The sequence below is a fragment of the Festucalex cinctus genome, chromosome 1 (assembly GCF_051991245.1).
Source record: "Festucalex cinctus isolate MCC-2025b chromosome 1, RoL_Fcin_1.0, whole genome shotgun sequence".
NCBI lineage: Eukaryota > Metazoa > Chordata > Actinopteri > Syngnathiformes > Syngnathidae > Festucalex > Festucalex cinctus.
The window spans coordinates 42,475,096-42,619,274 of NC_135411.1; the positions used below are offsets into that span (position 1 = coordinate 42,475,096).

Genomic DNA, 144,179 nt, shown 5'->3' on the forward strand with positions numbered 1-144,179 from the left:
GCTTCGAGTCTTTTTACTACCAGGCAGACAAAATTCTCTGGTCTGATGAGACAAAGATGGGCGTCACCTGAATGTCAGGTGTCATATTTGGTGGAAACCAGGCACTGCTCATCACCTGGCCAAAAACATCTTGCACAGTAAAGCACGGTGTTGGCAACATGACGTTTTTCAGTTGTAGGGACTAGTCAGAATTGAGGGGAAAATGGATACAGAGACATCCTGAATGAAATCTTGCTCCAGAGCACTCATGACCTCAGACTGGGGGGGACAGTTCATCTTTCAGGCAGTAGCTACAACAGCCAGAAACAGAACAGCCAAACTATCAAAGGAGTGGCCCAGTCAGAGCTCAGATTTGAATTCGACTGGACATCTCTGTGAGCAGATCTTGGAACAGAAAAGATAGATGTACGAGTACTGCATCTGAGATATATAAAAAAGAACTGAGGCTATCATTTGTGCTACAATGTAAAGAGCAAAGGCTGTGACTATTTACAAAGGCGCAAAACTGGGTTTTCTGATATGCAGATTTATTCATTTTGGAAGATAAAAACAGGGAAGATGCTCATATTCAGTCTGTTAGCAGGTTTTACGTTTCAGCCATTATTGTGTACCTACAGTGCCGTGCAAAGGCATTTGCCCTCTTCTCAAAGGTTTAGTACTCAAGTTTAGTAGCTAGCACAGGCGTAAAAGTGGCACGTCTTGATTTTTGAGCAAGCCTCCTTTAAGCATGTTTGGGAATTTGGCAGACAATGTTGTGTCAAGCTCATGTTCTGGTGGACCAAGGGCGTTTCATTTTTTTACATGACCCTGCCACACCTGATTATTTGGTGGAAAAAAAGTAGACTTATCTTTAGACCAGCTAAAAGCAGGTCTAAGTTGTGGCGCAGGACGGATTTGAAGTGCAGCCAGACAGATTCGTAGATGTGTGCGGTGGACGTCATCATATTTCATTCATAAATATAACAATAGCATCCACCAAACCTGAATCATTGCAGAAATCTATTCTTTTTTTTTTTTGGGTGTTGGGGGTCGGGGTGTGTTCAGGGGTTTGGGGGCCGGGGGTGGCGGGGCCTGGGTCATGGTGAGTGGCGGGTTTGAGTGGGGTGCGGGGGGTCGTGGGGGGATGGGGGCTGGGGACCGGTGGGGCGCTGTGGGGGCCCGCCGGGCCTCGATCTGCGGCCTTGGGCTCGGGGGTGTGGGCCGGGGCTGGGGCGGGGGTGTTCCGGGCGTCTGGGTCGGCTCGCCGACCGGTGTCTGCTCGGGTGGCTTGGGGGTGGCTTTGGTGCTGCCGCGGCCTGGGGATTCCGGGGGGCTCGCTTTGCTGGACCGTGGTTGGTGTCTGTGGATCTCACTTTGCTTTATCTATCCTTCCCTCCTTCCTCTCTTTAGTTTTTCCTCTGGTCTCTTGAGATCTCGCTAATTTGCTGGAATTTAGAGGCTTCCGGGGTTGGCGTAAGACTTTGATTTTGTAACCATGGGGAAGGCAGGAAGTGTTTGGTCGGTGCTGGATTTCACTTTGATTTATCTTTCTTTTGTCTTTATTTTTTCTGACCTTTTCTCTGGTCTCCTGACCATTTGAACCTCACGACTCTGGCAAGATTCTGAAGTACCTGGTTAAGGCGAAGGGTAATGGGATATTTATAAGGTTTTAGGTGAATTAATGAGAATAAATTTATACGTATTTGCACGCACACGCACGCGCACGCACGCACGCAAACGCACACACGCAAACGCACACACGCAAACGCACGCACACATACACACACAAAAAAAAAGAAAAAAAAAAGAGCAATGATGATAAGACGTTGAATCGGTAAGACTACCGAATGAACAATTCTGAGCTCTTAAAAAAAAAATATGCAGAAATCTATTCATTGAACATTAGAACATAACTTGTCCGGGTGAAGCAATGATTCAGACCAATTTATCTCTTTCTGTTGTTTAATTGTGGGGAGAGGGTGGGAGTTTATGCGTGTGGTTTCTGTAAACCAAATACTATACAATAGAAATTAAAGTAAAGCGATTGTATAGCTATAATACAATGCTACTTAGCTAAGCTGCTTAGTGATACATAAAGTCCAAAATAGTACAAGTACCATTAACCTAAATGAATATATAAAACGTAACGTAACGTTACATTGAGGCACCTACCTGCGAAAAAGCTAAGCTTGTAAATGTAGCGACCAACTTCGTATGTTGATTAGCATGGGTCTTAACAATAAACATACGTGGCCAAAACGTGCCTAACTCTAATTAAAACTGTGCAATCAATTTACCAACAGAGGGCGCTGCAACCTCACAAACAGTTCAATCTGGTCTTTTTAACAAGACAGGAGGGCCATTTATTACAAACTGATTTTTTAAAATTCTTTTAAGGTCATGCCAATCAGACTCAAGTCCAGTCTCTGACTCGGCCACTCCAAACCCTTTTTTTTTTTTTTTTTTTTTAAGACATTCCGAAATTGGAATTCTAAACTGAAGCGAGGACGAACTGCAGTTCTTCATATTTTGTCCTGGGCTTATTTGTAACCTCCAGGATGAGAAGCTACTGTGATCTTGTTGTGATTTTTGGAGGTTGGCTGTTCCATGTTTTCTAAAATTATGGATAATCTTCATGGTTCGCTGATGTCCTAAAGCTTTAGGAATGGCTTTGTATCCCTTTCCAGACTGATAGATGTCAGTTCATTTATTTGTCATCTGTTCTTGTCTTTCTTTGGCTCTTTTGGCCAACTTTATTCATACAGTATTTAAGTGATTTGCATCTGTAATAAATGTACAAAACTTGACGTAAGGTACAAATAACTTATTTCATGAAATTGTTATAGGATGTTGTGTGTAGAATTTTGAGGGGAAAATTACTTTATTCTATTTGGGAATAAGACTGTAAAAAGTAGTGGAAAGTGCTGTGAATAGTTTCCAGATGGACTGTAATGTGCCAGTCTTTAAAAAATACAGTATGTATCTATTTTAATGACAAAAGTCTTAATCAAGCGCTTGATGCACTGAATAAGAAATTTTGGGATAGGCCTATATTTGTATTAAAATTCATTCAAATAGGCATTCAAGCAGTTTAAGTCATTTTTCAGTGACTGATAAGTATTTGATGTACATAACATATTGTGAGATAATAAATCCATGGTGGGGATAAAACATGACCTTGGCCTGTGACCACCAGTACTTCCAATGTTCTCTTTCACCAGGGATCAAGCAATCATCCATGGGCAATTATTCAATTCAGGTTCAGGTTTGAAATGCCCTAATTAAAAGTGTGTTGCTTGGTCTCTTTTTAATCGGACGGTGCTGATTTAATCTTGCTGGAAGTAAGTACCACTCCCTATAACACCCAGGGGAAGTTGGCTGTCAGACAATTTGTGGCTTCCTTTGTCCTGTTTTGGCTCTTGGGGGTCACGGTCTCTTTTTAAATTAAAACACTGGGAGGAAAATGTCCCTTGATCCATGATGTTGACGATACACACTTCCTCTTTCAAAAATTATATCATGTATAATGTGCTCATTTCCATAAAGACTTGGCTCAGTTTTCTATATGCATCCCTGTTGTGAAGTTGCGCTGTCTGCTGGTCAGCTCTCTCTGTCCATTCCATTTGGATTTTCAATCCACTTCGTGTTGTATTTAAATGACATCTATTTTTTGAGGAGGGTATAGAACAAAATGTTCATGAATTAAATTCAAGTAATAGCATATTTATGATGCACATTTGTCAATATATTGGTTTCACCTAAACGTGCATTTTTTTTTTTTGCGATCAAGTAAATTTCCAGAAGCAGTTACACTTGCAATGAGCGACCGTGGAGGGGGGAAAAAAATCAAACCACATGGAAATGCTTGGAAATAGAAGAGTATAACTGTCTTTACTTAATGTAGTTTTTCCAATAAGACGTAAGTCATTCAATTATGACATGAACCTGTCAATGTACGTTGAAATTCAGTCTGAGGCAATTAAATGCACATTTTACTTCTGTGTGTAAATTGCATTGCAGTAAACAAAGGCACTGCATAACAGGGGTTATCCAACTTCCGCATTCAGCAAAACAAGGTCAAGCATATACACAGAAAATTCTATCGAGTAAATTTGCCTCTATTTAGAGTGGACCAAATAGACTCAGCTTTAGAGTAATATTTACACTTGGAAGAGAGTAAAATAAAGAATTGAAAAAAATAAAAGTCACTCAAGGGTTGAGGATCGAACTGACAACCTTCAGTTTGGGAGACAGCCAATCTACTTCCTGAAGCACGCAGCTCCTGATATGTGTTAGTATATCGCTTGTGTCAACTCGAATCTTTGTAACTCAAACAGACCCCCCAAAAATGTTTTTGGTCTTGGATATAAGCAAACAGTAGGTCAGGTACTAGTTTGGCAGTCTCCCAAACTGAAGGCCTTGAGTTCGTTCCTCACTCCTTGAGTGACTTTTATTTTTTTCTTCAATTTTTTATTTCACTCTCTTTCTATTACTCTAAAACTGACTCTATTTGTCCCCACTCTAAATAGGGTCAAATGTATTCTAAATAGAGTCAAATTTACTGTACAGAACTTACTGTGTACTACTGGTTCAGATCATTGGAACCTTACGACAGGAGTGGGGCTGTCACTAACGACTTTTTTTAAAGTCGACCTTCCCTCTCATATTTTTAACGAATAATTGACTTTTTATTATTACTGTTAATTTTTTTTTATTTTTTTTTATTTTAATTTTATTTTATTTATTTATATATTTTTTTAGTTTTGAGGCTGCAAACGTGTTGAATTGAGTGGATAATCTGGATAATAAATACCCATTGTTCCTTATAATTCCTGTACAATAATAGTCTTCTTCTTATAAACTTTATTCAAATAATAAACAGTATACAAAATATTTGACAAAATTCAATACAAACATTGTATACAATACAAGCAAATCAAACACAGAACACAACCAGGGAGAATACAAGCATATAGACGCAAAACAAAATCAAATCAACAAAAAAAAAATATGATAGTGCAACATCACATAAATAAACAAAAAAGTTTACAGCCTACAAGTAGATATTGATGAAAAATAACTTCAAGAATATTAAAAAAAGAAGAGATATACTACCATCACTTCCTTCTTTCTTTCTTTCTTTCTTTCTTTCTTTCTTTCTTTCTTTCTTTCTTTCTTTCTTTCTTTCTTTCTTTCTTTCTTTCTTTCTCTAAATTGTACAATAATACCTTTAAACGCATTACTTGAACTACTTGTACATGGTAGTCTGTATATTTATAAAAAATATTGTATGTTTAAAACTACATTTGTTTTTGTACATTAGTTTATTTTTAAGTCTATGAAAATATAATTTGATTTGCAACTATATATCTATGAAGATGGAAGCTGAATTTGCCTGGGTAACTATAATAATAATACTACAGGACAACACACCTTAATTAATATGCAGCATGTCAGATGTAAGAGGGACGTCTCTATCAATGTTCCGGCATTAGCAGTTATTTAGCATTCAGATATGTCATTCATGCACTGTGTCTGATTATGATTAGTGAGTGGAGTTGGGGAGATGACATGATGACAGATTAAACATCCTAAAGTAAGACGGTAATGATTGGTGATGTGTCTAAAGGATAATGTCTCCATTTCACACTTACAAAGTCAACAGGTGATCTATATCATTAATATGTCTGAAAGCTTATCTAATTATTGCTCTCAATTGGCTGCAGCTCACTGCCAGTCAAGGTTTTTTAGAACTGACCCTTCTTTAATTCACCGTGCACTATGTGTCTCACTCCTAAATGTGCTGTGTTGGCCAATGGCTTGAGACTAATCTATTAAGTAATTACCTAATGCATCAAATTATCAATAAAATGACAAGATTAAAAATGAACAGACATTCTTTTTTGCTGCCAAATGATACTGCTATGCAAGTGGTAATTTTAAAAGAGTACCAAACCCGAAGTTTCTTTCTTTTTTTTTTTTTTGCAAGAATACGTTGTATGTGCCAGCACCAGTCAAAACATGGTAGCATACTCTGATTAATATTGCATTTGTGGAATAAGCATTAAACAGAATAAGTCATCAATCTAAGGGGGCCACCATGTTGCCTACTGATGCAAAACGCATGTGACATCAAAATGGATTGGTCTGAACTGCAACGGTTTTATGCTGTCAGCATCAAAGTTAAGACCGGGTACACTCAGAAAGTCAATCTGGTTTTTATTTTTTATTTTATTTATTATAAATAAATAATAAAAATATATAATTAGCGCTGTCAAATGATTATTATTTTTTAAGTTAGATTAATCACATCTTAGAATTTTAATTAATCACGATTAATTGCTTAATTAAAGAGGCTTTTTATCAACATTTTTTGCCTGCCAAATTCAAAGAGCACCTGTTACGTGTTAATTCTTTTGACATTTAATGTTATGAAGGCGTCTTCAACATTTTTTGATCCACTGCACATGCTCATCCTCAACTTGCATAATTTAAAAGGGAAAAAAATGACCCTGATAGTTTGCCATGAACAAATATTCTGAATGTCATACACAAATATAATACTAATAAATAAAAAATAAAATAATAAATTAGCATTTATTAAAAAAAAAAAATATTGATTATATAGGCATTGTCACTGCTCATAATCGGGATGAAAACATGTTAATATGTTTTGCTTTTGCTAAGCATGAGCACAGAGAGAAAATGGTGAAGATTGTAAGCAGCTAGAGCAGGCGTATCCTAACTTTTTCCTCTTAGGGCTGCATTGAGAAAATTCGAAGGATGCAAGGGCCACTTTGACATTCTTTGACATGTGTGTGTGTGTGTGTGGGGGGGGGGGGTGCGCGTGTGTGTTTTGTTGCGTGTTTTACTTTCTGTTAAAAGTGATAAGGCAATTACTTTGTGATTTTTCATGATTTTGGGGTGGCTTGTGGCCCTGTATCCTACTAGAATAGAGCCACCCTTGCCCTAAGTAGACTCTCCACATTAAGAACCAAAGCAATAGCATAAGATGACAATTTTTAAAGCAGTGTTTGCATGGATCACATTTAATAATCAATGTGATATGGTCACAAATTAGTCATTGACACAGGTTGCAGAAAGTGGAGGAAAACACTGAAAAAATACTATTTTAGTTGCAAATAGTTTTCTTTGCAGAAAAAAACAAATCTATGAAGCAAATTTATGATTAATAGTAGTAGGCTAACTGATGGCAACATCCCTCCACTTTTCTAACACCCACACCCTTGCGGGCTGTGTCAAAAGGTTGTAAGTGTACTGTATTTTCTAAGGGCCACTAGAAAATGGACATCAGGTCATAGATTGCAGGACACCCCCGACCTAGAGAATATTTTCTATTTGCAATGAAATGGGCGGACCCAATTTTTCAAGCGAGATAAGAACCATTTTCAAAATGACGTTACGAGTCTGTCATGAATGTCATGAAGTGATGAATTCATGTCATCAAGTCAAATGAAGTTGTTAGTTCAGAACTAAAATTGATGGAAGGAAATTTCAAAATGAATGACAATCTCTTTCCCCGTAATACGAAAATGAATTAATGCTATTTCAATGTAGTAGTGTACACAGCAAGGAGTTAAATAACCTCACCTCGCCTCACTGGGGCGGAAAGGGTTACGACAAAATAAGACAAAACATTAGGTCGCATAGTATAGGGGTGTCGAGTTTCAATAATAATTACTCATGATCTCGAGAGCCCCTAAATGTTTATTTAATTTTTTTTTTACTGGTCAGGGTGAATAAGTATGTCGTAACGCTTTCTGGATTGAATTGATGTGCTTTTTAAATGAAACAAAAAAGGGCATTTTGACCTCAGTCATTTGTTTTAAACACCCCCTATATTTCAGAATGATGTGGTCCATGGCGCGCTCAGCGATTTGGCGCTGGAGTAGCTCGGGTCTACAGTAAGCTCTACAGCAGCCGCAGTAACGTATAGTTTGTTTTTATCCTTGTCGCTTTGGGGAGGTGTAAATGTTTTATCACGTGACCTTAATAGACAGTCATGTCTGAGGAGGAAAGTAAGGTTGTTGACGAACTTTTTAAAGATGTCAAGTTCTACGTGGTTGGGGACATTGACCCAAAGGTGAGGCTGTCTGAGGTTAGCTTCTCTTAGCTGGCCTGATAGCATGCTAACTCATAAGCACCATTGACTCTCAATGGTTTTTGTTGCACAAGCTAACTACCTGGCTAACAGGCTGTCAAGCAACGCTCGAAATTGCGCGCTTGCTCTAGCGACCATTTGATTCAATGGCGACACTGCGACTCTTTCTATCACAGCAATGACAGCATATCGGTAAAGTTATGTGCTCGCTAATATCGGATCACGTTAAGGACTTTGGAGGGTAGCAACGCTGTATTTACTCAGATCTTAAGTGTACTGACTCTTGAGTTTCCCAGTTGCACATTTGGTTAGCTACTATAGGTAATCGCGCCGTTTATAAATCTATTGTCTCGCGTTGTAACAATGTATGTATGTTAGGTTGCTTTCCTCTACATATGGGATCACTAACCGTGACTGTATTGTGTTGAGCCACGTTGAAGTACCAAGGTGAATAACTTTGACATGTTGAACAGTATTCATTTGCATCAACCTGTGACTGTCAATAGTTTACTCAATCGAGCGTTCACTGTGTTGTACTTCCTGCCAAATACCGAGCCGTTGTCTCGCTCTCTGAAATACAGTCATTGTCTTATAAATTTGAGGTCAGTTGTCAAAATGTAAATATGGACGAATTAAGTTTTGGTGGGAACTATGATGACCTAGGACGTCATGTGGGCGTGACTCAATTGTGAATGGAATAAGCGAAGGACGCATCTCGGCAGCGCGGTGCATTATGGGTAGGCCGGCTAGAGCCTGCTACCAACGTTTCATTCAAAACTATTGAGTCTAACGGGGAAGCCCTGATTTGGACCTTTTCAACCGTTGGAAAGTTCATGTTTTTTATTTAATCTATTTTAAACATACACAAAGTGTCATTACTGAATGCCCTCTGCTGGGACAGTACAGTTCAGCTTATTTAAGTGCTTAATTTTTGGCTGAATGTATGCACTTTACCGGAAGTCGGACCGAGGAGGGACACCGGGACTCGAAGGAAGAGACGGGTCGGATCATTCTTCACTGAGTGGGTCAATTGGGGATAGAAGCAGGTTCTTAAATGACCATCATTCCATTAGTTTTGTTACACATACACCCACTAGCAAGCTTCGTGATGCTTCCGTCTGTTCCATTGGTTTCAGAATATTGACAAAATAAATGTGTTAAAGAAATTTTCAATTTTAGTCCCTTTTACATTTTCTGTCTGGAAATTGGGAAGATGGAACAAAGGTTTTCAAGTGCACACTTCCGTCTTCTCGAGCTTCACAATGTTTGTTTTTTGTTTTTTTGCCTATAAACTTCATTTGGACAATTAAAAATGACACCAAGTGCACCTGTGGTTTTATCACTTAAAGTAGCACTAAGGAACTTTTCAACCTTAAAATATTTTCATAACTTAGGATGAAACATAACCTTAAAACTAGTTGAATTGGCCTGAGGGGGTCTGTATCATTTTTATTGGCACTAAGCAACTTTGAGGAGGATGGTAGGAACACTGCCCCACAAAAAATACAAATGCGCTCCTTCATGGCATACGTTACTTCCCCCTTTCCCCATTCGTTACAACGGAAGTAAATTTGAATCTCGACGCACGATTACTGCTTTCCTGGCAGAAGCTGCAAAACAAGTTAAAAGTTAAAAGAAAAATGGAAGCTACCCGGATAAAAAAACAGTTAAGAATCAACATTTAATTTGCTGGCATGAGCTCAAAAACGATGCAATGCGCTTGTCCTCATGAGAAATGTGGTCTTCCTTCAGGCATAACATCACCGCTTTTGTTCATATGGCGCTGCCATAATTAACGTAAACTGAAAGTTCCTTCGTCTCGCTTTAAGGCTGAAAGACGTTTAAACAATGCTTGCAAGCTTTAAGGTGTACAGTTAGGCAAACACTTTCAGCACTTCACTCCAATCACGCCATTCAAAGGCTATTTTGGTGGCCATGTTTTTTTTTTTTTTTACTTGATTTTCACGCGTGCGCAAAAGTAATGCGCACTTCGCGTATATACGCAAATAATCATGGACTGACTGGTGCATTGTTGTTTTTGGACGTTTGCCCGCTCGTTATTTTAGGTGGTGCAGCTGTTGAAAGACGGCAAAGGCAAAGAGGTTTCCTACAATGCTCTGGCCACACACATTATCGCAGAGGACGGGGACAACCCAGAGGTGGGGGAATCTCGTGAGGTTTTTGATCTGCCTGTGGTCAAGGTAAGAACTTAGTATATCAGAGTAAGTGTTAAAAAAAAATCTTCAGCATGCTCTGCAGAGAAAGTCATGTTATAGAATGGCATGATTAAGCGTCATTCATGTTTTCCAGCCATCCTGGGTGATCCTCTCGGTTCGATGTGGAGACCTTTTACCGTATCCTTCCAAGATGTATTCATGTAGATGATTATCTAATTGTTGATGTGGTTGAAGAAAATGTTTCTAGCAATTTTATAAGACAGTTGAGTATTTTTGTTTTTCTAACCAATAACCCCACAGAGTGACAGGGTTCTCACCAGAATCAGGCCAGATATTCTTTGGAGTGACAGCCTGTCTTCCTCGTGTGAGTGAATGCGTATAATACTCATTTTTGAATAATCTCAGAATTTTGGACTAATTATAGCCAAGATTATATGATTGGTTACAATGTCATCATGTTGAACACTTTCAAAATGTTTACATTAAAAGACACAACTTGTTCCTTGTTTTGAAGTAGTCTTTATCTATTTTCTATGGCTGCTTGACAACTTGTTTTTCCACAGCTTCCAGATGACCTCAACGCATTGTGGGCATATATAACCTTTTATGGTGGGGAATGTCAGCTTAACCTTAACAAAAAAGTTACTCATTTGGTCGTGAATGAACCAAAGGGGGTAAGTGGAAGCTTTTTTGTCTGATCTACACATTCTCTGCATGTTTTTTTTTCCATTGTATCTCATTAAGGGAGTCCAGAGTATACAATAGTTGTCAATTGTTTCTGCTGCATAGATAATTTGCACCGAACAGCTTTAATCGGGAAAATGAAGATTCATGAACCACTTGTGAAATTTTTTATCCTCTAGATGGTGATCTTGGTTTAAAGATGCGTATGAATTTGGCTAAAATGTATACACCTACCTATAAAGCCATTGAGTGCAACTATGACGTTTGGTGCTTCACACAGTTCTACTTGATGTTTTATATTTTCCTTAAATTGGACGACATCCCGCCAAAGCATTTTTTGTAACTATGGAAACCATTATCTTGGGAGTATTTATGGGGTATATGCCACGGAAGAGGCGGGACTGTTTTTTGCACAACAGTTTGTTTCTGGTTCGGTTTGCGACGTGTGGGCTGCGTCAAAAATACTTGTGCTTCCGACTTTGTGCTGATAAAAAACTGATGTGCAAAATCACATCCCGCCTCCTCCGTGGCATATACCCCATAGTAAACAGTTGAAAGATATTTGCATTAATGAATAGGGGTGCTAAAAAAAAAAATCGATTCGGCGATATATCGCGATACTACATCGCGCGATTCTCGAATCGATTCAATAAAAAAAAAATCGATTTATTTTTTATTTTATTTTTTTATTTTTTTTATTTTTTTTGAGCTCAGAATTGTTCATTCGGTAGTCTTACCGATTCAACGTCTTATCATCATTGCCTTTTTTTTTTTGTGTGTGTGTGAATCGATTTTTAAACTTCCATTTTTAATGGAAAAATATTCAACAAAACGTCTAACTTCGGGTTAGGATTCACACCTTGAGCATGGAAGAATGTTATATGAACGGAACATTAAGCCTTAATATTTTATTTTAATACTGTTCAAACATGAAACAGATTACAACCTCTATAAGACTGAAATTTCAGATAAATAAATAATACATTTTCATATAAATCTTACACTCTACAAGCGTACTGATTAGTATTTTCTAAATTTGAATGAAAAAAAATCGCAACAATCGACTTATAAATTCGTATCGGGATTAATCGGTATCGAATCGAATCGTGACTTGTGAATCGTGATACGAATCGAATCGTCAGGTACTAGGCAATTCACACCCCTATTAATGAAGGTATCATGCAAAAACTGATACTGCAATATATCAATTATAACATTTTGTTGCCAACTTGCCACTGGGTTCCTGTTTTATGGATTAAGCTCGGTTCCATCGGATGTGTCCATCTCCATGCAAAATGATAACATTCTTCAAAACATTACTCAAGACATGGTGTTGTATATTTCGCTAAACGACGTAAGTAGTGAATGGTTCATGCTCGTGCAGTACTACATGATCGTTGACATTTTAACAACCACAAGTAAAGCAAACTACCATCAGCGCCATGTTTGTTTTCTTTCTTTATGGTGACTGCATTTTAGTTGCACTGGCCACTTCATTAGAGATGGCAAGCTGACGTTAGACGTGACCACGTATGTTATTAAGAGGCTTTTGTGCTTTGTTAGTGGAAGGCTGAGAGAGACAAACAAACATTACTAAGTTAGAGGAACTGAATCGATCAGTCCAATAACTGAAGGGAACCTGCATGTTTTTGTTTTTTGTTTTTTTTGTTTTTTAAACTCGTCCCATGGACATGGCGAATGAATGTAGGGATGTTCAGCAAGTCACATCTGCTTGCGAAATCCCTCTTTTATACGTTCAACAACCCCAAGTTGAAAACTCAGTGATACATGACATTTCAGATATTAACAGTTGCTATAGGTTTCAACTTTTAAGGAATATGTGAAACCTGACGACAATGTCCGTACCCACCCATAGAAGACACATTTTCCATCAACTTTGATGACATATGGCTGCCCACAGCTGCAATTGATCTTAATTTTGTCTGGTGCTCAGAGAACCCCATCTTTGATCAGCTGACAAGTTTCAGCCAAAAATAACCACAAATAAACTCAAACCCATACTTCAAATTACTGTAAACTGGACTTAAATAGCACAAATTCAACTCTATTCATGACCAGAGAAGTGTAGGCAGTAGAATACGTAATGTCCTTTAGTCAGCAATTGTTTTCTATCCAGCTCAAAAAGTGCATCACTGCTCTTTCTACTGTGACATTTCTTCTTACATGCCTGCATGTGTTTGATATTGTTCTAATTGTTGTACGCAACACAAAATATGTCTAACAGCAGAGTGTAAATTGAATTTCTCCTTGATGAGTAACAGTATTATCAGTATTTAAGGTTAAAAAAAAAAAAAAAAAAAAAAAATATATATATATATATATATATATATATATATATATATATATATATATATATATATATTTCTTTGTTTGTTTTGCTAGACTCATTTTCAGCTACTTATTATAATAAGCTACAACAGTGAACTGGTTTTATTATTGCAAATTCAGGTATATATTGCTGTACAATTCAGTTGTTTTTATTTTCACTCCAGGCCAAGTTTGAGTGTGCCCTTAAACATCCTGGTATTAAGATTATCACGCCAGACTGGATAACAGACTCCGTAAAAGGTAAAGTTCAAAATTCTATTTTTGAGGGAATGTTTCTTTTAATATTTTAATTATTGTGGAAAGCATCCCACATATGTTATTGTGATTTTTTTTATTATTATTATTTTTTATTTAATATTCTCCTCAGTTTTTTTGCCGAGAAACAACTCCCACATCATACTTCGGAAATTACACCGTTCAAATTTCAACTTGCTTATAAAATTCACGCATTCCGGGATATTTATTGTCTGATTCCACGTTACTTACAGTACTCGCACAATTTAATGTTAATGATAAATTTTTCCTCATTAATTTTTAATGGGACTGACACTGATTTTTTTTTTCTAAGTCCCACTTTCCACGCCCACTTCCATACATATAGAATGTAGAATTTTGGATGCAGCATCTTGTGTCTTGCTCGTGCATGACATTCACTGATATGTGATATGTTCACTGCATGCCCATCTAAGATATCCTATTGGCCCTTGAATGCTCTGAACCATTGGCAGGACAGCTTTTTCATGTGAAGGAAAAAAAAAACCTTAGGTATCGGTATAGTATCGGTATTGGCCGGTACTACAAAGCTGGGTATCGGAATCGGTATCGGGAGCCAAAAAAACGGTATCGGAACAACACTGATTGTAATTCACAACTTTCAAAAGAAAAACAGTCTCACTTCAAATGTTTTCCCAGTCAGGCAACGATCCAGTGTAAGATGTAACAATGAAACAATCAAAATGATATTCACTTACTTAATTATGCATTTTTTGGCTGGTTTGATTTATAATCCGGAGCGACGTATAATCTGAAAAATACGGTATATATGCATATATTATGTCATTTTTGTATAATCGTGGGTTCCCCACACGCCAGAAATAATTTTCCAATGCAATTATTTCCTTGCAGACATTAATACTTTATACTACTTCCGTCTCCTGTCCCCTTCGGCAGTCATACCTGGAAGTACCTGGTCGTCTTGGGTTTGGTGTTTGTGCAGTCACGTGTGATCATGCGAGAGCTTTCCCTCTTGTTGACCAGTGGTGGAAGATAATCTTCATGTGTGCGGGGACCTGTGATGAGATTATCTGAGCACCGCACACACAATACGACCAAAACTGTTAATGGCTAGTGGGTTTTTTTTTTCGTTTTTTTTTTTTTTTAAATGTGTGGGGTCTGACCAAGATTAAAAAAATCTTTTAAGATTTCAAAAATCCTTGTGTGTGTACCAGGCTTTAACCAGTGTTACTTCAATACTGTATAGTGTTAAAAATCTACACTTGTTAACACTGAGTAGAGTTGAAAGTACTCTACACTAGTGTCAGTGTCAACAATTAATTCTGCCGAACTTCACTTAATGCTGGTGTTTAAACACTTATGAGTGTATTGCACTCGTGTCAGTGTTGTTAAAAAATTAACTCAAACTGCACCGTCACATTGGCCTGGGATCAAAAACCCACGCTCTCTGGGTCAGGAGACAACCTCACTGCCCCACCAACAACTGGATGTATCGCTATAGAAATGTCGACAGCGCACTGGGTAATTGGACAGTTTCTCCTTCACCGGAAATGAGGGTTTAGTCAGTTTAACACCCAAGGTAGTGCTATTAATATTACATCCACCCCAACGGCCAACACTTAGGGAAATTTACTCTGACAGTGTAATTTTTTATCCTAACAGTGTTAGAAATTAAGAATAACACTGCTTACAGCATATTTGATCGAACACTGGAAATTTAACACTGACTCATTTGCTGTGTCGGCTCAGTGGGCCTCATACACTATTTTCAATAAACAACACTGGAATACATAGAAAAAGATACATTTCTGATTAATAAATCTTATTTAAATACTTGTGCAGAACGGTGCAAGGGTGTAAGTGAAAGTGAAGAAGTGTCCACCGTGGTTATTTAGGACATTGGTCAACTATAATAAATTCACAATGTCTGTTGTCATTGAAATTTGTATAATTATTGAGTTATGTGACTAGTTTCACTACGTTGTGTATCTTCGGTTAAAAATAAAAAAAAGTGTTTGATGTTTATTTGTAAGCATGAACTGAGGTGGTTCTACATTTCTTTGCAGAATGTGCCGAAATTCAAGTATTAAGACAATGCAGATTTGTATGTACACATGGTTAGTGAATGAGGCACAGTGTTACCATGCTGACTGTGATAACGTTACGTATTAGACCTACTGCAAAAAAACATTTGTACAGTATGTCTTCAGAAAGAGAAGAGATCTGCTTATGTTTCACTTAGTTTGCAAGAAGTCAATCAATGTTATCAATGCTAAAATCTCCAAAATTTCCAATACAGCTAAGAGTCGGAATGATGAAGCACTCTATCACCCTCGACTTACTTATGTGGAGCCGGAGGAAGTGGATGAGAGTGAGCCAGAGTCATATGACCAACGTTCCCATTCAGATGGAAGCTACAGCCCGAGACGCTCTCGGATGTCCAGTGGCGACTCGTCTGAAGAGTCCAGTCCCCGCAGACGACCTGGCCCCAAAAAACTGAACTCCATCTCCCCGTCGTCCCCGCGGAAAACCGAACGTCGCAGCGAGCGCATGTTTGACGACTCTGACGATGACTCGTCTACAGAGAAGGAGGGTACCAACCTCAATTGGACTCCAGCAGAAGTCGTGACCCCAACACCTTCATTTGCATCAGGCACTGCCAGGCGGCGAAGCGGGCCACCTGGTAACAAGGAGCCTGTGTCCTCAACAGGAGGTGGGCTCATCAACCTCTGTGCCACTGTTCCTCCGGTTCCTGGCACTGGACCCATCTCAGCAGAGGTCCGCGCTGCTGCTGCCATCAGTCAAAATGCACAACAAGGTCAGTTGGTACAAAGAGTCTGGTGGCATCTTTAGTATATACACACACAGTACGGTACAGAAATACAGTAAAAGCTTCTTTTGTTTTAATTAGTAAGACTGAACATGCAACATGCGATACAGTTGTTGAATAATGTGATATCGATATCATTGTGATATTTAACGTGTAGCTTAAGAAATAACATTATCTAATGAAAGAATAACATTTTTGGCAAAATAAGCAAGCTCAATGTATTCTTACAGTAGTTAATTAATTGTAATTACCCTAGATAATATTGTATTGTGATGCACATTTAAGTTTGCGTCTGACTGGTCGAATTCAGATAAAAGTATACAATTCCATATAAAACTTATTGTATGTCTTTGCGATATGCATATTGCATGCGCCAGTATCGCGATATCAATATTTTTTCGATATATTGCCCAGCCATTATTATACATTAATATTTTGGCTTATAGGTTAGAGCAGTGGTTCTCATCCACGGTCCTCGATTACCACACTCTAACCTATTTTCCATGTCTCCATCGACCAAGGATAGTTATCAGGCTTCATGCAGCGCTTGCTGATTAGCTGATGATTTGAAACACCAGTGTTGGCTGAGTGAGACATGGAAAACAGGCAGGATAAGGGTACTCGAGGACCGCGGTTGAGAACCACTAGGTTCGAGTAACACTAAAATAAATGCAAATGAAGCATCAATTAATGTGAAAGACAGTTCTCCCACTCAAAAAATGCGTCACGTAGAAGAAAATAAGCAGACGTTGCTCCAGAGTGTAAGTCGTTTTAGAGCCAATATGTATGTAATAAAATAAACACAAAGTTGCAGTTTATATACTTTTGTTTGCATTCCGTGTTATTTTGAGTAGTAGGATTACTTTAACCTGTGAATTATTTGTCCTTTTGCAGGAGGTGCATCTCTTCCAGATAGCATCCCTGGTTGGAGTCCAGCAGCTAGAACACTCCGCAACATTACCAACAATTCTGAGATGCAGCCCACCATTCAACCCACCAATGTAGCACATGTAAGACATTCTAAAAGTGGATCTTTTTTCATGTGCAGCCTTCAGTCTTTCTAATATTGTTGTTGTGGGACACATTCTATGAATTGAATATGGTTTACTTTGTTCTTTGGTCACAGATTATCCAGAATTTGACAGCCAATCAAGGAAAGCCAATAGAGCAACAAAGCAATCAGAGTCATGCTCAAACTGCAAACAGTACCAATCCCCTTCTGTACAATCAGTCCAAAATGGCTGGGCAGCAACTGACAGCCCAGCAGCAGCAGCAGTTAATGCAGCAGTCACACCAGACGGTCCAACAACAACAACACCACCAACAGTTACCACAACAAGCGCAACACCCCATGATGCAGCTCCAACAACAGCAGCAGCAGCAACATCAGATGATGCAGCTCCATCACCAACATCAACAGCAACAGTCACAACAGCAAGGCTTCCCCCAGTTGTCCCAACAGCATCAGTTCCTCCAGCAACAGCAGCAAATGCACCAACAACAGATGTTTTCACAGCAACAGCAACACACCTTCTCTCAGCAGCAGCTGCGCCCTCAGCAGCTCTTGCGTCCCGGTTTACAACAGCTGCAACAGCAGCAAGCTCTGCAACAACAGCTCCAGCAATTCCAGCAGCAGCAACGCATGCAGATATTACAACAGCAGCAACAGCAGCAGCAACAACAACAAAATCAGCAGCAATTACACCAACAGCATCTACAGCAGCAACAGCAACAACACTTCCTGCAACAGCAGCAACAAATTCAGCAGATGCAGCAGCAGCAGCTTCAGAATCATCATCATCATCAGCAGCAGGCTATACAGCATCAGAATCAACAGGCCATGCAGCAGCAGCAGCAGCAGCTTCAGCAGCAGCAACAGCAACAGACACTTCAGCCACAGCAGCCTGCTCACATCTCGCTGTTTGGACATGAGCCAGGACAAGAAAGTGAGTAGGAGTTGGGCTATTCATACATACGCTGACCTCTAACCCTCTTTAACTTGACCACCGAACCATTTATCGGAATCAAAATACATGAATCTTGCTACATTGTGTGTGTGTGTGTGTGTGTGTGTGTGTGTGGGGGGGGGGGGGGGGGGGGGGGTCATAGAAATTCACCTATTTCTACTGGGCGGCCACGCGCACACACAGTGATGGCAATTCATGTTTATTGCGATGATGTGCTTGTGAACCGTTTTTGTTTTATTTTTTCCATGTCACAGTTCCACAGGATGGCTTTTTGCTGGGATGTGTGTTTGCTGTTGCTGACTACCCAGAACAGATAGCAGACAAACAACTGCTGGCCACATGGAAACGGGTGAGATAATACGGTCACACCAAAAGAGTTGCAATATGGTTATTAAAGAAATAGGATGTGCTTCCGGAGTAATTTCTCATAATTAGTCTTTACATGTTTATGTCAACACATACCGTGTCATGTTTTGCCTGAAACAAGCTTAGCCTAATTTTTTTTTTTGTTTATTGAACACATAAACATAAACAAGTAGCTGATTTTTTTTTCTTCAGAAATTTAAAAGAAAGAAGAAACTTATACAATAATTAGTGACAGTTTACATGTTCAACGGGAGTAGAAGGAAGTTGAAAACTTATGTAGTCCTACCCCTTATTCTTTTTATCTTTTGACTTATTTCATTATTGATACAATAGGTTAATACATTTCAATATCTGATGGTAATCAGAGTACATCAGGAGCGAGTTGGGGACTTGAGTTGACCCAAGTAGCTCTTTTGATGTCGTGTGACTTGACCTGACAAACGCAAAATGAAAAGACTTGACACTACTTGGGATTGGGAGTTAAAGACTCAGGATTTGAATTGACTGAGACATGATGACTTATGACTCATATCAGATGAACAGGAAAAGTGCTTTGGTCAGTGAGTATCATACTTAGCTTGGCATGGTCCGATATTAGACTGTCTGTATGATAGCTGTGAGCAAAAACTATTGAACCATTTCTTGTATCTCTTTTATATCTATAAATCCTATTGATGGACAAGTGAAGGTTCATGAAAGTACCTGATATATATTTTTTTACTCCTCTAGATGGCACTCTTGGTTTGAAGATGCAGTGGAAATTTTATCAATTTTCATTGCACTCGGGGTTATCTTTAAACCAACAGCACTATCTAGTGGATTAAAAAAATATTACAAGTCAAGTGTTTCACGAAGTTTCATTTTCTTTATTAAAACCGTAGCATTAGACATTACACATCTTTAAAATTACCAATGTGACAATAAATAAATAAAGAAAATCCAAACCTATGTACACGGCATTGATTTTTAAAGACATTTTCAGCAGAACAATTACTGTTATATTACAGTACACACCAAGGTTTAAACTATGAGCTGTTTCTGCATTTTAGAGATGGCCTCATGCATATACATACATTCCCCTCCTCCTTTTTCACTTGCAGGTGATCCAGGCCTATGGTGGTGCTGTTGACCCCTCCCTGACCAGTCGCTGTACTCACCTGCTCTGTGAGAGTCAGGTCAGCAACATGTATGTCCAGGTAAGGATTTGTGTTTTTGTGTCCGGTTTGTGTATAGAGTAAAGCAGCATCAAATACTGCCTTTTCAACGCACCGAGTGCCTGTCAGCAAATGTTTTTTTTTTTTTTTTTTGCTAACGCATACAAACAAGATGTGATATGTTAAAGATAAAACATGCTTACTAAGCAGCATGTCAAGCTATTCTCCTTTTTTGACACCCTTGTCATTGTGTTGATTGTGACTCTTCTATCAGGCCCTCCGAGAGGGAAAACGCTGTGTGACAGCTCACTGGCTCAACACAGTGCTGAAACGGAAGAGGATGGTGCCTCCTCATCGGACACTTCATGTGCCATTTGCCTTTCCTCCTGGAGCCAAACCTTGCTCTCAACATGTATGTCCTACTCATTTTATTCTGTGGCTGTTGACATTTATCAACAATCATAATGGATGTCACTGCGCAATGAAAGTAAGACTAGTTTCGGCACGCATGCTTGGGTGTGCTTCTCTCCTCATCCGGTTCATTTGACAAATTTAAGTGCTCAAGCTCGGTGCATTTCCCTGGCCACAGCATAATTGGATGAGATGGTCTTGGGAATTGAGATTGCTAGTGCAGATTCAAATGCATGGACATCTAACGCCAGCATTGCTCTTGAAAGTTATTATTCATAACTGCCCCGAGAGCTGGGCGGTATGGAAGCAATCTTTCATCATGATACAGGCCATTTTATATCATGTTAATGATATACTACAATGAACCGGTAGATATTTTGAGTTATTCTATTAAAAAACACACACAGACTTACCCTTTCTCACTTAATTTTGAAGTATACAAATAAACAGACCTGTTTAAAATAATTGCATCCAGTAGGGCTGCTTCATCAAATAATCAGTAATAATCAGTAACCTACCTATTATTGCTCAAATGTCGGTCAATCTCAGTAAGAGGCATAAGAAATAATGTTTCAGTATTAGATTATGGGAAAAACTTAAAAATCTGTGATGCTTAATTTAGCTTTTCATTGTGTTTTGATAAGGTGTAGTTTGAAGGCATTTGGAATACCCAGCCTGCCTTGAGCTGCCCTTTTTTGTTATTAGTTAATAATTACGGTTTTGTTGTTACTTCCTTTCCAAAGACAGTAATAGTATTTCACAGGCAAGCTGAGAAAATCATCAGGAGAGAAATGTTTAGCAATGAGTGGTCCTGACTCCTTTCATCTTTGTAGGATTTTGATAGCAATTATATAAGACGTGCGTTACACATGTATCTGCGGCTGTTATTGATGTTAAATAGTACCGTAGGAATGCCCCCATTCATACACTATAGTGGGTAATAGTAATAGTCACACACATACACATTAGACAAACTACTATTCATGCTCACACCTAGAGGACATTTTGAATTTTCAGTTACCCCAAATAGCATGGTTTGGGGATTTGGGAGGAAGCTGCGGTAACTGGAGAAAATCTACGCAAGTATGGAGAGAGATGTAAGACAGATGTGCTGCCCAAATCAGTCCACATAACCATCATACTTATTAATTCATGTTGGATTGGTTGTAAATCTTTTTGGAGATGGATGGATTGCTTGTATTAGCTGTATTTCAAATGTCTTCATTATATTGCCTGCTTCTTTTTCTAATCAAATGTTTCTCCTCTTAGATTATATCTGTGACTGGCTTTGTGGACGCAGACAGAGATGACTTGAAGGTGATGGCTTACTTGGCTGGTGCCAGATACACCGGGTACCTGTGCCGGAGCAACACGGTCCTTGTCTGCAAAGAGTAAGGAGGGACACAACATGTGGTGCCCGGGAAGATAATGTAAATGTGTGTTAAATTATTGGGGTGAATTTGTCTTCATATTAAAGTAGTTATATATATTTGGGCAGTCCGTTCGCACAGTACAGCATGCGTGTTTTTTATTTATTTATTTATTTATTTATTTATTTTTTAAGTAAATTCTAGATACCTTTTAGTTTTTTTTCTGTGTGGGCTACAGTATGTTTAAAAGTAACAGTGGTCAAGAAAGCAAAATTTTATGACAAAGAATTAGGTGTGAGAACTACTGCCAGGACAATTTTCTGCAGGGATGTTCTGTACTGCCTTGGTTAAGATTTTGATGATGCAGTGCACTGATATTGTTAGATAGGATTAGTTGGGTTCAGTGTTGTCACAGATTACTTGAAAAAGTAATGTGATTACTGATTACTCCTCAAAAAAGTAATCTAGTTACTTTACTGATTACTTTATTGTCAAAGTAACTAAGTTACTCAAAAAGTCAGTTACTTTTTAGTACCAATTTCCACCCTTTGCTGCCTCAACATAAGAATGACAACCGCTTACTTAAACAATACTTATGAAAATGCATGAACTTGAAACATGAACATGTTTCTTTGTTTCTGTTTCTCTGGTTTTACAGTACATAAATTGTTGTAGTATAACACATTACACCTGCAGGCTGGTTGCAACTGTAACTATGTTTTCTGTTTTCTCAAGTACCAGAGCTGAATTACAGTCATGCCGATAGCATTATTATTATTATTATTATTATTATTATTATTATTATTATTATTATTATTATTATTGCTCTGGCAGATTCTCTCTCGAAGTATGACGAGAAAGACACCGTGGGGCAGCTCAGCATTTTTGCTAGTAGGGATTAGCGGTGGGTGATATGGCCTTAAAAGTAAGTCACGATATTTCAAAGAAATTTGCAGCGACAATATTTTTGACGATATTGGTAATAAACAATGATGAGTCCATATGGTCTGTGGAGGGTTTTTTAGGTGATCAGGTGACCACCTTTTTCTGTGATAGGTTAGCATTGCTTCAGGATCAATGACCAAGTGCATTTATGTCAAGGGGAATTATATAGAAAAATACTGAAAAACTGTCTCCGTCCTGCAAGTCCTTCAGGGTGAGGCTTAGAACTTTTTGAATGACCCTTGTAGATGGCGAGATACCGGTCACGGTAAAACTGTTTTGGGCTGAATGTAGAACTGTAGAAATATAGAACTGCTGGCTGTCTCCCTCCCTGTCACCTTTGCTTCGTCCAAGTTGTATCGTGCTGTGCTGTGATGTGTTTCCTCAAATTGGATGTGGAGTTTTTAGCCAGCGCAAAGTTTCCAACGCACTGAGAGGTTTTGTAATCTTTACTGGACAAAAATGCAACATAATGGCTGTATTTCCAATGAGCAAATGCACCTGTTTGTGGCGGTCCTCCTGCTTCTTCCATTGTTTACGTCGTGACGAGGTAGGTAGTGTCTATATTGTTTTGGCCAGACTGCTCGCGCCCGCCGCTCACACGTTGGTACACGTGACTCGGGGTTGCGTCTTCCTCTTCCGTCACATGCGATGTGACGTCACTCACAAACGCAAGAGAAACATTTTCTCCTCAAAATTATCTTCGAAATGGATGACAAAATTTTGCATTCTACATACATTACGAGGTAATAAAAATAGTAACGTACAGCCACTTAGTAAAGTAACTTTAATCAGATTACTGTACTGGTTTGGAAAAATGAACGTGTTAGATTGCTCGTTATTAAAAGAAAGTAATCAGATTACAATAACGCGTTACTTAGTAATGCGTTAGTGACAACACTGGTTGGGTTTACATGAGACGTGATCTATTCCACTGCTGAATAGGCGTGCCACCACGTTAATCAGACCAGCTGTTTTACACTGATCAATGTAAACACGATTTATCATGATGGTGTTCAGTTGTCTATTTAGTACAGTGGTTGTGATTTATTCTCACAGCGCTATTCAAGCGACAGCTTGATTTAAAAAAAAAAAAAAAAAAAAAAAAAAAAAAAAAAAAAAAAAGCAAAGTTGACACCAAATTTAAAGCAATTCAAGTCATTACTTGGTTTAAAAGACATTAGTCATAAGTGGAGTGATGATGACATATTTGTCACTGATCCTAATATGATGAAGTGTATATAGTGTATATATCTAATAAACTAGTAGCAACTTAACTATATGAAATAAATGTGTGTGTGGGGGTGTGTGTATATATAATTAGATTATTTAGATGAATGAATTCACATTTTTTTGTTTGCATATGTATTGTTTACAGCTACTGATGTGTCTACCACTGTCACTGTGATGATAAATATTGCGCTAAACTGTCACGCTAACCTTGCTCGATGGCCTTCACAGTTCTCACAGCTAACTTACAGATAATGGTAAACATTGTAGATGTTTTCTCTTACCTTCGAGTTGCAAAACATTTTGTTGTATTGTATTTAGTCCTGATTTCATCATAAAGATAATTCTTGAATCCAAATGTATTCGTCTTTGGAGCTCCTCTGTGGCTGTCATGACTCGAGTCATGCAGGAGTTATGTTTGGGTTTTGTCTCGAGTCATGCAGGAGTATTGTTTGGGTCTTGTCAGTACTGATACCGCCTGGGTTAGGTTTGAGTTCATGACCTATTTAATCTAGTTTCAACTAATTTTATGCTGTGTGATGTTATATGATGTTTGGAACGCTCTGTAAGAACTATGTTATGTCAGGAATCTTTAATCGCGTTACTTAAGTATCTCTTATGCTATATGATGTGTGTTAATGTCAGGGACTATCTGTAATTACAGGGTTAACAGCCAATCCGAGATTTCCATGCCAGTACTGGTACTCTGTTTAGTCAAGTTATGTGAATAAATAGTTAAAACCTTATTTGTGTCTGCGTTTTGGGATCCAACCCTTCAGCACACAACAGTTGACACTTGCTCAACAAGGCAGCCTCACCTTGTCTCATAGCGTAGGCTACTGGCGGCTGTAATGCGAGACCAAAAAAAATAACTTTTTAAAGACTTGAATGCCAAGTTGTCTGCAAGTCAAAATCAGCGACTCGAGTCAACTCGACCCAAGTCATTTGACTCGAATGCTCCATTTCTAGTGTCTGGCCTTTTTTTTTTTTTTTTTTTTTTTTTTTGCCTATAACACCACCAATTGTTAATTTGTCTGTGTTGTGGGTTTCTTTCTAGACCCACTGGGCTCAAGTATGAGAAGGCCAAAGAGTGGAAGATTCCATGTGTAAACGCTCAGTGGATGTGTGACATTCTTCTGGGAAACTTTGAAGCGTTAAGACAAATTCAGCACAGCAGATACTCGATTTTTACACATCCTGAGCCTCTAGTGCCAAACCTACAGCTGGTCCAGAACCTGCTTGGTATGTAGCGTTTTGAGTCATCTGTTTACTGTAATGTGCACATCATTTCAACTGTTTTGATTTCTAATTTTGTATAGCTCCTTGGAGAACACCAGTCAAAGTATCTCAAGAAGCTTTAGCGGTGAGTTTTATTGTAGCCCCTTAGTTACTGGTTTCCTACCATAAGCGGCTTAGTATATTTCTTAGAATTGTTGACATTCCAGTCAGACTAAAGACTCATGAGGTACAATTTTGCTAATTTAGCTTGATTTCCTTCTGAATGTTCTCATTTAGAACCTGCAGCTCATCCAGAAACAGAAGCTGGCTGACTCCAATAACCAGCCATCCAACAAAAAGGCCAGGTCAGTCCTGCAAACCTCACAGCAGCCTTTTCGCACTGTCCATCTGCTTTCTTTTATCCAATTATAATAATAACAATAATAATAATAATAATACAAATGTATCAGATTTATATAGCACGTTTTTGAACACTCAAAGACACTTTACAGTGGATACATTATTTGTGTGCTCACACATTCACACTCTGGTGGCAGTAAACTATTTTAGTAGTCACAGCTGCCCTGGGGTAGGCTGAGGGAAAGCGTGGCTGCCAGTGTGTGCCTACGTCCCCTCCAAACATTCGCACCTTTCAGACACCAGTGTGAGTGGCACACTGTATTGAAGAGTGTGTGAAGTGTCTTGGCCAAGGAAATGACGACACATGACTTGGGGAGAGAGCGGAGATCGAACAGCCAACCTTCTGGTTACTGGATGACCGTCTCTACACCCTGAGCCACAGCCGCCACGATAATGATCGTGTGTGTGTTGTTTACACAGACTTGAAGAGATCCAGTCCCCCAGTAAGAAGCTTCCACCGGAGTCCACTCCAAGAGTTGTTTTCACAGGGTTTGAGCCCACACAAGTTCAGCAATACACAAAGGTAAAACTTTCTATAATTATCAGTTAAAAAAAAAGAAAAAAAAGTTTAGCGTCTAACTTATGCTCTGTCGTGTAGAGACTACATGCTTTAGGTGGTGAAGTAGCGGACGGCAGTCTGAAGGTGACTCACCTGGTGGCAAGTAAAGTGAAGCGCACGGTCAAATTTCTTGCAGCAATGTCTGTGGTGAAACACATCGTCACCCCAGAGTGGCTTGAAGAGAGCTGGAGGAGCCAGAAGTTTGTGGGTACGTTTGTGTGGACACTAGCAATGTACAGTAATCTGGCTTCCAACATTTCAGACTTCCAGTTAGCTAAGAGCTAATATTAGCTTTCTGAAATTCTCTTAGCGGTGTTTTTTTTCTGTGGTTGTAGTTTAAGCTAATAGAACTGTTTGTGTGTCTCCAGATGAGCAGAGCTACATTCTGAAGGATGCCGAAGCTGAAGTCTTGTTTGGTTTCAGTCTGGAAGAGTCACTCAAGAAAGCCCACACCGCACCACTCTTTAAGGTTATTTGGACAAAAGTCTTGGCACAGTCACAATACAGTAGTGGGGTACTCAGCTTGAGAAGTTTCCAACATATGACAGTTTGAGGTTACCAATGGTTTGCACCTTACAAATATGTCATCACATGTCACAAGAAACAACACTCGGTTATTGTTGTCCATTTGTTTTGTATATGTAGCATAGAGGAGCTTTTCTTTCAACTATTTACTATACTACTGCATTCGTGTAGGTAAAAATTAGTGTTGTTCCGATACCGATACTAGTATCGGCAGAGGTGCCGATGCTGCATAAAAACAGTGGTATCGGTGACTACTCACAAGTAACATGCCGATACCATTAATTCCAACGCTAAAATAGGATTTTGGATGCAGCATCTTGTGACTTGCTCATGCACAACATTCACTGATATGTGATATGCTCACTGCATGCCGATCTAAGATATCCTATTGGCCCTTGAATGCTCTGAACCAATGGCAGGACAGCTTTTTCATGCTGAGGGGAAAAAATCTTAAGTATCGGTATCGGCCGATACTGCAACGCTGGGCATCGTATCGGTATCGGGAGCCAAAAAACGGTATCGGAACAACAGTAGTAAAAATAGACTATGGTGTGTTCCGACAAATTGTTTACTGTGTAATAATAATAATAATGATGATGATAATAATAATACATTATATTTAAAGGTGCCTTTCTTGGCTCTCAAGGACACCGTACAGTGTATTAAGAGAAGACTTAATAAAAAAAAATTTTTTTTTTAAAACTATATGTAATCGTATGGACATGAACACTGTTGTAAATCAACTGAAAACTGTGTAGACAGTTATCAGACCGGATTTTCTGTCGTCTAACCAAGGAGTTTGAATGGCTATGTTTAGACACCAACGTGCATTTGTGTTAGTTTTAATGAAAGACATATTAAGCAATATGAGAAAAATCCTATATAACCAAAACTGTAATTAACATTTTCAAAAAACAATTTAATTTGGGACAGTTTAGGGTGAAGAATATATATTTAGAACATGTATTTTTTCTTAGAAACAATGAAATAGTCACGTCAGTCGAATTAGAAAAGACTCAATTTAGCTCCCCACATCTTCTTTACTGTGTGCTTTTCTGTCTTTGTACCTCCTCTTTCTGGGATGTAGGGAAAGTATTTTTATCTAACCCCTGGAATGTGCCCCAGCCTCAGCACCATGAAGTCGATCGTGGAAAGTGCTGGAGGAAAGCTGCTGGCCAAACAGCCCTCATACAGGAAGATCATGGAACATAAACAGAACAAGGTGAATATGGCGCTTCTTTCCTCAACCTGTCATAATATTGACAAAGCGGTGAAGACACTTTGAGACTTCAACCAGAAGATACGATGAACAGAATGTATGGGTGGTGGTTGAGCTAGTGTTGCATTCACCAGACACAACATTAGGTACACCTGGGTAAGCATTAATTTGTCCATTTACAAAGGTCATTGGTGTTTTGTTTTGTTTTTCCTCTAAATGAACTTAATCATTAAACATTTTTCATTTGGGTCCATGAGGGGATACACTTTCAGGCTTTCCCCCAGCGCTTATTAGTGGCCCACCATCAGGTGCAATTAGATTGTGCAGAGCCTGTTCTGACCAGTTTATTTACATTATTGAAGGTGAATAAAGGTTAAGCTTCGGTTGAGAATTTATTTATTTATTTATTTATTTTTAACTATTTGTATGAATAATGACATACACTGTCTCGTCAGGCACTTGGTAGTTTATAGACTACTGGTAGATCGCTACTGATGTGAGAATTACCAAGAGTGATTTTTGTGTTGCTGCAGAATCTCCCAGAGATCGTCTTGATTTCCTGTGACAATGATCTACACCTTTGTCGAGAGTACTTCCTTAAAAACATTGGTAAGGTACACAAACACAGTTGTATGAGCTGTGTTGCTATGCAAAAATGTGCACGTTAAAGCACTAGCATGCAATGATCTGTAATGTGTGTGTTGATTCTGTGACGTCTCTGTTGTCCAGATGTCCACAACGCTGAGTTCATTCTCACTGGAGTTCTCACCCAGAAACTTAACTATGATTCATATCCTTTTTCATCCAACTCGCTTCTCATTCTCAAAAGAGCCTCACAAAAGAATGTGGACAATTCAAGTTTCAGTATTGGTAGTTCCGATACAAAACAAAAAAAAACAGCAGGAGCCTTAATATGCATTACTGTTATAAACCTTTATCTACTGTGCACTAAGTAGGCACAGAAATATATATTAGTAAATTATTTTAAGATTTTTAAAAAGCGTATTCATACAAAAGTTCAGCAGAGAAAAACTTTCAAGTTTTTATTTTTTATTTTTTTATTTTAATTTTTTGGAAGATTGGATAGCTAAATTAATTTTACTTTCAACAGATTACTCAATAAATTACAGTTAAAGAAATACCCTTTTACTATTCCACCAAATTTGTAAAGCTTATTTTGAAAATAAAAATATGATGTAGGTATATTAGCTGCTAATTGAAAGTACCTTAGCTATATCAGGGTCTCTAAAATGAGGTGTTACACAGCTTGCTTAGCTTCTACCAAAACAACCGACTTAAAGCATGGCAGTGCATAATCTTAAATGATTTTTATTCAGTGGTGGTTATAAAAGTAGTGAAATAACTTATACAAAAAAAATTCTGTCAAACAGGTAACTGCTCACAAATGTGAAAGAGGACAGTCACTTCTTTTAATGTTTGTTGATCAGTTTCAATTTATTCTTGAATGTCCCAACTAGATTTTCTAATTGTTTGTGTTGGCATTATAATGCCAATAGGGTCTTGCCTTCTACAATTAAATGCAAAGAATTATCTGGCATTATGATCATGCTTACGTTCAGGTGGTCCAGTATGTCTCAGGCAGAGCTCAGAAAGTAAAAATGAAAATACTTTCCCTCAACTTTTAGCTAATTAAAACTCTGTTCAGTGAATGACTGGCCTAAATTACAATGTGAATCATGAATTATTACAAAATTTGATCCTTGACATTCACACATATAAGTTCACTTGATGAAACGATGAAGATCTGAAGAAGAGGAGCAATTTGTGTCTAACCACACTGACTTTTCTAAATTTTTACTTTTGTGCATAGATATACAGTCTTTTTGTAGTTTTTATGTTTTGTAATAAATACATGGATGTTATTTTTGTCAAATTAATGTTCAAATGATGGACTATTTTAAATCTTGTTCTCACTGTTCAATGTGTACAGCCTTTATCGTAAATATGATGCTTTTTTTGGAATAAAGTTGATAATTATTTGTGAAGCTGTTTTCCTTTTCCACATGGTTTAAATTATAGTCAGGACTGCTGTCGATTTGTGAGCACAATGATCTTATCTAAGATTTGTGTGTCAAATATACTGATATATATTTCAGGACATGAAAGGCAGACTTTTCAGAACAAAAGCGTGCTCTCCTTGTTCTCATTTAAATTGGTCCTGGGAGCTTTCCTGAAGGTATCCCTTCAAGGTTTGAGACCATAATTCCTGATAGATTTGATTTAATTAACTGTTAATGATGGTCTGGGGTAGTTACTGGTGAAATTCTAATTGCAGGCTGACAGGCGGATAGCCTGAGGTCATGTGTAGGCGGGGCTGCTGGGTAAGAGCAAGGCACTTAACGTCGCTTGCGGTGCTGCCCTCAAAACTGCGGAAGACTGAATTAGACAACCTGAGCCAAGGTCATGTTCTACATATTCTATTACTTAAATTTATGCTACCAGCTCTTCCTTGTGTAGTTATACAAATCCATCCATCCCTTTTTATATGCTTTATTTTAGAGTGATATGTGAGCTGCATCTTGTCCCAGCAGACCCTGAGTGAGAGGTGGGATACAGCACGGATTGGGCAGCAACCCTTTGTAGCCCTTTGTGTATAAAACATACAACCATTCACAATATGGGCAATTTATCCTTTAGTAAACCAAATGTACATCCAAAAAATGGCAACGTAAGATGGCTGCCTACTGGCTTCAGCCAGCCAGTCATATGCAGTATAAACTTTACGTGAGGGAGACGAGACGCAACGAAAATTTTAAGCACGTGACGTGTTGCCGAATAAAAGGGGGATTTGAAAAATAAAGACTGTGCTAAAATATGTTTTCATTTTCGTTTACCAACGAGCCGTGACGAAATGCTAACGTTGTTGTATCGCGTTCATTGGTTTAGCTTACCGTGTATTTCCGTTTCCGGTCTCGTCTGGTATTCATACGGCTAGATTTTAGGTAAAGACTCGTATCGCTGTAGTGTTTGCATTCATAAAAGCGGCGGCGGCGGCGGGACTGAGAATATGGAGCCATACTGGGTTAGCACATGGTTACCAGCACAACTAAAATAAGAGTGTACGATGGCCAGCCAGTCAAGGAATCTCTTAGGGAGAAAAAGAAGAAACGATGTTTGGAAACACTTTAACTACATAGACTTGGAAAACAAAACGCATTGTGTTGTGGAAAATGATGGGGAGAAATGCGGCTACAAAATCGCCGGGAAAAACACAACCAATCTTAAGAGACATCTCAAGGTATTCCATCATGAAATTGAGGTAAGTCAAGACTCAAGACATTAATGTAACATTACTTTATATTTTAAAAAACCTATGCCAACTCATGAGGCTGATCATGGTTGCTAACTAGCTTTGTCATTCACAACATTTATTCCAAACCCATACATTGGCCTACATGTAAAAATATACTATTTTAATTAAGTAGCCTGTTAAGTTGTGGCAGCTTTGAAGTTTCTTTAGCCAAGTATGGCATATTTATTGTGGAGCACAACAAAGCTTGTCTGCACTCCTCAACCTCCAGGCTCAAAGTAAAAGGAAGATAAAAGAACAAAGTGAGTATGGAAGCCCAAAACTGTCAAAATTCAGTAAATAAAAAGGCCTTTTTGAAATAACTATCCTTTTGATAAATAACAGACAATTATGTAATATGGCCATTAAATTTAAAAATGAGGTGTTAGTATTATTATGAAAAGTGTTATGCTATTCTTTAATAGTAACAAATATTTTATTTTGATTCAATATTTCATAATTATTATTTTAACAACATCATACTTTTTAAAAATAATGACATTTTTTTATTTTCAAGGTTTTATAAGATAAGAAAACGTTGTTTTACAAAGTCAGGTTTTATTTCATAATGTCCTTTTCCACAATGGTCTTCTTTTACATAATGGCGTTTTACAGCCGAATGACTTGATCTGTCAATCAAAGTCAGTGGGTGGGACCACCTGTTTGAGCCAAGATCGCCGTGACGCCTACCCCGTAGCCTGACGCAGAAGTTTAACAAGGCCTTTACGTTATGATCCGATTCTAAACGATTTGCTACTTTTTGGAGTACTTCTGAAAGTGACTTATCTCCCGCATCCATGCTTTAGCAAGCCTGTGACCGCCGCGGCTCCTCATCAGGCGCGAAACTCTCCAGGCGTGAATCGATACTGCAAGTTTTGCTGCTCATGTCTGTATAAGGGACTCAGCCAATCACGTAACTGGCTCCGCCTCATGTCATTTGATTGACAGGCCAAATCATTCGGCTGTAAAACGCCATTATGTAAAAGAAGACCATTGTGGAAAAGGACATTATGAAATAAAAACTGAATTTGTAAAAAATAAAAATAAAAAAATAAAAAATTCTGTTCTTATAAAACCCTGAAAAAGAAATTAAATGTCGTTATTTAAAAAAAAAAAAAGTATGACGTTAAAATAATCATTATAAAATATTTAATCAAAATAAAATATTTGTTACATATTCAAGATAGTATAACACTTTTCATAGTAATACACCTCATTTTAAAATGTAATGGCCATATTACATAATTGTCTGTTATCGACAGGATAGTTATTTTAAAATGACCTTTTTATTATTTATTGAATTTTGACACTTTTTGGCTTCCATATTTGAGCGCCTCACAGTGGCACAAGCGCAACATTACACATCAACTGAATACAAAAACAATCAACTGAGGACATAATCTCTCAACATAGCCTAAACTACTTCTTTTTTTTTTTTTTTTTTTTTTTCTTTTGAAACTAACAGTCAGGTCACTCACTCAAAAATAGTTTGATTTCCTGAGGTAAAAAAAAAAAAAAAAAAACAGCTGGAAGTTATGCTTAATATTGTGACCGTAACACCAGTTAAAATTTCCAGAAGCTGCTTCTGACATTGTGTCTACTCCTGTGTTAGTTTCCAGAAAGAGCACCAGCAAAGCAAATCCTACTAAAGCAATTCCCACCCAAGCCGATGGACAAGCCAACGCTTGTGGATTTCTCTGCCTCAAAGATTTTCAACAGCTCCCCAGAGCAACGTACCAAAGAGGAGGGGATAGCGCAGTGGATAGGCCGCACAGGACTCCCAGCACAAATTGTCGAAGATGAGGAGTTCATCACCATGATGGCAAAAATGGACAAAACATTCAAAGTACCAAGAAGACGTAACATTTTAAACTTGATTGAAAACATGTACAAAGAAGAGAAAGAAAAGGTCAAACAAAACCTGGCCACGGCACACAGAATAACTTCAGGTTATTCTATTTGGACTAAAAAAGGCCTTACAACATCCTTCCTGGGAGTCAGTGCCTGTTACTTCAACCCTGAGGACAACAGGGCTGAGCACAAGCTCCTGAACCTGAAGGAGATGGCTCACCCTTACTCCGCAGGGTTGATTAGTAAACTGGTGGAAGAGTCCATGGAAGAATGGGGAATCCCCAGAGAGAAAGTCCTTACAACCATTAACAATGGTTGCAATAGAGTGGCTTTGTTCCAGAGTCACACACATGAAGAAGTTGTCTCAACGTCTGAAGAGGATTCAGAGGAGGAGCATGATGATAATCAGGAGGGGGACGATGAGGGGTCAGTATGTGCATGAAACTATGCTATAAATTCATGATACATTTATATGGAGCTGGTCATACTTTTTATACAGAAAGGTCAAGTATTTACTGTTATTTTTCATTCATTCAGCATTTATCAAAACAGTCATAATCTAATTTTAAATACATCAAAACTAAATAAGATCATAGTCTGCGATATATAAAATAAATCAATCAATCAATACATAGATAAAAAATTAATTATTAAAAAAATCAAAACAAAACAAAAGCTAATGATAAACTCACAACACTGTGCATGCTCTAGCCGCAGACTTCTGTGTTGTAGACTTCTGTTTTACTGAAACGACATAACACCGTGTGTGAGTAATGTGTACGCTCTCTTCACACAAAGATTACATAAAGTAGTGCTGGGCTATATGATGATATATATCGTGAAGACGATCAAAAGATCTTATCGTGTAATTTTCTTCTTATTGTGACTATTAGTGATGTGACGTTCACGACTTTTGAACGGACTCTTTGGTCTTTGTCGACGTTCCTACAACTAGAGATATTTTGTCTGCTAATAAAAGCTAAAATGTCTGAATATTAGTGATGTGCCTCTCGGGTCGAATCCCTGAAGCGTGTGCCGAGTAATGCAGATGAGTGGTTCATGATGACGCGTGTGTTGATGACGTACGTGGTGACGTTTGAAGCCCCACGAAGCAGGTGTACCACGTGACTGATTCAGGAAATGATTCGCTAGGTTTGAGTGTAGTTCGAAATAAAAGCGGCAAAGAAACGCTATGGATTCCCCTTCACTTTTTGTGTTTTCGGGTCCCTTATTGCGCTACTTTTTTTGCTTTTGGCATTCGATTTGACGAGCTTCTTTTTGCGATGGAACCAGCAAGAAAGAGATTTTCCCTTGTTTAGGAGCACTTTGAGCAGATCTCACCTCAGAAGGTAATGCACTGTAATTACGGTACTATTTTAACAGATTCCAATAATAAAATAAAATAAAATGTGACAACACATAAAATTCACATTTTTCTGTTCACAGTTGAAAGTCCCCTTCAGTACTGGGAATCACAGAAATATACGCGTCCAATTCTATACAAACTTGCTATCTCATATCGATGCACCCCTGCTTCATCAGTACCATGTGAAAGAGTTTTTTTCCAAAGCAGGTGAAATTCTCTGCAAAAAAAAGAAACCGCCTGAGTCCAAAAACTTCGGAAAAAAAATAGTTTTTAAATAAAAATGAATAAGCACTTTATTTACCTCCTTATTTCACATTTTCACTTGTTGCATAAGCACAAACATAGACAAAGTAACACAGAACAATTCATGTTAAAACACTCTTCAAATATATATTCTTTTGTATTTAGAGCATGATTTACACCCCACCATTTTATTGCATGCACCAAGCATGTTATACATTTTTCTGTCCACATGATGGCGTAGTCGAGGAAATGAATCATCTTGAAGCCCCTACGTGTGTGTGAAGCATTTCACTGCAGGGCTTCACTGCTTTACGGGGCTTCACTGAATATGTGTTGTTTTTTTGTTTTTTTACACCATGTATTTCCATGCAGATATCGCAACGGCACCATAGAGAGGAGTACGCCATGTGTGGTTCAGACCATACAGCTCATCGTGAATATGGTCCAAAAAGAACCTCCAATCCGAAAGCTTTTGGAGAAAGTGAGACACTTGGTGACCAAGTTGAAGAAGTTATCTGTTGCCACAGAGCGGCTGCTGCAGAAGGCAGCTCTGCTTCTGATAATGGACTGCCCCACCAGATGGTCAAGTTGCTTTGTTATGATGTCACGCTGTCTTGAAGTCAATGAGCAGATCACAGCTGTAGCGGAGTCCATGGGTTGGGACATTCTGCAGCCCAGCGAGTGGCAGAAGATCGGCATGTTGAAACACCTTCTTCTGCCATTTGCAGAGCACACCAAGTCACTTAAAAGTGACACGCAATCACTTTCCCTTGTTGTGCCTGCACTCCTGGATCTCAAAAACCACCTGTCAGAGTTCTGTCTTGCACATGGGAGAACCTACAAGGACGCGGCCATTCTGGCTCAGAAGATGCTGTCCAGCATGGATCGCCGCTTTCGGGTCTTTCTTGACATTGCGGCGGCCAACTTCTCACCACTTCCTGCCGCAGCGTGCTTTGTGGACCCTTGTGTTGCCGAAACCCTTTGGGAAAATGATGACAAGAACTTACAGAATCTGGCCAGAAAGGCAGAAGACTACATTGCTCATCTGGTGATGCAAAACGCGCATGGACTAAAAAATCCGTTGACCAGTGATGATGAGCAAGTCACAAGTGAGGGTGCAGAGGTGCCCGAGTTAATCCCCGCAAAGCGGCCCAGATTTCAGTTCTTCAGTGCCAATCATCCATCGAGGATCAAGACAGCCAAGACGGCAAACATCAGACAGGAAATTTCCAAATATAAAATGGCGCTGTCTCAGTTTACTGCAGCTGAGATTGAGGAATCCGGCATTAACTATTGGTTAACTCAGTGTGGTTCCACTGCCTTTCCCACACTGAAACCTCTGGCCTTGGACCTGCTGGCGATGTCAGCCTCTCACGCTTTTATGCAGAGGATCTTCAGTGACCTCCTTTTTGGCCACAGGGATGAGGCTAGCATCAGTATGGAAAGAAGTGCTTTCCTCAATGTCAACAAGCCTAAGTAGTGCATGCACATATTCTCCTTTTATAATTTTAAGTTAACTAGTCTTAACTAGGGATGCAATGATATCCAAACATCACGATATGAAGGGTACAATATGATAATTATCACGATGTTGTGGCGATATTTAAAAAAGATCACAATATTGTTTTAAAAAAAAAAAAAAAAAAAAAGAGCCCATACTAAAAAAAAAGCATAATACTGTGCTTTTGGTCATAACAGCAATGCATATAAACCACCTACAATCTCTAATAACAATATTGAGGCACTTACTTGTAAAAGCCACGTTGCGACCGCGCATCGACCTAAACGAATATATAAATACAAAGATGTGTATGAGGCAATTCTGTCTTACCTTGGTGTGTTGGCGATGAATCTTCGCACACTGTCGTGTCCTCGCACATCGCTTGCAGCATGGTGATTGCAGAGTCCTCCTTTGTACTACCGGTGGGACACCCCATCCGGTGGCCGAGAATGGCGTCCAGTCTTTCATACATTTATTAATTTTGCGGTCATTTCCGCTGCGGTTATTGTGGTCCTTGAGGTTTTTATAGTCCTGTTGGGGTTTCTTTAGTTTTTCCCTCACCTGCTTTTGTGTGTGTGTGAGTAATCTTAACACTGCTTCTTTCGCGGTTATCATCGTTTCTTGTTGGACTTTCGAAGTGCCGTTGGCCTCGTCCCAGTAAATGCTCAGGAGAGCCTGTACTTCCTCCACCTCTCGTTTTTTTTTTTTTTTTTTTATCTTTCCATTGCCGAAATGTTTGAACAAAAAGTCGTCATGCCCGATAGGGTATAGTAAAGAAGAAATGGCGGCTTTACCGCGGGAAAAAAAAGCACCTAGCCTGACCAACACAACACACCTCCTCGCTCAGATAACCAATCATAACACTCTAGACAACACACCCCCACCATGTGCCGTTCAGGGTACACTCAAAGACCCTCCTCAGGCTTAGGAGCTTAGGTAGTACCGTTCCGACCCCCCCAGACCCGGAACTGGTTTTGTGTGTGAAAGTAAACTTTGGACAAACTCCCCCGGAACATAGGGAAGTTCCATTATAAGTTCCTGCAGTGTGAAAGCCCCTATTGATCACTTCACAAGCAAATTAGGTTCCCCTTCATCTGACAATTAGCATAGATCTTAAACATAGAAGGCCAAAACATCCCTAATGAAAATTAAATTACACTAATAAACTAGCCACTAGAGGGTGCCAGAACCGCACAAATAGAAATCAACCTGACTTTTTTTTTTTTTTTTAACAGATGTGTTTCTTTTAAATATTGTGAACATGACGACGATGATATTGTGCCAGTATCGTCACGATATGATGATATTGCCCTTATCGTTACATCCCTAGTCTTAACAGCTCCAGGATGTAACATTTTAATGTAGTTGCTTTTGAGGCTGCTGGTTATTTGGTTCAGTCGTTGACATCATTAAGTACGGTTTCAGGTTGAAAATATCCCCTTCTGTATGGTTATCATTTTGCTGTATGCACGCACACACACACACACCCACACACAAATGTAAAATCCTAATTAATTGCAATTATAAATGCAAATGAGGAACATCTTTGATTAAGTAGTAGCCAAGTTCCTTGTTGGTTTGTAATGTCCTCTGACACAGCTCAGTTGTGAAGGAGGGAAGGCAAGGAGGAAAAAAAAAATACTAGGACACAAAAAAATGTTGTAATTAATATACAAGTGCTTCATGTGAGATATTTTTAATTACTCCCATGCCCCTCCCTCTGTTGCATCAGACACACTTTTGGCCCGCCGACTTCCTGTTCTATAGGTTGCAGTGGAATTACAGGCTAATTACACAGAGTCGGGCACTGGGATTCATCTGGCACTGCAATTTACATATCAGCTAATTACGCTGTGATGGAACTAATTATTCATAATTTGACCAATTATTGGTGCTTTCTCATTACATTATTTTTTTTTTGAAAGGGAGGTGTAATAGGAAAATGTATTGTAAGAGATTGAGAAAAAGGAAAGGAGCCAGGATTTATTTAGTGTGGACCATAACACTATTTGATGCCGGATAATCTTGCAAAGAGAGAGAGGGAAAAAATGCATCTCTAACACAGCTGTCACCTGATTCACATGATATCATTTCATCCCAGTTTTAAACTACAAATCCCGCATTGCTCCTTCACCAAGGTGTCCCCCAAGGATAATTTTATTGGGGCAATCACTTTTATCCTTTATCTGTCTACCCTTGTCCAGGTATGGTCCAAGTCTTGCTAAAACTAAATTAATCAAAGTTTAAAAAAAAAAAAAAAGTCTAAACGTACATTACATTTGAGAAAGAAAAAAAAAAAAGGTTGTGCAATGTGTTTTTATTTTACTAGAGTGACATTTACGATCTGTCTCGAGACTGGCTAATTCTGGCATATTTACAGAAATGTTTATTAATATGTTCTGATAAAAATGAATCAAATTTAAAACAAACAACTTTTATGTGCATGGAGAAGTGCCGAGTGACAAACTACAACAGACACAAAAGCAAATGAGCCAACATAGACTGATCGGAGGCAGGAACTAAATACAAACAACTAACGAGGACCATCAGGTGTGGCTGAGGGAGCTAAAAGGAAGCCACAAGTGACCGGGTAGAATAGCACAGGTGGACACAAAACCCTCACGAACATAACATGGAACAAACGTCAAGAAGACATAACATAAAACAAAACTAAAACACAAATCATGACATATAAAAAAAAAATTTTGTCATTTAATTTCTTGCTAAAAATAGTCTAAAGCGGGGGTCAACAACATGGTACACACGGGTACCAGGCAGTCCCCAATGACCAAATAAGCGGCTGGCCCACTCAACTCAACTTTATTTATATGACACTGTCACTACAAATGCAGCTGTAAAAGACGTTTACAGAGCATAGCATAAAACATTAACAACAATACAACCATAACAAACCATTGGAGCCTGTTCTAAAAATCGTTCACCAGTGATGGGACATTATTTTCTATGAATGTTGCAGAAAATGACCATAATCAGTGCCTTCACATGAATATCATTAATAATTTCAACAAATTTGCTATTTCAAAAGTGCGTATCAAATACCCTTCACATTGATGAGTCCCCAAGAAGTACTTCTGTTTGAAAAAGGGTGGTGACCCTGGTCTAAATTTTAACCTGGATTTCAGCATGGTTTTGATTGAATCTGATCATGTCAATACAGTTACAAGCCAACTAAATCCTCCGTTGCTAGATTGACTGATTTTCATTGAAATTGTGATTTTCGCTTCTCACAGTCATAAAAACATAAATGAAGAAAACTGATTAATATGCCGAACGGAAGTTTCTATGAGGTGAAAGCACCCTGTGCTACTGTACTGCTTGCATAATGCATTCATAAATGTGCCTTGGAATTGCGCTGTAGGCACCAGTTCTAATAAACAAAATAGCTTGTAACTGGTTGGGGTGCATGTGTGTCAAGATGGCGCTTATGAATCATAATAATTTATTAGGATACATACTCATTTATTAGGACGGGTGACGATCGGAAACATTTTACATGCATGCCAATCACACACACATAAATGACACACGGGCCTCTTTCAGTTCATATTACTTTATTCAGATTTAAAACAGTTGATATCTTTACAATGTACACGATTCCCTTTTAGTTCTGTGTAAGTGCAAAACAAACATTAGTTTCCTGAATCACAAGCGAATCATGAATGTGGCCGACATCCAGTCTGCTCTGCATAGATTATGGCGGTGGGTTTGGCTTTGTGTGTCTACAGCGCCCCCTCCTGAACAGCCATAGTAGAAGCAGCTAATGTTCCAATATTCTGGAAAACCTTTATTTGAATCCTTACGTTTGAAGTCTAACAATTTACTATGGCAAATGAATATTTACACTTGTTTAAGGTTGTATGTTTTAACATTTCAAAGAGAAAGTGAAATACTTAACATACATGCAGAGGTTCAGTTATTACCAACAATCCAACCGGACACCAAAATATACTGTAGGCTACTGTATATAAAAAAGTACATTTCACATTGAACACAGTAAAAGTTCCATGCAGTGTTTTACAAAGAGGTGTCAGTCCAGCTCTTCTGCCTTACATTGTATTTGACTACAAAATGTAGCTTTTATCACCAAGAAACTTTAATGACATTCCAACACTCAAACATGATTGCGGTGTCTTGTGTGTCCATTGGAAACAATTTGATACAAAACCATCTGGAAACAAGTTAGGTCTCCTTGCATAGGGCTTTTTTTTTATTTTTAATTTTTTTTTTTTTTTTTTTTTATCACAGTTGCATGTTGTCGTATATAATATACAAATGACTGAAATTTTACATTATGTAGAACTAATACAAATATCACTGTGTCCTGTAATTAAATACCAAGTTTACAATTCTAACGTTGGCAATAAACACTACCAGTACACGAAAATATTTAGCTGCAGGAGTAAAGATTTTTTTTTTTTTTTTTTTTTTTTTTTTTTTTTTTGGCTCAGCTTGAGTTCTCCAATCTACTTCCATCGCTCTACAAAATAAATGACATTGTCACACTGTCATTTAGACTCTTAAAAGAGAGAGAGACAAATAATTGCAGCATCAAAAACATTTTAAGCATCCTATGCACATTTCTATATGTCCATCATCAGTCAATATAAACTTAGTTGGGTTTCAAAATTTGGGTATTTTTACAAAGTAGGAATTAACCGAAATATGTGGGACTAAATTAGACTTAAACTGAAAATAGTTTATGTTAATGAGAAACTGTATAAGTGGTGTTGTAAATTGTTGTATTGTAGTTCACAAGCAAAAATAAACAAAATAACGCCACCCTTATTCAACGAACTGTTTGGCAGTTCATTCCGCATCAATTTCCTCCCATTTTCTTAATCAGAAAACATCTGCAGTTTTTTTTCCTCTTTAATCTTACACATGACCATAAGAAATTCAAGTTACATTAACTATACAAGCAAACAATGGAGTAAACACAATAGCTAACATTATGTACTGTATTTTATATACACGGTTACTAAAACAAAATGCATTTTACACATTTTTCAACAGGACTTTTTATGATTGTCATTGGACCTACTCTGTGCTCATCATCCCAATCAGAAGTTGTAAATTACACAATACTTTTGTAGAATACTGTATATTACAACTTGACTCACTGAATGTGTCACATGTAAAACTAGTCTGAAGAAAACACTGTGCTCACATCATACTTCACTGTAAAATCGTTTGCATCAGTGCCTGTTGTATTAGCATCATAAAACAGACAATTTCATTCCTGTTCCATTCTAAAGCTTCAACTCCACTATCAAGTAGGTGATGGATGACGGGAAGAGAATGAGACAAAAGGGCATTTGGAAAGAGGGTGGGGGGGAGCTCCTAAATGTTGTTACGGTTGCTTGTAATACTGATTGGGCCAAACTACCTGAAACAAATTCCTTGTTTTGTTGTTGTTGTTTTTTTAAACAAACTTCACCAATAAAGATGATTCTGATTCTGAATATGGGATACTAGCTACATGATACTGGCTAATAATATGTTTCCATCCTCAAAACATACTGATGAGGGGTTTCCACATGATTACCAACCAAACTGGGAAAGAGTGTTCCTCCTACATGGGAGCTAGCATTCATTTTATCCTTCATTTCAAATTGCTCAACATACAAAAAACTTGGAATTCTATATTTTATGAAGAATTGTTTATATAAACTGTATATTGCATCTATTAACTCATTCACTCCCAGCCATTTTTACTTAAGCAACCCCCTTCGCTCCCGGATGTACCAAAAGAAAGATTAGTCTCTTCTTTCATCAGGAAAAAAAAAGAAGTATATTTCTATCTGTTTATGTTTTGCAGCAATTAGCATTAGAATATAGCTAGGTTTCATCATTATTCACAAATCTGTTGAAAACAATGGGGGGAAAAGAGCTTTTTTTGCAACATGGCCCTGGTTGACTTGTGCCACCTGCTGGCCGTTTTTGAACTAAGTACCATTGCTTTAATCGTCCTGTTCAGGTCAGAGGCTGCATCAAAGCCTTCTGTATGCTCTAGCATTAAAAAAAAACAAACAAACAAAAAAAACAACAACGTATGAATACGTTTTTGGGACCATGGTAGTATTTAAAAATAGAACATTTTTATACGTTTTTGCATGGGAGCAAATGAGTTAAACGGTATTATTAAGGTGAGCTTGTAAACATAAGATAGAATAAACATATGTTACATTAACTGTCCAAGTTTGTGATTTATTGCATAGTATTAGGAGTAAAACTCTTGTTTCAAACTGCAATTGAACTGAAAATATCTACTGTATTTAAAACGTGGTTGCCACCCATCTAGAGCTTCAGTGAGAAACAGGAGAAATTTCTCAGAAATGAATACAAAAGAAATAATTTGTTTTGAACAATTATTAAAATAGTACACTGATCACAATCGATAGAAGCTTTCTGATCTAAAAACTATGCCAAATAAACCATGCAAGTGACTCCCTGTGGCGATCCCTGATGGAAGGAGCAACAAGTTATGACAACAATAACAACTGGATATAAAAGCCAGTTCTGGATCCTAAATATAAAGTCATAATATCAGTGCCGCATGGATGTTTTTGGTGCAATACTGCGTTAACATTGTGATGGTTACATTGTGTGAAACCGTCACACTGTCTCTTTTGTGGGCAGCGCTACTGTATGTTGGTTGTGGCTGCTTTGGCTTCCGCGGAATTTCTTGCCGCAATTTGGAGACGTGGTGTTGGGCACTGACGCTTGGCTGCTCCTCCCTCCGTGACTTCCAACTGGCTGGAGGAAGGAGGAAGACGGAGAGAGCGGAGAGGACGAAGAGGAGGTGGGCGAAAGAGAGGAGGAGGTGGAGGAGGACGGTGACGACGAGGAGTAAGACGACGAAGAGTAAGAGGTGAGCTGAGACATGGCGGCGGCGGCGGTGGCCAGCGTGAGGCGACGATGCTGACGTTTGCTGCTGCCGCCAGACCCTCTCTGGGCGAGGCTCGGGGTCGCCGGGTCGCCACTAGCGAGGGATGCTGACGAGACTTTGCTAGATGTGGGGAGCAGACGACTCAAATTCAGAGAAGGGATCAAAGAGTTGTGAGGAGGTGGGGAGGTGGAAGGAGGAGAGGACAGAGACAAGGAACATTGTGGGGAGCTGATTGAGTTTTTAAGCCCCGAGGAGCAGGAGGGTGGGCAGACGTGCGCCTGTTTGGAGCGTTGAGAAGGAGAAGACAAACGGGAGGCGCACGTGGAGGCTTTGGAAGGAGGAGACGAAAGCAAAAAGTGTTTCCCCAAGGAGGAAGCAGAAGAAGCTGTGGGTGATGAAGCAGAAGAGGAGGAGGAAGAGGAGAAGGTCTGGAGGCTATCGGTGGCATCTGAGCAGTGAGGAGTGGACAAAGAGGCACAAGGCGAAGGGTGTTTCCCAGAATTATGGCACAAGGCTGGGATCTTAGAGGCACGTAAAGCAACGACTGAATTGTTACTATCCCCAGCTGCTTTTGTGCCTCTGCCGTCAGCCTGCAAACAGGAATACTGCATGTCAACACCAGCCCACAAAGTCCACACGAAAGGGGAACAACATATTCTTGCTGTCTGATTAAAATCTTGTGTGTGCAAAGTCAAAGCGTTAATTCATTGATTAATCACCAAAAAATTATAGCATTAATCATGTATTAACGCAGATTAATATATATATCCATCCATTTTCCGAACCGCTTATTCCTCACAAGGGTCGCGGGGGGTGCTGGAGCCTATCTCAGCTGGCTCTGGCAGTAGGCAGGGGACACCCTGGACTGGTTGCCAGCCAATCGCAGGGCACACAGAGACGAACAACCATCCACACTTACAAGCACACAATTCAGGGACAATTCAGAGCACCCAATTAACCTGCCATGCATGTCTTTGGAATGTGGGAGGAGACCGGAGTACCCAGAGAAGACCCACGCGGGCACGGGGAGAACATGCAAACTCCACCCAGGAAGGCCGGAGCCTGGACTCGAACACGAGTCCTCAGTACTGGGAGGCGGACGTGCTAACCACTCCCTACCATGCCGCCTTATATATACACACACACACACACACGCACCCCCACACGCACGTGCATGGGGATTGCACATGCGTGGATGCTACATACACGCATTTGTGGGGATGCCGAGAAATACTTTCATGTGTGTGTATGGGAATATTAGGCCGGCTCACGCCGTTTTAGCAATAGGAACATTTGGCTGCTTGACTCTTTGGCTCCCAGCCATTTTCACAGAAACAATCCCGTTGCTCCCGGCAGTTTTACTGGATTTTGACTGATTTGCTATAAAAGCATGGAACCTATCAAAAGAAAGATTAAAGTCTCTTCTTTCATCAGGAAAAAAGTATGTTTCTAACGATTTCAATTTTACAGCAATTAACATTAAAAGAGCTAAGTTTCATCAGTTTTCACAAATCTATTTAAAATTATAAGTAATTTCGCTTTTTTTCAACATGGCTATGGTTGATCTCCTTTGCTCTGCTGCCACCTGCAACTGCTGCCACTTAAAACTATAAACAAAAACAAAAAAAACAAAACGTATTTACACGTTATTGGGAGCAAATGAGTTAACGGCTCAGTGTTAGCCAGCTTGGACTAACGCCTCGCTGTTGACGTTTCATGCTGTCCTAGCAATAAATGAAGGGGAGCTTGGAAACATGGACGCTGGCCGAACCTGAGGGACGAACTAGCTTAGCACTAGCTAGGAAGAAGCTACAGAATAGTAATATACAACAACGATTAATTTAAAATGGGACCCAAGAAAAAAATCAACATCCTATAGGTTGGTCAGGGAACCGTGCAGGATCCTGGAGGTTAAAGTACCGGTAAGTTATTTTAAACTGAAAAGGAAAACCTTTGGCTGAGTTAATACGGTGTGTCAAAGTAGGCTACACTCTGATATGTTTGAATGAGACAACTGATTGAAAAAAGTGCACTCCATTTACCATTTAATATTTTGATCAAACTGGATTTTTCATTCATTGGACTATGAAGCGTTTCTGCAGGAAAAGTACAATAAGTAACTGATTTGAGTTGATTCGGGACTCGCTTGTTAACAGAAACGGTAGGTGCCGAATGATTAAGATTAGCAATTTCAACAAATTTAATTAATTTATATTGAAATGACTTATCAGCAAGGCTACAAGCTAGCATGCATGCAGTAATGGCTGACAAACAATACTGTAAGGGCCCATATTTGTGTTGGTCAACATTTTTTGACACATCCACAACTCAATAGATGGCGCTAGAGAGAGTAATAATTGCTCTTGGCAAAGAACATGCAAGATTACAAAGATACAGTAGATACACTCAAAATCGCTGAGTGTATCTTGGGAGTGGAATGCCAGAATAAAGACTTACAGTAAATAAAGAGTGGAGAATCAAGCAACATTGAATATCATGTGAAAATGAATCTCTGCAAACAAATTTTCAGGCATGAGGCACATTCCAGCATTAATGGATTAGCATCAATTATTTATTTTTGCTTGGTGTACTGATTCATTATTAGGGATGTAACAATAACATCAATATTCCAATGTGGGGCTATTGAAACTGCCACAATATCGTCGTCATCAAATTAAAAGCAGCACATCTGTTATAAAGGCCAGGTTAATTTCCATTTGTGCAGTTCCAGCACCATCTGGTGGTTAGTTTATTAGTGCAGTTTAATTTTAATTTGGTATGTTTTGGCCATCTTCGTTTAAGACCTACGCTAATTGCCAGATGAACAGGAACATAACACGTTTGAGTTCTTTCATTGTACGTGCATTAGCAAGTATCGGTAAGTGCCCTTTTTTTTTTTTTTTTTTTTAAATAATCCCCCCCAAATATTTTACAGTTTTGTGAGCTTTTATTATATCGCCAACCTCCTCACAATATCGTGATAATTATCGTATCGTGAGATTCATATTGTGACAATATCATATCGTGACGTTTGGCTAGTGTTACATCCCCGATCATTTTACCTGATCTGATTCTTAGCAAACGTCTTAACTAATTCGCTGCCATTGACGGCAAAAGTCGTCAAATGATGCATTTTTTTTTTTGCTGGGCTGGCAGTAAATGTGTTAAATTTCTCTTCTCCCTGCGCATATTCTGAGTTAATAAGGTCTGGTGGGGTTAAATCTTTACCTGGCTGGGTTGCTTGGGGGAAGCCTGTTGCTGGACTTTGGTTGTGTTGTCAGGTGAGCCAGAAGAGGGAGAAGAGTGGTGTAATCTGGAATGCGTTCGTTGAGTACAAGAGCTGGAAGTCTGGAGAGATGATTTATAAAAGAGAAGTAGACCGTTATAGGAGGATCCAAATGCAAGAATGAAAGATGCATTGTAAATAGAAGGGAAGTAAAGACGTGTAATATGTCATGTAGTAGAGCAAAGACAAAAAAAGAATAAAAAAAAAAAAAAAGCATCCTAAAATAGAAACACATGAAAACCAAAAGGAAATATTTTGACTGGTAAAACACCAAATAGCATCACCATATTGATTGAAACTTGATTGGAACCCCATAAAGCACCTCTCACCTCATTCTTGTAACAGACAATTATAGGTAACTGAGTTTTGACTGAGAAAAAAAAAAAAAAACTAGCATGGCAGACGTATTTTCCGGTAAACAGTTTTGTAATTGCGCAACATTTTGTGTTGTGTGGGCTTGCAGGATCTGACCCGGAGCTAGCGACAGAATGTGCGGGTCTGTTCTCAAGGCACTGAAGCTTTTACTTTATGGAAGGGATCTTTTTCTATTGACTGGCCGACAACTGAAACCAACAGCCTTTCATGCAATGTAGCTCTCTGGCACCAAACTTGACCTACTTATTGATCAGATGAAGAATACTGAATGCTGTTGACAACCATTTTCTCCAATACTGATTTAAGTAATTATAGCTTGGGTTACAAAAATCAATGTGCTTGTCTAAACCCCAAACAACATGACGGAACAGAGTAAAGAGCCCATCACCACTGAAGCAAAGCAGTTATGTATGGTAGATGTCAGACCTGTTTCTTGGTGGAAGGTTTCACACAGTTTGGTGGAAGCTGTGCTTTGATTCTTTTGCTCTGGGGTGAATTTGAGTTCTTGAGGATCTGAGGGGCTGGCCTCTTTGACGGGCTTCCCTCTCTCTGTTGCTTGACCTTGTTTGGAAGATTATCTCCGTCAGTGGACTTGGGAGGAGGTGAAGGTTCAATGGAAGATGACGGAGGATGCGTTTTTAGACTGCTGACTTCCAACAGCTTGATTGACTCATCTAAACTGCCAATTGAATACTGGGCTTCTACTGGGCTGTTTGATTTGGCGTTGGATATTTGTTTCATCCCAAAGTGAGATGAGGGACATATCTCAGTGAGATTGCCTTTGTTGGCCTCACAGAGGTCTTGTTTGGTACATTGGGTCTTAAACCTGCTTGAGTCCTTATTCTGCTTTTTGGTCACTTTTACTGGGTTTTGGTCCAATGTCAACTTTTCCTGTTCTTTAAGGACTTCCACTTCAAGAGTCTTCTTCCCTGTTTTTGTCGTCCCTGATCGTATAGCTTGGCTAATTGCTGACAATTTGTTTTTGGGGAACTTGAATTTGAATTTGCGGTTAGTCTCTTCCTTTTTGATTAATTCCGGTTTAGTCCTGTCTTGGTTTTCATCAAGCGAGCCATCTGTATGAGGTAGATTATGCTGAGAATGTTGACCATTGTCTGAAATGTTGAGATCTAAGCCTTTATTTTCTTCACACATGTTTTTAAGATCGTCATCTCTTTCTTCCTGTGTTGCCTCCTCCTCTTCCTCAATACCCTCTGGAGAAACAAACCGATCAAAGTCCTCCTCAGACTCAAAGATAGTTGAGAGACGCTTAAAGTCTGACTCTAAATCCACATGCTCATTGGAGCACATTCCACATTCCCTGTCCTCAAAACCATGGTTCTCATAACCCTGACAAACTGGTTGCTCTGTTGCCTCCCCAGCTGACATTTTTATGTCAGAGCTCTTCATTTTGTCCAGATTTTTATTTTTAAACTGTGTCTTGACTCTCAGCCTTGAGATTTGCTGGGCAATTTTACCAGATGGAGGTGGTGGAGGGGGAGGTCCCCCATCATCAAAAATATCAGGGCTCAAACTACCTTCATCTTCTGGGCATTGGTCTTTGTCCCCAGATAGCTGCAACTTGACCTCTTGGTTTTCACACAAAGCTGAATGTGTTCTTGTGTCTTGACTGCTATTTAGTAATCCTTGTTTTGAATACTCTGAAAAGTTTTCTTTGTGTGATGTTTTCATAAAATTCTCAGTTTGTACCTGTTTGGCATCATTTTTGTCCATCTGACCAGGTATTGGAGTGCCATTTAATTGGACATTGTCTTGTTGCAGAGAGGTTATGATGGTTGTTAACATCTTGTTTTCTTTGGTGGTTGGTGAATATCGAAATTCCTGATTACAGCTTAGAGCAAAGCTTGAAATATTATCTTTATCTGGGCTTGTAATTTCCTCAATTTTCTCTTTCTGTAAGAGGACTCTGTCACAGGTATCAATATGTTGTGGGGCTACATTAGGAGAATTCCCTCTACTTAAGCTCGATATTGATCCTTGTTTAACCATCTTCTCGTCTTCTTTCTGATCAGGAGACACAGGACCTTGTCTAGAGTCACTGACTTCTTCTGGTCCAACAATCGTTGAAGGGTAATCAAGACAACCATTACTATGACCTAAATGAGGTGCTGACGTGGTGCTAAGTGGAAGGATGTGTTTCTGGCCAGCCACCTCAGATATTAGGGGTATCTTTTGTTGTCCTTCTAATAGACTTATTTCAACATGCAGTTTATCATTGTCCGATGTCTCTAGAGTCACCTAAAAAAGGAAATGGAGATTGAATCACTTTTTGTTTGTGTATATTCAACTCATTTTGAAAATAGCTGGGATTTTTTTCATTGCCAAGTGAATGAATAGGTGACTTATTAGGCTATGTCTACATAGAAATTAGTATTTATTATTTATTTTTAAACTTTTCTCCTTCAGGTGTAATCAATGACCTTGGTAAGGCTTTTATAAAACTGCATAAAGAAAGCAAAGTTGAGTTGACGTCATAAAACAAGCTGTGTCATTTAGTGGTCCCAACACAAACGACTACATTTTATGGCATATCCCGCAGCGGAGCCCACTTGGTGGACAAGAGAAAGTAAGATGCCTTGTGTTTTTGATATTAGCCATTAGCCGGCTAACGCAGTTATGCTCAGTGAACGTTGTTTTGTTATTAGCCATTAGCCGCGGGCTCACGGTTAGCTTTATGCTCAGTGGACAAGAGAAAGCAAGATAGATGCCTTGTGTTTTTGATATTAGCCATTAGCCGGCTAACGCAGTTATGCTCAGTGAACGTTGTTTTGTTATTAGCCATTAGCCGCGGGCTCACGGTTAGCTATATGCTCAGTGGACAAGAGAAAGCAAGATAGATGCCTTGTGTTTTTGATATTAGCCATTAGCCGGCTAACGCAGTTATGCTCAGTGAACGTTGTTTTGTTATTAGCCATTAGCCGCGGGCTCACGGTTAGCTTTATGCTCAGTGGACAAGAGAAAGCAAGATAGATGCCTTGTGTTTTTGATATTAGCCATTAGCCGGCTAACGTGGTTATGCTCAGTGAATGTTGTTTTGTTATTAGCCATTAGCCGCGGGCTCACGGTTAGCTTTATGCTCAGTGGACAAGAGAAAGCAAGATAGATGCCTTGTGTTTTTGATATTAGCCATTAGCCGGCTAACGTGGTTATGCTCAGTGAACGTTGTTTTGTTATTAACCATGAGCCGCGGGCTCATGGTTAGCTTTATGCTCAGTGGACAAGAGAAAACAAGATGCCTTGTGTTTTTGTTATTAGCCGGCTTACCGCGGTTATGCTCAGTGAACGTTGTTTTGTTATTAGCCATTAGTCACGGGCTCACGGTTAGCTTTATGCTAAGTGAATGTGTACCTGCTTCAAATAGTGCCTCAGAGCACAACAGTGCTCATTTGCAACCCAATAACGGCAAGACTCACAGAGAACTTTGGCATGATTTTCTATATTGTAAAAAAAAAAAAATCTTCCAATAGCAAAGAAAATTCAGACCAGTGATACAACAAACTTAGACAGTCATCATAGAATAAAGTGCACTTTCTACACCCTTGTATGCCTTAATAGATTCTTAATTTTCAATTTTAGCCTTTCAAAAAAGGTGTAGCTGAGTACAAATGCAGCATTTCATTTTCATTTCTACTGTTTTTTGTTGTTTTTGTTGTTTTGTATATTTACAACCTCAAAATATATTTCTGATTACTTGTATAGTTAACCACCTCATTATTTATTTATTTATTTATTTTATTGATGTTTACTCTGTGCTTTTACCACAGACAACCAAAAATGTTGTCATTTTGGCAATTTTTGTATTACATATTATTTCATTTTTGTTAATTAGAATTTATTTGCATGTGAAAAATTGATTTTATTTTATCATTTTTTGATTATTAGCAATTTATTTAATTGATTATTTGCGGTTATGTTAATAAAAATATTTTTATATGCATTTTTTAAGCATTTTCTTTGTTTTATCTACACGGTATCGAAAATGATATTAAGAATTTTCCTGGGTATCAAGATCAAGATTGAAAATTTAGTATCGTGACAACCTTAGTGGAGGCACATACAACATATTAAGTACATTTTTGGGTTGACTTCCCCTTTAAATTTTGTTATGTTTTTTTTTTTTTTTTTTTTTTTTTTTTTACATTTGTGGAATTTTTCAATTGGTTCAATAAAAGATCATAATGAGGTTTCATTTATTAAGAATATCTCTTTACACCATTAATTCTAGGAAATGAATGAGATACTTTATTGATGAATATATGTGAAACTACTACATGGGATCACAGTCTAATTCTACCCTGACGTGGGATTAATTTAATGCTATTTTTTTAGGATCACACTGATCCACATTTGGGACTGAAATTTTGATATACCAACACAGGCTCAAATCTGGATTAAAGTTAAGATTGGATTTCCAAAACTTGATTTTAATTTTAGAGATTAAATGTGATTTAAATTTGTTTTACTCAATTTTGGATCAGATCTGGGTTTAACCTGATCAATCAGGTTTAACCTTGGTGGATCATGTTTTAAATACTGCGCCCTGGTGTACAGAGTTGCTGGGTAGGCACACTAAAGCCCAATTCACACTGACTGCGGAAAGGATGTGTTGCGTTTTCCGTATGCACCACGGCCGTTCCGCAGTCAGTGTGAATTGGGTTTAAGGAAGTCGGACTCAGCTTTGCCACCTGCAAGGTGAGCCAGGCCAGAGCCCAGCCCATGAGGGATCCAGTCAAGACCCATGTCCAGGGACCCAGGACAGTTGCCAGTCCCCACCAACTGCACCAGGGCATCCACACAAGCACTCAAGAGATGGGAAAAGAGGGCCAAACCACAACACCCCCAGCTCACCCCACTAAGAGATCAAGGTGTCCCAAACGCTAACCAGGCCTAATATGTGGTCCAGCCAACACTTGCAACCACTGGCAAGCCTGTGCCTTGCGCCAGAAACAATTATTGAGGACGAGCGTGGATGCCAGGCGAGAAGACATAAAGTCGGGAACCAAAAGAAGCAAAGCCGGCCAACCAGGATGGGGATGTCAGGCCCCAGGAGTCAAGCCATGTGCAATATGAATAACACCTCACACCTGACTCATGCCAATTTTGAGAATCAAACATCCAGATCTAAGGCAAGTTGAAGCCATAGGCCTATATAACAGCCCAAAAAAGTGCCGGTTCGCCAACGTGCAAGTAGTTAACACTGGTCTGGCTGCAAAGGCCCTTAATAGCTGCTCGCATCTATTATTTTTATGAATTTATTTTTACCTTTGACTCAATCTCTTGGCTCTCATTCTTAGAAACTGAGAGTTCCTTCTTAGTGCATTTCTGAAAAACCTGTGAGAAAGGGGATGATGTTACACTGCAAGGACACACACAGTTTTGTGTAACTGTCTGCGGGCATCTTGATGTATTCACGCTTTTAAACTGCTTGTTTTAATCAATTTAACATATCAAAATGAACTTATAATGTTCAATTGACAAACTCAGTGAAAGAAACATACCTGCAGTTCTTTCAGGAATCGATTACGGTCATCTTCCTCATCATCAATGTTTTCTGGGGCAATAACTGGAGTGGTGCCGGAAGGTTTGGGTTTGGGTTTGACCTCCGGTGGTTGTCGCAGGGGTTTGGGAATAACAGATGGCTCTTTCTCACTAACACCCTTGAAAAAATTAGAGGTGAATTATTTTGTGTGAGTATTATGCTACTTGATTAACACATTACATTCACAGTGAGGTTTAAAGACCTTTAAAAGTACACAAGATGTTGGGAAAAGACTGCGTATATATGCTGTCATGTCTGCACAGTTACTTTATTGAGCGGTACAGTTTCACATCACAATCCATCATCTACATACACAACTTAATCCGTCCTTACATTTGCAACATTACCAGATGTAGTCAAATGCGCTTGTTTGAATGTTTTTATATTTCATCCAAGTGTTTAATATTTCATATTAAATCAAGTGCGCTTCTCCCTCGCAGGATGAAATGAATTAATGAGATATCTTTGAACAGGTTTCCCCTGTAACATTATGATTGCAAAGGACTATACATTTAAATTTACGCATTGACCCGAGCAGCAATGAGCGCTGTCCCACGCCGCCTTCCTCGATGGGGAGCCGCTGTGGTGTTGCACCTTTTTTTTTTTTTTTTAAATGAAGCCATGTTCAAATTCGACATACGATTGCATTAAGATTTTCGGTTGAAAGGGAGAAAAAAATAAAATAAAAGAGCAATGTGGAAGCAGAGGGCGGCGCCACGCTCGGCTTCCGCGTTGCCATGGTGACTCGACCAATCGGGACTCCATTGAGGCGGTCTTTTAAAGTCCAGGTGCGACTACTCAGCGTTGATATAACTCACTGGAATCAGCTGAAAACACAGAGTTCCGTATCGGAGGGTATGTCAACTCGTTGTTCAGGGTTAATCTCACAGTTTGTTGAACCTCCTTTGTGAAATAAACCCCTGGTGTCCATTTCACAAAGCAGGTTCATAAACTGAGACAAACCCTGAACTGTGAGTTGACCTACCCTGAGGTAAGAAACTCACTAAGAACGCGCTGTGTCCGCTAAGAGCGCTAAATATTGCTCCACAACTGCACCCACAGTCTGCTCCCTGTTAACCACCTATTCACTCGGGATATTGCTCTAATCATATACACACAAACAAAAGCAAACACAAAAACAAAAGCAAACACACTGACAAGGCGAGGTCAAGTAGGACTCAGACGCAGGCGTAAGGTAGGCCACCAAGGCAGCAGGTTTATTTCCGGCCAACAGAGGTCTCCTCTCAAACTGAGAGGAGAACAGGGAGGGGAAAAAGTGGAGAACAAAAAGCGCTCCACTAGGGAGGAAAAAACAGGCAAAAGGTACTGGGGACAACAGAAAGCGCTCCGCTAGGGAGGAAAAAGGGCACAAGGCAAAAGGGGTAACTAAAGGCGCTCCAAAAGGGAGGAAAAGGCACAAAAACAAGGCAACAACGCTAGGCAACATGAACAAGGACATAAGGACTGTGGGACGCTTCCATGCACTGACGGTGACACTTCGGCACTGAGGGGAGAATGCAGGTGGCTTTTATTGCAGTAGGTGATTGGTGGCAGGTGGTGATAATCAAGGGCGGGGACCGGTAATTATGGAGCGGCAGGAAGGGCAAGTGACCTGGGGTGAGAGGAGAGTTGGGATTTCAACGTAAAACAGGAAACAGAGACACAAAAATAAAAGCATGAGCCGCCACGCCTGGTGGCGGCGTGACAGTACCCCCCCCTCAACGGCCGGCTCTTGACGGCCCAGGAATGTCAGGGTGATCTTCATAAAATTCATCAATTAACGAGGGATCCACGATGAACCGGGAGGGGACCCATTGCCTTTCCTCCGGGCCGTATCCCTCCCAGTCCACCAGGTATTGTCTTCCGCGGCCCCGATTACGAACATCCAAAAGTTTTCTAACCTTGTAAACGGGGCCGCCTTCAATCATCTCCGGGGGGGGTGGGTCGGGTTCGGAGGGCACCAGTGTGCTTTCATGAACAGGCTTGACTTGGCTGACGTGGAATGTAGGATGAACTCTGAGGGATCGTGGCAGACGGAGTCGAACGGCGGCAGGTCCTATGGACTTGGTTACTGGAAAAGGCCCCACAAAGCGCGGGGCCAACTTTGGACATGGTACCTTGAGCCTGAGGTGTTTGGCTGATAGCCAAACTCGCTGGCCTGGGCGGTATTCTGGTGCCGGTCTCCTCTTCCGGTCGGCGGCCCTCTTCACCCGGTCTCCCTGGCGTTGAAGCGCCGTCCGGGCCGCCGACCAGACCTTGTGGCACCGACGGATCATGGCCTTGACCGAGGGGACCGTTGCCTCCTCTTCCAGTTCGGCGAAGAATGGCGGATCGTAGCCGTGGACGCATTTAAAAGGGGTGAGACCTGTGGCAGATGTGGGCAAAGAGTTGTGCGCGAGCTCGACCCATACTAGATACTTGCTCCAGGTTGTCGGGTTCTGGGAGACGAGGCATCGGAGACCGGTTTCGAGCTGCTGGTTCAGCCGTTCTGCCTGCCCATTGGCCTCAGGATGGTACCCAGAAGTCAGGTTAGCTTTGGCACCTAGGGCTTTACAAAATTGAGTCCAAAAACGGGAGACGAACTGTGGTCCACGGTCGGAAACGATGTGTAAGGGGAAACCATAAAACCTGAATATGTGGTGGATCATGATGTCGGCTGTGGTCTTGGCGGATGGGAGCTTGGTTAATGGGATGAAACGAACCATCTTAGAGAATCTGTCGACGACTGTGAGGATTGTGGTTTTACCATGGGATGGTGGTAGTCCGGTCACAAAATCCACTGAAATTTCCGCCCATGGTCTGGATGGGATTGGTAGTGGCTGGAGTAGACCCATCCGGGACTGGTTTGACGTCTTGTTGCGGGCACAGGTAGGACAGGCAGCTACGTAGTCCTTGATTGTGGTCTCCATTGCCGGCCACCAGAATCTCCGGGCGACAGCATACATGGTCCTGCGGACTCCAGGATGGCAAAATAATCGTGAAGTATGGGCCCAGTGTATTACCTGGGCCCTCAGTTCCTCAGGCACAAAGAGTCGGCGTGGTGGGCATGACGTGGGGGGAGTGACGTTCCGTAGTGCCTCTTTGACGTCGTCCTCAATTTGCCACCTCATGGCCCCGACTATGCAGTCCCGGGGCAGAATGGTCTCAGGCTCGGCTTCCAGTGGTTCGGACTCGTGAATTCTTGACAAAGCGTCAGCCTTGACGTTCTTACTGCCGGGTCTGTAGGTCAGAGAGAAAACGAAGCGGTTAAAAAACAAAGACCATCTGGCCTGTCGAGGGTTGAGTCTTTTGGCCTGGCGTAGGTATTCCAGATTTCGGTGGTCGGTCCAGATCACGAAGGGGAGTTCGGCGCCTTCCAACCAGTGTCTCCACTCTTCGAGAGCCACCTTTACAGCTAGGAGCTCCCGATCACCGACTGAGTAGTTGCGTTCTGCTTTAGATAATTTTCGTGAGAGGAAGGCGCAGGGATGTGTCTTGCCGTCCTCCTGACAACGCTGAGACAGTACTGCCCCAATTCCAATACTCGAGGCGTCCACCTCCACCACGAACTGGCGTTTGGGGTCAGGGACTCTGAGGATTGGCGCATTGGTGAAGCGAGCCTTTAAGTCCTTGAATGCTCTTTCTGCTTCCGTGTTCCACCTAAATCGAACCTGTGGGGAGGTCAAGGCGTGCAGAGGGGCGGCAATGGTGCTGAAGTTTCTGATAAATCGCCGGTAGAAGTTGGCGAATCCGAGGAATTGTTGCACCTTCTTTCGTGAGTCCGGCGTGGGCCAATCTCTCACGGCGCTGACCTTGTCCGCTTCCATCTCCACTTTTCCGGGCGACACGACGAATCCCAAGAAGGAGATGGTGTTGACGTGGAACAGGCTCTTTTCTGCTTTCACGTAAAGCCGGTGATCCAGCAGGCGTTGCAAGACTCGGTTCACGTGGTTTCGATGGTTTGCTTGGTCAGGAGAGTAGATCAGGATATCATCCAGGTAGACGTACACGAAGTGGTCGATGAAATCTTTGAGTACTTCGTTTATCATGGCCTGGAAGACGGCGGGAGCATTCGTGAGGCCAAATGGCATGACCAGGTATTCATAATGTCCCCGAGGAGTGTTGAAGCCTGTCTTGCATTCGTCTCCCTCACGGATCCGAATGAGGTGATAGGCGTTCCGCAGATCGAGCTTCGTGAAGATCTTGGCTTGTTGCAGCTGATCGAACACAGAGGACATCAAGGGCAATGGGTACCGGTTCTTGACAGTGATGTCGTTCAAAGGACTGTAATCAATGCAGGGGCGTAGGGATCCATCCTTTTTACTCACAAAGAAAAAGCCTGCTCCTGCAGGCGAGGAAGACGGTCGGATGAGGCCGGCTTTCAAGGAGTCATCAATGTAGTTGTTCATGGCCTGGCGTTCGGGTCCTGAGACTGAGTACAGTCTCCCCTTGGGAATGGTTGAACCGGGAATCAGATCGATCGGGCAGTCATATGGGCGGTGTGGAGGGAGAGTCATGGCTTTGGTCTTGCTGAAGACCTCCCGCAGATGGTGGTAGCAGGAGGGAACAGTGTGCAAGTTCGGGTACTCTTCTTGAGCCGGTGGGACGAGAGTCACCTGGTGAACCTGGGCTGTAGAGTTTCGGAGTGCGGGTTGTTCCGACCCGTGAGAGCTGCAGTCCTTTCCCCACTCCAGAACAACTCCAGTGTTCCAGTCGATTCTGGGGCTATGTATACACAGCCAAGGGTGTCCCAGCACCAAAGTGGGGGAAGCAGCGTGGACAACGTGGAAACGGAGAGTCTCGAAGTGAGGTCCGATTCGGACTTCCAGAGGTTCAGTAATATGGGTGATTTTGAAGAGCTCCTTGCCATTCAGCGCTTTAGCCAGGATGGTCGCGGAAAGGGGTTCGGTGGAGCATCGTATTTGCCTTACGAGCTCCCAGTCCATGAGACTTTCGTCGGATCCGGAGTCGATAAGGGCTGACAGAACTGTGGTGACATTGTGGTGAGTTATCTGAATTTGCGTGAGTCTGTGGTTCTTGGCTGGTCGGGGTGACGGAGAACTCACCGGAGGGTTGCCCTTCGTGGTGCAGGCTTCCACCAAGTGTCCAAGACCACCACAATAATAGCAACGGCCCTCTCGGCGTCGGCGCTGTCTCTCCTCCGGCGAAAGCCGAGCCCTTCCCAGTTGCATGGGTTCGTCGCTGGCGAGGTCCACCTCTCCTGGTTCCGGTCGGGAAGGAAAGATGGGTCGCAGCCTTCTGGCCTCCGGTGGCCGCGTCCAGGGGGTGGGTTCCTCCCTCCTTCGCGGTCCGCCGATCTTGGCCAGCTCCTGACGACGATGATCGGTCCGGATGGCGAGGGAAATCAAGGCGTCCAAGTCCGCGGGGAGATCTACGGGAACCAGAAGCTCTTGAATGACAGGTGAGAGTCCTTTCAAAAAATGGTCGTGAAGTGCGATGTCGTTCCAGCCACTGTTTGTTGCCAACGTTCGAAAGCGAACTGCATAGTCGCTGACAGATTCTTTGCCTTGCTGAAGTCGGCTCAGTGCTCATGCCTTCTCTCGGTCATTGTTTTCTGGATCAAACACTTGGCGCAAAGCGATTTGAAAGTCCTGTACGCTTTGGCAGACCGAGGAACCCCTGGCCCATTCCGCGGTTGCCCAGGTTTTGGCCCGACCCGTCAGGTGAGACACCATGAAGGCCACTCGGGATCGGGCTGTGGGAAATGCCTGTGGTAACTGTTCATAATGAATGTCGCATTCCGTGAGGAAAGTCTGACAGCGTCCGGGTTCACCGGAGTATCGTTCTGGGGAGGCCAGTCTCAATCCTACCCCGGTGAATGGCGTGGTCGATACAGAGAACTCAGGGTGAGGAATCTGTCCAGTGGGAGCTGGCGCTCGACGCCGTGAAAGGCTTACCAGCTCGTGGACCTGGCTGGTCAATTCCTCCATCCGGGACAGCATGGTCTGTTGGATCCGGTCCTGGTTGTTGAGCCGGGTCTCCTGGCTCTGCAGTGCGGCCTCGACCGTGCCTGCTGGGTCCATGCTGGCCGAAGTGTACTGACAAGGCGAGGTCAAGTAGGACTCAGACGCAGGCGTAAGGTAGGCCACCAAGGCAGCAGGTTTATTTCCGGCCAACAGAGGTCTCCTCTCAAACTGAGAGGAGAACAGGGAGGGGAAAAAGTGGAGAACAAAAAGCGCTCCACTAGGGAGGAAAAAACAGGCAAAAGGTACTGGGGACAACAGAAAGCGCTCCGCTAGGGAGGAAAAAGGGCACAAGGCAAAAGGGGTAACTAAAGGCGCTCCAAAAGGGAGGAAAAGGCACAAAAACAAGGCAACAACGCTAGGCAACATGAACAAGGACATAAGGACTGTGGGACGCTTCCATGCACTGACGGTGACACTTCGGCACTGAGGGGAGAATGCAGGTGGCTTTTATTGCAGTAGGTGATTGGTGGCAGGTGGTGATAATCAAGGGCGGGGACCGGTAATTATGGAGCGGCAGGAAGGGCAAGTGACCTGGGGTGAGAGGAGAGTTGGGATTTCAACGTAAAACAGGAAACAGAGACACAAAAATAAAAGCATGAGCCGCCACGCCTGGTGGCGGCGTGACACACACCCACAAATTCTGACAGCTGGGAGCAAATTTGTAACCTTGCTCTGAGCTCTTACAAGATGAATTCTCACATATATATTCGTGAAAAAAAGTTGACTTTTACTATGGGCCTATTGACTTTTTATTTTATTTTATTTTTTTAACTGTTTTTGACTCTTTTTTCCACATAAGAACAACATGGGAAAAAAATTGGGGTTATCTTATGTTTTTTATTTGTTATAGTGGACGCCAGGATAGTATGGCTATATAACTATATAACATTTTTAACATGAACATCATGCAAATCAACTTGCGATTATGATTGGTTAGCGATGATCCAATCATGAACCAGAAGTGTTGACATCATCCAAATTATGTGTTTTTGTTGGTTTAGACACGCAAATATGTCATGTCCACTGCAATTATTTGGATCCGAAGGGTTTAAATAACAGAGAGCAGAACTATGTTACGCCAAAACTCACCATCTGACTGAAGGAATGAGGGAATCAAATGTCGAATGTGGCTGAAAGGAGGCGTAGACAGAGAGAAACTTGAGGTTCACTGTGATAAACCTGGTACGGACCAGGTTAGGTTCATAGACTCTGTTACTACTACAGTAACTGACATTGTTGGGAATGATGTAGATTGATTTTAGCCAAATATATAATTTTAAACTGACGTGAACTTAAGTTACCTCTTTTTATGAAACAGGCGAGAGTTACCTCTTTTCTCTGGGATCAGACAGTTACCTCGCTTTCTAAATCAGAAAACGCAGAGTTTCCTGCATTTCAGGGTTAACAGACTCGGGGTTCTCAATAAACCTGCTTTGTGAAATGGACCTCTGCCCTCAGCAGGAATGGAGTAAGTTGTTTCCAAACAACCAGTATTGTTTTGGAAAATTCAATTCCATTCAAAATAAAAGTACACTCACAGTTACAACCGTTGTGCCAACACACCTGTTCTCCGTCAGATTCCTTCCTGCTAGTATAGATGACCTCTCCAGTCCCTCCTTTGGTTAGGCCGGCAGTGGCTGCATGCAACCTGAGAATATTTCCACAATTTCACAATGGCGGTGATAGTTGAGAGCTTGTAAACAGGTCATTCACAAACACCTTCTTGGGGGAGCTGAAGGAGACTGGCCACTCCTATCAGGACTCTGTTTCTTTTCCACACTGGAGCGTCTTGGTTTTTCCATCTGTGGACGTAAGCTCCGTTTGGAACCCGGAGAGGCTGATGGAGAAGCTGATGGTGGCGGTTCCACTGTTGCTAGTGAAGCTAAACTCAATCAAGAACACATTTCATGGATGAGATATTAGATACAGTATTATAATAGTGTGAGCTTTTACATTGATTTATAGGTGACATTTGTGTTTCAGAGAGCCAAGATACTGCTGATCCAAAGACAAAAAAACATATGAAAAATACTAACAGCAGATTTATTACCTGTGGGCTTCAGCTTGGAGGAATCCACTTCATCATTTTGCCGTGCTGGTTTTTGATCCTGAGTTCCAGACACTGAAGCTGCAATTAAGAAACACAAGATGTTATACTGTAGCTGCTATACAGTGTAACGTCATCTGAAATCTGCAAAAAGGCATCAACCCTTTCAAATGTTTAAGAGATTTTGTTACATGAACCAATATGTGCTTTATTCATGCACTATGTCTTTATGCACCAAGCTTTATCTTTGTATATGTGCACACTTACAATCATATACTGTAGTATATTGCACAAACAGTGGCTATAAAAAGTCTGCACACCCCAGGTTTTGTACATAGAAAATGAGAGCAAGATAAAAGTACAAAATAAGAATAAACAACTGCAATAATTTGGTACCACAAGTGTGCACACAGTATAATAACAGGATGAGGCTGTGTTCAGAATCAACACATCACATTTAAACTCATGTCAAATGGGAGTAGGCACACACTAGCTAAAGTGCTTCTGAATACATGTCATCTCAAATGAAGTTTAGTTGTTGTCGTCATCTTTCCCTGACATTTTGTTGTCACATCCTATGGCACAAGCTGTTGTCTGCTGAGAACTTCTATTAGCACGATATCATTGTTCAAATGTATCAGTCAGGAAAAGGGTACAATAGAATTAACAAGTCGCTAAAGATGCCATGGAAGATAGTGAAGAGCATCCTCATTATGTGGGGGAAATATGGCACAGCAGTGACATCGCCCAGAATAGGACTTCTCTTTAAATTTGATGTAAATCAAGATGAAAACTGATCAGGAAGTCTGCCAAGAGGCCAACAGCAGCATTTATGGAATTGAAGGAATTTCTGGCAAGTACTGGTGGTTATGATAACAATCTGCCATCAACCTCCTATCTATGGACTATTAGGTAGGCAAGATGGAAGGAAGCGTTATCTTATTTCAAACAAAAACATCCAAGCCCAGCTACATTTCCAAAAAACACATCTGAAATATCAGAAACCCGTGGCAAAATAAAGTCATGCCCCAACTTTTTAAAAAGATGTCAGGAAAAGCCTCCTAGATCATCTGAACTTAATTTGGGGTTAATCACAGGCACTTTAAATGGTTGCAGGTGTGTGCTGACTCCCATTTAACATGTTTGATTTTCGAACACAGTCAGATCTGCAGTTATAAGAGGGTGTGCAATGTGCACTTTTTAGACGCACTGTTCACATGCACATTATTAGCTGTGGGGCAGAAAAACTGTAGAAAAGTACCGTTAACCTAATTAATGACAAATTCACACATAACCTTCCGTATTAATTATTATAAGAATTTGTGCTAGATGATAGACTAGGTGATAGACTTCCACATAAAATCCAAGTCAACCTGTCAGTGTGTCCAGAGGTTTCTCCATCTCTGCCTTAGGACTGCACGGTTTTCTCTCTCCACAAGCCAATTTTGAGTGAGCCACTTTTGTATCTGACAGATCCAGATCAGGAATGGAGCTCATAAGACTGGCCTGGGCTTCCTTCAGGACCTGGTCTAAATTTTTGGTGGCATTTAAGGGCTGGTTTGTTTGATGGGTGCTTGGTTGGCTCACACGGCTCGTTTCTTGACTCGAACTTCCTTCCGGAGATTCTCGTTCAGTCTTCTGTCAAACAGTCACATTAAGTTAATAGTCGTCATTGGTTATTATTTTATAATGCAAATTATTAAGACATTATGAATAATAGCAGTTGATGAAGTGTTTTTAATGCAGAATGGACTTGGAAGAAGATTATATTTTTCCCCAAAAAATATTCTGCTTGGCCAGTATGTTGGTACATTTTATTTTGAAATCTGCAATAACACGCCGACGTAAACAACAAAATATTAGTGCTGAAATTGTGTTCAATTGCATAATGTACAACATGAAAATTACAGATTGACAACACAATACAACACCATAAACACAATTTGCCCAACATATTGCTCTTAAAAAGCTCATAAAAAATATCCAACTTTTTTTTCACACCATGATCTTCTTGAAATATAAATAAGGAGCTTTATTGCTTATGAAAAAGAAAAGAAATGTTCCCGTAATAATTATATCAATTTAAACAAACAAACAAACGAATGTAGCAAAATGTCAAACGTGTACCTGTTATCTTTTTCAGCAGGTGTAATGCTCACCTCAATCGGTTTGGTAGTGGTTTTCAAAGCGGTTTTGACTTTGTCTGTTGTGTGACTCTCCCGCGTTATTTCTGACACGCTTGATCTGTGAAGTTCATTGGACTGGAGAGGAGCGGCTCGCTTCTGCAGGGCAGGGCTGCCCTCTCTGCTACGAGGACTCACCTTCACGACACATGATGACATTTGTAAGAGTATTTTCCACCCAAATTCCTGAATACAGTCGAACCTCGGTTCACAAATGCCCCAGTTGCATGAAGTTTCATTTTCATCTTTTTTCTTTTTTTTTCTTCTTTTTTTTTTTTTTTAAATCACTCACTTACACAAGCTTACATCATGTAAGCCACACATGGTCTCCCAGGTGGAGAAGTAAACCCACGCCAACCGGCACCAAAGGCAAGTGACGGTTCCACTCCTCCACCTGGAGCGCTCATTTTCCCATCATTACCTACCAGACTTTGGCAGTAATTATGAGATGCACGTCAACTGCTCATATACAAGCAAGCAACTGTGGGTCTTTGTCTGTTAATTCAAACTGTTTTGTTGTATCTATTGTGCAATGCTACGGTCATCAATAATAACTAGCAGTGGGTTTGATCACATTGAGTCACAATGAAGTTTTGACTTATCCAGTGTTCACACCTCAAATCTGAGTTACCATATTTTCCACATTATAAGGCGCATCTTCAATAAATGACATATTTTAAAACTTTTTCCATATATAAGGCGCTACAGTAGAGGCTGGGGTTACGTTATGCATCCATTCGATGGTGCTGCGCTAAAGGGAATGTCAACAAAACAGTCAGGTCAGTTAAACTTTATTAATAGATTACAATCCAGCTTTCTGACAACTCCATTCACTCCCAAAGTGAATAAACAGCTGTTTTTTAATTTTCTCTGAGGTAAAGTATTAGTATTAGCTAGCGATCCAAGATGGCGGGATCTTCTGCGCATGCGCGTCACCGATCGTGCAGGGTCACTGATAGCGTCTTGACAGCGAGATCTGTTGCGGCTCAATATCGATCCATATATAAGGCGCACTGAATTATAAGGCGCATGGTCAGCTTTTGAAAAAAATTGAAGGCTCTTAGGTGCCCCTTATAGTGCGGAAAAAACGGTACTTTAGTTGAGAGACATTTCCGGTTTCTTGTCGATAGTACCTTGGCTACAGTTGGTAGGTCTCTTCCATGGGTGGGGTTCAGTGGTGGGCTGTGCTGGTGCGCCTGGATCACAGTGGCTGGAGTCGTCTTAACTCGGCGTGCCGTGACTGGGGAAGCCACGGCTGCGTAGTTGAGCTCAGGCTGAGTTAGAGAGGAGGATGGAATGGCTTGAGGGCCTGTGACTGAGGATCGAGGCTGCGGTTGTGGTGAGGTCTGGGGACTATGGGTCATGAGGGGCTCTTGGTCTGCTTCAGAGACTTTTAGAGATTCCACTTGGGCGCCTTTGGATGGGGACGTTGATTCTGATACACATCTGTTAATCACAGAAGTATAGCAGCTGTCATTTGTAGCTTACGCTAACTTTGAATGTGTGGAAATCAATGTGAAACAGTACCTGCGGAGAGAGCTGAGAGCTTCAGTGAGGGCTTTGACTCTTTTTAACATGTAATCCATTTTATGAGGCTCCTCCTTCAGAAAACGAACTGCATCCATCTCCAGCCTAAGCACGGAACGCATCTTTACCTGCAGTTCTGGAAACTCCCCTGGGGGAAAACCAGATGATAATCCATCATTGCAAGCTGCAGTGTCACGGCCCTTTCACACTGCACTTAGGAATCTATTCCCATTTGATTTCATGAAGCACTGACTGTGGATTGCATGCTAAACATTGGGACACCTATAAGTCCCTGTGATTGACTGCCAAGTGGTCCAAGGTATCGTCTGCGTTTAGCCGTAAGACATCTAGGTTAGGCTCCATTTCCCTTTGACCCTGACCACTGACCACGACAAGCGGTATAGGAAATGAAAGGATGGATGTACAATCGCTGACCTTTAAGGATGGCCAGAGTTTCCCCAACTCTCCGCAGGTTCACTGCTCCCTCTTCCACATCTCTCAGAGTGATTGGCAACTGGCCAGGCAGGGATACAGTGTTTCTTTGTAAATGGTTCACATAATCCTCCAGTTCACTGATGGGGAGAAAGAACAGTCAGAAACATACAGTGACACACGCTATGTTCAAGTGGACGCCCTGAAGTAATTGCATGTGTATGGGATTATTTGGCTGGCTAATAAGCATTAAATTGAAGTGAACTGATTTGTTTGTCAAAGTTTCTTATGCTACAGGCAAGAATGAAGGCACAAGTGTGGATATTTGACACTAGTAGGCAAGAAGTAGAGACATTGTGAGCCTTCTTCAGCAGTCAGGAAGTGTTTTGGCTCCAGTTAATGTCCTTGGAAAGATGTGACCCAAAGTACTCCACCATCATCTCCTTGGTGGTCTTTCAGATGCAAAGGTTGTTATCCATGCACCAGTCCACCACATGTTCCACATCCTCTTTGTACTCAGACCCATCGTTGCTGATGATGCCTCCCGCTAACACTGTGTCTTCACGATATGACATATGCCCCGTGAGGAAGTCATCCCAAGCATGTTCAGTTTTTGCACCGGGTTCTGTGAGACGAGGTTGTTGAAGGCTGAGGAGAAGCCCAGGAAGAGCGGGCGGATTTAGGAGTTGGGGTGCCGCCATCTTTAAGTTTGTATGTGTGGACTTTTCTGCCTTTATCTTGTTGATATTTTTCATTGGAAAGACAAACAAATGAAGAAACAAACAAATCCATGTATTTTAAGCAGTCACACTGGCACAATATTAGGTCATATTTGAAGAGTTATATTTAGACATTTTCTAAATATGTTGATGCCATAGATGCATGCAAAATAAAATAGATGGTTTGCGGGATCACTGCCACATTATGAAATAATAATAATAATTTTTGATAAATGCCATCCAACGGGTTATGAACTATATCATCTTCACTGAATTATGTTTTTAGTTTGGGAACTGTTGTCATATCAGAACAAATCACTTTGCATTGCCGTGACTCTACTATGAGCAGTATGTTACTTCACATTCTCTTTCTCCCGGTTGTTAGGCCATTGTGTCCTGTTTGCCACCCAAGATGAACTTGAGCTGTCGTCTCATAGCATTGAGCATCAAGTCTGTGTGGGTGTAGGACTTTATAAAAGGCAAAAATAACCACTTCAGAAATAATGAAAAAGGGGAAAAAAGAAAAAAAAAGTCCCAGTATAATGGATTTGATTTAAAATTACAATGTTTACTTTGTTACTCAAGTAATATAAAATATGTTGACGTTGAACTGGATTAAGATGGAATACATTTTGTTCTGTGTAAGATGTGTGATTTGCAGGCAAATACAAAATGGACAGGAATAGAAACGGCATCTCTTTTCATTAGATGTTTTATAGATAATGTGTGGTGAATATCCAATATAATACATCATTTGCTGGTCTAAATTCTTCTGTATCAATGGAGGCTTAAGCACATATTTATATTATAGAGCTTCAGCAATTTTTTTTAACTTACCAAACCATTCTCAAAAGAAAGAAATGAAGAAATGCTGATTGAATACAAAGGTAGTAGGTCTCTGAGATGTGCAGACTTGGGTCAATTAGCGGAGCCCAGGGTTCAAAGTAAACATGGTGAAAAGCTGCAATTGGCTGTTATGCTGCACGCGAATGAAATAAGCTGTTAACAGAAGTCAGACCAAGTGTAAATGCTTTGCTTTATTCCTATACCTTTGAATAACGTCTTCTAACATTTTTAAATAATTATTTTCTTGTAGTTATTTAAGCTGCTCTTTTAAAAACAAATATTTATTTATTTATTTATTTATTTATTTATTTTAAAGTTTTCTGTTCATGTGTTTTTGCATTGTCAATGTATGTTCTTTTAGGAATTTTTTTTAAAGCTACATTTGTTCTCTGCTTTGCTTCTGAATTTTATTAACTGTGTTTGTTGATGCTTGCAGGTGTTGCTTCATTGCTTGTGTGAAGCACATTGCGTTTCCTTGTGTATGAAATGTGCTATAGAAATAAAGTTGCCTTGCCTGAATACTCACAGACTTAAAAAATGCAAACATGCTAGACATACAAAAAAGGAAAAAGAACAATCACCTGAGCTGTTTGAGTATTTTCTCTTCTGTAGCCAGGTATTGAATCCTCTCCTCTTCTATCTCAGCTCTTCGTCCATATGTCCTCTCCTCAGACTGAACTAGGCGATCACACATCAACAACACCAGCTCCTGGCTAGCCATGTGCAACATGGACCTCATGGTTTGCTGGTGTGATATCTGTGACATAACAGCAATAGTTTCATTGGGAGGCATGTGGACAGGTTTACGATTTACTGTGAAAGGTTCTCTAATTTAAAATGTTCTGGATACAATGATTATTTCGCAAACAATAAGTATTACGATGAGTGATTAATGCCTTGTTTATTTAACAAATAGTTGGTAGGCCTAATACACAACCCAGGATGGACAGTTACCTGCAAGTGTCTGAGTTGATTTAATTGCAGTCGTAGTTCAGACACGTTGCTCTTAACTTGGACCAAGCGCTGCTGCAGCTCACTAGCAGAGTCGATCACGTCATCTACTGCACTGGTCACCTGTGGCTCGGACGGAACTGTTGGAAATCACATACAATATTTAAAATAGGGTACTAAAACGTCACAAATATAGCTATTTGCTTCTAACATACAACCAAAAAAAGCAGTACTTTTACGACAGATTTTATACAATGTGGAGTTCAACTTCAAACTTTTTTTGTCACTTTCCGTGAAATGCAACATTTAGAAGGCAACAACAATACAAGAAAAGAAGAAGAATGCATTTTGTAATGATGGCATTGGAAAAGATGGTTTGGACTGAAAATCATGGTCAATGGGACAATGCTTTGCTTTGAAAGTCACCCAAATGGAAGTGAGACCAGCATCACAAAACGGATGGTGGTCGAATTTCAAGGTCTTACTGTAATGTAAACGACATTACAGTAAGACCTTGAAGTATGTAGATTAAATTATCGAAAACTCACCAAGGCCACTTTTCCCAGCACTTCCACTGCAAACAAACATATACTGTAGTTAGTGAATATAGTATTTTATCTTCCAGGAATATTTCCCTAATAATCTTGATTTTTAATAAATTACCATATTTTCCAGATTATAATATGCTACTTTTTGTCACACACCTCTTAAACAATAGCATGGCTAATTTGTGTATTTTTATGAGCTAACGAGCTTCATGCCGCCATTATTTTCACCAAGTGCACTATCTGACGTTTACCAAGTGTGTCTGAGGCGAGAACATTGTCAAATGGTGCTGTGCTTTGGAAAATAGTTATCGCTGTTGGGAAACTGCTTTCAATGGCCGATTTACACGTGCGTGTTAAAGGCAAAAACTCAAACAAACAAACAAAAAAACTCTTTCTTTGTAAATATCACATTTACAATGTGGACACCTGATGCTTATTTTCCAGTGTGGCCTATATATGTACACCCCCCAAATGTATCAATCAATCAATTCAACTTTATTTGTATAGCTCCTTTCATACATTAAAATGCAACTCAAGGTGCTAAACAATTAAAACATCAATCCAAAAACAAAAACAACAACGAAAAAAAAAAAAAAAAAAAAGGCGAGGCACAGAGAAACCAAGTAAGGAAAGGCACCTTAAGTGGTTGTGGCTTACACTCAGGTGCGTTCAATGGTCCAGGAATTATTTTCAAATGCTCAACAAAGGCAAAAAAATTTTTTGTTTGTTTTTGTTTTGTTTTTTTCCTGGAGAAATTACATTGTAATTTTGTATTTTTTCCCATCTCTGACTGTTTAATCAACACAGGAAAATGTGTCTGATTATCCTATTATTGTTGTTGACTCAAGTGACCCAATGTTTCAGCAATTCACTTGTCACTTGTACCACGTAACAAAATTAAGTGCAAAGTAACATTTGTCAAATGAAAAACTACCAATCTAGATGCTAAAATATGTTCTGTGAGATGTTTCAAATATATAAATTGCAGACCTGAAAAGACTTGTGTCTCTTGGAATATCTCCCCCCACAGACAACGCATGGTGAACCAGCCCTGCTAGACTGGCTATTTGCTCCTCCATTGCTTTCATTCTCTCACTGAAAAACAATATTTATATAAATACATCTTATTTCCTAGGGAAGTAAACTATTTAAATATAACATATAAATTAATTCAATGTAATCTTGAAATTCCATAATATCTGTTCATCTGTGCTCACCTCTGAGCATCAAAGGCATTCATATGACCGTGAATCAGCATTTCTGATTGTCCCAGTGGGCTGTCCACAAACACGGACGAAGTGGATGAACCGCTCCCTCTGCTTCTGTTCATCATCTCCACAGCAGATCCATTACTTTCCCGCCGTAGGGAACGACGCATGGGGGACATCCGCTCGGGTGAGACCAGACCCACGCCTCCGATGATCTGCCCCTCATTCATTCGGACTTCATTTAATCTGTGTGGGGAGGGAGGCGGGGTTGCTAATTGAGGAAGTTGGCTGTCACCATACTTCCTACTTTTTTGTCTGGAAGGAAAAAAAAAAAAGCGGAGAGGTTAGTTCACATCTTCATGGTCTATCTTGGTCAAGCAGTACATTTTACTTCAATTTTAAATTTTATTTTATTTTATTTTTTATTTTTTTATCTCTACCACAGTTTATGACGAGGACGATTTGAACAAATTTGCGTAAGTCTGCATACCTGTGGAGGGATTGCGTGTGGTGCTCCATGATGTCCCCGTAGCCCATCAGAGGCTTAATGGAAGCACGATACTGCTGTAAGCCCCCAGGAATCCCTGTGACCCCAGTGTCAACCATTTCTGCAGTATGGGACAAAGAGCCACTACACTGGGAGGAGGCAAAGCTACTCCTCCCTCCATCCAGGAGGGAGGAGCAGTAGGAGTCTGGGTAACGTTGGCTTCCATCCCCATGGACCACCATGCTCTTGCAGCTGCCAACATCTTCATCTAAGGAACACGATAGACTTGTAAATGTTCAAAACATCAGTAGACAAGCAAAACTACCAATGCAATTGGCAACGTTATAGCTCCCCCCAACCACCTGTTTTATGTGCATGTGAATTTATTTATTGATATATTTATTTTACCAGGCTTGACATCTCTCCTCTCTAGTATGGCACTGCTGCTGGTGCATAAACTGCTGGATCGTCCTGCGCCAGACAGCCGGTCTCGGGGCAACGTAGTGCTGCCTGCATCCATCATTCCCACTAAGCCTTGTGTGCTCCTTCCCCCGTAGGCCATCCTGGATGGGGAGGAGGGCATGGAACGCACCATGGGTGGGGACATGGAGCCCTGCAAGCTCTGAAGCGTGCTACGACTGGATGACGACAGTCTGTGGACTGGACTGTGGCTACCGTAGAGGACTTCTTTGGAGATCTGTCAAAACAGAATGGTATTGGTATAAAATATCCATCCATCCATCCATCCATCCATCCATCCATCCATCCATCCATCCATCCATCCATTTACTGCTGATCATCCGGGGTCGGGTCACAGGGGCAGGAGCTTTAGGAGGGAATCCCAGACTTCCCTCTCCCCAGCCACTTCAACCAGCTCCTCCGGCGGGATCCCATGGCATTCCCAGGCCAGCCAAGAGACATAGTCTCTCCAGCGTGTCCTGGGTTGTCCCCGGGGTCTCACGCCGGTGGGACATGCCAGGAACACCTCTCCAGGGAGGTGTCCAGGAGGCATCCGAACCAGATGCCCGAGCCACCTCAGCTGGCTCCTCTCAACGCGGAGGAGCAGCGGCTCGAATCTGAGTCCCTCCCGGATGACCGAGCTTCTCACCCTTTCTCTAAGGTAGAGCCCGGACACCCTGCGGAGGAAACTCATTTCGGCCACTTGTATCCGGGATCTTGTTCTTTCCGTCATGACCCAGAGGTCGTGACCAAAGGTGAGGGTAGGAACATAGATCGACCTACCGGTCGAGAGCTTCGCTTTTAGGCTCAGCTCCTTCTTGACCACAACAGACGATACAGAGTCTGCATCACTACAGACGCACCAATCTGCCTGTCGATCTGCCGCTCCCTCCTGCACTCACTCGTGAACAAGACCCTAAGATACTTGAACTCCTCCACTTGGGGCAGGATCTCATCCCTGGCCTGGAGAGAGCACTCCACCCTTTTCCGACTGAGGACCATGGTCTCGGATTTGGAGGTGCTGATCTTCATCCCACACGCTGTGAATTGCTCCAGCGAGATCACGGCTTGATGAAGCCAACAGCACCTGCATCATCTGCAAAAAGCAGAGATGCAATGCTGAGGCCACCAAACCCGACCCCCTCTAGAAATTCTGTCCATAAAAATTATGAACAGAATCGGTGACAAAGGGCAACCTTTGCGAGTCCAACCCTCACTGGGAACCAATCAGACTTACTGCCGGCAGTGCGGACCAAACTCTGACAGCGGTAGTACAGGGACCAAACAGCAGTAGTACAGGGGGCTCGGTACCCGGTACTCCCGAAGCACCCCCCACTGGGCCCACTGAGGGACACGGTTGAACGCCTTCTCCAAGTCCACCAAGCACATGTGGACTGGTTGGGTGAACTCCCACACACCGAGGACCCTGGCAAGGGTGAAGAGCTGGCACTGTTCCATGGCCGGGACAAAAACCACATTGCTCCTCCTGAATCCGAGATTCGATCTCCTGAGGGACCACCCCTGAATAGACCTTACCAGGGAGGCTGAGGAGTGTGATTCCTCTGTAGTTGGAACACACCCTTCTTAAAAAGGGGGGATCACCACCCCGGTCTGCCAATCCAAAGGCACTGTCCTCGATGTCCACGCGATGTTATAGAGGCGTGTCAACCACGACAGCCCAACAACATCCAGAGCCTTTAGGAACTGCAGGTGGATTTCATCCACCCCCGTGGCCCTGCCACCGAGTGATAGGAGAGCCCATCTCAGAAACCCCAGACTCTGCTTCCTCAAAGGACGACGTGTCTGTGGAATTGAGGAGGTTTTCCCCCCACTAATTCACATCTTGAGTCAAGGTCAGAAGCACCCCATCTCCACTATACACAGTGTTAATGGTGCACTGCTTTCCTCTCATGGTATAAAATGTTTCTGGTAATAATAAAAAATTTAGTAAATGTGATATATTTTTATTGTCAAAAACAGAATTAATAATTTGATTCTGTAGTGAATCTTGCCAATATTACACATGATTATTAAAATGACACCTTTTTATTTATTGTTTCCTGTTCCTTTATTTTGTTAGTATCTTGATGTCACCCCCCATAAAAAAAAAATATTTAAAAAATCCATTGTTTCATAACAGGATCAGTTCGGTACATTGAAACTCAGTCAGCGAAGGTGAAGGTATCAAAAATGTGAGGCAAGAAGGCAAACTCAAAATATGATAAGGGTCATGCTGGACTGTGACGACGATACAATAAACTGGCATCGAGAGTAGAATGAAGCAAGACTTCAAGATGACGAAAAATAGAACAAGAGGAAAGAAGCGGCCTGACACCATCACCAACATGTCACACGGACATTCAAGATGAACTGAGCGAGCATTGTCTGGGATAGTATGGGATGGATAACGATAAAAATTAACTCTTGACTATTCTAAATAATGTATATGATTGATGCGTTATAGTAATGGGTCGATGGGGACGGGTCTCGAATAAGCTTCGGCTTCTACCCGTCAGCCCTTCTTTCGGATGTCAATGTTGCAAATGATGTGATGTGATTGATGTAAGCTGTAATGTGTCCGAAAGGAAAAAAATGAATAAACTAAACTAACATGGGGCTATATATAATCTCCTTTCCAAACCAAATGCTTCAAATTTGGTACAGACAAGTTGCTACTCAAAATCCTCCTCAAATACTGGGAATGATTTCATTATGTTAGCTTGGCCATATCTAATGCGATTCATCTCCCTTTGCTCTATTAATCTTGTTAACAGGCGTTCAAACGTCACTGTACAAATTTAACCCAACAGCACATAATAATTGAGTACATTTCTTTGACACTTGCTCATTCCTATTCATTTCAACATGAATGGAAAAGACAAGGGCTATAAAGCTGGAAAAACATCTGTAAAATTAGTTGCATAATTTTGAGATTACATTTTGTGTCACTGCCAAAGTCAAAATAATTTGGTCTTACTTTCTTTAGTGATATTTAAGAAACTGTTTGGCGATAATAAGTAGAAGGATTTATACAGGGCCCACAAGGGTGACCCAAGGACACTTGAGAGTAGGCTATATAGAGTTATTTACAGTAAATGTGCATACAGTGGTGCCTGGAGATATGAATGACCTGAATTTTTTAAGATATGGGCTGTCATTCGGCCAATTTTTTATTTTTTTTTGCAAAACTTGAGATACAAGTGTTATGTGGTGGCAGTGAACTGAACTCACTTAACAATAAGCAGTAGTTTAGCAAATAGTGAATACGTCAAAAAAAGAGGCTTCAACCTGTTAAATACTACTCCCACTTGATGTTTCCTATCCAACTAAACATTAAACAAATAGTGGTTGACTCTATTTCACATGATGTTGAATTGAATTTGAATATCAGGAAGTGGAATTGAATTCAATGCAATTCAGATAAACTCATTCTCGTGAGAAGGAAACATTGTATTTCGCTAGCGTGCTCCAAACAAAATGTCCAAAACGTTTGGGCAGCTATTTTAAAGCCTTAGATATAGCAAGGAAGGTGTTCTGGGAAATCAAGTCAAACAATTTTAACGATCTATTTTATATAAATATACTTTCAATGTTAAAAAAAAAAAAACTGCACTACATACCATTTGCTATTATTAAGTATTGTGTACATAGTCTTGACAATTTGTATGAAAATCATGTTGTAAATAGGCTTAAATACTGTAAAGCTTCATGCCTCCATCCATCCATCCATCCATCCATCCATCCATCCATCCATCCATCCATCCACTTTCTTAACTGCTTAGCCTATTGCTGACAAGGGTCGCAGGGGTGCTGGAGCCTATCCCAGCTGGCTTTGGGCAGTAGGCGGAACACACCCTGAAGTGGTTGCCAGTCAGTACAGGTGAAGCTTCATTATGGACTAATTTTGCATCATTAATTTCTTTGAATTTCCTTGAATTCCAATTGAACTTCCTCCAATTTGTATTTGAATGACAATTCTGCTTCCTGTTTACCAATTTAAATTCAAATTTCATTCCCAATCCAATTCTAAATTTCGTAAATCCCTGCTTTACGTCAACAATTTTGAGCCCAATTCCGATCAGCGTGTTTAAATGAACCGATCACCCATCAGATCGCTAAGTGGTGAGACAAGTCTGCCCCATTTGATGCGAGACACATTAGATTTATACATTTATTTCATACAAATTTGTGACTAACACAGGAAGTAAATACCACAAGAATTTACTGTATAATTCATCATGTATTTCTGTGATGAAAAGATGACATTCTAGTAAACAAATGCGATTGATACAAATATAATGATGTTGTTGTACTGCATATGCAAGCAGCAGCGATAAACAGAATAAACGGGATATTCTGGAAAACTGACACGGAGGCTGCTTTCTTTCAATATCTTATCTGTCAGACAAGTTGGCGGCGAAAAGCTTGGAACCCCACCGTTCAAAGAATTAGACCCCCTTACTGACAGACATTCTCAGTAATCCCAACAACTGGTTGCAAGTGATAGTGTATAATTGAGCATTTTGTAAACATTTATAATTCAGCAGCCCTCAGGACATGAAACTTCAACAAAAACTAGCTTGTCCTTACTGTGGGAGGCTCAACAGAAATAATCTAACTTTCATTGACCCCAGTTAGTTTTCTTTCATGATGAAATATGATCTCATTAGTGGGAACATTTGGTGTTGTGTTCACACTCAAAGCAATGGATGCAATCAGAATGGTGAAACTATTATGACAAATGCTGTTTTGCTTTGCACTTCTACTGACAAAGTCATTTTTCAGCCTCCTATTAATCAAGTTAGTCATTTATATGAAAAAAAAAAAACTTAAAATAAAAGGAAATAGATAGACATAAAATACAATTGGTGATGTGAGCAAAACTATGGAGCCTGTATGGAGTGACTCACCCTTCCTTCTGCATTGGTTGGTCTAGTGTGGCGGTTGAACACGTGTGATGGATCTTTATGATAAACCTTCAGACAGGAGTGGGATGTAATATTTCTGAAAGTAGATGACACATGATATGACATGCCTTGTGTGAGGCCAAGGGTGCGACGTCAGAAGTTTACAGAGTTGGATTTGTGCAGCAGCTGCCGCTTCAAAGTTTGTTTGTTTTTTCGACAGGCAAAAACGGAACAAACAGAAAAACACTCCATCATGCACTCATCTGTGAATGTCCCAGTCTGATGTTTTTGAACTTCACATGGATTATATGATCGGAACATGAGGTTGACGTGACATAAAATTCACAAAATCATTTTTCTCCGGGCATCTTCCCACATTACAAAAACATGTACAATATGTTAGGATGCTGTCAGGATAGTAGACTGTTGGAAATAACGTAATACTATTTTATGTAAGTTGTAAACTGAGGTCAGTGTTTCTGATTGTGTGTGGAGCCACAAAACATTGTGATGACGGAAACAGTGTCAGTGTTAGTCTAATGTACTGACGCCTAAAAGCTTATTAGAGATGCACCAGAACAGCTAAATATGCAGCATCCAGTATGTTGAGATTTATTTTCTTCTACCTTTCATCTTCTGTTTTTGGATTTTTATTTTTTGTAGTATTTTCAGACTTCATTTTTCAAATATTTTTTTTACACTTGTCAGCCTTTCTGTCAAATATATGATATTTTTGGCAATTTTATGGACATATTGTAATTTTCTGCCTCTTTTCTTCCTTTTTTTTTTTTAGCAATTTTGTGGACATTTTATGGTTACTTTGATTGTTTTATGCCTTTTTTTATTCAATTCTCTGACATTTTTGGCAATTTCACTTTTTATGGTCATTTTCTGCTTTTCATCTTCCTTGTTGGACATTTTATGGTCACCTTTTAGACATATTTAGGTCATTTTAAAAACTTTTTAATCTACCGTTCGTCTTTTTCTGACAACTTACTATTTGGACTCTGACATTTTTTTAAATATTGCATATGTAAATTTAAACATATGTGAAGCAATATTAAATTCTACAGATATTTTTAGAGATCCACAGGGGGCCACAGGAGAGGGACTAAGGAGCCACATGTGGCTCCAGATCCATAGGTTGCAGACCTCTGGTTTAGACCAACAGACAAGGCTTTATAAGCGCCTGTCCTGACCCTACACAACGACTGCAAACACACCCAGGTAATATCCTGATCCCCTCACCTGATGTCCTCCAGGTCAAAGTAAACATTGCGACGTGTGTCTTTGATGTAAATGGCCATGTTGGGAGACTGAAGCTTCTTCATGGTGAGCTGCTGAGGAAAAGCAGTGACAAAGAGAGCCCGCAGAGTATCCTCACTGCTGATCTCTGCAGGCATCCGGATCTGCTTTGTCTCGTCTCCATACTGTAGGTACAGCACACCTGGACACCAAAATAAATAGGTCAAGTCCTTGAAGAACCAAATTGGTACACGAACACCCATGTTCACAAACAAATCCAACTTCTAAGTTAAGTCAAGACAAAAAAAAAAAAAAAGTCTGTTCAGGATCAATATATTATTGAGTTAAGGCTGCTTTCTTTGTTTTAATTTAGATCAACTGATTATGTGTTCATGGAACAAACTCAATTGTTTATGAACAGAAAGCCTTTGATTTTGAGGTTTACTTACTAACCCCATGATTCATTTTTTTAGTGTTGCCTTTAGATATGAATTTGGGCGTGAGTGACAGGTGATCTATCCAGGCTGTATGCCATCCTGAATAAACTGAGATAGGCTCCAGCCACACCCAGACTGTGAAAATAATAAGAGGTGCATATATAGAAACAGGGTGGATGAACGCTATCATTCTGAGTGTGTGTATTGACATACCAACTGGCTCTCTTGCCTGACTGCTCGACCGTCCAATTGGAAGACTTGATCGGGCTTTACAACCCCTCGAGAAAGGAACTGTCATGGTTAGTGAGTCTCCATCAGACATGTTCTCTGCAGCCAGTACACCTTCACAGGTGCTACTTTCAGGAGGTCGAGAGCTCCTCAACTAAATGGAACACACACGCATACAGGAAACTTGGATGAAAACGTATTTAATCACAGTAAGAACATTCTATATCTGTAAAAGCTAATTGTTCCAGTATTTGGAACAAAGGATGAGGAGAGCCTATTTGATTGGCTGGGAGTCAGATGTATTCCAGGAAAATGCCAAAAGAAAGAAAACCACAAAAATACTGCCCATACGATCCACAGTCAGGCAATCTATAGTAATGTTTTGACATATTATGATGTGATGGGAGTGTGTGTCAGCGGGGGCCAGGGGAGGGAGGGTAAATCCAAGCCAAACTCCATGTGGAAGAACTTGCCCAGTGTGTATGACGGCACCCTGACTTTATCAACGGCATCATGTAACGGAGCAGGTATTTTCCAAACAGCTAAATTGTGCTGTGTCTTCAGTTTTGCCTTTCAATCTCAAGCAGCTTCGAGGTGAGGCTCACCTCCCACCTTGAAAACCAGCTGACACAGGTAACATTTCATTCTCCAGTACACGCCACACAACAAATGCAAAATATGCATGCATTTCAGCATTAGACCTGCAAATATGAGGCTATGAAATGAATACCTGCCAAGACGTTTTTAATCAAACGGAGGACAGCTGTCATATAGGATTACTCAAACAATTGTGATTGCGTGTTTGGGCTTGAAGCCCAGAGTGCTGTGTTTAATTTGCTGGATAAAGTGACTTGGGTTGGTACTTAGAACTGTTGACATCTAGCAAATGCCTTTTCAGAGACAAAAATTCGAGGAAAGGAAAAGTTTACTGAACAAAATACATGAGATAAAGTACCCATATTAATCTCTAAAAACATAATCATCACTACATTGACATTTGATATTTATTTCAGGCCAACAGCAAGTGTCTACAAAAGACATTAAAAAAATTTAAAAACCTGGTAAAATTAACAACAAACAATCAATAATTAAAGGTAGCCTACATATTGTGCATTTTTTTGAGAGATTTAAAACAGTTTGTTGGTGTCAATAACATGGTTGCATCACACTTTTCACTCTCTTTTTAGAGCCCTATTGAAATACATCTGTTTTTAGGGAGCAATTCTCCTGTCTTTTATAAATATCAATAAGATGCCTCCCCTCTACTATGGGATGTGCCACTAATAATATGACCACTGAGCAATCAGATATTATCCTCAAGTTCCCCAGGTCAGGAGGAAAAAAAAAGACATCACTAAAACATTGAATCATATTTCCAGATTGTCAATTTTGCACTGCATATTATGTGTTCACACCACACTGCTTGTAATCTGCTACGTGACCTGCCAACCGATATGTTACGATTCTACTTATTTGGGGTGCCAAAAATTGTAACTATTGAGCATATCTTCCATCAATTTCAGCAATAGTTAAATAAAACTCAAATCTTTTGAAAGTTTAGTTAGAGTTTGTCAGGTCAAAGAACTTACCCCTTTCCTGCACTGACATTTTCCTTCCTCCTCATAGTTGTGCCCTTCGAGAGGATTTTGCAGTTTTCAAACTGTAGCAAAATTTGTACCCTTACTTTACTTCTCCCTCCCTCCCTATCAAGTCTCTGACCAAAGCCACGCCCTTCACTAACATGCACAACTTTGAGATGTACACTAAAAGAACGTGCACACGAACAAGCTTTTCTTAGCCACAGCTACTACATTGCTAGTTGACCTATTAGGGGTAAATTTTCCTGTGAGACAGGGACAAAAAGGCCACATCACATGAATCAGAGAACAATTTCTCCCATAATAGTACCTGCACTTGTAACTAAACTAGCTCAGGTCACTGTCAACATGTACTCCTAAGTACTTGACGTGCCATTGCTTAATTGTTTATTTGGTTTTGTTTCATCCTTAAGCAATATCAAACAACAATAATCAGCTAATGAACACTAAGTGGAAACAATGATTTTGAAATACACTTGATTTCAAAACAAATATTTCACTGATAATTCCAATAAGGGATGTAAATAGCAATAGAATAATAACATCTGAAAATATTTGGTAGTGACAGCGCCTTATTATCAATCCAAATTCTACACCTCGTATCCTCCTCGAGTTCTTAACCAGATGACGTCAGGCCAGAGGCAGCGAACGTATCGGCAGCCAATTGCAGGGCATATAATAGGGATGGAATGATACACCAAAGGTTAGGGCTTGAGTTTTCTCACACACAGTTCATACACAATTTGATTTAAGATCATGGTCAAGTAGTCATGTTTCACATTTAGGATCAGGGAAATATCTTTTACTATTTTGCTGTTGGGCCACTCCAAAAACTAACAGACCCTACTAACAGGGTTCATAGAATATTGTGGCGACAATATGTTTGAAATGTTTGCATCTGTTTTTGTTTGTCTTGTTGAAAATCTATAGTTGTCTTGTGACGGTATTGGGTATGAGTTTAGCTGCTGCCCCCAGTCTTACAGAAATATTGCAAGTGTCAGAAGTGACACACCAGATGTCAATGGCACTGTAATTACGTCTGCACACTATTATTTGTTACCAACAACACCCTGCTGAAGACTGAAGGGTAAATATGTGTTTGTTTTTTCATGTTTAGAGGCATACAAATAAAGGATTTTAACAATAGTTATCCCCAACTGAGTGCATATAGACTTGGACTTCCAACCTCTTTTTTCCCCCCCCAATTATTATTATTTTTAATTATAATTTGGTAGCACTTTGTACGTATCATACATGATTGTATCTGGAATGGAGGCAATGCGGGAGTTGAAACAGGTGTGTCACGGTTCTGCCATTTCGAAGATGACAGATATTGAGGGGGGAATCATTGTGAGACGAAGAGTAGGCTGAAAAGCACACACGCACATGAGAACATGCAAACATGTCCACACGACAAGACCATAGCCAAGATTTGAAATACAGTATACAAAAATAGTCTAGTCATAGATAGATAGATAGATAGATAGATAGATAGATAGATGGATAGATATTTTTATCTTTTTTTTACTTCTTTTTTAAGAGGTTGAAATTAGAGCATTTGGACAATTTTAAGTAAAAACAAAAATGGCTCTAAAAGATTATCTACTTAGTCTGGAATATAATATTCCAAATACCATTAATAATAATAATAATAATAATAATAATAATAATAATAATAATAATAATAATAATAATAATCGCAACAATAACAACGAGACAGACAAAACAGTACAAAATCTCACAGGCTGTTTACTTTTTGGTTTTGATTTGCCAAAATATTGGTTGGCAACCAGTCCAGGGTGTCCCCCGCCTACTGCCCAGAGCCAGCTGAGATAGGCGCCAGCAGCCCCCGCGACCCTTGTGAGGAATAAGCGGTCAAGAAAATGGATGGATGGATGGATTGATTTGCCAAAATTGCAGCTACTGCAGGTTTGTAAATAATGTCACACCCAAAGAGATTGAGATATCAGCTACCATGCATGTGTTTTATCGACATCCAGCCATTATAATATTACATACTGATATATTACATATTTCATTATTATAATCGAATGGCCCCGTGTACAAAGGATGCACATACACAAAAAATGGAGTTCATGTGTTTAGATGTAACAAGAGGGAAATTAATGAAAAAAAACAAAACATTAATAATCTGTTTAATTTTAATGCTACAAACTACACGAGTATTGTTTCTACTCATATATTTTAGAATATGATAGACCTTTATTGTGATATTGTCACATGAACATCAAAAATTCTTTTAGAAGCATTGTGCTGTATGAAGTGCCACATGACAGAACTCATCAATTGACCACTTTAATAACCAAAGCTCTTTGTGGTTCACATATTTTAAGAAGCTAGGAAAAATAGTCATGATAAATCACATCTCAGAAACTTGATGATGATATAATTTAAGTGTAATTTCCTCCCCCAAGCATTAAATGGAAATTTACTGTGAAGAGTGCCTGCCAATAAAAAGCCTGACTGAACGTATATCCAAAACTGTACCCAAGTGGAATATAAGCAAATACATAAAGAAACTCACATTAATGGGGGGGAAAAAAAACAGTGGTGGAATTATAGCTTTAACTTGTGATGTCACAAAAAAGGAAGCAAGGAGCAATGACGAGAAAAAAAAAAAAGGTTGTTACCCTAAGTTAATAATAGCACATGAAAAAGTTAACCAATTAGCAAGGCAAAATGCTTATGCATGCAGAAATCAAATCAAACATGTTTTGTCTGTTGAATTTCCATATTGTGCAGGTAAAGCGGTCTTGATTGGTTGATGTTGGCCATACAAATTACAAAGCAGATTTGTCAAAAGATTGTTGAAGACAGCAGAACATATTAATCATTTGCCGTTCAAACAGCTTACCAGCTGAGCGATGTGACGTCACTTCCAACTGATAGCACTCAGGATGCGTTAAAATAAAAAAATATTGTCTTGCTTTCCAGCGCACTACACTCGAAACTACGGTATGTAGTTTACGTGTGTGTTGTGTGTCCCAATGCGATGCACTGTCAAACCCCACCTCTTCTCTGTGACAACAAAACTCCACCTCTGCAAATAATGCTGGCTGTACCTGTTCGACTAGCAACACAACTGTCATATTTCACGTTATGGCACGACAACACGCAGCAACGAGTCATAATCAGGAAGTCTTCAGATTTGAGCAACACTCACACACGCACGTGCGCACAATAGTGGAGATGGTTTCTGCTTCATTGAATTTGGATTAATTCAAAGATGCAGTTGTGTTACTGAGTGAAATAAACATGTCTACTATAGCCAGATGTAAAATCAATCAATGGAAATATATAACTGTTGTATGTAATAATGTAACTAATGTACTCTCTGAGTATGTAGCTCAAGGGTGTCCAAACTTTTTCATTTGAGGGCCACATATAGAAAATCAGAAAGACGCGAGGGCCACATAATGTTATGAAGAGAAATTGTGTTTAGTCCTAAAAATTGTAGAAATAATGTATTTGTGATTTTGCATAGGGCGGCACGGTAGTCGAGTGGTTAGCACGTCCGCTTCCCAGTTCTGAGGTCTCCGGTTCGAGTCCAGGCTCGGACCTTCCTGGGTGGAGTTTGCATGTTCTCCCCGTGCCCGCGTGGGTCTTCTCCGGGTACTCCGGTCTCCTCCCACATTCCAAAGACATGCATGGCAGGTTAATTGGGCGCTCCAATTGTCCCTAGGTGTGCGTGTGAGTGTGGATGGTTGTTCGTCTCTGTGTGCCCTGCGATTGGTTGGCAACCAGTCCAGGGTGTCCCCCGCCTACTGCCCAGAGCCAGCTGAGATAGGCGCCAGCAGCCCCCGCGACCCTTGTGAGGAATAAGCGGTCAAGAAAATGGATGGATGGATGATTTTGCATATTTAGAAAAATACTACAGTATATAAACCAATTTATTTGTAATATGGCAGTAGTGTTATTAAAGTTTTGGAATTTTTCATTGTAGTTAGTTTTTATTAGTTTTCAGGGTGGTTCTGTTAGATTTACTTAGTTTAGTTCTTTAAAAAATGCTTAGTTTTAGTTTAGTTTGTTAGTTACAGTATTAGTATTAGTTTTTAAAAAAAAATGTGTAGTTACTTTTGCGCAATATTTAAAAAAACACATGGGAGCGATGTCATCTGAAGGTGCTTTTCTGATGGCTGCTGCTAGATGACGTCACTTCTGTCTGACATACTTTCAAACGTCATAATTCCGGTTTATACCAAAATAAATTTTTAAAAATTACATTTAAAATCATCCCCAATTGGCTCATGCATTAAATTAATTACCAAAGACTAAAACGAAGGACATGTTTGCTATAATTATAGTTAGTTTTGTAAACATAAAATCGAGTTTCAGTTAGTTTTCATTTTTTAAAAAGCATTTTCATTTGTATTTTTTTCAATAACAATATTCATTCATTCATTCATCCATCCATCTTCTTGACCGCTTATTCCTCACAATGGTCGGGGGAGAACTGGCGCCCATCCCAGCTGGCTCTGGGCAGTAGGCGGGGGACACCCTGAACTGGTTGCCAGCCAATCGCAGTTGGTAACAATATTTATTTATTTATTTTTAGTTTTTTCCATTAGTTTTAGTTAACTAAAATAACCTTTAATGGCACCTGTTTTTCGATACCCTCCCTTCTTACTTTGACCATCTCCAAACGTTTTTTGTGTGTGTTTATTTTAGTTGAACGGAGTCAAATGCCATTTTTAGCATATGTCGCGGGGCACTGAAAAATGGACGGCGGGCCGCAAATGGCCCCCGGGCCGTAGTTTGGACACCACTGATGTAGCTAAATGATATTTACTGTATATCAATACACTTAGAATTGACATGACCTGGTCTCTCATGCGTTCCTGGTGCCCGAGGATGATGGCAGCATGGTGTGGATACTTCTGTCTCAGGTGATCCAGGAAGACTTCCTTCTTTCTCTCCACTTCGGAATGCTGCATGAGCAGACTCTCCAGGTCGCCGTCCCGACTGTTGGCAGCACCGCTTCGGGGCAAGGTGCTCGCAGAGTGTGGAGCGCCATCCGGGTTGCACAGAAGGTTGTTGTTCATGTGATGTTTCTTCGGGAGCTGATGCTCAGTTTTTCTGTCGGAAGTGCAAGAGGAGGGAGCAATGGATGGCGCATGTGCTAGGAAGGGTAGGGTGGATGGCCGGATAAGGCAAGGGCAATGAGAATAGAGAGAAATAGGGAAGTGAAGGATAAAAGAGATCAATTTGAACAATAACTGAGTGAGAAAGTATATTACATTTTTGCTCGATGTCTCAGGCTGCAAGCATTCTACTTTATTGTCTTTGTTATTCGTGATATAGGGGTGACCGGGGCTAGTTGTATCAGGTTTTGTACTTTTATATATTTATTGGAATCAATACATCATATATAAACAACATGTATACCAGATGAAAGACCAAAGTCCTAGGGATATGTTTTGTGTATCATGTCATTTTCATACTTTGTGTCAGTGCAGAGCTATAAAATAGATGACGTGAACATGTGATATGTTGCCCCACCAATGGGTAAGTTGTTCATACTGGATTTTGAACTGGATTTTGCAACTAATAAAACAAAGACAAAATTATCCTTGTTCTCCTGTTTTGTTTTGTTTTTACAACTATAGAAATTGTTTATCAATGGGCGTTTTTTCACCGCTGTAACTTTTGGAGAGCCTTTCAGTTTATATTGGTATAATTCAGTTCTCGCGTTTTTCCACCAACAACAATTACCAGGGTAATTATATTCCCCAGGGGGCATCCAAGTACGATCTCAGCAGCAGGGTTTGCTGAGCCAGGCAGGAACTTTGAGGGGGCTGATTGGTCAAATTTGGGGGTTTACAACCAAGAACTCCCTTTACCCAGAACTCAAAGTTCCTGGGCTTGTTGGTGGAAAATCAGCTATTGATCTTGAAAATTTACCATAGCTATTTAGCAAACTACAACATAAAACATTATGATATATATTAAAGTCCTTAGGAACTGGTGGCATGTACAGTACAGGCCAAAAGTTTGGACACACTTTCTTATTCAATGCAATTGCTTTATTATCATGACTGGTAACTTTGTAGATTTTTACTGAAGGCATCAAAACTATGTATGAAATGATGTGGAATTATGTACTTAAGAACAAAAGGAGAAATAACTGAAAACACGTTTTAGATTCTAGTTTCTTCAAAATAGCCACCCTTTGCTCCGATTACTGCTTCGCACTCTCTTAGCATTCTCACCTCTGGAAACTCCTTCAATACTGTTGGAAAACCATTTCAGGTGACTCTTGAAGCTCATCGATTCCATTCCAAAGACCTGCATGGCAGGTTAATTGGGCACTCTGAATTGTCCCGAGGTGTGCTTGTGAGTGTGGATGGTTGTTTGTCTCTATGTGCCCTGCGATTGGCTGGCAACCAGTTCTGGGTGTACCCCGCCTACTGCCCGAAGCCGGTTGGGATAGGCTCCAGCACCCACCGCGACCCTTATGAGCAAAAGTGGTTTAGATCATGGATGACTTGACTTTATTGATCCAGATCCCTTTCATACGGGTTTGGTAGTGACCAGTAAACTAAACTGTGGACTGGAAGTAGTACACAACTTCTATACTTATAGTATACAAATGAGTGTACTTGTACTACACAACACTAAACTAAATTGTGGACTAGAAGTATACACATAGAATACTAGAAGTACATTATACTGGTAGAATTCTTTGATAAACTTGATTTGCACCAGTTTAGTATGAACAAGCATTACATTAGTATACTTTCCAGTACACAAAAGTATAAAGTTAGGAGTATACTTTATATACTTATACTAGAGTATACTTTATACTCTAGTGTACTTAAGATATACTACTTTTTCGTAAGGGTAGCTTAAACCCGAGCAGTGACTGAGGCATGACAAGATGCCTGAATCTCTCCTCTAACGAGTCCACATGATTTGCTGCTAGAATGTGTGTATGTACGACACCTCTTTCAAAATAAGTAAAGTTGAAAATTTTTGCTTTGGGTTGGGCAGTCATCTCAGCTCACAATGTGCTATTCTCAGACAGTACACAACCCCTGACCCTTTAGACGAAGAATACTAGTATTCCACTTTTTCGTTGCGCCCTCTGGTGGAGAATAAAATCGCAGTGTGACAACTTACACGTGATACTAGTCCCGGTCTGCCGATTGATAATAAATACATCATCAAAAGTAAAATTCTGATTCCACATGGACAATTGGTTATATATAACATAACAATGGATAGTTCAGTGACCATTGTGGGTTTACTTTCATATAAGGGTACCAGCAATTTTGTTCAAAAGAATGAGACAATTACATGGAGGAAAAAAGGCCCAAAAAAAACAAAAAAACAACATTTCTATTAAAAACCCTTAGGCGTTATTGTGACCCGTTTTGTGCTTTTTGATGGTTCTGACCAAGTCATTTCAAAATAAGATAATGCCCAGGGGTTTTAAATGCTACAATGGCCACACATTTACTAGAAGTCAAAGTGCCGATCTCTTCCAAGGGCAAACTGTATATGCCAGTCACTACTTTTCTGATCGTTCGTATCACTGCGCGTCGCCCTGTAGACAGCTAATCGACGCGCTGCAGACAGCTCGCTGATCCTTCCGCCTTCGAAAAGACAAACAACTCGTAGATTAGTGCGCGTCTATCAACTGCATGCAGGGCGCCGCGCAGTGATACAAACGAACAGAAAAGTCGTGCTGGCGGTAATGGCGTCTTGACTTTTTTCAGAAAAGGAGTATTGTGATGCAAATGTATCACTCTTTTTAACACAAATTGTTTTTAGAAGAAAAACGCTTTATTTCCGACACCCCAGCCAGCTTGCTGGACTATTTTCCTCTCGTCCAACACCGAACCAGAACTCGTGTCACAGAACGCTGTCAGGGGTAAGTCAGTGCTGATCGCACACACTGGAGGTGAGGATGAAATAGAGATTCATGTCAAAGAATTCGAACGATCCCTTTAAAATGGTAATTGGAGTACATTTACTGTATATAGTGCTTTATATACACGATGTTGTCCAATGCACTTTACGCAGCACATTGAGAAAAGTGTTTTAATACTGTTGGCACTGTGTCACTCTGTTGCTCAAAACGGACACTGGCTGAATCTTACATTGCAATCAATGCAATTTAGGCAAATTAGTTTACAGGTATTATTTAAGTAGGTTTGGACAGTATTGTATTGTATATTATATTGTATTATTTATGTATTTTTGTATTGTATTATCTTAATCTAAGTTTAAAACATCTTTGAAATATGCAGTTAATAATGTGAACATCGTCATAATGTGAAAATCAGAGTGAAAATGTCATGAATGGGAATGTGATGTTGCTTATCGTCAAAATCGAGGAGGGAGACGCTTGGGCGTAATTTGGCTGTGATTGACAGCAGCAGTGAAAACTACGATCTAAATCATTTCTATACTATGACAAGCTATGCTAAATAAACTAGCCAAATGCTTTGCTCATAAATCATCCATCCAGCCATTCATTTTCCAAACCGCTTATCATCACAAGGTTTGCAGGCACGCTGCATGGAGCCTGTGTGTGTTTGTGTAATGTTAAATAATAATAATAATAATAATAATAATAATAATAATAATAATAATAACAATTGAAAGGTTTTTTTTGTTAATCATTGGAATAATTGATAGGCAAGTCGATTTTTTTAAAAAGTCGTTAGTGACAGCACTAATATGAAATAAAATTCAAATAAAAATGTGCCAACTATGGTGGCATTTATGATGACAACGGCACAATGTTGTCTTCAATTTCAGCACACATGAGCAAAGCAAGGCAGTTCTGCCATGTACAGAATATTTGCTGCTCCAGGAATTTCGGCCTCAACCTTTGCTCTTTTCACATTCGAACACAAGCTGCAGTGACTGAATAGATATTGCTCAGGGCACAAAATGTTTAAAGGGAAATTGTCTAGCATAGGAGCACTGTGCTAGAAAAGGAAGATCCAGAAGTTGATGTTAACAATCAATTCCACTGCTTTGGCTTCAGTTCTGACCAAATTCCAATTTGTGCGCTTTACATTTTGACTACTCATTCCCCGACTGATGAAGCAGAATCAGCAGCCACTGGGGGCTCACGTTCTTGCTTGAGGATACTTTGACATGGTCACAATGGCCAGGAATCAAACCCACAAACTCAGGGTTGTGAGATGACATCTGATAATTTATGCTGGCGGACTTGAAACACATTTCAAAAGATTTTCTTTTTTTCATGTATGTATGCATGCAATTGTATGCAAAAGCTTTTGGAAGCCCACATACAAAATGAAAAAAGTAAATACGGACAGAGAATTATTTTTTAGTGAACAATGGGTTATCCTGGCCAAATAGACCCTTTAAAGTTGAAGTCACAAATTTCCTATTAGGCCAAGGATGTTTATCATTGGTCAACAAAAGCTGCAGGGCAAAAGTATTGAGACATGCTAGAGTTTTACCACTTTGAATTTGACTCTGCTTACTTATGGTGTATATTTTGAAACACCCTATTTTGACACCGGTCCTTCTTTCTAAATATGTGTTTAAAAACAAAGACAAATGCAGATTTAATCCTTTAAATAATTATAATAATTCAGGTCACGCATGATGACGAAGTACAGTATTTGAAAAATGTGTTTCCTGGTGCGTATCTTTGAGTAACACCGTTTCCCCAAACTGTCAGTAGCCTACTGTCCTTTTCACACCTTTCCACTGAGTTAAGAAAAGGCGGTGAAAATCCAGGGCAAACTGCAGAGGAAAGAGAATATGCACATCACTCCATAAGTAATCCCTAAATGTTACTCCTCTTCTTCATATGATCCCTGAAGGCGAAAATCCCTGGATACCATGCGTATGTAGCTCACATCATGCCACGCGTGTAGCCTACATCCATTTCTGCTGATGTGGGGTGGATTAAACAGAAGGTTCCACAGCTGATTTAAAGCGACTCCCATCAGGCCTTGTAAGCACCACTCACAAATCTGTAAATAAAGGCTGGGCCTGCCTACTGTGAGATTTCTGACTCTTTATGTTATTTCTGTTGTTGTTGAGTTTGAAGGGTTGATCTTAGTTGGAACGTCCTACTAAATATATGTAAAAGCCCAACGGATATATTTTAATAAGCAGCAATAAGTCGTTTTAGTCTTTGGTAATTAATTGAATGCATGAGCATTTTGGGGATGATTTTAAATGTGATTTTTAGTAATCTATTTTGAAATAAACCGGAATAATAACGTTTGAAAGTATGTCGCACAGAAGTGACGTCATCTAGCAGCCAATAGAAAAGCACCTTCATGTGATGTTGCTCCCATGTGTTTTTTAAATATTGCGCACAAGTGATACACTTAAAAAACAAAAACAAAAAAAAACTAATACTAATACTGAAACTAAGAAATTAAACAAAAACTAAGGATGTTTTTTAAAATAACCAAACTAATAAAAACTAACTAAAATGAAAAATTCCAAAACGATAACAACCCAACTGCCATATTACAAATAAATTGCTTTATATACTGTAGCATTTTTCTAAATATGCAAAAGCACAAATAAATTATTTGCACAATTATTAGGACTAAACACAATTTCTCTTCATAACATTATGTGTCCCTTACGTCCTTCAGATTTTCTGTATGTGGCCGTCAAATGAAAAAGTTTGGACACCCCGGTCTATACGAAGATAAATACAAAATCAAGCATAAATTGACGGCTCAGAAATTCTACTGCATTGCGCACACATTCCGTTGCAAAAACAAACTTGTGGGCTCCAGTGACATTTGAAAAAGAAATTCAGGCCCAGCAGTGTTTGAGACTTCTCATGACTGCCTTGTCACGTTCAGCCTTTTGCTGCAAAGGTCACGTAGTGAGATCTTGTTTTAACGTTGTCACTTCAGCTTGTTATGGTGTCAGCTCAACCACAAAGTGTCACAACACATCCATTTGATAATAATTACAAAACTGGATTTGAATATGGGATGTAATCTGTAATAATGGGACATTGAAGAATCACCATATCATTCACTTATTGTATGGAATATAGAATAATATACTGTACTAAAACTCTACTGTAGAATTATAGCTAAATAATAAGAAATGTAACTGGCTCAAGGTTTGATCCAAAAAAAACAAACATATGTTTAGTATATACACTTTGGGTTACTCTTAAGGATACTTCAAAGGGGCTCCAGGGGAGCTGGATATCAAACTTGCAACCTTCAAGTTGAAGGAACCACCACATGATCCAAGCATGTAGCAGAGCATAAATAGGCAAGACCTTAGCAAACAGGTTTTTTTTTTTTCTCATGAGCTTGACCTACGTCCTAACCAGAGATCTGCGCGTATGATTTTGCATGAAGATAAAAATCGGACGTGACAAAGGATCTTTTACAATCTTGATGCTGCATGTACCATCACAATTGTCCATCCCCTCCCTCTCGCTCCCTCCTCCCCAATCCTTGACAAAGTAGATCTGATTGATCTAGTTCAGCGGAGGCCTGGAGGGAGATCGTAGCTTTTTACTGTGTGGGGCAGCACTGTGTGGATATGTGCCTCACAATTTGGACAGCCACTCCATCAATTAGCTCGTTCGTTTGCTGACATTGTCCAATTAGACTGTTTTGTTCAAAACCAAAAATGGGTGCTCAGTCTGTGTTGCTTTGATTTCTCATTGGACAACAGAGAGTGTAAAATGTACCTATAGGTATGGGAATGTACCAAATTTAATACTGTACAGTATCTGGTATATAAGCGTAAGCAGGACTGTCAAATTTTGACCAAACTTTGGAATGAGGCATCGGTCGGTCCCCAGTCAGGTGGGCCGGCTTATGGTGTCGGTACCAGATGTAATGGGCATGCAAGATTGTATCGGGGTCCTTCGGTGGCCTGCACGCCAGCCGACGATGTCATGCTACAGGAATCGGATTGTGGTTAATGATTATTCGGAGGGAAAACATGTTGTATGAAGAAATGCTTTACATATAAATACATTATATTAGGGATGGGAGCGTACCAATACCAGGTATCGGCATCGGGCAGATACCAGGCCATATTTCAATGTATTGGCACTCACAACGGGTATCAATACTGGTATCGGCTGCCGCTCTTGTGGCCGTTTTTCTGTCATGAACTTAAGGCTGAAATTGATATTTTGTATTTATTGACTGCCACAGGGGGCTCAAGGAAGAAAGCATGAGTCTTCAGTTGTACTCAACTGAATTAGCTCTGAAGACATAACTTTGTATATCGTCATGGATGACTGCATGGTATGAGATGAATGACAAACGGTGAATGTGAAACATCCATCCATCAATTTTCTTAACCGCTTGCTGCTAACAAGATCTAATCTAGCAAAGCTAGGTCATCATCATAGCTAATTGGTTGCACTGTAGCAGCCGTTGCTAAGATTGGCTTGCTTAGTGAGTGATGTGGCTTTGATAAGAGATCTAAGGGCTGAGGAGGAGGAAAGTGAGTGTATTCAAATCTTGGTAACAGTTTGAAAATTGCAAACTTGAATTGTACCACTGAAGCAACATTTCGAGGTATGATAGGGAAATGAAGCATATTTGACAACAAAAGTTTGATAAATATCTAGTGTGCCCATTCTTGTGTCTACTCTTGTATTTGCCAAAATTATTTGGCTCACTAATTTTAATACTTGTCGTCGCCATGTTTGGGGAGCATGTGACATCAGCGGGCCGTCACTCACATCCATTAGTTACTATTGAGTGAGATGCCAGATCGCTCATCTATGGATGTAATTCTGTCATCCAAACTGATTATTTATTATTTATTTAAACGGAAAGGATATAATGTAACCCCAGTTACATTACATTACAAGTTACACATGTCAAACCGTAATAAATAAATAAACAAACAGATGATTCAGTGAATATCCAACACAATTATTTCACAAGGGAAACACTGTTTGAGAAGTATTATTGTAAACTCTTCAAACAAAGGGTGAATACTTGCAGACAATGTGGCACCTCCACCTGTCTCATCTCATTCTTTAGCAAATACATGTCATGGATTCATGGACTGTCCATGAGTATTGAATTTGAAGAGTTGTGAGAATGACTCTGATTCGTTAAAATTATTATTTTTTTTAAATGCCGCAATTAACCAGGGTAGTTGGTTGGTCCTTGCGGGTGAAAATGGCTGCGAGTAGTAGCTGTCATGGCATTGCGACAAATACGTTCAGGAGCTATTACAAGCTTGCTTTAATAAAGCCAGTTGAAAAAAAAAAACATGTTGGGCTGGAATTTTTCTTGATAAACCATACATACCTGTATTTCTTCTCCTAACCATCACAAGTACACTTTAAAGGTCAGAACTACATCTGAGGCGAAAGTAGATGCAGGGAAGGGACAAGATCTTTGACCCCACAAACTCAAACTAACTGACCTTTGAAAAGATTTTTGTTTTATTTATTATACAGTATAAAGAATTTGACTTTGGTGGTTCCACTGTACCACAGTGAATTCATTCACAGCATTAAACAAAACTGAATTAAGCAGGCTAAACAAAAACAAAACAAAAAACAAAACTGAAAGTAAAGTAGACTATATGGAGCATGACCCAGGCAAAGATAATATAAATAAATGCAATAAACGTAGGCATGAGTACCAAATGAGATTGGCCACTACAGTGTACATGAATAGAACCACTGCCAAATCCTGTTTAGCTCCCGACAATTACCAAAACCAGACCAAACCATGTTGAATATCTAAATGTAAATCTGCAACCTGAAATAACTGCTTTCTTCTTGTTAGTTTGCAGCACAACACACCACATCATTTCCACCAGAAACATTCCCCAAAAAAATAACCACACTGTGGGCGTGACTAAAAATAAGAGCAAGAAATTGTGCCATGAGTTTTATCTGAAGAGACATGTAGCTCAATGCGTAGCCTGGATTATCAAAAATGCGCTGTGAAGTTGTTTGCCGACCAAGCAGCTGTTTCCCAGGGCACTTATTGCTCAGTGGAGTGTGGAGTGTAGCAGATTTGGACAATAAGACATTGAGGAAAAAAAAAAAAAAAAGGAAAAAAAAACTTTGGTGCTTTAAATAGGACCTAGGAATGGAAGATGTCTCATGTGAAATTGTGCTGCTGCTGTCGGATCAAATTAGGAACATGCTAAAGCAGAATCCACTGGGATTTGTAAAATGAGTAGTAGAGAAAGAAAATGTGCTTGGAGAGACACACCTGACAAGATACCTACATTATACTACATGATAGAGATAGACCGATATGCTTTTTTCAGGGCCGATACCGATACCGATTATCGGTAGTCAAGGAGGCAGATAACCGATATTTGAAGCCGATATTCATTTGCAGTAAAAGTTAAAATGTTGGCACCAAATTTTGGAATAATTCAAACCCTAACCGTTCTTTACAATGGATTCTCACACTGCACTTTTCATTTTACATCCTTCTATCTGCAATAAGACGTTGGTGGCGGGGGGATTTAAATGTGGGGGCCAATGTGACATTACCTTTTATAGCATTTGGGATACTTGTAGTTTTATTCTATAAATGTTGTATTTTTATATTTTGAAGTAATAGGAGGAACCCTGTCATTCAAAATGTGCATCAGCTGTGGCATTACTTATTACTACAGCAAAAAAAATAATAAAAAAAATTCCATGAGAAAAACTATTCATCCCTGAACACCATACAGTTCTTGTAGACCTTATTATGATTATTGTTATTGTTACCATATAGACAGTTTTGATAAGCTGAGGATCTTAAATCGAGAACAGCAATATCATGCTACTCCTCTCTACAAGAGAACTGTCAAAAGACACTTCATCATGTAGTTTACTGCCACTTAGGATGCCCCAATCAACGCAGAAAAAGGTCGAGTAAAATAACTTGGTTATAATAATAGTAAGAATAACTTGGTTAAACAGACATTGTTGCGGTGGACCGCTGCCAGTTTCTGCTGTTTAATGTGTTTTACACTTATAGACACGTGTGTATATGGGCACACGATTCTCTCACTACTGTACTGTACTGTATCACTTAATGGCACAGATGTACTTGTCTAAATAATAACTGGGCTGCAACATTGCTAATTCACATTAACAAGCACTATCTTAGCTGTACACAGGAATAGTTACTAACACACGAGAAAGTTATACAACACACCAAACATGAGCTCATTATTCAAAGTATGATGCACGTAACGAAATTACATCACTGAACATTAATTGCAGCCGTGTACGGCCGTAGATGTTACATATTAGTGGCATCCATTGAGAGGATAATGTCCCAACTGACGGCAGACATGACGTGAAAAGAGAGACAAAACGAGCAAATAAGCACACTATACTTTAGTGCACTTCTCTACTAATGCCAAACATACGGAAGAGAACACGTTCGTGTAGTTAAACGGTGTTTGAGACACTTCATTAGTTAGGAGCGGACTTTAACGAGGTGCACAACGAGCTGTCAATCAAATCGACGTCGAAGCTTAAGGCACACAATGGCAAACCAGTGCGACAAATAAACACAATATAAAGTAACTAAACGCTATTTAGTGTCACTGTGGCATCTCACTGCATAATAACCGCTATGCAACAAGTAGTGGACGTGACCCAGATTGCAATGTGTGCGTCACGAGAGGTAAATATAATGACATTACTCTACTCTTAACATGGAACTAGACAATATAATAATGACAACTGTTAATATTTGGAACCTTTCTAACAAACATTATTTACTTAATTAAGTGAAAATGTGTGTGATTCCCTCCCCGAGTAGTTCAAGTAGCGAATTAGCTACTGGGTGTTAGCCTCCATGCTAAGCTGAACACACCACTGTTAGCTAGCGGGGATCCAATGCAAGGCAATGCAGCTCCATTCATATAGTGCATTTAATACACAACATAATTCAATGTGTTTAGCTTATCATGGTGAAAAGTTCGGCGGAGTCTCTTTTAACTTACCTTCGAAGCATGCGTCTCGCGTTGTGTCCGTGGGTGCGTGTGTGACCGGCTACTGTGATACACGGCATACATATACTGATTGGTTCTGGCTCTTGCACGGCTAACCAATCAAATGCTGCTATGGGCGTTACGTTGCTGGAGTTGGACTCCATAAAAGACAGACGCTCTGGGCTGCATTCCAAGCGAAAAGACGGAGTTTTAAATGGATCGCTCATATCGGCCGTCAGATTAATAGAAACAGACCGATACCGATATGTACCAATATGTCAAATATCGGCCCATCTCTACTACATGATTCAATGAAATATAATTTTGGTGCCATGAGCTTAATGTTACTCATGTCAATCAAGAAAATACACTTAAGAAGTTGAATTGAATTCATTCCAGAAGGCAACCACACATTATGACCAGTATGGCAATTACTTAAGAAAGCCAGCATGTTCTGTGAAATGCCGTATTAACAGTGCAGTGATTTATTATTTCAAATTTCCTTGAAATGTCCAGTGACTTTATTCCCTTTGCAAAGAATTGGAACTGGTGTTAATAAAGTGTTACGGCAAAGTCACTTTAACCCAGTTGATTGTTCTAACGCGCAATTAACGCCTATGTGCCCCTTATTGACATGCCATGTAGTTGGGGAATTCCGTTTGCAACGGGCAGCAGATGCATCCATAGTATATGAATTACCCTCGAGAACCGCCACCGCCACCATACACAACTCGTCTAAAGAGGAGAAAGTTAGAGTGAAGGTGCCATTTGTTCTTTTAAACACTGCCAACCCCTCCTTGCTTTCAGAGGGGAGGGCACCACTAGGTTGGCTTATAACTGAAACATCTTCTAATTAGCAGATTAATCAGTCAGCTGTTCACAATGGGCACTCCTGTAAACTTATGTCCAATAGTTTGCAATTTGGATTTGGGTTCAAATTTCCCACCGTCTGCGGATGTGATGTCATGAGTGCGTTTTGTGCGTGAAGAATGCTGGGTGCAGTGGGCTCCAGGTGGAGGAGTAGAACCGTCACTTGCCTTCAGTGCCGGTTGGTGTGGATTCGCTTCTCCGCCTGGGAGAGCATGTGTGTATCTTACATGAGGTAAGATTGTGTGAGTGCTGATATATAAAAAAACAACAAAAAATTGTGCGTGCAGTTTTATTTTTCAGCCACAGGTGGCAGTAGCGATTCGAAATAGAATTTTCTGTGTTCAGTAGTTTTAATTTGGGGTGTGTGTGCGTGGGTGTGTGTGTGTGTGTGTGGGTGGGGGGGTGTTTTAAACAAATAATTAAAAATAATGTGTTTTATTAAATAGTAATATGAAACTGACATGACAATATGAATATTTTCTTTATAAAAATGAAATAAAAGTCTTTACTAGGGATGTAACGATAAGCGCGATATCGTGATATTGTGATATTAAAACTGACAATATCATCGTCATCTTCACGATATTTATGTAAATACAACACATTGTTAAAAAAAAAGTCAGGTTGATTTCCATTTGTGCAGTTCGAGCACCCTCTTGTGGCTATTTTTTTTAGTGCAATTTAATGTTCATTAGGGATGTTTTGGCCCTTCTATGTTTTAAAATCTACACTAATTGTCAGATGAAGGGGAATGTAATATACCTGTGAAGCAAGTCAATATGTGGAGGAACTCCATGTGTACGTGCATTAACAACATAACATAATAATAATAACATAATAATAATAATAAAACATAATAATAACAACATTGATGTCATGTACAAAAAAATGTGCTTTTTTTTAGTATGAGTTTGTTTTTTTTGTTGTTTTTTTTTACAATACTGTGACCTTTTTTAAATATTGCCAACCTCCACACAATATCGTGATAATTATCGTATCGTGAGCTTCATATCATGATAATATCGTATCGTGACGTTTGGATATCGTGAGATCCCTAGTCTTTACCTGACATATTTTACTATCACTATTGTAAGAAAAAAAACTCAACATTTCGATGCCTTCTCAAAACAATCGCCCAAGTCTAATTTTCAGATTTTTCAGGAAACATGAAAAATCATCATGAGGTGATTTAGGCAAAAAAAATGTGAGAAAAGAAAAACAAAAAAAAAGACAATTTATAATGTACATTGTTTAGCAATTATCAATAAATACATTTGGGGACTTCCTGCAAACACAACACAATCGGGTGGGACATTCTCTTGAAGCGTGATTGCTTTTTTTTTTTTTTTTTTTTTTTTTTTTTGATGTAAGTGTTTTTGAAGCTAGACAACACTTTGTCAACAGCATAGACAGAAAAAAAAATAATTGAATTTAGTGAATAATGGGGTGTTGGGAATCAGGTGCCCTCCTGTATATTTTAAAATTAATAATTAATTATGAGTAGGGCTGCCACAAACGACTATTTTGCTAGTCGACTAATCACCAACAGTAGTCGCGATTAGTCGACTAATCGGATCGGATCGTCAGCCTTCTTAAATAATTGCCCAAAGTCTTTTTTTCTACCATTTTTTCCTCAGAAAACCCCAAAAACTGAAACACATTCTGATTATGTATTCATTTCATTTTCATTTCAGGCATATAATTATATATGCATAAAATAATAAACTGTTCAACTAAGGATGTAGCCAATTTTAGCAAAGGTGGCCAGCATTTTTTATTTATTTATTTATTTTTTTGGCGACTGAGGCCAATATTTTTAAGGGGCTGACAAGCAAGCAGCTACTCTAATATAACCATCATTAGCATATAGCTTGAATTTGTTAAGATATATGTACAAGTTAGTAATAAAGATGGTGACAGGTGAAAGGTAAAAGAATAACAGTACATTCAACTTTTACTAAAGTGCAGTTTGTACCAGAATTCCTTGTGCAATCCAAAAACACAATTATGCCGATAGTACATTTGAACTTTTAGCTCAAATACTGTTGCCTTTAACATTTATAACAACAAATGTTGAGTGCATTTGAAAATAAAACCAAAACTAAATAGCAATTAGTAATATGAATACAACAAACATGAAAACAATATAAAAAATACTTTTCAGGCATGCACGTTGATGGCTTCATAATAAAGCTCTCCAATGAAGTGGAACGGAGTCTTTTAGCACTGTAACGTAGCGTTAAGACATCGTTGTCACATTTACTATTTAGCCATAACATCGCTGTGTTACAGGCCAAGCCTGGCCCTTTAAGAGCTGTAGTGCCGCACTTTGGCGCAGGAGGGCGGTGTTGTTTAGGAAAGAGGAGAGCGGAAGAGTTTGTGTGTGCGCACCGTCTGTCGTTGAGGATTGCTAAAATAAAAGTTTGTGTGAAACAACGAAAACGAGTCTGCCTGCTCAGTCTCCATACCATCGGTTAGGAGGTCCCTGGGCAGGAGAAGAGGACTTAACAGCTCTAACAACGTTGCACGTTTTATGTGTGTGCTAAATACTGAAAGTGCTACGCTAACCATCCAAATAACTTACAGTGGCTGAGATGACTGTCCCTCGCCGTGAGAAGGATTCGACAAAAGATGCTTCCATCTCAGCTGCCTTGAGAGGCAAGGTCTGTCTTGCATATTTTACATTGAACATTATTCGCTTAAGCGTCTTTATAGAAATGTTCCCAAACTTTCGAAGTCCGACGTCGGTTAGCCATGAGAGCATACTGTGTACAGCTGGTGCTGATGTCACGTCTGACCCGGATTAATGCTACTGCGCATGTGCGTCTAGTAAGAGCAGGAAGGAGGACGAGCGGCAGGCAGTCAAACAAGCGGTTGAGGCAGTTTTGGAAGAAAAAACAAATATAAGGCTGAATTAAATAAAATGAATTTTATATTCAGTCGGCAATTGAATTTCAGTGTCCTAAAAACCCAGCAGCACGTTCGCCTCCCAGTACTGAGGATGCAAGTTCGTGTCCGGGATCCTTCCTAGGTGGAGTTTGCATGTTCTCCCCTTGCCTACGTGGGTCTTCTCCGGGTACTCCGGTCTCCACATTCCAAAGACATGCATGGGAGGTTAATTGGCCGGCGGCCGCTCCGAATTGTCCCTAGGTGTGCTTGTGAGTGTGAGTATGAGTGGTTGTTCGTCTCTGTGTGCCCTGCAACTGGCCGGCAACCAGTTCAGGGTGTACCCTGCCTACTGCCCGAAGCCAGCTGGGATAGGCTCCAGTACCCCCGCCACCCTTGTGAGGAGCAAGCGGTCAAGGAAATGGATGGATGGATATAAACCCAGCATTTCCCCCATACCAGAATGGTTTGACCCAACTTGTCATGTGCCACCTAGATTCACCTGTCAATCACTTGAAAACTTTATTTAAATTAAGTTAATTATTTTATTTCTTTTTTAGAGCAGAGCTTTACTATGATCCCAAAAGATTAAACTTTATGTTGATAATCTGTATGTGCACAAAACTTTATTTATAATTAATTAATTTATTTATTTATTTTCAGTTGTGTCTTTTTATTTCCAAATAGTTCAAGAGACAACATAAATACAAATAGAGATCCAAATAAATAAATTAGACAATGACGGCACAGCACTTGGTTTTCATTTTTTTATTTATTTATTATTATTATTATTATTATTTTTTCCCCTTCAATCTTGCTTTGCGCGAGTTTAGGGGTACTTGGCCGAAAAAAAAAATATATATATATTTCACAGGGGGTACATCACTAAAAAAAGTTTGAGAACCACTGATATAACACATTTCATATAGGCAACTCATTGTGCTTGACCTGTATAAGACAAGCACAAATATTCGCAACAAGTTATGTCGGCCACCTAGAGGTGAATGAGGGATATTACAACTTAAAAACTACAGTCAATCCCCACATACAGTTCGGCCCAAAAGTATTTGGACAGTGACACAAGTTTTGCTATTTTAGCTGTTGACAAAAACTTATCCAGGATACAATCATACAATCAATATAGAATTAATTATTGACATCCAAATTGGAGCAGGGGTTTAGGAATTACAGCTCTTTAAAATGTAGCTGTCTCTTTTTCAGGGGACCAAAGGTAATTGGACAATTGACTCAGAAAGCTGCAAAAAAATAAAAACATGGGTGCTTCCCTCATAAACCGGCCATCAAATATGCAGTTAAAAGGTCTGGAGTTGATTCTAGGTGTGGCGTTTGCAATTGGAAGCTGTTTCTGTGAACACACAACATGCTGTCACAGAAGCTCTCAATAGGGGTGGAACAGCCCATCCTGAGGCTGACAAAAAAATAAATAAATAAATAACAAAGCCATCAAGCAGAGAGCAGAAATGTTAAGAGTGGCCAAATCAACAGTTTGGCACATTGTGGTAAAAACACAAACAAAGTGCACTGGTGAGCTTGTGAACTCAAAACGGCCTGCACATCCATGGAGTCAACAGTCGTGGATGATCACAGAATCATTTCCATGGTGAAGAAAAACCCCTTCACAACATCCACTCAAGTGAAGAACACTCTCCAAGAAGTAGCTGTATCAGTATTTAAGTCTACCATAAAGAGAAGACATCATGAGAATAAATACAAAGGATTCACCACAAGGTGCAAACCATTAATCAGCCTCAAAAATAGAAAGGCCAGAATTGACTTTGCCAAAAAACACCTGACGAAGTCAGTCTAGGTCTGGAACAGCATTCTTTGGACAGATGAGACTAAGATCAACCTGCATTAGAATGATGAGAAGAAGAAAGTTTGGAGAAGAATTGGAACAGCTCATGATCCAAAGCCCACCACATCTGTAAACATGGTGGCGTTAGTGTGATGGCATGGGCATGCATGGCTTTCAATGGCACTTGCTCACTCGTGTTTTTTGATGATGTGGCAAAAGACAGAAGCATCCCGATGAATTCTGAAGTGTATAGGGATATCATTTTTGCTCGGATTCAGCCAAATGCAGCAAAGTTGATTGGACGGTGCTTCATAGTAGAGATGGACAATGATCCAAAACATACTGCAAAAGCAACCCAGGAGATTTTTAAAGCAAAGAAGTGGAATATTCTTCAATGGTCGAGTTAATTACTCGATCTCTGACCAATCGAACATGCATTTCACTTTCTCACGGCAAAACTGAAGGCAGAAAGACATTCAAAAATACAACAACTGAAGACAGCTGCAGTAAAGGCCTAGCAAAGCATCACAAAGGAGGAAAGCCAGCGTTTGGTGATGTCCATGCGTTCCAGACTTCAGGCAGTCATTACCTGCAAAGGATTCTCAACAAAATATTGAAAAGTACCATTTTACTTTACGTTATGTTTAGTAAATGGATGGATGGATTATGTGTCCAATTACTTTTGAGCCCCTGGAATAAGGAGCATTTGCATAAAAATAGCTACAATTCCTACATGCTTAATCATATAGGCCTATTTCTGTTCAACCTCTTGAATTAAAGCTTAAGGTCTGCACTTCAATTCCATTGTAGTTATTTCCGTTTAAAACCAACGTGCTGGCATGCAGAGCCCAAATCATGAAAATTGTGTCACTGTCCAAATACTTTTGGGCCTAACTGTACATGTTAGGCACACACAGATTTGCATATTTGCACTTTTTTTGTGGGATATGTTTTCCCATTCACCCCATTCTTGTGGAAATTCAGCGTGTTTTTTTTTTTTTTTTTGGGGGGGGGGGGGTTAAAGAGGTGTTTTTTGTATGTTTTCCCAATGCATTTCAATGGGCATCAGTTATATGCGGATTTTCGCTATTTGCGGGCCAGCCCGGTGCATCACAAATATTGGGGGCTGACTTACCCTGCTATTCGGTGAGATGGACCAGGCATACAGTGACCTAATAAAGTCCTCAGAACCAGTGAACTCAGCTGGAACATGTCATGCATTAATTCAAACCTTTTAATCACTCTTGACTTAATCTGCAATGTCCAGCACGTAGCAACACATTAGCATATGACTTAGTCATGTTACCTAATTACTGTATAACGTGATGCTGGAGTAGTCTATTTGTGCACCCAAACAAACCTCCACCCCCATGCAAACACGCACACACCCACACACATTGCTCAGGGGTGTTTGACTCATGGGCGCGTGTTTGTAAGTTACGTACGCTGACTGCTTCAAGAAGACCACAAATGCGTTTGAATACGAACACTGTAAAAACTTGAACTTCTACAAATGCTAACATGTCGATGAGAGGTCAACACTTTTGATTTCTGTGCTAATGCAGATAAATGCATTTAATAATGTCCAGGAATTAGATTTGACACCCCACTGACAGTTTACATGCTGATATGTATGAATATTGTAATGATTATTATTACGTCATATTTTCAGCTATCCAACTTCTATCGGATCTTTGCACAACTCCATTACTTCCTGAACTCAGTAACACTCCTTCATTTCCTGTCTTTCATAAGTGGACAAGCTGATTAATCCAGGTGTGCCTGACCTCGACGTAACCACGACGACGATGGCCAGACACACCTGGATTAATCAGTTTGTCCACTCATGAAAGATAGGAAACAAAGGAGTGGTATAAAGTTCAGGAAGTAGTGGAGCTGTGCAAAGAGCCCATTAAATTGATATGTAACTGAGTTTGACTGCTTTAAAGGACATTATTGACATGACAAAAATGAACCTTTTGAACTCACTTTGTTGTTGACACTCACAAGGATGTTATGAAAGGGCAAATATCCAGTATCAATAGTTTTTAAAAACTTTAAACAATAGCATAACTTAAAATCTAATAAATAAACATGCAATAGTGACGTGCCTGATATTGGCTGTCACATTATGGTGCATTTTAGTAATTTGTTTGTGCCATCTTACCTTCATTGCAATACTTGTCTGCAGGCTCAATGGCTTTGTCATCACTATCAACTTTAGTTGCTCCATTGTGTCCTTGTCCTAATACAGAAGCCTTGCTTTGGTTCTGGCTCTGGGCTGCTAAGGGTCTTTGGACCAAGTTTCCCTCGCTGCCTGCTCTCATCAGCCTCTCTCCAATGCGCAGCATGCATGAGCGGTTACCTTGGAGGTCCTTTCTTAAATTGCAGTTCTGGGATCCTGCTGATCCGGGTCGACCCAGACGGGATGAGGACTTGGACATTTTACCCACCGGCTTGTGGAGAGCACTTACTTACTCCAGGGTATGTCTGTCTTCCTCCTCTTCTGGGACTGACTTGTTTTACATTGGATTTATGACTACACTTTCTCATACTTCTCGCTTTCTTCCCATCCGTTGCTGTTTTCTAATTTCTGTCCCAATCAGTCTGTCAGTCAGTGTCTTATCCAGTTTGTCTCCTTTCACCTCTCTTTGGGAGGAAGCTTGTCCCAATCCTTGTATCGACTTGTGCCCACTCGTGCCTCACATTATCGATTAAAGGCTTGCAGCAGTAAATTTCGTACCACCGAATTGTCTTCCTTGGAAACTGTGAAAATATGAGGCTGCTTGCTTCTTTCCTAGAATGGTCTCTGACTGAGTGCTCCCACTGAGAGTCTAAACTCCTCTGGGAGAGCTTTTCCTCCCTACTCTCTGTATGCCTCTTTCTCAGTCACCTCCTCCCTCTCGCTCATCTTTCCCACTTTTAATCTTCTCTCCTTTAATCCACCTCCTTTACTCAACTCTCTTTCTCTCTCTCTCTCTCTCTCTCTCTCTCGCTCGCTCGCTCGCTCGCTCTCTCTCTTCAGGCTTTGTTGGCAGTTTACGTGACACTATAAATCCATCCTGATGTCTCTATAGTCACATTGTACAAGAAGCAATTTCTCGCCCTTCTTACTCACAAAAAACAAAAACTACCTTGTGCTTTCTGCTTCTTGATGCTTCCACTGGGTAATCATGGTGTTATCCCCCACAGCCTTTGCAGAAGATGATGTTTGCCACTTGTTCATTGAGCCATAAAAGCAGTGAGTTGCATGTTTGTGTGAGATTTTCTGGATTGAATTGATCTCTGGTCAGAAACAAAATTGATGGTGATGCTGAAGCAAATTTTATGCACACTTATCTTAAACTAATGTTGAAACGAAATTGTAAACTATTCTATAATTCAACCAATTAAGTTGAAGCTTCACATTGTTGATAAAGAGAGAAAAAGCAAGGTTCACAGAGTAGCACTTTGTAGAACACCCTTTTCAACAATTAAATTATAATGGCCTATACATATGTAATATGTATGCCACGTAAAAAAGAATGAATCAAGCAGTCCCCACGGCACCATATGGTAGATCTGGTGACTGTCCCATTTTTCCTTGGATTAAAATAATCTGGAAATTGTATAAAACTTTTGAGTGGAACATTTTGTACAGCATTACATAGCTCTCATAGTGGGCCACCTTCCTCCTCTACTCTTCTTCTATTTTATTTTATTTTTTAACTCAACAACATTATTGTAAAGTATGAATGTGACTGTGTATAAGGTCAGCCAGGGTTCAGCCTGTAGGGGTTAATGTTCATCACGCCAGTGGACATTCATAGTGGCTAAACTTTCCTCTGCTGTGCTATAAATGAAGGCCGACAGAGCCCAATTTGAGAGCACGACAGAGCAAGGGAGGGGGCGGGGAACTAAGAAAGAAATTGTATCTCATTTGACTCTTGTATTTTTCTGTTCTTCTCTTCTGCCCGGATAAACCAAGTCAGGTCGTATTCAGTATGCTTTGGAAAACAAACGAGTTCTGTCAGTCTCGAAGTCTTGAAGCTGGAATGGAGTTATGGAGATCTGATCCTGTTCAATCACGTTCTGAACAACAGCAACATCATCCTTGCTCCCTTGTAACGTCTCATTTAAATCCCCCACCACGTTTCATAAAATCACAACAATGGATTGTTATATAACGAAATGTAATTGTCCAGGCTCGAAAATGTTGGTTATTTCTTCACATCAAAGTTAAAGATAAATATTATACAAGTCTCCTGAAATCATACACTGTTCCAACTAAAAGGAACACACTATAATGACAAAGAAATTCAAGGGCGTCACAGTTGTATCTGCTGCTGTGTAAATGGGAAACACAAGTGGACTGATGGAAAAGAGAAATGAGCAAAACAAAACGAAAGTTACGAATGTAACTACGGTTCTATGAGTCACGAACGACCGCCGTGCTGGTTACAGCACCGCCATCTGGCGGTCGGGAGGGACGAAATAGAACCCCTATTATGGAATATTTTCGCTGGGGTGTTGTAGCCACAGGCCACTTACCTCTCCTTGTTATTTCTACTCATTGTTGTGCTGATCAGAGACATAACAGGGGATGCATACAGGCATGTGGAGGCCATACACACAGTAGCACTTAATCACACAGTGTTGTCTTGAGGAAAGGCACCAAGGTTAGATCTGACTGTGACTCATTTTTCCCCTTTGATTCTCAACCTAGTCCAAAATGTGTTCATGATTTAGTTTTTTCATTGATCATTCTTTTTTTTTTTTTTTTTTTTTTTAAATGAGAGCTCAGTATTGTTTATTCGGTAGTCTTAGAGATTCAACATGTCAACATCGTTGCTCTCTCTCTTTTTTTTTGTGTGAGTGTGCGTGTGTGTAACTTTGTGCTCATTAATTCACCTGAAACCTGGTAAAAATCCCAGACCCTTCACCTTAACGGAATACTTCAGAGTCCTGTCAGAGTCGTGAAGTTGTCAGGAGACCAGAGGAAGGATCAAAGAAGAGAGATGAAACAAAGTGAAATCCAGCACCAACCAGACACCACCTACTACCCTCAGAGTTACAAACTAGAATCTTTCACCAACCCCAGAAACATCTCAATTCCAACAAATTAGGGAGACCTCAAGAGACCAGAGGGAAGACAAAAGAAAGGAAGGATAGATGAAGTCGAGTGAGCTCCACAAACACCAGCCTCCACTGATTCAGCGACCAGTTGGAGAAGCAAATTCTGTTTGAATCTCAGTAGATGCTGGTGTGGTGGATCTGGCATGCATAAGAACCTCCACCAAAGAGGAGAGCCGGCGACCTCGGCCAGACAGACCCCAGGGCCTCCCAGGCCTTCATTGATCATGCCTAACTTATCATGTTAAGAATATAATAGTTGCCCTTTTTCACCAGTGTTTTATTTTAACTATCTTCATTAAGCTCCACAAATTACTGACTCTGCAATATAGCTTCATGCTGTAGTAGAGGTCATATTTCTTTTATTTTTTTTCCCCTATGACTTATTTTCAGATTTAATTCTGTCTTTCGAGTCTCTGTGTATCTCGGCTGTCATTTTGAAGGGAAGTATTTTAATCCTACAGTATATACAGTATGCCATCCTGCACATGATGGGTTATTTTTAGCAGTTCATCCTCCAGGCAACACACATACAGACTTAACACACACCTTAGGTACTAGAGGAGGTGCACTGTGTCTGAGTAAGTGTGACAAAGAAAGTAACCTCGGGGCAGAACGAGAGAGAAAGCAGGGAAACAAATAAGAGGAAATTAGACTTGACGCTTTAGGTTATAATGGGGATTTGCAGAAGGCAAGTCAGCTGACTCATACTTAAAAAGCAAACAACAGATTCGATGTGCAGGCTTTGCGATGACATACAGTACTGTATGTAAAAATAAAAGATTTACCGGTATTTAACCTTTGTCCAAGGACACCAGCCATAAAGAACATATTTTAACAAGTTTGGGATCAAACCATCATGTCATCATCAAATACAGGCTGTATATTGAAGAAATTGACACAAATCATTATCATTTAAATGTAGGCGTGATCCAGGTGTATAGTCAAAGTGGTTGTGTTGCCTAATGGACACTAGAGGGAGACAAGACGCAATTGAGCTCTTCAAAAGTCGAGCCGTGCTGAACAGGCATGGAGGAAGGAGGAAGTTATTTTCATAAGCTATGCGTCTGACTGTCCGTCTGCCAAACCTCCTTGCTCTTTGCCCGTCACCCTCCCTTCACCCCTACCTCGCTACCCGCGCCCCCTTTCTATCTGGCTAAGCTATGCTCACATCAGATTTGTTCTTGACCACAGATGGTCTATTGTTTTCAGTCAGTGGGGTCTGAACACACATGGCCTGCTCAATTCTGGACCCTAATAATAATAATAATGATAATAATAATAATAATAATGATGATAAACAAACACAGCAACACATACTGTTAAAATTGAACTTTCAGAGAATAGAAATTAGTTTTATACTATTTAAAAATTCCTGAGTTCAATTGAATATTATTTTTCAAACATGTAGCTACACATGTATTGCAGTTAGAACAGTCATCATGACTGCTCTATGTCAATATGCAATTACTGTATGATGCACCCATGTGGAAAAATTGGCACTTTGATTTTAATTTTTAAAGTTTTCTGATGACTGCTGTGCTTCAATTTCAGAAGTTTACGTTATTGCATTAGCTACAGATAGATGAAACTCCAAGTACTCCAGTAGTCTCCTATTATCTCACTAATGCTGCATTGGATTGAAAATATACTCAAGAGCCAGTAGAGGGTGCTTGAAAAGCACGGAATGCAATTAGATGACACCTCTCTTCCTCATGCAGTCGGCCTACTGTGTCCATAATGGTACACAGTAGTGCGCATAGTTTAGCCAGCTTTTTTTATTTATTTATTTATTTTTTATTTTTTATTTTTTTTATAAATCTTAATATATTTAAATTAATACAATGGAGCTCTCCCTGCAAACTGGAGAGGCGTGGTAAATCCTCTACTCATCCAGCAATCATAGGGCACATGGACGAACAACAGTTCAAATAGAGAAGAATTAATAAAAAAAAAAAACACAGCTAATGCCAGTCAAAGTTTACTCTCAAATTAAACTAAGCAAATGTTTTCCCCATTTGCCCTATTCAAAACAAAAACATTACAGTTTGCTAACTAAATTCTAACTATGTTGCAGGACTTTAACCATTTAATTAAGCAACGGACTGAACACAAACAATGCAGCGGTGATATCATATGCAGACACATAATATACCAGTACTTACAGTCATATATTGTTTATCCTCTGCATAGAACAACTAATATTCATGCTATGCCAATGACTTGAGAGAGGAGTTCAGGGGCTTCATTAATCAGAGAGTGCATAGAACAGATTTAAAATTTGCTTTTATAACTAAAATTTAGAATGTGTTTAAATAAACAACATCGGACACCTGTCGTATGCACACCAGTGCGTAATGACTGTTGATAAATTATCTTTTTCTTTCTTTCTTTCTTTCTTTCTTTCTTTCTTTCTTTCTTTCTTTCTTTCTTTCTTTCTTTCTTTCTTTCTTTCTTTCTTTCTTACTTTCTTATGTCCAACTTATGTCCTCCTTATGTCCAACTAGGTTTGTAAACCACTTGTTTAATTTGGGCTTGTTGGTAATGTCTCGAAAGCTGTTCAATCTGTATTTTCACGGTTCTGCAAATAGCCAGAACTGTGTGTAAATTGAAGTAATTTAATTCCAAATTAATGAATCCCATTCTTTGCGTGGGAATATTCGTACGCACATTTTAGGCACACTTGATAAATGAGGCGCCGGAAGTCTCAATGAAGATCAAGTTATATCATGAATCCTGGTTGAGTTCTCGGCTGTACACACCCTGCTGATTTTTTTTGTTTTGTTTTTTTGATTGGGTTTTGCTTCTAGGCAGGACTGCTTCAAATTAAAGTGGGAATAACTTCAGTTAATGGTGTGCACACAAGAAAGAGCAGAATTTCAATTGATGCAGTGTGACATCCATCCATCCATCCATTTTCTTGACCTCTTATTCCTCACAAGGGTTGTTGGGGTGCTGGAGCCTATCCCAGCTGGGTATGGGCAGTAGGCGGGGTAGACCCTGGACTGGTTGCCAGCCAATCGCAGTGCAGTGTGACAAAAACTGTCAATTATTTTTAATTCAATTTAATTATGTAAATTACTGCAAGTTGTGTATTAAAGTGCAATATTGTGGAGGGCTATAGCTTGTCATTTAAAAAATCATATTAAAACATGGGCGGCACGGTAGTCGAGTGGTTAGCACGTCGGCTTCCCAGTTCTGAGGTCTCCGGTTCGAGTCCAGGCTCGGACCTTCCTGGGTGGAGTTTGCATGTTCTCCCCGTGCCCGCGTGGGTCTTCTCCGGGTACTCCGGTCTCCTCCCACATTCCAAAGACATGCATGGCAGGTTAATTGGGTGCTCCGAATTGTCCCTAGGTGTGTGTGTGAGTGTGGATGGTTGTTCGTCTCTGTGTGCCCTGCGATTGGTTGGCAACCAGTCCAGGGTGTCCCCCGCCTACTGCCCAGAGCCAGCTGAGATAGGCGCCAGCAGCCCCCGCGACCCTTGTGAGGAATAAGCGGTCAAGAAAATGGATGGATGGATATTAAAACATCTTTTACCCTCTTTTTTTTTTTTTTTTTTTGCTTAGTGGAACAGATTAATGGCATTTCCATTCAATTCAATGGGAAAAAGATTATTTGAGCTACAACATTACCACACTAAGTGTGGTGTTTATCAACTTGGATTGAAGTAGTTTAATCATTTCAAGTACACACATACAACAAGAACACAACCTCCATCCCTCACTTCCTAAACTTGAATACAGTTATCTTTTTCGCTGTCCAATTTACTTCCCATTATCATAATTCCTGGACCAGCCCAGCAGTCACTCACACTTCCACGTCACTGCATTTCCAACAGATGCTCCTTTTCACACTGAAACTCTGACTTGCTAACAGGTATTATGAATAGAAAAGGGAGGCTGAAGTAGATTCATGATGACTGGAAGTGAATACAGAAGGGCGGGATGCGTTCTATGTTTACAAGGTGGAAACAGAAAAAGAATTCTGACATACAGCCTAAAAGGATGGGGAAAAATAATTGACAGAGGATAAAAAGGTGGGGCTTTGAGCCTGGGGGTGAAGATGGAGGGTGTAAAAGAGAGAAGGGAAAGGACAACTGAGAAAAGCCCAAACCTTCATCTTAACTCAACAAACATCACAGATCAAAATCATATGACAGACTGTGGAGACACAGATTTAAGTTTGTTTAATTAAGGAAAATAGAGGCATATTGTTTAGCCCCCAGGGCAGACTCATACAGTAGAGAAGCTACGCCAGAGGGGACGGGGGCGGGGCCACATCTCCAACCACCAGTGGAGTTACCCAATAGATGCTCGAGGCCGGGGCCGGCGGGGGCGAGGGGGTCGGTCGGACTGTTCCTCATGCAGGGATTATGCAGCTCAATCAGACTCTGGCAGATTATGTCTGACCGAAACAGACTCAACATGGGAATGAGATTAACAGCTATTTTCTAAATAATTTTGCTGGGTGAAAACAATCAGCTTTGTGATTAAGGGGAGCGCTGCAGGCATCAAATGGCTCACAGATGTAAATGCGATGATTTAAGGAGATCATTCTGCCACGCAAATCCTCCGACATCCATTTGTTTCAATATGTTTGGAAGGTTTGTTTGTAATTAGTCTGATTTTACTAATCCAAAAACTTTAATATAGAGCTCCCATAAACCAATTAGGGGCTTTGAAATGTGTTCCCATTGAGTATAATTAAACCTTTAATCCCAGCTAAGTTAATAATAAATATTTTAGACATCAGTAGTTGAATCAAAGTATTAAATTACATTCTAAAGCATTTTACAGGTCTGTGAACACTCTGTTGAATCAACAGCTTAAAATAAATCTATAACAATTTTCAGTTTAAATTCTTGACAAAATGGTCACTTTAGATAAGTACACATTCAAGATCAATACTTTTGTCTGAGTGTGTCGTATTGTTGTGGTGTCATCCAAAATCTCCCAAGCAATACTGGAACTCAGAGTTAATTTAAAGCCAATAAACAATTTATATGACCAAAGTTGATATCAAAAGGCAATGTGAAAAAGTATGATATCAATAATTATTTGTTACGATAATCCCTGCAGGAAAAGCGGCTAAGAAAATGGATGGATACTCCCTGCACATAATTTGTATTTCTTCCTCTGTGAAATGAAGCCTGATCTGACCAATTAGCCATTCAAACTGCCCCTATCATAAAACCTTTATTAATTGTGCAGGCTTTTTTAAAGTAATATATTCCATCCATTCAGTTATTTAATCAATGTCATAATTATTATTTTTTTAAACAAAACATCCACACATGCTGAAACTCATGTGCAATGTTATTTTGAACCAACATTTCTGCCGATGTGAATGTGATTATGAATCTTCTTCACTAAACATATTCCCACTTAAGAGTCACAAAAAATATCACAAAAAGCAACCCCAAGAGTTGTATTTACACTGTAGCAAAACAACTGTGGAATTTACAAGAAATAACAGGCAAAAAAAAGCTAATTCTTGTAAAATCTGATTTAATTATATGTACTGTGAAAATCTATTACTGTATATTACTGTATTTTTACTATATTTACTGTATATAAATTACATTTACTTGCTGTATTTACTTTTTTTTTTTTTTTTAAGAAAACAGCAATACAATGCACTGTAGTTTACAACTGTTTCTTGTAAATAAATAATACACTATGTCGTCCATCCATTTTCTTAACTGCTTATTCCTCACAAGGGTGCTGGAGCCTATCCCAGCTGGCAGTAGGCGGGGTTCCAGCCAATCACAGGGCACACAGAGACGAACAACAATCCACATTCACAATCACACCTAGGGACAATTCAGAGCGCTCAATTAACCAGCCATGTATGTCTTTGAAATGTGGGAGGAGACCAGAGCACCCGGAGAAAACCCACACATGCACAGGGAGTACATGCTAACTCCACCCAGGAAGACCAGACTCCATCTCACGCCCTCAGGACTGGGATGCGTTACGTACGGGCTAACCAGTCAGCCACCGTGCCGCCCTCGTTGTAAAATCAATCCTCGTTCTGCAGCCGAACACATTAATGACTGAGCTGTAATGCTTGTTTATTGGAGAAATGGGATGTGAAGACAATGCAGATTGCCTTCGCGCTAAAATATTACTCAGAAATTCCCTGAATTCTTGTGCTTGCTCCGATGACAATACAGGGTCTGCTATTTGCTTCTTCTCCTCTACCCAGGGCTGGACTGGCCATCTGGCATACAGGGCAAATGTCCGGTAGGCCGGCCTCTTTTGGGGCCGATGCAGTGCTTTTTAATTATTATTTTCCTACATTTTACCCCAAGAGACTGGCCCACAATTTGGAAGGACCAGTCCGTTAATCCATTTTGAATATAGATAGCAAACAGAAACATAATCAATAAACGTCAGTGGCAGAACCACTCATAGGCAAGAGTCGGGCTGGGCTGGGGCGGGCCTAAGTCAAAATTGCCAGGGGGGGGGGGGCAGTCCAGCCCTGCCTCTACCTGCCAAAATCGAACAATCTTTACAGTATTTACATGTAAGCAACATATAAGCCACATGCCAAAACATATCTGCTGTAAAATTCATGGTATTTGACCGCTAATTATACAGCAAATTACTGTACCTTTTAACCCACACTGTAGTTTGTTTTACCCATAATACATCGTGGTATACATTAAAATACTGTAAAATTTAGAAAATTAAGATAATGCTGTAATTTTTTACTGTAGATTTTACAGAAATGTGTTACAGTGTAGTTATAAGCGAAGCGCGCATCACGAATTCAAGGTGCATTATGGGTAGCGGTGTGGTGCATTGTGGGTAGTGTTGTTCCGATACCGATACTGGTATCGGCAGAGGTGCCGATACTGCATTAAAACAGTGGTATCGGTATCGGTGACTACTCACAAGTAACATGCCGATACCATTAATTCCAACGCTAATGTAGGATTTTGGATGCAGCATCTTGTGTCTTGCTGGTGCACGACATTCACTGGTATGTGACATGTTCACTGCATGCCCATCTAAGATACCCTATTGGCCCTTGAATGCTCTGAACCAATGGCAGGACAGCTTTTTCATGCTGAGGAAAAAAAATCTTAAGTATCGGTATGGTATCGGTATCGGCCGATACTGCTAAGCTGAGTATCGGTATCGGGAGCCAAAAAACAATATCGGAACAACACTAAGTGTGTGTAGGCGAAACAACCAAACGGTCATTGAAAATGAATTGGATCCAATGGAATCGGCTCTGATAGAAACGTTTCAACCGTTGGAAAGTTGCTGTTTTTTATTAACATGCTAGCATGTGGTTTACTGACATCGGGGAATATGACTTGCAAGCTTTAAAGTTTACAGTTAGGCAAAGATTGTCACCACTCTAATCTCCGCCATTCAAATTGATAGGGTAGTTGGTAGCCACGTTTTTTCCCTCGCGCATGTGCAAACTTAATGCACACTTCGCTTATAGTTAATTTTGCTATAGATGCCTGCTAAACAGAAGTCTCTTAAAGGGGAAGTCAAATGTCAAAAAGAGGGAAAAACCTCCAGCAAAACTAAGAAAAAAAATGTGGAGCACCAAGCAATCCATCTATCAGACAAACAAATCAAAAATAATAAGTCTCACCTCTGTTACATGGACTGCACAAGATAGAGCAGAATTTGTTCTCTGAGTTTGAGCCATTCAGAGGGAGCACCCAAAACCAAATTCAGATCCCGCATTAGCATCTTGTCCAGGGGGAATTGGCTGAAGATGAACTTTAAAACAATTCAGATAATGAGGCCCCAAGAGCAGTCTGAACTAAATTTACCTTACCGTAAACCACGCCCGCATGAGCTAGTAAACCAATCAAGACGCAAAACGTCACGTCTCCAACAGCATGTGCGTTTTGCTGTGGACCAACAAAAGCAATCCAGCTCCCGGTGGTGCATTGCGTGGTTATCCAAAGCCAAGAAAAAATAAATAAATAAAAATGGTTCAACGCTGTAGTCACGGCTTGTATAAGAATGATAGCCTTTATCCCGATTGACTAACTGGCATCCTGCTGTAGTCACGGCTTGTGTAAGAGAGACACAAGAGAGACACTGTCCGGTTTATTCCCTTCGCTAAACCCTCAAACAAATACGAGAAATGTCTGCGTTGGATGAAACTTTGTGGAAGACCACACACATGACCAGTCGAATCCCTCCAAAATGACCAGAAATTACTACGTCTGCACTAAAGTAATATTCTCCATTGTTGTTTTTAGCCAAAGGCTAATGATAGCTCTGGGTAGCTAACCGTCCACACGTTTGTTGACTTACTATTTACTATAAATGCCAACAGAGGAAATGTGTATTTCCTTTTGTTTTTAGGCAAAATTGCATGGGTAGGGAGTGAAGATACCCTTCAAAAAAAAATGTAAAGCCCACTTTGCTTGCTTCGAAGACAAATATCGGCGTCCTGAAAATACCTGACCAAGGAAGATTTGACAAGTTTTCCATTACTGTGAATGCACTTCAGCTCATCTGGACCGGTTAATGTCGGAGGGCGCTGCTCGTCACATTTAGTGGGCGGGGAGGGGCGTACCACAGTAAGGTCAATTCAACCAGCGATTTTCTTGCTTTTTACTATCCTCTATACATCACTTCAAACAAGGGAGCCATGGCTTGCTTGTCACTAATTGGTACCAAACAAACCAATTGGTTAAAGGACAATTTTACAGCTGTATATTGCTTATATACTGTATTAATTCAAAGATACTTGAATTCATTCTCTCAAGGCAGTTATTTTGTTGTTAATCTTATGTTTGACCTTATGATATTGCATCTAAAATCCGATCATCTGTAAATGGTTGCAATTTCCAATTGCATAACTTTCAACTAACATAGTACGTATATGTATATTAAATTGTATTATAACCTTTATGATATTTGCAAAGATTTACAAGCAAGGCTGTAAATTAACACCCGTCAATCCGTCAAATGTGGGTTAAAATTCATTTTGACGGGTGGTCATAAAAATTTACAAGCCAAGCTTGTAACGCGAGAGTCATAGACGTTGGTTTTTTTTGTTTTTTTGTTTTTTTTATTTTACAAAACCCGGAAGTTAAGTGATCATTGTTGCATCAACTTCCAGTATAGTTTACAGCAAATGGAGCGATGCCGTGGGCAAAAAAAAAAAAAAAAAAGGCAAACGCTGTATGCTCTTACTGTGTTTTAAACTTCATTAATTCATTTGTTTGCCTGCGACACAGAACTAAAACAGAAATGGAGTGATTCAGCGGGATTAAAGACCACATTATATTATCAGATGGGCAGCAAGCAAGTCTACAGTAGCATTTCACCTCCGAGGTTTTTCGTGTTGGGGGGAAATAAATGGCTTGTGGAAATTGTGTTTGGCTAGTAACGTTCGAGTCACCAGCCACGTTGGCTGGTCATCAAAAAAGTTAATTTAGAGCTACAAGTAGCACACTGCCTAGACCAAAACCAGTCTCAAATAAAATGCTAATTTGTGGAACCCAAGGGAATTTAAAAAAAAATAAAAATAAAATAAAAAAATCCCATTCCATATTTATATTACAATAATGGCCATGTCAGTCCTAAGCTGCTTGGTCATGACCAACACTTGTTAACAATAATGAAATAGCATTAAGCTTGTTAGATCATGTTATTATGGTGAAATTGTATTAACCTCCACGCGATTTCAAAGTCTTCAGTTGTTGGCGTTGCAGGCTAGCTGATGGGAGTGCAGACTGGAGGCAAAGCTTAGATGATGACTGACACCCTGAATGTGCATTCCACTTCATTTGCTCTGTGCTTCAATTCACTGACGGTAGTCCTTTCATCCTATTAGCTCCAAATTCCTATAACTGGGTCTCTAAATGCACGGGCCCCCATATCAAGGCCGATCCCTGCTGGGAGGGCATATGGGCTGCTTTGTTGTTAGGAAGGGAGTGTGTGTGCAGGGTCCACCAATCGCTGCCCTCGCCTGGGGAGTTAAACAAATTGATTGGCAGGCTAGTGGCGGCCAGTTCCAGACACTGTGGTCCCCATTCATCCCAACACAGAGCTCAGAAAGCTGTATGGTGAGCCAGCTGAAAGGATGGGTCTGAGGCCACTCAAGGAGTCATATAGGCGGAGGTGGGTCCAAGTCGTATTTGAGTAAGTCGGTTAAGCGAGTCATAAGTCAAGCCGTGCCATCTTGCTTGCACAGTGGAATAATAATTTGGTGGCAGAAAGTCGATCTAAATTTATGTCTCCTCAAACCACATCTAAATGTTGGCGCAGCTCATGGATCATTTGATCGAGAGATTCCGACATCGTATTTCACTCAAAAATATGACAAGTTGCATCAAAACCTCTGAATCACTCTCAAAATTAAGTCAGTTAACACATTATTATTAAATTATTATCATTAGGAGAAGCTAATGGCGGTGGGTGGCGGGGTCTACATGAGGTCCGGTGACATATTGTTGTATGGCGCTTTACCACCGGACCGTTCCACACCGAAACGGCATTTTTTTTGTGCCCGGATGTTAGTGTCTTTATGGTACCCTTTCGGGGCCGAGTGGTTTCATTGTAACCGCTTTTTAGAACCATTTGTGGTTCTGCAGCGCTGGTCGTCTGGGGACGAGCCGCGTCATCACTGTCAACTGGCACATGCCCATTTCCTTGTTTTTACGTGAGAGAGGCAGAGGCACCCGCCGGTCTTCGCCAAAGTCATAAAAATACAGTATATACAATAAATATAATAACAACGCTGAACTATATTTACAATTTAAAAGGTACTTGTGGATGGATTTGTAATGTTTGTAGTTTATAAAAAAAATCACACAATACTGTAGAGTTCAGACTCGCACCCAAAATCCCCTTTCGGTATCTGTGTTTACATTAACATATGCGTTCCGCTTGAACTTGAATCGGTTACTCAGTTCAATTCAGTTCAATTTTATTTATAAAGTGCCAAACCACAACGAAAGTTGTCTCGGACACGTTACTCATGGAGAATTTCAAAGACCACACTCCCCACTTATTAAAAGATGAACTGAGCCCCACCTGGTCCCCAACTGAACTGGCGGGGTTCACGAGGGTTCCATGGGCGCTCGTCCAACCAGTCTACATGTGGACTTGGAGAAGGCATTTGACCTTGCCCCTTGGGGTGATCTCTGGGGTTGCTTCAGGAATATGGCATACTGAACCCCCTGATACAGTCTGTTTGGTCCCCGTACGACATCTCTGGGGTTGCTTCAGGAATATGGCATACTGAACCCCCTGATACAGTCTGTTTGGTCCCCGTACGACCATGCCATGGTGTACCATAGGTTTTAGGTTGGCTGTTTGGGAGTTGTCCTGAATTTCCTAATTGCCATCTCGCCCCTGGCAGAACACGCAATTCTTGTCAAAAAAAATTTCTTAGAATAGTGTTATAATCCACTCCATTGTTTCAATAGATTTCGGCTGTAAATAGAACATAGCAAAAACTAGGGATGGGTGAGTACCGATACCAGGTATCAGTATCGGCCGATACTAGGACACATTTCACGGTATTGATTAGTGTTGTTCCTATGCCCTTTTGAAATTTTATGTATCATAAGTACTAATGGTATCGGCACTTGGTATCGGTATCAGTGAGTACTGAAAAGAAGTGGCATCGAACGTCCCTAGCTAAAACACAAAAGCTAAAACACAAACCTTTCAATTAAATAAACATGGCCGTTCAGAGTAAGATAATGAATAACATTCACCTGAAGAAAACAAAATAATTTTGTCTTCTCATGATTATTTATTGCTTTTATTCTTGGCATACAAGTTTCAACTAGACATTGTAGCCAAGTACAAAAAGGTCTGGTTACAACATACACATCGCTTCGGTCATCAGCCTGTGCCAAGGGGCAAATGGCTCATTGCCCATACACATTAAACACACCAGCAATTAGCCACGGCCGGCCAGGCAGCCAGCAAGAGACCAACAAATGAACAAGTACCTCTTGCCTACCATGCCAGCACATGGACTGAAATCCAGGTGCATCCCAAACGACACATCTTTTTCCTCTTTTTCAGAGTAGTATCAGAGATTCAGTCATGCTTGAGACAGTGATCATCAGCATTCACACTCATAACCTAATGAGTGTGACCTCTGACTCTGGCTGAAATGATTCCTCCTCACTTCCTTTTATGCCCTGCTTATTTAACCTTTGTATTTGACTGTCAGTTTTCTAACCTGAATGAAAGTTGGTGTTATGGGGGGCTTTGTCGCCTTTGCTGTATTGAAAGGAATCTGGACTCCTTCCAGAAGAGACAGAAAGGCCCATTGAGTTCAGACTTCAGAGTGTTTTTTTTTTTCTTTTCTTTTCTTTCCTTTAGTCAAATATGATCTCTACTTGCAAAACACAGTTGATGGACTTCTGGGTGAATGAAGTCAAACTAAAATCTGTGGGAGGTTTGGGGAAAGGGGAGGGGGGTGTGGGGTTGGCCTCCCAGACTCACACATAAGCACACACACTCATATTTAGATAATGACTTTACCCGTACATTTATTTATAAAAAAAAAAAAACATGGCAAAAGAGCAGACAAATTGACTCTTGAGCATGAATATTGACTGTAATTTGTAATGCATGCAAAAAGTCATTATCGCATATGTTCAAGAAAATGCAGTACATAAGTTATAGTTCTAAAAAAAAAAGAAAAAAAAAATCTTTCCTTACCCTGAATAGAATATCTAATGCAATATATAATGAAAAAGGTGGTAAGATGTTTTCTGCATATTTTGCAAACCGCTGATATGGAATGGAGTTATGAAGTTCAGTTGCTAACACTAAAAGAATATAATATAATAATAACACATTTAGTTTTGCATATTTATCCAGAAGGACATTATTTGTAATCTTCATCTAAAAGCTACACCTCCATTCCTCACCTCCCCCACCCTCGCTTCCATGCTTACCTCCTTTCCCCCATGGCTAATTACTTCTCTGTTGTCGTTTGCTATCTATGTCTGTTATGGTACAAATTAAAATAAATAAAAGCTGCAGACTCAGGACAATTTACAAAACATTCATCAGTCCTTGTAGCGTTTGACACCACTTTTATTTGACCATTGTTAGACTAACTGTGGGAGCTCTCTGAGCGAAGATAAACAAAATACAGGTGGATTAACAGCTTTCAAGGGCTTCTTTATCTAGCACAAATGTTTGACTGCTGTTCAACATGCTTATGTAACTTGGCTGGCTTCCTCAAGGGCTCGACCAGAACTGCTCGCAAGACCCGTGTAAAGCTTTTCTGTCAGGGAATGATGAATCATTCACACAGAAGTAGCCATAAGCTCCGTGTGTGCAAACAGATCAGAAATTACACTGCAGGATCTGGATGGCACTGTAACCTTACATAAGAAATCGAGGCGCTGCATAGTGACTCGTCAGCTTCAGCATTCTTGTCTCCCTCTGTTAAGTGCGGTGTTGGGAATAATGGCTAACGGTGTTAGGTAACTTTGTTCTTTTTTCATAAATTGACTAATCTAACTAAATATTCTCCCCATATTTGAAACGCCGTTTTTGTTATTTTGCGTTACAATTTATTTATAGGTTTGCGCACAGTTAGAGGCACTCTTGTTGTCGGACCTTCTCACAATAAATGTGTCTTGACAGCTGAAATGTGTAGTGACTTTTATTTTGGAGATGCTGCAGGAAGCGTGTCACAATGTGACGGACGTGTCTTCCTTCTGGACCTTCACAAAGCACATGTTAGCATTTTAGCAAGCGCCCCTCGCCTGGAACTCATTCGGGTTTGACAACTTTGACAAGAGTGACATTAATTAAAATAACAGTAGAAACGGCTGCCATGAGGAGCGATTTGTTGACAATTCTGTTTCACCAAGAACCATTAACATTGCGACTCCACAAGCACCATATGACAGCGATAAAGAAAACATAAGCTATAGTGACACACTCGACTTGTGTAATTAATAGCGGCAACAATTGTATGTCTTTTTTCACAATTGCTAAACACGTGAAAAGTATTGAAAGAATTATCCAGTCCCAGCAAATCAAACTGACCGAGCCGATGAAGTTGAGGTCTGTCGGGAGTACCAAACGAATTAAAGTGAGAAACGGTGTATAGTTATAAAACATTTGTATGTGAGTGATGCATGTTAAGCCTAGAGTTGGGCAATTTGATGACGTAATTCAATCATTAAGCATGTCCTTAAATATATAGAATTATAAACTGAAGATATATCACCATACTTTCTTAACTGAAAGTATACAAAAGTATGTTATTCAGAGAGATTGTTGTGTTTCAGTTTTGTTTGAGTTGGGTTTTGTTTTATTTTGGTGAGAGTGTTGGTTGTCTGGTGTTCTTGTGTGTTTCCCCTGTCTCGCTTATGTCTGAGTAGGTCCACCTGTGTGTCATCCCCCTTCCCAGTGTGTGTTGCTAATTGGTTCCCTCTGCCTGCTGTGTTTCCCACCTGTGTATTGTTAGTGGCTCGTCGTGTTTGTATTTAGGGAGTGGTGTTTGTTTCACACGTCGTGGGAGTATTACCTAACCTTTTCTTGTTTTGTCCAGTTAAGGGTGCTAAGCTGAGTTGTAGTTTTACTACGTCTGGTCAAATTTTGCTACATCTGGTCAAGTTTTGCTACATCTGGTCAAGTTTTGTGACATCTGGTCCAGTTTCGTTACATCTGGTCAAGTTTTGTTACGTCTAGTTTATCTACGTCTGGTCAAGTTTCGTCACGTCTGGTGAAGTTTAGTTACATCTAGTTTATCTACATCTGGTCAAGTTTCCTCACGTCTGGTCAAGTTTTGTTACGTCTAGTTTATCTACGTCTGGTCAAGTTTCCTCACGTCTGGTCAAGTTTCCCTACGTCTGGTCTAGTTTCTCCACAAGTCTCCACATCTCCTCCAGTCTCCACGTCTCTACGACTTCTCAAGTCTCCAGCCTCCTTGTCTACTCTTGTCTTCTCCACGTCAACCCAAGTCATGTCATGCCAAGCCATCTGTTAGGGTCTGGGTTTTAGTTTGGGTTTTTCTTTGTAATGTTTTCCTTGTGTCTCTAGTTCTGTCAATGTCTTATGTCCACCTGTGCTCGTTTTCCCGTTCCCTTGTGTTTGTCCAATCAGCTCCCCAAGCCACTTGTGTAGTGTCCAGGTGTCTCTTGTTATATCGTTAGTATGTGTATTTAGTTCCCTGCTTTCGTTCAGTCCTCGTCGAGTCTTTGTTGTTGTTGTTGTTGTTGTCCTGTCGTCGCCACAGCTTGTTTCCCTGAGCCTCTGAGTCCTGCCCGTTTAGGTTTCATCTAGTAAGTTTAGTTCCCAGCTTTAGTTTGCACTTTGTATGTTCTTTTGCACTTTGTTTGTTTATGCGTTAAATTAAAATATGTTTAAGAGCACCCCTGCTATGCCTTTCTTTGCTTCCCTCCACTTGGGTCCACAATCTCCCGCAAACCCTAACAGAAAGACTCGACCAGCAATGGACCCGGAGGGGGCAATGGTGCAAATCCACCACAACGGCCTTTCTACGGAGGCTAAGCTAGATGACATCGTGCGGTGTCTAGCTTCTGCCAGGGATGCATGGATTCGCGCCCTCCAGTCTCTCCCTGATCCAGTCCTGGCGGCGCAAGGCCAGCGGCCGCCACCCGCACCAGCTTCAGTTCCGGCGGCACAAGGCCAGCGGCCGCCACCCGCTCCCGCTCCAGTTCCGGCGGCGCAAGGCCAGCGGCCGCCACCCGCTCCAGCTCCAGTTCCGGTGGCGCAAGGCCAGCGGCCGCCACCCGCACCAGCTCCAGTTCCGACGGTGCAAGGCCAGCGGCTGCCACCCGCCCCAGCTCCAGTTCCGGCGACGCAAGGCCAGCGGCCGCCACCCGCACCAGCTCCAGTTCCGGCGGTGCAAGGCCAGCGGCCGCCACCCGCTCCCGCTCCAGTTCCGGCGGCGCAAGGCCAGCGGCCGCCACCCGCTCCCGCTCCAGTTCCGGCGGTGCAAGGCCAGCGGCCGCCACCCGCTCCAGCTCCAGTTCCGGCGGCGCAAGGCCAGCGGCCGCCACCCGCACAGGCTACAGTTGCGGCGGCACAAGGCCTGCGGCCGCCATCCGCACCGGTTCCAGTTCCGGCGGCGCAAGGCCAGCGGCCGCCACCGGCTCCTGCGGCGCAAGGCCAGCGGCCGCCATCCGCTTCAGCTCCTGCTCCGGCGGCGCAGGGCCAGCGGCCTCCATCAGCTCCTGCTCCGGCGGCGCAAGGCCAGTGGCCGCCACCAGTTCCAGTTCTGGCGGCGCACGTAATGCGGCCGCCACCCGAGCCTGTTACGGCGGCGCAGGAAAGGCGGCCGCCACCACCCGCACCAGTTCCGGTGGTGCTCATCTGGCGGCCGGGACGCCCTCCTGACTGGCGATGCCCAGCATCGCTCATCTGGCGCCCAGGACGCCCTCCTGATTGCCCCTGATGGTGGACAGCGTTCCCGCCTCCATGCCCCCCTCTGCCCGCCCTCGTTTTGGGTCTTGTTGTGTTTTTGGACATCTGGGATCTGTCTTTGGGGGAGGGGTACTGTTAGGGTCTGGGTTTTAGTTTGGGTTTTTCTTTGTAATGTTTTCCTTGTGTCTCTAGTTCTGTCAATGTCTTATGTCCACCTGTGCTCGTTTTCCCGTTCCCTTGTGTTTGTCCAATCAGCTCCCCAAGCCACTTGTGTAGTGTCCAGGTGTCTCTTGTTATATCGTTAGTATGTGTATTTAGTTCCCTGCTTTCGCTCAGTCCTGGTCGAGTCTTTGTTGTTGTTGTTGTTGTTGTCCTGTCGTCGCCACAGCTTGTTTCCCTGAGCCTCTGAGTCCTGCCCGTTTAGGTTTCATCTAGTAAGTTTAGTTCCCAGCTTTAGTTTGCACTTTGTATGTTCTTTTGCACTTTGTTTGTTTATGCGTTAAATTAAAATATGTTTAAGAGCACCCCTGCCACGCCTTTCCTTGCCTCCCTCCACTTGGGTCCACAATCTCCCGCAAACCCTAACACCATCTCCATGTCATGCCACGTATGTCCACATTCTGCCGGGTCGGTCCCGCCAAATTTGTCCAGGACTTTCCCAGTCAGTCCACATTCAGTCCAGTCAATAGTTATTCTCATACCTGCCTTTCTCCCCGGCTGGTTTCTCCTGGTTTCGCCTTTGGGGAGTTCTTTCAGTTTACCTAAATAAATGCACATTACATGCACCAATCTTGTCCACGCATCCCAACGAGTCAATTTCTGCTTCCGCAATGTTAAGCATTGCGTCCGCCCTTGCGGAGAAAGAGGGGAGCCACTTCGATTGGCCAGCAGTCGTTTGTGTTCTATGCAACAACGGTTAGGGATGGACGGATCGATACCAAAATATGGATATTTCGATCCAGCGTGTTCAGTTTTAAGTGTCGATCCCCAAGCTAAACTATCAATATTTGCAATTTGCAATTATTATATTTTCTTTATCTCTATTTTCTTCTATATTTTTGTGTATACGAGCTACTTTTTCCTTCCGCCTTCTGCACGCATGTAAGCAGGTGCACCTGTGTCTGCCCCCGCCCACTTTTACTTCCCAAACCCATGTCAAGCATGCTTTTCCTTCACCCTTCTTTCCAACACAAACAAACATTTGGAAGCAAGGTGGCGGCGGCATCGTTGGCATCACTTGATGATGTTGAGTGTGGTTGACTGTAAAATCATAACTATGTTGCATTAAGATTTTTCTTAAATTATTATTATTTTTTTTATTTTAGTTAATAAATATATATTGATACTAGGGGTGTGAATTGCCTAGTACCTGACGATTCGATTCGTATCACGATTCACAGGTCACGATTCGATTCAATATCGATTAATCCCGATACGAATTTATAAGTCGATTGTTGCGATTTTTTTTCATTCAAATTTAGAAAATACTAATCAGTAAGCTAGTAGAGTGTAAGATTTATATGAAAATGTATTATTTATTTATCTGAAATTTCAGTCTTATAGAGGTTGTAATTTGTTTCATGTTTGAACAGCATTGAAATAAAATATTAAGACTGAATGTTCCGTTCATATAACATTCTTCCATGCTCAAGGTGTGAATCCTTAAAAAAAAAAAAAAAAAAAAAATCGATTCAGCCAATTATTGAATCGATTCGAGAATCGCGCGATGTAGTATCGCGATATATCGCCGAATCGATTTTTTTTAACACCCCTAATTGATACCATACCGATACTTAAGGTTTTTTTTCCTCAACATGAAAGAGCTGTCTTGACATTTGCTCAGAGCATTCAAGAGCCAATAGTATATCTTAGATGGGCATCCAGTGAACATGTCACATATCAGTGAATGTCGTGCACTAGCAAGACACAAGATGCTGCATCCAAAATCCTATATTAGCGTTGGAATTAATGGTATCGGCATGTTACTTGTGAGTACTCACCGACACCGACACCACTTTTTATTGGCGTATTGTATTGGCACCTCTGCCGATACCTTTATCGGTATCGGAAACAACACTAGTATATATATATATATATATATATATATATATCGGTATTGCGATATTCGGTCTCAGTATTACTTGGTATCGAATCAAATCCAAAATCACTGGTATCGCCCATCCCTAACAATGGTACACAACACCGTCATCATGTATAGATGGTGGTGACATCCTTTTCAGACATGAACATTCATTTATTGCTTGCATCTGCTTATTTCTAAAGCAGACAAAACTTTTTCAAGTTGAACTATTGTATGCTGTTATTGTCCTGTCATATTTTTTTTATCACATGCAAGAAAAAACAAGCAATCGTTGTTAACTATGGGCTTATGAATGCCTTTGAGGCTCTTGTGATTAAGGGCTACAAAAATAAGATGGACTTGACTTGATTTTGAATAAGGCACGCTGTTGTCAGGTAAGAAATTTTTTTTTACTTAAGAATATTCTGGCGCATGCATGGTGAAGTAACATGAATCCACGGGTTCAATAACCAACAAATGACTTGTGTCAAGTCATCATGCATCCACATCATCAAAATGCATGGTAGGAACTGGTATTATTTTATTATTATTTCACTGTGGCAACTTCCGAAACAAAGTAATCAGTAATGGCATAGTTCACATCCCTTTTTTTTTTTTTTGTCAAATCCCAATCTTCCAAAGAACGTTGCTAAACGTTTTCTCTTTAACGATGCATTGTTAATGATTGAACAAACAAGTCGTTTTTAGGTCTTCTGAAAAGGGATGATTTTGGAGGGAGAAGGACTCCACCTGACGCCAACAATATATAATCATCATGAGCAATTACAGGGTCAGATTAGTGAAAGCTGTTTCCTACTCCATATGTCAGCGTGTATTTGAACAACCAGTCATCCATTACAATAGATGCCAATAGACCGGAGCCTGCGTTACAGAAAACCAACAGGCAAATAACGGCGTGACACACCAAATGACTTTATTGGGTTTTATCAGCATTACCATGCCAGCACACAGCCAGTTAAAGATTAACTTGCGTGTACCTATTGATCACTACAACACATGATAAATAGGTGACATCGGGTTGTAATTTACTGGTTTTTTGTTTTATTATGAGGTTACAATTTCCTGGCTAGCCATTGTCAGTTTGGGTGACATCGAGTGTATTGATTACCACCTACCATATACTGTGCAATATCATCCAACATATTTTATAGCACTTTCTTCATCCTTGGAATTTGTTTCTAGCTCCTGATGTCCTTTTTCTTGATGTTGATGTTGCTCTTGTTGACTGCATTGGGACAATTGAGCTGTCATGTGGTTTTGAGAAAGAAAAATAAAATGTCAACCCGGAAGAAGAGGCCCACTTTCTCCTCTCTGGTCACCTGCATGATCAAAAACTGCACAGCACCATCAGAGGAAGCTCTGCAGTGCCCATTGCAATCTCACATGCCACATCCAGGACAAGGTGGAGATACTCTGAAAAGGCGATAGTAAAAAGCTGAAATTTTCAGGACTGAATTGTGATCAGTTCAAACAGAATTTGTGCAACAAATAAAACAATTGCATCATTTGTAGACATGGTAAGCTGTTACTTGGTTTGCTATCATTTTGCTTTCATCCTGTACTAACATTATCTGCTTGATTTTATCTGGGGCCTTTTTTTCTGGTGTTTTTAGACCCCAGCATTTCGTAGATCTTTGGTTTTTGTATTTTTTCTTGTGCAGTCATTTAAGTGACTCTGCTCTTTCAGACCAATTTTTTTTTGTTCAGCCACTGATTGTATTGAGCTACCCTTTATAGGTATTTCATTTTGTGCTCGCTCTGCTCAGTGGTCATTCTCAGATGGTGGACTGGGCGTATATGATGATAGGAAGGTGAATGTATGAAGGTCTTCCAATTCAGACCTACCAGCTTCACTGCAGAAAAAAGTATTTGTCTGACGGAGTCCTTGTAACCTCATCATAGGTGTTGTATTTGCGCCTGTAGAGAAAAAAAACTTACTTACTTCCAGGTCGGCAAAAGCAATAGATACTATCCAAATGACCCCTGGCACTCGCCGAAAAAAAAAGAAGCTGGAAGTTTTCTGTTGACGAAGATGACAAAGAAAATGTTAATCAATCAATGGTTGAAGTAATAACTTAGGAGATTTTGTGTCATTATTTAGTTATTTATTTTTAATTCATCATCATATATATATATATATATATATATATATATATATATATATATATATATATATATATATATATATATATATATATATATAATTTTTTCTGTGTATTTTCAGTGAATGTTTTGTGTAATATTTTTGTAGCATATAATATTGCATGTTTTTGTCTGATTTTGTTTCTTATATTTTTGTCTTTTTGTGTCTAACATATTTATATATTTGACTGATTTGTAGTTTTTGTGTAATATTTTGATAGAAGTTTTACAATTATTTGTTTTGTCTTTGTATTTACATACTTCAAATATATGTATTTTTCATCTCATATTTGTAATTACTGTTTTAATGTAAACACAAAAATATATTATTATTATTATTATTTAATTTAAATTTATTAAAATTCAATAATTAGTTGCTATTCATAGCGTTGTTGTCTGTTTGATGATTGATTTGAAAGCAAACAAGAAACATCACAAGAAACCTGTTAGCTTTAACAGCAAGTTAACAGCCGGTTAAAGTTAACAGAGTTTTGAACAAGAAGATAAATGCCGTTAAAGTTAACGGTCAGTTAAATCTACTTTACCAGTATTTAAAGATGTAACCGAGTTTGCAACGGCTACATGGTGGCATACAATATGATATACATGCCTGACAATTTCAATTCATATAAAAAATGATATTATTTGGCGTAACAGTGACAAGCGCAAGCAAGTTAATGTTCATGCTAATGGTTGCAGTTAATGATCCTGCTTCCAAGGTAAGAATATATATTTCTTATAAGGTGTAGAGAGACAAGCAGGTGCAGTCTTTTAACCATAGTATATCTTTGCTCTCCCCCACAGTATTATGTTGGACCTTTGTGTCCTGATGGTGGGCCTCTCAGTCTTAGCATGCAAACACATATATACATTCACAACAATATTCTTACAATAATAGCACATTTACTCAATAGTCGCTGCCCTTCCTTCCTTTCATTGAGTTTAAATAGAAAATGTATTATTATTATTATTTTTAGTTTACTTGAGTGGCTCTTTCTTAAGTGTATTAGAAGTAAACATTCACATCCCTCAAGAACTCTTTGGCCACTAATCATCCTTGTGAGGACAATGTAGCTTTACTAATAGGTGCTATATTCAAAGAAGTGGTCAGTCTCTGCAGGGCCTCAGCACAAGGGTTCATGATGGCAAGGGCTTATAGCTGCGAGTGAGTGGTGCCTTATTATACAACACAATTGCCGTGCTTGAGACAAAACAGCAAGTGCATTATTGTTTTAAGAACGACTGACTCTGGTGATGAATACAATTCAGCAGGTGAGTAATACGAAGAACATTAATAAACCATCTCAAGAAAGAAACTTACTACAGCGAAAACAACAAATTTGGTCAAAACTTGTGTATTTTATTGGTGTACTCAATGTAGTGATTATCAACATTATTCACAATGTGCATTGCTTTGATACCGATTAATCCCGATACGAATTTATAAGTCGATTGTTGCGATTTTTTTTCATTCAAATTTAGAAAATACTAATCAGTAAGCTTGTAGAGTGTAAGATTTATATGAAAATGTATTATTTATTTATCTGAAATTTCAGTCTTATAGAGGTTGTAATCTGTTTCATGTTTGAACAGCATTAAAATAAAATATTAAGGCTTGTTCCGTTCATATAACATTCTTCCATGCTCAAGGTGTGAATCCTAACCCGAAGTCAGACGTTTTGTTGAATATTTTTCCATTAAAACTGGAAATTTAAAAATCGATTCACACACACACACACACACACACACAAAAAAAGGTAATGATGATAAGACGCTGAATCGGTAAGACTACCGAATGAACAATTCTGAGCTCTTAAAAAAAAAAAAAAAAAAAAATCGATTTTTTTTATTGAATCGATTCGAGAATCGCGCGATGTAGTATCGCCGAATCGATTTTTTTGTAACACCCCTAATATATATATATATATATTAAGAAAAATCTCAGAATTAAAGAAAACCCAACAAATAGGAAGTAGATTGTTCTAATAGCTTTCTTTGGTCCTTGAATACAATTTTTCTCCTGTAAAATAAAACTGTTAAACAAAACAATCAAAACAGACACAGCTTTACAGGCATCATATATTCTTCTATTAGAAGCAATTATTAATAGCGGTGAAGAGAATGGATGGATGGATGCTTACAGGTTTAGCTCTGCTCACAAGCACCACACTACAGCAGCCTGGTTTGCGAAGCCCCGTGGCGGGAACTTGAGATGATACGCCAAAGGTGTACATACAAATAATATGCTATTTGAATTTGTCTCTGCAAAGTGCACAAATTACATTTGAGTTCACCAACAAGTCTCAAGCAAGTATACATCCTAAAGAAAACTTGGCTATCGTCCATGTTTATAGTCCAGCTAATGAGCATTATATTAAACTGTTAAAGGGATACTTGACTCATTGAGCCCTTTTCAACAGGAAGAAGCGAATATTTTGTCTATAATGAATGTGATGACTTCATTATTTTTCATAAACAATTAATACCTTTAAAAACCTTGCCACTTCTTATCGAGTGAAGATGACATCACCTGTGCTGAGGAAATAGGTAACAGCTCAGTGGCTCAATGGCTCAGTTTGATAACCAAACCCAGGAAACAGGTGAGATGTGATTGGTTGTTAACAATTGAAGACGTCCTCTTAACATTAAATGTCAAAAGAATTAACACATTAAGAGGTGCTCTTTAAATTTGGTGGGCAAAAAATGTTGAGAAAAAAACTTTTAATTAAACAATTAATCCTGATTAATCAAAATCAGAAGTGATTAATCTGATTTAGAAATTTAATCATTTGACAGCTCTAACCAAAATATAAAACACAGTTGGGATCAAATTAACACTTTCACAGCTAGTAAAATTGATCTTCTTTTTGGCCCTGTAATGCATCTATTTTATCTGTGGGTGAATGTAATGAATATGTATTTATGTTCTAAAGAGGAGAGCGGTGGTTGCAGTGTTGACACAATGGCGGTGAAACGTTGCCAGGAATCCACTGTCAATGTGTCACCTGTGCCATGATAGGTTCAAGTCTATTCATCTCTTAAATATTTAATCAACAACACCTCATGAAATGTGGTTACTGCATTAGTACTATCAGAAAAGTAAAAAAAAAAAAAAAAAAAAAAAAAAGTGGCTGCTGCACGCATATACCGTTCTCGCCACTATTGATTTTTTGTTAATGTGCAACGGCTGGTTCAGCACAGAGTCAACAATGAAGTTCATTCATTGGATTTGTCCAATCAGCATTTACCAACAACATCAGGAATGCGCACACATGCTGCTTAAACAAATGTCTATAATATTTTTTAAATCCCTACACGCAGCTTTTAAACATAATTAGATGAATGAATTTCGTGAAAAATATTTGAATTGAGATGACCCACCAAACTAATAAGATATTTTGACTCAGTTTAATTTCTTGTAAAACACAAGCTGGACATGGATTTTTCAAAAAAAAAGATTGTATGATTGCAAAAACACATTTAAATCACAAATCAGAGCATCCATCCATCCACCAATCCATCCATCCATCCATCCATCCATCCATCCATCCATCTTCTACCACTTATCTGAGATCGGGACGCGGGAGTAGCAGCTTTTGGAGGGAAACCCAGACTTCCCTCTCCCCAGCAACTTCAACCAGCTCCACCAGCGGGATCCCAAGGTGTTCCCAGGCCAGTCAAGGGACATAGTCCCTCCAGCGTGTCCTGGGTCGTCCCCGGGGCCTCCGGGACATGCCCGGACATGCCCGGAACACCTTCCCAGAGAGGCGTCCAGGAGGCATCCGAACCAGATGCCCGAGACACCTCAACTGGCTCCTCTCAACGTGGAGGTGCAGCAGCTTGACTCAGAGTCCCTCCCGGATGACCGAGCTTCTCAACCTATCTCTGAGGGAGAACCCGGACACCCTGCGGAGGAAAGTCATTTCGGCCGCTTGTATCCGGGATCTTGTTCTTTCGGTCACGACCCACAGCTCGTGACCATATGTGAGGGTAGGAAGTTAGATCGACTGGTAAATCGAGAGCTTCGCCTTTCGACTCAGTTCTTTCTTCACCACAATGGACCGATACAGATTCCGCATCACTTAAGACGCTGCACCGATCTGCCTGTCGATCTCCAAATTTAGAGCATCATATGTCATATTTCTGTTGAAAGAATGATAGGATAGTAAAGAAGAAGGAGAAGGTGCTTCAAGTACATCCATCCATGTGTTGTCTATGCTGCTTATCCTCACTGTGTTTGCAGGGGACCTACAGCATATCGCACCTGAGGCAGGGTCCACACCAGACTGGTTGCCAGCTAATTGCAGGGCACGTATAGACAAACACACCTCCAATATGGACAATTTTGAGTCATTAATAAAACTGAGAAGGGTGCTTTTGGAATGTGCCGGAAACCAGAGTACCCAGAGAAAAACCATGAACACACGGGGAGAACATACAAATTCCACACCGGAAGGTTGTAGCCAAGATTCAAACAAACCCAAACCTCAGAACTAACCATTCAAGCACTTTGCTGCCCATTTAAGTATGAAAGCAGAAAAAATGTAAAAATGCCTTGCAGTTACTTTTTAACCCTGTATTTGGATTAACCACAATTTCCTTCAATTAAAGAAAAACAAAACTGAGCCAACTGATTTTTTACAATAAAGAAACCATGATTGCTGAAGACTCCACCAGCTGCCACCAAGACTGGCTATCAACGAGCTTTGGCAAATACAATAACAATTGTTTTCTTGTGTCAATGAAAAAACAGCTTTATTGATGAAGAGTCAAAGATTCTGGCCTTATCAAAGCATTGACCTGACAATACATTGAGGCAGAGCAGAATATTGAGGGGCTGCAGGACTGAACTGCACTTGAGAACTAGTGGATCGACTAAGTGACAATAGTGCGTCAGACGAAACTACACACACTAAAAGCCTTTGAAGAGGGTGGAAAAAGGAGAATGATAAGCGTAGAGGAGGTTTCATTCATTAGTCCCTGAGCCTTGTCTGCTGCCGCCCCAAGTCCACGAACCTCGTCTGCTGCCACCTCAAGTCCCTGAACCTCGTCTGCTGCCACCTCAAGTCCCTGAACCTCGTCTGCTGCCACCTCAAGTCCCTGAACCTCGTCTGCTGCGGCCTCAAGTCCTTGAATCTCATTTGCCGCCGCCTCAAGTCCCTGAACCTCTTCTGCTGCAGCCTCAAGTCCCTGAACCTCATCTGCTGCGGCCTCAAGTCCCTGAACCTCGCCTGCTGCCACCTCAAGTCCCTGAACCTCGTCTGCTGCCACCTCAAGTCCCTGAACCTCGTCTGCTGCGGCCTCAAGTCCTTGAATCTCATTTGCCGCCGCCTCAAGCCCCTGAACCTCTTCTGCTGCAGCCTCAAGTCCCTGAACCTCATCTGCTGCGGCCTCAAGTCCCTGGACCTCGTCTGCTGCTGCCTCAAGTTCCTGAACCTCGTCTACTGCTGCCTCAAGTCCTTGAACCTCGTCTGCTTCCGCCTCAAGTCCCTGAACCTCGTCTGCTGCCCCCTCAAGTCCCTGAACCTCATCTGTGGCGGCCCCAAGTCCACGAACCTCGTCAGCTGTCGCCCCCAAGTCGCACGAACCTCGTCTGCTGCCGCTCCAAGTCCACGAACCTCGTCTGCTGCGGCTTCAAGTCCCCGAACCTCATCTTCTGCGGCCTCAAGTCCCCGAACCTCGTCTGCTGCGGCCTCAAGTCCCTGAACCTCGTCTGCTGCGGCCTCATATCCCTGGAACTCGTCTGCTGCGGCCTCAAGTCCCTGAATCTCATTTGCTGCCGCCTCAAGTCCCTGAACTTCGTCTGCTGTGGCCTCAAGGCCCTGAACCTCGTCTGCTGCCACCTCAAGTCCCTGAACCTCGTCTGCTGCCACCTCAAGTCCCTGAACCTCGTCTGCTGCGGCCTCAAGTCCTTGAATCTCATTTGCCGCCGCCTCAAGTCCCTGAACCTCTTCTGCTGCAGCCTCAAGTCCCTGAACCTCATCTGCTGCGGCCTCAAGTCCCTGGACCTCGTCTTCTGCCGCCTCAAGGCCCTGAAACTCGTCTGCTGCTGCTTCAAGGCCCTGATCCTCGTCTGCTGCTGCTTCAAGGCCCTGAACCTCGTCTGCTGCCACCTCAAGTCCCTGAACCTCGTCTGCTGCGGCCTCAAGTCCTTGAATCTCATTTGCCGCCGCCTCAAGTCCCTGAACCTCTTCTGCTGCAGCCTCAAGTCCCTGAACCTCATCTGCTGCTGCTTCAAGGCCCTGAACCTCGTCTGCTGCCCCCTCAAGTCCCTGAACCTCATCTGCGGCGGCCCCAAGTCCACGAACCTCGTCAGCTGTCGCCCCCAAGTCGCACGAACCTCGTCTGCTGCCGCTCCAAGTCCACGAACCTCGTCTGCTGCGGCTTCAAGTCCCCGAACCTCATCTGCTGCGGCCTCAAGTCCCCGAACCTCGTCTGCTGCGGCCTCAAGTCCCTGAACCTCGTCTGCTGCCCCCTCAAGTCCCTGAACCTCATCTGCGGCGGCTTCAAGTCCCCGAACCTCATCTGCTGCGGCCTCAAGTCCCCGAACCTCGTCTGCTGCGGCCTCAAGTCCCTGAACCTCGTCTGCTGCGGCCTCAAATCCCTGGAACTCGTCTGCTGCGGCCTCAAGTCCCTGAATCTCATTTGCTGCCGCCTCAAGTCCCTGAACTTCGTCTGCTGTGGCCTCAAGTCCCTGAACCTCGTCTGCTGCCACCTCAAGTCCCTGAACCTCGTCTGCTGCCACCTCAAGTCCCTGAACCTCGTCTGCTGCGGCCTCAAGTCCTTGAATGTCAATTGCCGCCGCCTCAAGTCCCTGAACCTCTTCTGCTGCAGCCTCAAGTCCCTGAACCTCATCTGCTGCGGCCTCAAGTCCCTGGACCTCGTCTGCTGCCGCCTCAAGGGCCTTGAACCTCAAGGCCCTGAAACTCGTCTGCTGCTGCTTCAAGGCCCTGAACCTCGTCTGCTGCTGCCTCAAGTTCCTGAACCTCATCTCCTGCTGCCTCAAGTCCTTGAACCTCGTCTGCTTCCGCCTCAAGTCCCTGAACCTCGTCTGCTGCCCCCTCAAGTCCCTGAACCTCGTCTGCTGCCACCTCAAGTCCCTGAACCTCGTCTGCTGCCACCTCAAGTCCCTGAACCTCGTCTGCTGCGGCCTCAAGTCCTTGAATCTCATTTTCCGCCGCCTCAAGTCCCTGAACCTCTTCTGCTGCAGCCTCAAGTCCCTGAACCTCATCTGCTGCGGCCTCAAGTCCCTGGGCTTCGTCTGCTGCCGCCTCAAGGCCCTGAAACTCGTCTGCTGCTGCTTCAAGGCCCTGAATCTCGTCTGCTGCTGCCTCAAGTTCCTGAACCTCGTCTCCTGCTGCCTCAAGTCCTTGAACCTTGTCTGCTTCCGCCTCAAGTCCCTGAACCTCGTCTGCTGCCCCCTCAAGTCCCTGAACCTCATCTGCGGCGGCTTCAAGTCCCCGAACCTCATCTGCTGCGGCCTCAAGTCCCCGAACCTCGTCTGCTGCGGCCTCAAGTCCCTGAACCTCGTCTGCTGCGGCCTCAAATCCCTGGAACTCGTCTGCTGCGGCCTCAAGTCCCTGAATCTCATTTGCTGCCACCTCAAGTCCCTGAACTTCGTCTGCTGTGGCCTCAAGTCCCTGAACCTCGTCTGCTGCCACCTCAAGTCCCTGAACCTCGTCTGCTGCCACCTCAAGTCCCTGAACCTCGTCTGCTGCGGCCTCAAGTCCTTGAATGTCAATTGCCGCCGCCTCAAGTCCCTGAACCTATTCTGCTGCAGCCTCAAGTCCCTGAACCTCATCTGCTGCGGCCTCAAGTCCCTGGACCTCGTCTGCTGCCGCCTCAAGGGCCTTGAACCTCAAGGCCCTGAAACTCGTCTGCTGCTGCTTCAAGGCCCTGAACCTCGTCTGCTGCTGCCTCAAGTCCCTGAACCTCGTCTCCTGCTGCCTCAAGTCCTTGAACCTCGTCTGCTTCCGCCTCAAGTCCCTGAACCTCGTCTGCTGCCCCCTCAAGTCCCTGAACCTCATCTGCGGCGGCCCCAAGTCCACAAACCTCGTCAGCTGTCGCCCCCAAGTCGCACGAACCTCGTCTGCTGCCGCTCCAAGTCCACGAACCTCGTCTGCTGCGGCTTCAAGTCCCCGAACCTCATCTGCTGCGGCCTCAAGTCCCCGAACCTCCTCTGCTGCGGCCTCAAGTCCCCGAACCTCGTCTGCTGCGGCCTCAAGTCGCTGAACCTCGTCTGCTGCCACCTCAAGTCCCCGAACCTCGTCTGCTGCGTCCTCAAGTCCCTGAACCTCGTCTGCTGCGGCCTCAAATCCCTGGAACTCGTCTGCTGCGGCCTCAAGTCCCTGAATCTCATTTGCTGCCGTCTCAAGTCCCTGAACCTCGTCTGCTGCTGCCTCAAGTTCCTGAACCTCGTCTGCTGCCACCTCAAGTCCCTGAACCTCGTCTGCTGCGGCCTCAAGTCCCCGAACCTCCTCTGCTGCGGCCTCAAGTCCCCGAACCTAGTCTGCTGCGGCCTCAAGTCGCTGAACCTCGTCTGCTGCCACCTCAAGTCCCCGAACCTCGTCTGCTGCGTCCTCAAGTCCCTGAACCTCGTCTGCTGCGGCCTCAAATCCCTGGAACTCGTCTGCTGCGGCCTCAAGTCCCTGAATCTCATTTGCTGCCGTCTCAAGTCCCTGAACTTCGTCTGCTGTGGCCTCAAGGCCCTGAACCTCGTCTGCTGCTGCCTCAAGTTCCTGAACCTCGTCTGCTGCCACCTCAAGTCCCTGAACCTCGTCTGCTGCGGCCTCAAGTCCTTGAATGTCAATTGCCGCCGCCTCAAGTCCCTGAACCTCTTCTGCTGCAGCCTCAAGTCCCTGAACCTCATCTGCTGCGGCCTCAAGTCCCTGGACCTCGTCTGCTGCCGCCTCAAGGGCCTTGAACCTCAAGGCCCTGAAACTCGTCTGCTGCTGCTTCAAGGCCCTGAACCTCGTCTGCTGCTGCCTCAAGTTCCTGAACCTCATCTCCTGCTGCCTCAAGTCCTTGAACCTCGTCTGCTTCCGCCTCAAGTCCCTGAACCTCGTCTGCTGCCCCCTCAAGTCCCTGAACCTCGTCTGCTGCCACCTCAAGTCCCTGAACCTCGTCTGCTGCCACCTCAAGTCCCTGAACCTCGTCTGCTGCGGCCTCAAGTCCTTGAATCTCATTTGCCGCCGCCTCAAGTCCCTGAACCTCTTCTGCTGCAGCCTCAAGTCCCTGAACCTCATCTGCTGCGGCCTCAAGTCCCTGGGCTTCGTCTGCTGCCGCCTCAAGGCCCTGAAACTCGTCTGCTGCTGCTTCAAGGCCCTGAAACTCGTCTGCTGCTGCTTCAAGGCCCTGAACCTCGTCTGCTGCCACCTCAAGTCCCTGAACCTCGTCTGCTGCCACCTCAAGTCCCTGAACCTCGTCTGCTGCGGCCTCAAGTCCTTGAATCTCATTTGCCGCCGCCTCAAGTCCCTGAACCTCTTCTGCTGCAGCCTCAAGTCCCTGAACCTCATCTGCTGCGGCCTCAAGTCCCTGGACCTCGTCTTCTGCCGCCTCAAGGCCCTGAAACTCGTCTGCTGCTGCTTCAAGGCCCTGATCCTCGTCTGCTGCTGCTTCAAGGCCCTGAACCTCGTCTGCTGCCACCTCAAGTCCCTGAACCTCGTCTGCTGCGGCCTCAAGTCCTTGAATCTCATTTGCCGCCGCCTCAAGTCCCTGAACCTCTTCTGCTGCAGCCTCAAGTCCCTGAACCTCATCTGCTGCTGCTTCAAGGCCCTGAACCTCGTCTGCTGCCCCCTCAAGTCCCTGAACCTCATCTGCGGCGGCCCCAAGTCCACGAACCTCGTCAGCTGTCGCCCCCAAGTCGCACGAACCTCGTCTGCTGCCGCTCCAAGTCCACGAACCTCGTCTGCTGCGGCTTCAAGTCCCCGAACCTCATCTGCTGCGGCCTCAAGTCCCCGAACCTCGTCTGCTGCGGCCTCAAGTCCCTGAACCTCGTCTGCTGCCCCCTCAAGTCCCTGAACCTCATCTGCGGCGGCTTCAAGTCCCCGAACCTCATCTGCTGCGGCCTCAAGTCCCCGAACCTCGTCTGCTGCGGCCTCAAGTCCCTGAACCTCGTCTGCTGCGGCCTCAAATCCCTGGAACTCGTCTGCTGCGGCCTCAAGTCCCTGAATCTCATTTGCTGCCGCCTCAAGTCCCTGAACTTCGTCTGCTGTGGCCTCAAGTCCCTGAACCTCGTCTGCTGCCACCTCAAGTCCCTGAACCTCGTCTGCTGCCACCTCAAGTCCCTGAACCTCGTCTGCTGCGGCCTCAAGTCCTTGAATGTCAATTGCCGCCGCCTCAAGTCCCTGAACCTCTTCTGCTGCAGCCTCAAGTCCCTGAACCTCATCTGCTGCGGCCTCAAGTCCCTGGACCTCGTCTGCTGCCGCCTCAAGGGCCTTGAACCTCAAGGCCCTGAAACTCGTCTGCTGCTGCTTCAAGGCCCTGAACCTCGTCTGCTGCTGCCTCAAGTTCCTGAACCTCATCTCCTGCTGCCTCAAGTCCTTGAACCTCGTCTGCTTCCGCCTCAAGTCCCTGAACCTCGTCTGCTGCCCCCTCAAGTCCCTGAACCTCGTCTGCTGCCACCTCAAGTCCCTGAACCTCGTCTGCTGCCACCTCAAGTCCCTGAACCTCGTCTGCTGCGGCCTCAAGTCCTTGAATCTCATTTTCCGCCGCCTCAAGTCCCTGAACCTCTTCTGCTGCAGCCTCAAGTCCCTGAACCTCATCTGCTGCGGCCTCAAGTCCCTGGGCTTCGTCTGCTGCCGCCTCAAGGCCCTGAAACTCGTCTGCTGCTGCTTCAAGGCCCTGAATCTCGTCTGCTGCTGCCTCAAGTTCCTGAACCTCGTCTCCTGCTGCCTCAAGTCCTTGAACCTTGTCTGCTTCCGCCTCAAGTCCCTGAACCTCGTCTGCTGCCCCCTCAAGTCCCTGAACCTCATCTGCGGCGGCTTCAAGTCCCCGAACCTCATCTGCTGCGGCCTCAAGTCCCCGAACCTCGTCTGCTGCGGCCTCAAGTCCCTGAACCTCGTCTGCTGCGGCCTCAAATCCCTGGAACTCGTCTGCTGCGGCCTCAAGTCCCTGAATCTCATTTGCTGCCACCTCAAGTCCCTGAACTTCGTCTGCTGTGGCCTCAAGTCCCTGAACCTCGTCTGCTGCCACCTCAAGTCCCTGAACCTCGTCTGCTGCCACCTCAAGTCCCTGAACCTCGTCTGCTGCGGCCTCAAGTCCTTGAATGTCAATTGCCGCCGCCTCAAGTCCCTGAACCTATTCTGCTGCAGCCTCAAGTCCCTGAACCTCATCTGCTGCGGCCTCAAGTCCCTGGACCTCGTCTGCTGCCGCCTCAAGGGCCTTGAACCTCAAGGCCCTGAAACTCGTCTGCTGCTGCTTCAAGGCCCTGAACCTCGTCTGCTGCTGCCTCAAGTCCCTGAACCTCGTCTCCTGCTGCCTCAAGTCCTTGAACCTCGTCTGCTTCCGCCTCAAGTCCCTGAACCTCGTCTGCTGCCCCCTCAAGTCCCTGAACCTCATCTGCGGCGGCCCCAAGTCCACAAACCTCGTCAGCTGTCGCCCCCAAGTCGCACGAACCTCGTCTGCTGCCGCTCCAAGTCCACGAACCTCGTCTGCTGCGGCTTCAAGTCCCCGAACCTCATCTGCTGCGGCCTCAAGTCCCCGAACCTCCTCTGCTGCGGCCTCAAGTCCCCGAACCTCGTCTGCTGCGGCCTCAAGTCGCTGAACCTCGTCTGCTGCCACCTCAAGTCCCCGAACCTCGTCTGCTGCGTCCTCAAGTCCCTGAACCTCGTCTGCTGCGGCCTCAAATCCCTGGAACTCGTCTGCTGCGGCCTCAAGTCCCTGAATCTCATTTGCTGCCGTCTCAAGTCCCTGAACCTCGTCTGCTGCTGCCTCAAGTTCCTGAACCTCGTCTGCTGCCACCTCAAGTCCCTGAACCTCGTCTGCTGCGGCCTCAAGTCCCCGAACCTCCTCTGCTGCGGCCTCAAGTCCCCGAACCTAGTCTGCTGCGGCCTCAAGTCGCTGAACCTCGTCTGCTGCCACCTCAAGTCCCCGAACCTCGTCTGCTGCGTCCTCAAGTCCCTGAACCTCGTCTGCTGCGGCCTCAAATCCCTGGAACTCGTCTGCTGCGGCCTCAAGTCCCTGAATCTCATTTGCTGCCGTCTCAAGTCCCTGAACTTCGTCTGCTGTGGCCTCAAGGCCCTGAACCTCGTCTGCTGCTGCCTCAAGTTCCTGAACCTCGTCTGCTGCCACCTCAAGTCCCTGAACCTCGTCTGCTGCGGCCTCAAGTCCTTGAATGTCAATTGCCGCCGCCTCAAGTCCCTGAACCTCTTCTGCTGCAGCCTCAAGTCCCTGAACCTCATCTGCTGCGGCCTCAAGTCCCTGGACCTCGTCTGCTGCCGCCTCAAGGGCCTTGAACCTCAAGGCCCTGAAACTCGTCTGCTGCTGCTTCAAGGCCCTGAACCTCGTCTGCTGCTGCCTCAAGTTCCTGAACCTCATCTCCTGCTGCCTCAAGTCCTTGAACCTCGTCTGCTTCCGCCTCAAGTCCCTGAACCTCGTCTGCTGCCCCCTCAAGTCCCTGAACCTCGTCTGCTGCCACCTCAAGTCCCTGAACCTCGTCTGCTGCCACCTCAAGTCCCTGAACCTCGTCTGCTGCGGCCTCAAGTCCTTGAATCTCATTTGCCGCCGCCTCAAGTCCCTGAACCTCTTCTGCTGCAGCCTCAAGTCCCTGAACCTCATCTGCTGCGGCCTCAAGTCCCTGGGCTTCGTCTGCTGCCGCCTCAAGGCCCTGAAACTCGTCTGCTGCTGCTTCAAGGCCCTGAATCTCGTCTGCTGCTGCCTCAAGTTCCTGAACCTCGTCTCCTGCTGCCTCAAGTCCTTGAACCTCGTCTGCTTCCGCCTCAAGTCCCTGAACCTCGTCTGCTGCCCCCTCAAGTCCCTGAACCTCATCTGCGGCGGCTTCAAGTCCACGAACCTCATCTGCTGCGGCCTCAAGTCCCCGAACCTCGTCTGCTGCGGCCTCAAGTCCCTGAACCTCGTCTGCTGCGGCCTCAAATCCCTGGAACTCGTCTGCTGCGGCCTCAAGTCCCTGAATCTCATTTGCTGCCGCCTCAAGTCCCTGAACTTCGTCTGCTGTGGCCTCAAGTCCCTGAACCTCGTCAGCTGCCACCTCAAGTCCCTGAACCTCGTCTGCTGCCACCTCAAGTCCCTGAACCTCTTCTGCTGCAGCCTCAAGTCCCTGAACCTCATCTGCTGCGGCCTCAAGTCCCTGGACCTCGTCTGCTGCCGCCTCAAGGGCCTTGAACCTCAAAGCCCTGAAACTCGTCTGCTGCTGCTTCAAGGCCCTGAACCTCGTCTGCTGCTGCCTCAAGTTCCTGAACCTCGTCTTCTGCTGCCTCAAGTCCTTGAACCTCGTCTGCTTCCGCCTCAAGTCCCTGAACCTCGTCTGCTGCCCCCTCAAGTCCCTGAACCTCATCTGCTGCGGCCCCAAGTCCACGAACCTCGTCAGCTGTCGCCCCCAAGTCGCACGAACCTCGTCTGCTGCCGCTCCAAGTCCACGAACCTCGTCTGCTGCGGCCTCAAGTCCCCGAACCTCCTCTGCTGCGGCCTCAAGTCCCCGAACATCATCTGCTGCGGCCTCAAGTCGCTGAACCTCGTCTGCTGCCACCTCAAGTCCCTGGAACTCGTCTGCTGCGGCCTCAAGTCCCTGAATCTCATTTGCTGCCGTCTCAAGTCCCTGAACTTCGTCTGCTGTGGCCTCAAGGCCCTGAACCTCGTCTGCTGCTGCCTCAAGTTCCTGAACCTCGTCTCCTGCTGCCTCAAGTCCCTGAACCTCGTCTGCTTCCGCCTCAAGTCCCTGAACTTCGTCTGTTGCCGCCCCAAGTCCACGAACCTCGTCAGCTGTCGCCCCCAAGTCGCACGAACCTCGTCTTCTGCCGCTCCAAGTCCACGAACCTCGTCTGCTGCGGCCTCAAGTCCCCGAACCTCCTCTGCTCCGGCCTCAAGTCCCCGAACCTCGTCTGCTGCGGCCTCAAGTCGCTGAACCTCGTCTGCTGCGCCCTCAAATCCCTGGAACTCGTCTGCTGCGGCCTCAAGTCCCTGAATCTCATTTGCTGCCGTCTCAAGTCCCTGAACTTCGTCTGCTGTGGCCTCAAGGCCCTGAACCTCGTCTGCTGCTGCCTCAATTCCTGAACCTCGCCTCCTGCTGCCTCAAGTCCCTGAACCTCGTCTGCTTCCGCCTCAATTCCCTGAACTTCGTCTGTTGCCGCCCCAAGTCCACGAACCTCGTCAGCTGCCGCCCCAAGTCCACGAACCTCGTCTGCTGCCGCTTCAAGTCCACGAACCACGTCTGCTGCCGCTTCAAGTCCACGAACCTCATCTGCTGCCGCTTCAAGTCCACGAACCTCGTCTGCTGCCTCCCTAAGTCCCCGTGCCGGCTCCCGTTGAGGCGGTGCAAGCCCTGAAGCCGTCCCAAGTCCCCATGCTGGCTCCCGGTCAGGCAGCGCAAGCCCTGCGGCCACCCCCTGCTCCTCTTTCAGCGGTTCCCATGCTGCGGCCGCCCCCAGATCCTGGTGCGGCGGCGCACGACCCGCCGACGCTTCTTGCTCCTGGTCATGCGGTGCACGACCCACCGACGCCCTCGGGTCCTCTTCTAGTGACGCACAACCCGCCGACGTCCTTGGATCCTGTTCCGGCGGCACACGACCCGCCGACACTTCTTGCTCCTGGTCCGGCGGCACACGACCCGCCGACGCTTCTTTCTCCTGGTCTGGCCCGCCGACGCCTGCTGCTCCTCGTCCAGCGGCGCATGCCCCGCCAACGCCCCCTGATCCTGTTACGGAGGCGCATGTCCCGCCGACGCCCCCTGATCCTGTTACGGAGGCGCACGTCCCGCCGACGCCCTCTGATCCTGTTCCGGCGGCACATGCCTACATACGCCCTCGGATCCTCGTCCAGCGGCGCACGTCCTGCAGCCGCCTTCACCCCTTGTCTGGCATCATGGATGCCCTCCTGAACTCTCCCGCTGGACCCTCATCTGGACCGAATGAATTGGCCGTGTTCCCGCCTCCGTGCCCCCTTCCGCCCGCCCTCGTTTTTGGACTCTTTTTGTTTTGATGGGACGTCTGGGAGCTGTCCCTTGAGGGGGGAGGGGGTTCTGTCATATTTTGGTTATGTGGGGGTGGGATTTTGTTTTCTTTTGGTGTTTTTGGGTGTGTTTGTCATGTATTCCTTGTTTCTTGCCTTGTCTCGTAATGTCTAACCACGCCCACCTGAGAGTGTCTTCCCTTCCCAGTATGTTGACCAATCAGCTCCCCAAGCCTCTTGTGTCTTGCCCAAGTGTCTCTTGTTGTCTCGTTACCATGTGTATTTAGTTTTCCTGCTTTCTTTCACTTCTTATTGAGCCATTGTTGTCTCTTCTGCTGTTCCTCCACGCCACGCCATGCCATGTCTTGTTGACCTTGTGATTCTGTTGGTTTCGTTTGTTTTCTGACCCTTGTTAATTTAGTTATTTTTGCCAAGAACTTGTTTACCTTTTTTCTTAATTAAATCCCCTTTTACCTGCATCCCTGCCTTGCTTTTTGTTGCCCCCTGCTTTTGGGTCCTGCCTCCTACACCCCCACCAAAACTGCCTTAACTCAAGTAACGTTCGGACAATAACTATAGGGCCGTTATAGAATGGGAAAATGTAAAGAGTTACGTTAGAAATTGCAGCAAAAAGTAGTTTTGTTATGTGAAGTAACAAATGTAAAGGCGTAAGTTCCAACACTGACTCTGAGCCCCTCCGAAATCGAGCTTCTCACGCGTTATCTACGGGAGAGCCTGGACCCAGTGTAGTGAAAACTCATTTGAATCGCTTTCACCCAGAATCTTGTTCATTGGCTCATGACCCAATGTGACCATAGGTGAGGATAGGAAAGTCAACTGCTAAATTTAGAGTTTTGCCTTTGGCTCAGCTCCCTTCTCACCACAACAGACCGAGAGAGTCCACATCACTGCAGATGCTGCACCGAGTACCAGCTGTCGAGCCCCTGCTCTATCCTGCCCACACTCATGAACAAGACCCCGAGATACATTACTTCATTTCCTCCACTTGGGTCAGGATCTCATCCCCGAATTGGTGTCCGCACTCCACCCTTTTCCACATGGCCTCAGATTTGGAGGTGCTGATTTTCATCACTACTGCTTCTCACTCGAATGTGAACCGATCCAGCGAGAATTGAAGATCATGGCTTGATGCAAAAAGCAGCGATGCAATACTGGGGTCACCAAACTGGACGCATACAATTCCACATCTGTGCTTGGATTTTTTTTCCCCCGTAAATATTTGCCGTTGGGCAGCACGGTGGTTGACTGGTTAGCACGTCCGCCTCCCAGTACTGATGACTCGGGTTTGACTCCAGGCTCCAGCCTTCCTGGGTGGAGTTTGCATGTTCTCCCCGTGTCTGTGTGGGTCTTCTCCGTGTACTCCGGTCTTCTCCCACATTCCAAGGACATGCATGGCACGTTAATTGGACGCTCCGAATTGTCCCTGGGTGTGCTTGTGCGTGTGGATTGTTGTTCGTCTCTGTGTGGCCTGCGATTAGTTGGAAACCAGTTCAGGGTGTAACCCGCCTGCTGCCCAAAGCCATCTGAGATAGGCTCTAGCACACCCCTCAACCCTTGTGAGGAATAAGCGGTCAAGAAAATGGATGGATGGATGTTTGGCATTAGTGGGGTCCAGTCTACACTTGAAACTAACCTGAATTACGACAGTATAGACCAAACTCTGACATTGATCAGCCACTGCCCGAATGACACAAAGAAATTTTAAAAGTATTATATGGATTATTGTCTCTATAGTGAACAAGAAAGGCATAAATATGAATCTTATCTACATACTTCAATTCCAATAAATTAAGTGGTAATCTCATCATGAAGATACAAATGCTGGTTAGTAACTGAGCAGGATGCTGCTGCTGTTTGCAGCCTTTTGTCAGTGACAACACCTACACATTTACTGTCTTCTGTGACTAAACAAAGCCTCCTGTATGAGTAGGGGGTTTCAATTCATCCATCCGTTCTTGTTCTCTTTCTTCACTTTACCCTCTGACTGAAGGGGCTAAAACCATGCTTGTCTCAGCCAGAGAAAAAGAGAAAAACACCCACAACGGTGCCATCCATGGTTAATGTGACAGTCCAGGCTTCTATTCATTCATTAACCGACCAATTGTCACATATGGACACAAACACACTGAATCACTCACACAGTCACTAACTCACTCACCCTGTATGCATTCAAGCTCATACAGCACTGGCTGAAAAGTTCACATTTATGTTTTTAAGGACCATTGTTGACAGAACATGGTTACAAACATCAGTCCTCTTGGAAGCTGTACTTCATGTTTGTGTGACAGTCTGCTGGCTGCCCCGGCCAACTACATTCGTCCTAATGGTCATTACAACTCCATCTACGTGACTGCGGGCATATTGAAGTTGAGTTCAATCGGATGTTACGGTGTTGACCTCTACTGCCCTGACCTTCACCTGCTTCTCTGACCACATGCTTTAAACAGCCCATTCACAGTGGTGGCCAGAGGTCCTTGAAGAAAGGGCAGTGCGCAGCCTTTCACAATGCAGGACCATGGGCCATGAAAAAGGACTGGGCGAGCTAGGTCAACGGAGACTATTTGTGTATAGGCGCAGCAAGCACAAAAACACAAAAATGCCTATTATACGAGTGGAGCATGAAAAATGGAAGAAAACACACAATGATTGAGAGAAACATATGTGGCAACGCCTCCATAATCACGATTCAATCTTAACCTGAACAATGTCTGAATTCAATCCATTGTTGCCTATTGATTTGCGTTGAAATTGTGACGTTCAAAGTAGAGGCTGAGCATGTATGGCATAGACGTAACTATGAATAGCCTGAACTTTGTACTTAGTATTTACATTTTCTAAACATTTTAACATCGGTATTGTGAATGGCCCCGGCTAAGCAGTGTGGAAAGTTGCGTACGCCACATTTTTGTGTGTACACGCACTTTATACATGAGGCCCCAGCTCCCAGAACGTCATTTGCACACCACCATCCTCCAGCCATGGGGCTGATGTCGGGGCCAACATCACAGCCGTGTGGTTGATTGATAGCTCAAACTGTGGAAGGTGGAGATTATTCATTAATAAAGATGGAAAATGTAGAAAGAGAAATTTAATAATTCAGGGAAGTCATTTCAAGCAACAACTTTTGAGAAGAGAATGTTTCCGCAGAAACTTGACATGAGTGTTGGCCAGTCCAGATATGACAGTTTTATATAAATCCCTTATCAGAAAAGTTGGATGCACTGGAAAATGCACTGCCACTATGTTTGAGAAAAAAAAAGAAACGATTTTGGGCTCTATTTTCATAGACAGCACAGTTTTTCTTGAGCCTATAATCTGTTTTTGCAAATACAAGCCTCATTGTGCCTGTTTGGCAATTTGGCAGAACAGACTGTTCTCCACCAAAACACTGTTTACCATCAACACCTTCTTAAAATTATCTCCTAAGTCTTTTTTTTTTTTTTTTCAGATTTTTCAGGAAACACAAAAAAAATGAACCTTATGCATCATGAGAATATGATTTAGGCGGAAAAAAAATACTTTTTTTTGTAAAAAAAAAAAAAAAAAAAAAAAAAAAAAAAAAAAGGACTTTGCCAATTATTTTAGGGGTGACGATATGAGGGTGCGCATACCACATTTAAAGAGAATGAGGGAAGCCACTTCGATTGGCAGCGGATCAAGTCAGAATTTCATGCCCACAATGGCCAAAACTTCCCTTTTTTTCAGGCACCATGCTGCGCACTTTTGTGAAAAAATACCAACACTCGGTTTAACCCACTTCCGCACAGATCTATCACATACCTCAAATTAAGCTTGCACAGGTCATGTCGACTTGATGAATGCTGCTTGATTCTTTAAGCACTATAATGAGGATGAC

General features: G+C 41.7%; 3 protein-coding genes across 11 annotated transcripts; 2 read left to right on the forward strand and 1 right to left on the reverse strand.

Moving 5' to 3' along the window:
- The first annotated feature begins 7,838 nt into the window (after positions 1-7,838).
- paxip1 (PAX interacting (with transcription-activation domain) protein 1) lies at positions 7,839-29,756 on the forward strand. 2 transcript variants are annotated; one of them, XM_077535913.1, is made up of 23 exons: positions 7,840-8,083; positions 10,168-10,302; positions 10,412-10,455; positions 10,579-10,642; positions 10,842-10,952; positions 13,476-13,551; positions 15,845-16,363; positions 17,270-17,385; positions 17,502-18,321; positions 18,597-18,691; positions 19,809-19,904; positions 20,137-20,274; positions 21,543-21,664; positions 24,873-25,057; positions 25,135-25,178; positions 25,331-25,398; positions 25,874-25,976; positions 26,052-26,220; positions 26,381-26,481; positions 27,625-27,759; positions 28,290-28,365; positions 28,486-28,545; positions 29,490-29,756. In XM_077535913.1, exons 1-23 carry the CDS (start codon positions 8,003-8,005, stop codon positions 29,504-29,506), a joined length of 3,375 nt encoding a protein of 1,124 aa, XP_077392039.1. In that variant the 5' UTR covers positions 7,840-8,002; the 3' UTR covers positions 29,507-29,756. The 2 variants fall into 2 exon arrangements, 1 of the variants encoding a protein (XP_077392039.1); XR_013287171.1 differs by lacking the exon at positions 29,490-29,756 and having other exon boundaries at positions 7,839-8,083; positions 27,663-27,759; positions 28,486-28,550.
- Positions 29,757-30,145: 389 nt separating this feature from the next.
- Positions 30,146-40,481, forward strand: LOC144030061 (zinc finger BED domain-containing protein 4-like). 3 transcript variants are annotated; one of them, XM_077536001.1, is made up of 4 exons: positions 30,146-30,177; positions 30,277-30,322; positions 32,679-33,343; positions 34,899-40,481. In XM_077536001.1, the coding sequence occupies exons 3-4, from the start codon at positions 32,736-32,738 to the stop codon at positions 36,004-36,006; spliced, it is 1,716 nt and encodes a 571-aa protein (XP_077392127.1). In that variant the 5' UTR covers positions 30,146-30,177; positions 30,277-30,322; positions 32,679-32,735; the 3' UTR covers positions 36,007-40,481. The 3 variants fall into 3 exon arrangements, with proteins under 3 accessions (XP_077392127.1, XP_077392118.1, XP_077392108.1); XM_077535992.1 differs by having other exon boundaries at positions 30,154-30,322; XM_077535982.1 differs by lacking the exons at positions 30,146-30,177; positions 30,277-30,322 and adding an exon at positions 30,563-31,036.
- Positions 39,583-102,365, reverse strand: LOC144030031 (sickle tail protein homolog). Of its 6 annotated transcripts, XM_077535929.1 has the most exons (25): positions 101,622-102,365; positions 82,785-83,083; positions 76,331-76,499; positions 75,684-75,882; positions 74,439-74,532; positions 69,478-69,766; positions 69,073-69,337; positions 68,592-68,897; positions 68,365-68,469; positions 67,375-67,400; positions 66,830-66,966; positions 66,457-66,632; positions 64,314-64,450; positions 63,879-64,026; positions 63,485-63,797; positions 62,328-62,489; positions 61,542-61,806; positions 60,172-60,249; positions 59,841-60,003; positions 59,685-59,769; positions 52,115-52,273; positions 51,879-51,947; positions 47,025-48,854; positions 46,166-46,285; positions 39,583-43,527 (listed from the first exon to the last, which is right to left on the reverse strand). In XM_077535929.1, exons 1-25 carry the CDS (start codon positions 101,896-101,898, stop codon positions 42,664-42,666), a joined length of 6,735 nt encoding a protein of 2,244 aa, XP_077392055.1. In that variant the 5' UTR covers positions 101,899-102,365; the 3' UTR covers positions 39,583-42,663. The 6 variants fall into 6 exon arrangements, with proteins under 6 accessions (XP_077392055.1, XP_077392071.1, XP_077392062.1 ...); XM_077535945.1 differs by lacking the exon at positions 47,025-48,854; XM_077535936.1 differs by lacking the exons at positions 82,785-83,083; positions 101,622-102,365 and adding an exon at positions 80,819-81,669.
- Between the last annotated feature and the right edge of the window lie 41,814 nt (positions 102,366-144,179).

Excerpts from the sequence above, each read along its gene's own strand:
- LOC144030061 (XM_077535982.1), top strand. The coding sequence starts at position 30,842 with ATGGCCAGCCAGTCAAGGAATCTCTTAGGGAGAAAAAGAAGAAACGAT. Across the intron at positions 31,037-32,678 it reads TATTCCATCATGAAATTGAG|TTTCCAGAAAGAGCACCAGC; the intron begins GTAAGTCAAGAC and ends CTCCTGTGTTAG. Across the intron at positions 33,344-34,898 it reads CAGGAGGGGGACGATGAGGG|ATATCGCAACGGCACCATAG; the intron begins GTCAGTATGTGC and ends ATTTCCATGCAG.
- paxip1 (XM_077535913.1), top strand. The coding sequence starts at position 8,003 with ATGTCTGAGGAGGAAAGTAAGGTTGTTGACGAACTTTTTAAAGATGTC. Across the intron at positions 10,953-13,475 it reads TCGTGAATGAACCAAAGGGG|GCCAAGTTTGAGTGTGCCCT; the intron begins GTAAGTGGAAGC and ends TTTTCACTCCAG. Across the intron at positions 18,322-18,596 it reads ACATGAGCCAGGACAAGAAA|TTCCACAGGATGGCTTTTTG; the intron begins GTGAGTAGGAGT and ends TCCATGTCACAG.
- LOC144030031 (XM_077535929.1), bottom strand. The coding sequence starts at position 101,898 with ATGTCCAAGTCCTCATCCCGTCTGGGTCGACCCGGATCAGCAGGATCC. Across the intron at positions 83,084-101,621 it reads AGACAAGTATTGCAATGAAG|CACATGCGCCATCCATTGCT; the intron begins GTAAGATGGCAC and ends TACCCTTCCTAG. Across the intron at positions 63,798-63,878 it reads GCTCTCAGCTCTCTCCGCAG|ATGTGTATCAGAATCAACGT; the intron begins GTACTGTTTCAC and ends TGTGATTAACAG.